The sequence below is a fragment of the Dendrobates tinctorius genome, unplaced genomic scaffold (assembly GCF_039654945.1).
Source record: "Dendrobates tinctorius isolate UK_male_01 unplaced genomic scaffold, ASM3965494v1 ptg000104l, whole genome shotgun sequence".
Classification (NCBI taxonomy): domain Eukaryota; kingdom Metazoa; phylum Chordata; class Amphibia; order Anura; family Dendrobatidae; genus Dendrobates; species Dendrobates tinctorius.
The window spans coordinates 3,197,145-3,341,323 of NW_027361772.1; the positions used below are offsets into that span (position 1 = coordinate 3,197,145).

A 144,179-nucleotide genomic window follows, 5' to 3' on the forward strand; every position below is an offset into this window, starting at 1 on the left:
GCGATCTCGCTAGCGAGATCGCTATGTGTGACTGGGCCTTAAGACAGCAATTACTGGAGAAGAACATCATTTCGTAAGAATAGATGGAACAATGCGAAGAGGAAGACCAGAAATCCAATGGCTTGATGTGATCAAAATGACGGTGGAGAAGACCCTGGTGGACCTATCTAGGCTTGCACAAGATTGATCTTCCTACAGAGCGTTCATCCATCAAGGCGCCATGACTCAAGATCAAGACCAAGACCGTTTATATAATAATAAATAATACTGAATACAGTAAATAAATAATACCACCATACACTTAACACTTAATTAATATCACCATATTGTAGATATACGGAACATCATCACCTAGTAACGTAAAAATAAATAATACTGCCATGTGGCACTCCCCCAACCTTTTTTATTGTAACACAGAGCCATAGAGTTCAGAGTCACATTTATGGAGCGGTAATGAGGTGTGAATCGGAAGTGGCTTGCTGATATTGGGGTGTTGTAATGTACAGTACTTATAAATTCTGCAGCACATTTCATGCACCACAAGCTTCAATCTCACAGAAAATAATTTAGAAACGTTGAATATAAGTATGTATAAATGCCACCATACACATTAAATAAAAATTGGACAAATGTGTCAATTTCAATGTGAATTGGTATCAATAATCATATGTGTATGGGGGCCTCCAGACTCTCCTGTGACAGATGATGTAGTGGGAGATGAATTTCAACTGCCATTCTTTTTATTTGACACCTTGATAAGCCGCCAGGGGAGTCTGAGATCAGCTTGGTCAAGAGATCCTATGTATGGGGGTGTAAAGGGAGAGAGCTCTCGGCCCAATAATCGGCCAACAGTTATCAAATACAGTGGGGAAAAAAAGTATTTAGTCAGCCACCAATTGTACATGTTCTCCCACTTAAAAAAATAAGAGAGGCCTGTAATTGACATCATAGGTAGACCACAATTATGAGAGTTAAAATGAGAAAACAAATTCAGAAAATCACCTTGTCTAATTTGGCAAGATTTATTTTTCAAATTATGGTGGAAAATAAGTATTTGGTCATTAACAAAAGTTCATCTCAATATTTTGTTATATATCCTTTGTTGGCAATGACAGAGGTCAAACGTTTCTGTAAGTCTTCACAAGGTTGGCACACACTGTTGGTGGTATGTTGGCCCCTTCCTCCATGCAGATCTCCTCTAGAGTAGTGATGTTTTGGGCCTGTCACTGGGCAACACAGACTTTCAAATACCTCCAAAGGTTTTCTATCAGGTTGAGATCTGGAGACAGGCTAGGCCACTCCAGGACCTTCATATGCTTCTTACGAGGCCACTCCTTCATTGCCCTGGCGGTGTGCTTGGGATCATTATCATGGTGAAAGATCCATCCATGTCTCATCTTCAATGCCCTTGCTTATGGAAGGAGGTTTTCACTCAAAATCTCACGATACATGGCTCCATTCATTCTTTTATGTACACAGATCTGTCGTCCTGGTCCCTTTGCAGAGAAACAGCCCCAAAGCATGATGTTGCCACCCCCGTGCTTCACAGTAGGTATGGCGCTCTTTTTATGCAACTCAGCATTCTGTCTCCTCCAAGCACGACAAGTATTGTTTCTACCAAACAGTTCTAATTTGGTTTCATCAGACCATATGACATTCTCCCAGTACTCTTCTGGATAAACCAAATGCTCTCTAGCAAGCTTCAGATGAGCCCGGAAATGTACTGGCTTAAGCAGGGGGACATGTCTGGCACTGAGTTCCTGGTGGCGTAGTGTGTTACTGATAGCAGCCTTTGTTACGGTGGTCCCAGCTCTATGCAGGTCATTCACTAGGTCCCCCCGTGTGGTTCTGGGATTTTTGCTCACCGCTCTTGTGATCATTTTGACCCCACGGGTTGAGATCTTGCGTGAAGTCCCAGATCAATGGAGATTATCAGTGGTCTTGTATGTCTTCCATTTTCTTATTATTGTTCTCACAGTTGATTTCATCACACCAAGCTGCTTGCCTATGCAGATTCAATCTTCCCAGCCTGGTGCAGGGCTACTTTTTTGCTTGCTTAGGCTAGTTTCACATTAGCGTTTTTTTGCGCAGCGCATCGGGCGCATAAAAAACGCAAAGAAAAACGCAAAACAAACGCGCGTTTTTTTAACGTCATGCGCACGCTGATGTGTAAAAAAAACGCAGCGTTGTTTGCGTTTTACATGCGTTTTTTGCATGCGTTGGCGTTTTTTATGCGCATGCGTTTTTAAGTGTGACGTTTTTTCCATTGTCTAGAGAACATTCTAGACTTGTTTAACTCAAAAACGCATGCGCAAAAAAACGCAAGCGTGCGCAAGACCATGCGCACGCATGCGTTCCCATAGGCTCCAATGTGGTGTTTTTGCGCATTCCGTGCGCAAGCGTGCGCATGCGTTTTTTTGACGAGACAGGGCGGAACCAAAAATGCAACATGTTGCGTCTGGCGCGCCTGGCGCAAAAGACAAAAAAACGCATGCGCACGAAAACGCAAGTATGCGCAAGACCATGCGCACGTCATGTTAAGTATAGGTGCGCAGTGCGCATGCGCACGGGTGCGCACGATGCGCTGCGCACAAAAGCGCTAATGTGAAACCAGCCTTAGACAGCTCTTTGGCCTTCACCATAGTGGAGTTTGGAGTGTGACTGTTTGTTGTTGTGGACAGGTGTCTTTTGTACTGATAAGTTCAAACAGGTGCCATTACTACAGGTAATGAGTGGAGGACAGAGGAGCCTCTTAAAGAAGAAGTTACAGGTCTCTGAGAGCCAAAAATCTTGCATGTTTTTAGGTGACCAAATTCTTATTTTCCACCATAATTTGCAAAATAACTCTTGTCAAATAAGACAAGGTGACTATCATCTGGATTTGTTTTCTCATTCTGACTCTCATAGTTGTGGTCTACCTATCATGTCAATTACAGGCCTCTCATCTATTTAAAAGGGAGAACTTGCACAATTGGTGGCTGAGTAAATACTTTTTTTCCTCACTGTATGTGGTCCTTTACATATAACCCAGCACTATGTGTCCTGTCTTTTTCTTATACCGGCAAGAGGTCACTGGACCTTACATGTGACCTCAGCACTATATGAACTTTTAAAAACACGTGACATGCACAAATGTGAACAAGTTGGTCGGACAATGTTCACACCACCCAATGACTGAAACACAAACAAAAAGCACAGAATGACAAATATGCAGAAGTACCTTGCAGTAAGACATATAACAGTAGTCAGCAAGTGCTGATAAAAAGATGACAACAAATTGGGTGGTGTGAACATTGTCCGACCGACTTGTTCACATTTGTGCATGTCACATGTGCTTTTAATCTAGTTTTTTTCGTGCTTATGCATGATTTGAGAGACCCCACCCCTCTCTTGTGTGACATGCACATAAAGAGAGGTCTTACACCACATGCCCATACTATAAAGTGCTTGTCTTAATCCTGTTCATTTAGACACTGTTCATATGTTCAGGCTTTAAATACATTAGATAGGGACTGCTTCAATAAGGGTTACCTTGACGAGGTGGAGCAGCTTGGTATACATTTTTTTGCAAAGAAACGTATCGACTAAATACCCTGTATTTGTTGTCATCTTTTTATCAGCACTTGCTGACTACTGTTATATGTCTTACTGCAAGGTACTTCTGCATATTTGTCATTCTGTGCTTTCTGTTTGTGTTTCACTCTATGAACTTTTGCTGATCATCTGCAATATGGGAGTGTTGCATTTGTATTTGAACTCACCCATAATACCTCTACATTTGCTGCTAGGCAGTGCAGCACTTTCATTGTGGATGACTTGGGGCGACACTAGGAACGTTAAGTGATTGCTTGGACTTGTAGAGCCATCCAGTTAGCGAGAATTTACTGTAATGGTACATTGTAGGAGGAAGCCTGGCAGCTCTTAATAGAGTTTCCTTGGACAGGCTTTGCACAAGCTACTTCATTTAATAGGTCCCAGAGGAACTTTGTTTTCTTCACTTTAACCTCTGTACAGGAATCTTGACTTCTGCAGAACCCCCCCCCCCCGTGTTACTTTCTTGGAGTGGCTGCTGGCTGGTATAGCAAGCTGGCAGTGAGAAGGATCATAAAACCAGGTTGTTACCAGGAGGACAAATGGGCTGGAAAGAAAAAGGGAGAAAACACGGCATGTCGTAGCGCAATAACTTCAAAATGGGTTTGCAACCCAAAGACAGTGAAAACCTACTGCAGAACTTCTAACCCCACAAGGTTGAGAAGGGAGCATGCACAACACTTTGGGTCAACGTATAGAGGTAGATCCAAGTACACGATGAACCAGATGCAACAGTCACTTAGGAGCACTTGTGTATGGGCATTCAGGGAAAAATACTTTTAAAAACGTCTAGGACCCATTTAGGCACTGAAACTTCCTCCATAAGTGCTGATCCCTGAATCGGGACTGAAGGGAAGGGTTCTGTTGGCACATGTTAGACAGTGTAGTTTGTGCAAATACTGTCCATTGATTCCCTATTAAGAGCTGCTAGTATCAAATACCCGGTTACAGTATAACAAAGCCCAAAATTATGGATGACTTCCAAGCAATGGATAATAATAACCTGCCAGACTTGGCCCAGTAGTTCAGCTCATGAGACCTCCCAGGCTCATGCCACTTTAGCACTCTCCTTTGACTATTTCCGAACCCAAGGCGAATTTACTTGACAAATTTTCAGTTGACCGTAAAAATGTTTTCACTTTTAGGGAAAGTTGTACTTATCCTGGTCTCTGGTTTTGTTTAGCCCTGTACCCTGAATCTCTTGGTGCTTAGTTCTTATCCTTGGCTCATTCTCCTGACTATACAGTGTACCGCAAAAACAAGCTACCGTTATTTTTGCGGTACCATTGATTTAAATCGAGGCATGTCCGTGAGCCGTGATATTTTTTCACGACCCTCACGGCCATACGGCACACAAAAACACAGCAAGTGTAAAAGCAGCCTAATTGTCTGCCAGTCCGCTTCACTGGTCAGTAACCACCCTGTAGATGTAACCGAGTGTTAGGACTGGCGGAACGCACCAAATTATAAAATAATAGTAGGTGCGTTCGCAGCCCCGGGTCCACCGTGCAGAGGTGGTACACTGCTGCTAGGTAATGGCGGAAGAATAGAGCGGCGTAAAAACAGTCACATGTGGGTTACGTCACCCAATGTGAACAGGAGCGGACTCTGTTAATTCACAGAGCTGCACAGCCGCTGAACGTGGATGCCAGAGCCTGTTTAATTCACAGAGCCCGGCCAAAGAGCGCACAGCAAGCGGCCACAGAAGTCTACCCCAAGGACATGGGGTTAGAGTCCCCCTAGGCCCACTGAGCGCGTGGCGTCGCTGCCATGAGCGCCGCTATAGACGCTGACTATGGAGTGTGGAGCACGGAGCACTGAGGCATGCCGAGTCACTGATGAAGGCTAATGCCTGACTCAAACTCTGACCTACCTACGCCTAAGCCTGGACGCTAGCAAGCTAGGCTGCACAACACATGCGTACCAAGGGTAGGGGTTTTATAATGAGTCAGTCACCAGAGACATTCATACGTGCATACACCACTCACTCCTTACAAACTGAAAATACAGGCTATCCTAGCGCATGGCCAAGCGGCCATGCAAACCTTTTATAGCCGCGAGCGTCCGAGACCTTCCTGGCTTCTCGGATAGGCCAATCCAAACACGAGCAGGACCTGAGCACGTGACCCTTGATCTCCAATGAGAGATCACTCCACGGGCATGCTCAGTGACCTGACATGGGGACTTAGTCCTTGGAGAATCTCGCTGCTGAGCAGCATGCATTGCCATAGCTGTGCCAGAGGTGGCAGCAGCAAGCAAACCCACAGAGCTGGTCTGGGCAGAGCACTGGGACTGACGAGTTTGCTGAGCAACCTCCTCTGCGGCTGGAGAGGAATGGGAGACCGCCAGAAGTAAGTCTCGGGATTCCCGCTGTACAGCGACAGGAACCTGATGCCTAACACTGAGGGAGCTCTGCTTAAGTCCTGATCCCTATACAAGGATCCAGGGTTCCCTGAGCACCTGCTTGTGTGATGCCTGTCTGTGGAAGCTCTATTAAGAGCTGCCAGGCTTCACCCTGTCAGGTGCACTAACAATAAAAGCTCCCTGCCAGGGCAACATCAATAGCCCTTGAAATCACTTAATGAGACTGTGCTTGGGTTGCCCCATATTATCTGCATCAACAAATGCAGATTTAGTAGCAAGAGTCACTAGACCTCAGATATAACCTCAGCACTATGTAATCTTGTCCTGATCATCTACAATCAGGGGATGACTGCACTTCAGGTAGAACCTCAGCAATATGTGATCCTGTCCTGATCATCGACAATCATGTGATGATTGGACCTTACATACAGTGAGTACAGAAAGTATTCAGACCCCTTTAAATTTTTCACTCTTTGTTTCATTGCAGCCATTTGGTAAATTCGAAAAGGCTCATTTTTTTTCTTATTAATGTACACTCTGCACCCAATCTTGACTGAAAAAAACAGAAATGAAACAGAAATGTAGAAATTTATGCAAATTTATTAAAAAAGAAAAACTGAAATATCACATGGTCATAAGTATTCAGACCCTTTGCTCAGTATTGAGTGAGTAGAAGCACACTTTTGAGCTAGTACAGACATGAGTCTTCTTAGGAATGATGCAACAAGTTTTTCACACCTGGATTTGGGGATCCACTGCCATTCTTCCTTGCAGATCCTCTCCAGTTCCTTCAGGTTGGATGGTGATCATTGGTGGATACCCATTTTCAGGTCTCTACAGAGATGCTCAATTGAGTTTAGGTCAGGGCTCTGGCTTGGCTGGTCAAGAATGGTCACAGAGTTGTTTTGAAGCCACTCTTTTGTTATTTTAGCTGTGTGCTTAGGGTCTTTGTCTTGTTGGAAGGTGAACCTTCGGACAAGTCTGAGGTCCAAAGCACTCTGGAAGAGGTTTTCGTCCAGGATATCTCTGTACTTGGCTGCTTTCATGTTTGCTTCAATTGCAACCAGTTGTCCTGTCTCTGCAGCTGAAAAACACCCCCATAGCATGATGCTGCCACCACCATGTTTCACTGTTGGGTTTGTATTGTACAGGTGATGAGCAGTGCCTGGTTTTCTCAAAACATAGCACTTAGAATTATCACCAAAAAGGTCTATCTTCATCTCATCAGACCAGAGAATCAGAATGTTATTTCTCATAGTCTGGGAGTAGTTCATGTGTTTTTATAGCAAACTCTTGACATTGGTATTGTTAATGCTCAGGTAGGGTGTCCTTACATACTTCACAACCCTCCATGCACTATCAATCCTCTAAAACCCCAATGCCCCCCACCCTTTATCGAATAAAGACAGTAACACCAAATTTGGATAATATTGGCCATAGCAGCCTTTATTATAAACAAGCAAATTTTAGCATTAAATAAATAACAGTAAATAAATAACCTGGGGTGGGTCCTTGAAGCTCGAAAATCTGGTGATTAACCATACTGAAAACTGTAGACAAAACAGACCATAACTTACTCCCAGCCGATACCCCACTGGCTCGGGAGCACCAAATAAACTCCAAAGAATACCAATGTCCACTCAACCCCGAGGATCCGGCTAAACATAGCCAAAATCCCCCTAAAATCACCAGACCAACTGAGGAATCCATATACCCACGGACCCCAGACCAATTTAGCACCAACTTCAAGGACCCCCCAACCGCAGCATAGCCACTATGACCCAAAACAAAAATTTAGAACCAACCCACCAGACCAACTCAATAAGGGCGGGCGGGACTGCTCACGGCGATTCCAGAACGGGAACTGGCCAAACCACTCCCTAGCTTGCCCCTTAAAAACCCCCTAGTTTGCATAACCCACCCCATTAATGCTAACCCCACCCCTCCAAACCCCTGTCATGTCAGCCTTCACTTAACGCCATGGTGGGGAGGGGCGGCTTGCTCCGGCCTGTACTAGGCGAGCTTTCATATGTCTTGCCCTGAGGAGAGGCTTTCGTATGGCCACTCTGCCATAAAGGCCAGACTGATGGAGGGCTGCAGTGATAGTTGATTTTGTGGAACTTTCTCCCATCTCCCTACTGCATCTGTGGAGCTCAGCCATAGTGATCTTGGGGTTCTTCTTTACCTCTTTCACCAAGGCTCTTCTCCCATGATTGCTCAGTTTGGCTGGATGACCAGATCTAGGAAGACTTCTGGTGGTCCCAAACTTCTTCCATTAAAGGATTATGGAGGCCACTGTGCTCTTAGGAACCTTGTGTACTGCAGAAATTCTTTTGTAACCTTGGCCAGATGTGTGCCTTGCCACATTTCTGTCTCTTCTTGGCCAGTTCCTTTAACCTCATGATTCTCATTTGGTCTGACATACACTGTGAGCTGTGAGGTCTTATATAGACAGGTGTGCGCCTCTACAAATCAAGTCCTATCCGTTTAATTAAACACAGCTGGACTCCAAAGAAGGAGTAGAACCATTTCAAGGAGGATCATAAGGAATTGGACAGCATATGACTTAAATATGTGTCTGAGCAAAGGGTCTGAATACTTTCCGTACCTCTTGTATAACCTCAGCACTACCTGTATGTGATCCTGTCCTGATCATCTTCAGGTGAAGGATGACTGCGTATTAGATATTAGGATCGTTGGATGAACTTGGATTCTGCTGCTAATGGTTTTCATTGCAGTTGCTTGAATCTATTCCAGAGTTTCTGAAGTAAATGTTTTCAGGAATATTTTATGAAAAGATTTAAGGACTTTAAGGCACTGGCAGCGAGAGCGCGGTCTGTCTGCTGAGCTTGGTGCAGATTTATGGCCTGTAATAATCCTGCATTAGGAGGGAAGTAGCTCTGCCACAATGGATATACTTGTGTATGGAAGATTTCTTGGCACACTGAGTGCATTCACTGATTACTAGTCGTGCTCAATGAAGTGCCAGTGGCCTACATGTGCGCTATTAGAAAGGAGAAATGTAACATACACACCCATTAAATCAACAGCCTCTACACTGTTGTACACACCTGACCCCTGAAATATTATGAGGCAAGCAATGTATTTTGTAATGCAAGCGCAGGTGCATGTATCCGCTTTCCTCCACGCAGGCAGTACACTTAGGAGAACCCTTATAAAAGCGACATGCAAGCAACATTCATTCAGCTCCTGGGGATGAAAGTACCTACCTGGGAATGAATTGTGTCTAGACAGTGTCGAGCTGCGAGTTTTATATTTTTAGCTCTTTTCAACAATTTTTGCTTGGAGCATGACATTAAAAAAGCAAAGCAAACACAAATTATCCTAAAACCTGGGTGCAGAATTATGGACAATATACAAATGTCAAATGAACATCCTAACATCTACTTTACCGCCAACAGTAACGTATCCCTCATGACGTATGGAAAATTAGACCAGGGCACACCATCCTACGCCAATACCTTCTAAGGGCTCATGTCCACATCATCAGATGTTTATCCTCGTGTCAGAGTTTCTTCTGTTTTTCTCTGATGAGAACAAAAAAAATGTTTCCCAACCTTCTCCTATCAGTTTGTGAAAACCAGACAGTGCTCAAATGGCATGTGAGTGCTGTGTAGTCTAAATTTTCAGACCCATGGACTTTCAGTTTGCTCTGACACTCTGTTCAACATTGGATGTGTCTCCACAGTTCTGCACAGACTACTCCGTCTGTAAAAAATTAAGGACATGTGAACAACTCCATTGACGAGTAGGTATGAGTGAATAACACGGACAGCACTCGTACTCGAAAAACTGACACGTGAATTTACAGGACATACTTAAACCGAGACCCCCCCATCTGCCCAGGAATGGGCAGAAAACAGCCCAGCAATGCCCACAGTCATACCACACAGGACAATTTTTGCGGGACCAGCCTGCTAAAATAGGGGACAGCTGTGGGGTATTATGTGGTGCAAGTAGGATCAGAATCCCAGATCCCCCTTTTACTACTGCTCTCCTTGCCATGGAAGGTAACTAAGAGTTTTCCTTTCCTCAGAAGCTCTTGGTGTAGGGCTGATGAGGTGCAAGAAATACGATTAAGACATTCTAGTTGAAACGCATTGGTTTTGCTGACTGATCTGTCTATATTTACTGCATGCTGTTTATTCCATTCCCGGAAAGTGAAAGTGAAGCCTCAAAACTGTCACCTTTTTTGCAAACAAGTAGAGTACTTGGAACATGTCATATCCGCTGATGGAGTGAGACCAGCACGAGAGAAGATAGCACGGTGCCGGACTGGCCCACCCAGAAGACAGTGAAGAATGTTTGGGCCTTCTTGGGACTCACTGGGTACTACCGAAGATTTGCAAAGAACTTCTCCCGAATTACTAATCCGCTGCTGGAGTTACTAAAGGGAGTGCCGTCTGGTGCAAAGAATCGGACCATCCAGTGGGGCGATAGCCAGGAAGAAGCCTTCCGAGCTTTGAAGATGGCCCTAACTGAGGCCCCAATATTGGCCTATGCAGACTTCTCCCAGCCCTTCACCTTTCACACCAATGGAAGCCTCCATGGCCTAGGAGCTGTCTTGTCACAAATGCAGGATGAGAAGGAGTGAGTGATTGCCTAGGCAAGCCGGTCTCTTCATGACTCAGAACGAAACCCAAATATCTACAGCTCTTTCAAGCTAGGATTGCTGGCACTGGTGTGGGTGATGACTGAGAAATTCGCCAAATACCTGTCAGGGTCCAAGTTCTTGGTACGCACCAACGACAACCCCCTGACCCACCTAGAAAATGCAAAATTGGAGGCCTTGGAGCAGAGATGGGTAGCCCGCATGGCAAATTACCAGTACAAGATTGTGTACCGAAAGGGGGCCAAGAACATGGGTCGCCCTCCCAGGGCCGTGGGGTACTCGGTACCAGGCCGGTATCAGTGGGATGAGTCACAGCAGCGGTGACCCGAACCGTGGCCCTGGGAGCCCAAGTAATGGGGGAATGTAATGGTTTGGATGTATAGTTCGTGACGCCACCTGTGGTGTTCGGCGAGGGAGGTGTCAAGCTGACACTGCATGCAGATCCTCCGGGACAGATGGTGTGGTGCAGCAATGATGGTATAGCCCTCCACAGGCAGGGCTGTTGTCCCAGGGCAGTGTAGATGTGGAGAGAGACACTTAGGTGATGTAGTGTCTGGCGCAGGGGATGTAGCAGTGTCAGGCGGGCGGACGCAGGAAGGAATGGAGGACACCAGGGCATGTAGTGCCAAAGCTTTACTCACAGTCTGTAGTGCCCGCTTCTGTGCCATGTCCTCCGGGTCAGGGACTCAGTCAACCTCCAGGCAAGATGGAACGCTCCCTTCCACACTCTGCCAACTTATGTGCCTTTCCTGAATGTCTCCTCTATAGCGCCTTTAAGTGTGAAGATCTCCAGTACCGTGGTACTCTGGAGTTCCTCCTGACAGATGTTCCCAAGAACGCTACTTGCATGGCAGACAGCTGTAGCCTGCTTCGGGGACTCTCTACTCCTAAGTCCCAGCTCTCTATCCGTATTGCTGTTGTGCCCTCAAGTCTTAGATGGGAGTAGTGCATTTACAGCCCACTACTCCACCGGTGTCTGCTGCAGAACCATTAGTGTTCATACAACCTCGGGGACCGGGCCCAGGCCTTGCGCTTAGAACTTCTAGGCAGGTTTCTTCCTCTAACCCATGTCCTCTGGGTTCCCTTCTACTCCTACGTTCCGTACTTGTCCTTTCCCTTCTATGGAAGCTCAGGCTTCAGGTCAACGTCCTTCTCCTTCTCTCCTTTCCTTTCCCGTGCCAGCTGGCTCAGGTCACTGAGGCAGCTGCAGCACTCCTTCCTCCGTCCCTTCTTCCAGGGATCCCCACTCCTCCTGAGTGGCTTCCTTCCTCACTGACCTCCTGTCAGACTAACCTGTTATCCTAAACCATCCCTCCCAATATATATATATATATATATATATATATGTCATGATCCAGGAAGGGATTTCGCTTTGACCCGTCCTGGTTAGACTAGGGGTTAATTGTGCTGCCTCTCTCTGGCAGCAGGAGGCTATTTAGTGCTCACTGGACCTGGGTCCGGTGTCAGTTATACTCCTGCCCTCGGCTGAGTTAAGTGACCTCTTGTATACGTGTGCCTTGTGCCTGATATCTTGCTTGTTTGGTCGGTTGTGATCTGGTTCTGTCCCTGTTACGAGTTCTGCCTGACCCTCTTGTACTGTGCTACCTCTCGTGTATGACTCTCTGCTTGTGACCCGACTCCTCTCTGCTCGTCCCCTTGGTACCACGTCGTCCTCTTGTGTATGACCTTTGGCTCTGTCTGACTACCCGTCTGTTTGTCCCTCTGTACCTCGTTTGCCCGTACTGCTGTGACCTCTGTTTTGCCTGACTCTGAGTTGTTTGTATGGTGTCCTGTCCTATCTGAATACAGGACGCTAAGCCCCGCCCCCTTGCAGTCACATGACCATAGGTCCCGTGCAGACTATTCAGTTTCAGTGTCCGCAGGTCATATGCATCTTTACCTTCCAGCGCTGACTGGACCCTGACACTATTAGCCTGAAGCACGCCTGGTCACCTCTGCTGCCCGTCTCTACAGGTAACTCTTAGCACTGCTTCTGTACTCAGGACACGAGCACTGGCTCTATGAGCAAGTGCAGTGCGGTGTCTCTGACATTATAACTGACCCATACCATTTTTTTTTTTTTCTCTGCTCCCATTCACCTGTGTGTGTGATGTATCCTGTGCACACTCTTTCTGTGCAGGTTAAGCATCTGACGCAGATGTCTCAGAAACTCTTTGGAGAACAAAGAGTCCTGGCTCAGTCTCAGCAGCTGATCGCCGACACTGTGCAGGGGGTTCTTTCATGGGGGGCTCGGGATGTTACATTAATTTCCCCTGAGTCTCCAGTGAAGTTACCAGATACCTTTTCTGGTGATAAAAATGACTTCAGAGTTTTCAAGGAAGGCTGTAAGCTTTTTTTTTCCTTAAGACCACACTCTTCTGGGGATGAAAGTCAGAGAGTGGGGGTCATTATGTCTCTGTTAAGGGGAGCCCCCCAAGCTTGGGCTTTCTCCCTTCCTACCACGGCCCCTGAGCGTTTGACTGTGGATGCATTTTTTGAGGCACTGGGGCATATTTATGATGAGCCTGATCGGGTGCGTATGGCTGAGGACAGGCTGATGAATGTTTGTCAGGGGAAACACTCAGCCGAGTGGTTTTGCTCAGAGTTCAGACGCTGGGCTGCTGAGGTCTGCTGGAACGACGCCGCTCTCCGGGGGTTGTTCCGTAGAGACCTGTCTGAGCATCTGAAAGACGCCTTGGCTCTCCACCCCCCACCTGATGCCCTGGAGGAAGCTATGACACAGGCCGTCCGAATGGATCGCAGGTTACGGGCAAGGGGAGTGATACAAACCGAGACATCATTGTTCTCCCAAGGAAGGGGAGCCAGTTCTTCACTGAAAATCACGGCGATGGGAACCATCAACCGTAAGGAGGAAGAAAGGAGGCAACGGCACGTGAGAAAATGCTGTGTTCACATTGGCGAGTCTGGACATGGGAAAAAGGATTGCCCCTCCCGGCCACTAACCAACAAGCGACTGAGCCCGGGTGATTATCGTGGAGGTCACCCAGGCTCTCAGGTACCCTTTTCTGCATTTTCTAAAATGTCATTCCAAGTGGAACTTTGTTGTGGGGGTGTCTCCACATCCACTTCTGCCTTCGTGGATTGCGGTTCATCATTGAACTTTATTGACTCTGACTTGGTGGCCAGGTGTAAGTTAGGGACAGTTAGGTTGGAGACTCCGATTCACCTTGTTGCTATTGACAAAACACCACTGGGTAAGAATGACATTGTGTTTTGTACTGAAGAGTTTCTCCTTAAAGTGAGTTCCTTACACCAGGAACGTATTTCATGTTTTGTAATGAACAACCTGCCTGCGGGACTGGTGTTGGGGTTCCCCTGGTTACAGCTGCATAATCCTGTGATTAATTGGGAATCTCGGGATATTGTTAAATGGGGTCCCTATTGCTCTGAGAAATGTCTTGTTTCTGTGTCTGTGTCGTCCGTGGGTCTAGAAGGCATTCCGGAGTGCCTGATAGATTATACTGACGTTTTCTCCGAAAAAGAGGCTGAGGTTTTACCACCACACCGCCCATTTGATTGTGCCATTGACCTGGTTCCAGGTGCTAAATTGCCCAAAGCCCGCCTGTATAACCTCTCGGGTCCGGAACGGGCGGCGATGAAGGAATATATTTCTGAGAGCCTCCGTAAGGGACATATTCGTCCTTCTGTTTCTCCTGTGGCGGCAGGGTTCTTTTTTGTAAAAAAAGACAGTGGTTTGCGCCCATGCCTCGATTTTCGTGAGTTAAATAAAATAACTGTGAGGAATACTTATCCCCTTCCACTTATTCCTGATTTATACAATCAGTTGTCCGGAGCTAAGTGGTTTTCGAAATTAGACCTACGGGGAGCGTATAACCTTATCCGAGTCCGGGATGGAGATGAATGGAAGACCGCCTTTCTCACTACTGAAGGGTTGTTTGAAAATTTGGTCATGCCCTTCGGCCTGACCAACGCTCCAGCGGTCTTCCAAAATTTCATAAATCATGTGTTCTCCGATTTGATTGGACGTTTTATGGTGGTGTATTTGGATGACATTTTAATCTACTCGCCTGAGAAACAGACTCACATTGGTCATGTTCGGGCAGTTCTCCAAAGGCTCAAGGAGAACTGTCTGTTTGCTAAACTTGAAAAATGTTTATTTTTTGTTCAGGAACTGTCCTTTCTGGGGTTCATCGTGTCTGCTGAAGGGTATCGCATGGATCCTAATAAGGTGCAGGCCATTCTAGAGTGGGTTCAACCGTGTGATTTGAAGGGTCTGCAACGTTTCCTAGGGTTCGCTAATTATTATCGGAAATTTATAAGGGGGTTCTCACAGGTGGTTAAACCCCTCACAGACATGACTCAAAAGGGGGCCGATATCAAGAATTGGTCAACCGCAGCGGTAGCGGCATTTCAGTTTTTGAAAAAATGTTTCATGTCGGCCCCGGTTCTTATCCAACCGGACCCCTCTGAACCATTTATTGTTGAGGTAGACGCCTCAGAGGTGGGGGTGGGGGCGGTATTGTCCCAGGGACCCGCCACTTTGACCAATTTAAGACCTTGCGCCTTTTTCTCAAAGAAGTTCTCTCCGGCAGAGAGAAACTATGATGTGGGGAATCGGGAACTTCTGGCCGTAAAATTGGCTTTTGCAGAATGGAGGCATTTTTTGGAGGGGGCTGTCCATCCTATAACGGTAATCACGGACCACAAAAACCTAGCTTACATCGAGTCTGCTAAAAGGTTGACTCCCAGACAGGCTAGATGGTCACTTTTTTTTTCTCGATTCAACTTCTCGATCACTTTCCGACCAGGATCCAAGAATATCAGAGCGGATGCGTTGTCACGCAGTCTAGATCCGGTGTCCCCCCTGGAACCTCCATCCTCCATTCTTCAGCCTGGGGTGGTGGTGGCAGAGATTTCTAATGTGTTGGAACGAGAGATTCGAGAAGCCCAGGCTCTTGCACCTCCAGCTAAGCCGGTGGATAAACTTTATGTGCCAGCTCGGTTTCGTCTCAAGGTCCTCCAGGAGTTCCATGACTCAGTTCTGGGTGGACATCCAGGGATCTCAGCGACCCGGAAGGCCATTGCTAGAATGTTCTGGTGGTCTTCTTTAGCCTCTGATGTTGGGGAGTATGTGTCTGCGTGTGAGGTTTGTGCCCGTGCGAAAACTCCCCATAACTGGCCGGCCGGGGAATTGGTACCACTGCCAATTCCTGAGAGACCATGGACTCATCTGTCCATTGATTTCATCACCAACCTTCCCCCTTCCAAGGGTAATACCGTGGTCTGGGTCGTAGTGGACAGGTTTAGTAAGCAGGCACATTTTGTACCTTTGGCAGCTCTACCTAATGCGGAAACATTGTCCAGATTGTTTGTGGAGCATGTGGTGCGGTTGCATGGGGTACCCCTGAATGTGGTGTCTGATAGGGGAGTGCAATTTGTGTCCAGATTTTGGAGAGCTTTTTGTAGGAGGTTGGGTATTAGTCTGTCCTTTTCATCCGCCTACCATCCAGAGACTAATGGGCAGACTGAGCGGACCAATCAGTCTCTGGAGCAAATTCTGCGTTGTTTGACCTCAGCCCGACAGGATGATTGGTGTTCTGTGTTACCATTGGCTGAGTTTGCTTTTAACAACCGCACTAACCAGTCTACGGGTACATCTCCTTTTTTTTGCAATTATGGGTTTCATCCTCATTTTGGAGAATTTTCCCGCTTGAATTCTGGGTGTCCTGGGGCGGACGAGTCGATCCAGCGGTTGGGGGAGGTATGGCGGGAGGTCCAGAATAACATTACGAAGGCCCAGGACAAATTTAAATTTTTTGCGGACAAAAAACGATCCGTGGGTCCAGTGTTTCAGGTCGGGGATAAGGTATGGTTATCCACCAAAAATATAAGGCTCAAGGTCCCCTCTGCGAAGCTTGGACCCAAGTTTATAGGTCCCTATGTAATTACCGAAGCAGTTAACACGGTGGCTTTTCGGTTGCAGCTCCCGCCATCTCTGCGGATCCCAAATGTTTTCCATAAGGCCCTTTTGAAACCTGTGAGGTCCAGTGGGGAGGGATCATCATCTTCCCCGACACCGGTTCTGGTAGATGGGCAGGCTGAGTACGAGGTGGAACGAATTGTCGACTCCAGGTTGGTCCGTCGCGCCCTTCAGTATTTGATACATTGGAAGGGCTACGGTCCTGAGGAACGCTCGTGGGTTCCTGCCCGATCAGTTCATGCGGATCGGTTGATCTGAGCCTTTCACGCCAAGTACCCTGAGAGACCTGGGGGTCCGGTGGCCCCCCATTGAGAGGAGGGTACTGTCATGATCCAGGACGGGATTTCGCTTTGACCCGTCCTGGTTAGACTAGGGGTTAATTGTGCTGCCTCTCTCTGGCAGCAGGAGGCTATTTAGTGCTCACTGGACCTGGGTCCGGTGTCAGTTATACTCCTGCCCTCGGCTGAGTTAAGTGACCTCTTGTATACGTGTGCCTTGTGCCTGATATCTTGCTTGTTTGTTCGGTTGTGATCTGGTTCTGTCCCTGTTACGAGTTCTGCCTGACCCTCTTGTACTGCGCTACCTCTCGTGTATGACTCTCTGCTTGTGACCCGACTCCTCTCTGCTCGTCCCCTTGGTACCACGTCGCCCTCTTGTGTATGACCTTTGGCTCTGTCTGACTACCCGTCTGTTCGTCCCTCCTGTACCTCGTTCGCCCGTACTGTGTGTGACCTCTGTTTTGCCTGACTCTGAGTTGTTGTATGGTGTCCTGTCCTATCTGAATACAGGACGCTAAGCCCCGCCCCCTTGCAGTCACATGACCATAGGTCCCGTGCAGACTATTCAGTTTCAGTGTCCGCAGGTCCTATGCATCTTTACTTTCCAGCACTGACTGGACCCTGACACTATTAGCCTGAAGCCCGCATGGTCACCTCTGCTGCCCTGCTCCACAGGTATCTTTTAGCACTGCTTCTGTACTCAGGACACGCGCACTGGCTCTATGAGCAAGTGCAGTACGGTGTCTCTGACAATATATATTCTGATCTCCACCCACCTCCCAGCACGTCTAGTGTTCCAAGCAAGGAACCACCAAAGGTGCTCTGCTTCTCTCTAAGCAAGGAGCCGCAATGTGGTTGTGCTGAACTACTCTATTGTGTGGGGTGCGAGTGTTGGAGCGTGGTCAGGAGCCTCCAACTTACCTGGATGGTGGGGCACCACACCTTAGGAGAGAGGAAGGTGCAGTACCTCTGTGGCGACTGAGCCTCAGGGGCGCCACAAGCACACATGATGATCCTCTGTCGAGAGTGACTCATGACTGACTTGGACACGACCGAGATGGAGAGCTAGAGGCAGAAGAGATTCCTGGGTTCCAGGGCCTTGTCAGGACGTTGGCAGCGACGCAGGGACAGATTGGAGAGGCGTCAGGAGAACGAGTGCTGGGATGATCTCGAGACAACAGGGTGCAACTCCAGCAGGAAGATAGGGAACTTGCCCAGTTGTATTAGTGGGTGGCCTTGAAACGACTCCCTAGCCAAAGTGAAAGAGAAGCTCTGTCCCCAGGAACGCTGCAGATTCTCAGACAGTGGGAGAGGCTTCAGTTGGAAGATGGCTTGCTGTATCAGAAAGTGCAGTTGGTATGGGAGTTGGAGGTTACCTGGCAAGTGGTACTCCTGGAGAAGTTGATCAGCGTGGTAAGCTACAGAGGCGCATGAGAGGGGAGCTCACTTTGGACCGGAGAAGACATTTCAGTGGCTACAGAAGTTGGTCCACCACCCCCGGCGGAAGACTGCCTGTCAGCAATGTCGAAGCTGCGAACTGGTTAAGCATCCAGAACAGAGAGCCCCCACACAGACCATTGTGATGTCCACTCCCTTAGAGTTACTGATGATCGACTACTTGACCGTTGGCCCAGCTCATCTGGGATATGAACACTGCTTAGTGATGACTGACCACTTTACCAAATTTGCTGTGGTGACTCCCACTCGAGACCGCTGAGTCGGCTGTACAGGCCATTTGTCAAGACTTCATCTGGGTGTACGGCTGTCCGAAGCGGGTTCATTCTGATCAGGGTGCTTGTTTCCAAGGCTGAGTGATGGAAGAGCTGCACCGTCTGTACAAGATTGAGAAGTCCAGGACAATGCCCTATCATCCCCAAGGGAATGGAGCCTGTGAGCGCTTCAATCAGACACTGATCCAAATGTTGAGAACGTTGGAAGAAGACAAAAAAGTCCGCTGGCCGGAGTATGTGGCTGAGCTTGTCTCGGGGTACAACAATCGAGTGCACAGTATGACTGTATACACCCCGTATACCCTGCTGTTTGGGCAAAAAGGATGGAAGATTACGGAGTTGGATCCAACGGACAGGGTTGTCTTCCTGGGTCTGAGAACATTGTCACCGGTTGCAGACCCTTCATCGGCTGGTGCAGACCAGGTTTTGAGAGCTTGAGTATCATGAAATGGCACCCCTATGAGGGACAGCTCTTAAGGCCAGAGACCATGTGTTGGTCTGAAATAAGCGACTTTGAGGCAAGCTGGAACACCGTTAGGAAAAGAATCCATATCGGGTGAAACACCATATTAGGTCCAAGGGTCCCGTCTATGAGGTTCAACCCGAAGGGGAAGAGGGGGCACCTACCCGAACAGTACACCAAAGTATGTTGAATCCTTGCCTGTCTCGAGACCCTGAAGCGAGGGAGAGAATACCAAGTGTCCCTGCAACACTCACTCATGCGATTCCTGATTGTGATGAGGAGGACACATTCGTTTCGTTACCTGAAAGGGATGGCTCATTGCCCGTTAATCCAGAGGAAGTACGCGGACCCGAAACTCCAGAGATGGCTGCTCCAGAGAACTCAGGCACACACCTCATCCTCCACACCCCAACCCGATTCAACCACTCAACCCGAGTTGCTTCATACCGAGCAGACAACAGCTGGAATACGCCCCACTCGATACAAACAAGACCAATTTATTTAGCAGCGGATTATTCGAGAGATGGAAGAATGCCATTGTCTACCACAGGAACTCTCGCTATTGGAATGGTGAGCTAAAGGAGAGGAGGAATGTAAGGAGGAGGACTGGGCTGCGGGCACCTGTACTGCGTCGGGTCCGGAACTGTCGAGGCTGTGTCCCAGGTTGTCCAGGGGAAAGAGTGGGGGAATGAACAGACCTTGTGACCCGGAAGCATGGGGCGTGGCAAACAAAAAAGCGCACACAGTGACAGTCAGTTTCCTGCCGGCAGTGACTGAGCAACTGTTTGCGCAGCCCAGCAGCAGAGGAAGAGCCATGGGCTCCTATAAGTTCAGTGTCATGCACGGACATAGGAACGGAGGCCATGTTCAACTCCCTTGACTTTGGCTGCACAAGTTTATGGACTAATTCGCTCAACGGGTAAAAACCAGAAACCACCCGTTGACGCCAGTTTTTTCTAATATCTAATCTGTAGCTTCTCCCTTTCCAGTTTCATCTCATTGCTTCTCATGTTTCCTTGTGCAAATGAGAATAAGGATGATCACTCTATCCTGAGACCCCTACAGATATTTTTAGACAGCTATTAAGTCTCCTCTCAGCCTCCTGTTTTGCAAGCTAAACATTCCCAGATCCTTTAACCATTCCTTGTAGGACATACTTTGCAGTCTGCTCACCATCCTGGTAGCTCTTCTCTGAACTTGCTCCAGTTTTTCAATGTCTTTTTTTAAAATGTGGAGCCCACAACTGGACACAATATTCCAGATGAGGCTTGACCAAGGAGATGTAGAGGGGGGATAATTACTTCATATGATTTAGACTCTATGCTTCTCTTAATACATCCTAGAACTGTGCTTGCTTTTTTGCTACTGTATCACACTTTTGACTCATTCTCACAGGTTTACCGCAATAGAGAGGAGCCAGAAGACCACAGCTTCTGAGTTTTCACACTCCTGCACTGAATAGAAGCACTTCACCTTATTATACAACGTAAATTTCTTTGGGCAGTGCAGGGGTTAATCTGCTCTGTTGATAACTCTAAGGCTCTCAGCTGTGCACTGTTAGTCACTCCAATCCCCTATATAATCTGGGTCCTAACTAACACACATCGTCAGAGCTAGCTTATGCTGCATGACTTGGAAGATAGTTGTTGGTGGTTATTTGAGTAGGCGTTTGGTTGGTTTATCTGTGACTGTTGCTTGGTTTTGTGAATGTGATAATTTCCTTTCTTCTCCTATTTTGGTTTAACCCTATCCTCCACTCTCTGGTGCATACCTCTGTTATATGTGAGTGTATATTTGTATGTTTAGTATTTTCTGTTACCCCTGTCCATATTACCTTGTTAGTCTGGTTGGTGTACTACAGTGCATTACTACTCCCCTCTTCCCTGGGTGAGGGAAGAGTACAGACTGAGGGCAGATTCAGGTGCAAAGGTAAGGTTTGTGGCTCCAGCATCATCATCTTCAGAAGTAACCTGATGAAAAGGGCGAGCTACGGCACCCCCTAACATTAGGGACAGGAAAGGAGTCCTTGGTGCGGAGACACCCGTCAACAGAGTCGTGACACACAGCTAGCTTATTGTGTATCAATTTAGAGGCATGGTCCTAGTTTTCCATATTTGCAGTCAGCCCCTGTATTAGGTGGTATTGCCTTAATACATTTTACTTGTATTGATATTTAAAGTATTGGTATTCCTATACATGCAAAGTTTTGGTATTGTAATTAAAATTGCACTTTATTCAGATCATATTGCTCCTTCATTGCTGCTATGGGTTTGTGGTTTATATTGAAGGGATCATTATTTTTGATTGTTAGTGAGGAATAATTTTTGGGATCTCATGACACTCATGTGCAGTCTGTGATCTATTAGTATACCCAAGTCGTTTTCACACATTCTTTTTCTTAGTTCTATTCCTCCCATTCTGTAGATGTAATTTTCGTTTTTCTTGCCCTGATGTAGAATTTTGAATTTCTCCCTCCTAAATAACATTCTATTAGTCTCTGTCCATTGTTCCAGCTTATCTAGATCCTTCTGAATCCTTTCTCTGTCTTCTCTACTGTTAAGGTACTGTCACACTAAACGATCACACCAGCGATCACGACAACAACACGACCTGGGAGAGATCGTTAGAACATCGCTATATGATCATTAGTTAGCTTCCAAACAGGAAGATCTCATAAACGACACATCTGCGATCAGCGATCTGTATAACGACCTCGGGGGTCGTTGGGACCTGTCACACAGCATGTATTGTTAAAGACCCAGACCTAGATAGGCGTGATTGAGCGCATCATTTTCCACTCCCCTCAACCCAGATTGGTCATCACTATATGGCACGGTATGGCATGACTGTTGCTGTCACAGCTCTCGCTTTGTGATTGGACGACAGAGTAATAAAGGACGACGCAATAGCGCTCCCTTTCATTGTTCTGGAGCGCTGTGGTTACCTTAATGCGTCTTGCCCGCCTTCTGTGATTCAAGACCTGAGATCCATTGTGTGGCGCTGCTGCGTTCGCCCACGATTCATTGATTCCATCAGGATCTCCATACAGTCTTGTAAGGTAGGCACTTATTTTTATAATTTTTTTTATTTTAACATTTTGTCGTGTCATTAACATTTTTGAATTACATGTTTGTTTAGCAGCCTTGGTAGTTTTCCTTCAACCGCCCTCCGCTATCACATATCTATCTCGGACCTTTTTTTTTTTCTGCCGCGCCCACCATTACTGTGTTGTTGGCTATCACTGTGATTTTTTTTTTGGGGCCAGCCATGTTATTTCTGCCAGGTCAATTTCTTGTCAGCTTTTTTACTTGTCGTCTATCTCTGTGATTTTTTGGTGCAGCAAATTTTTTTTTCTGCTGCGCCCACCACTGCCTTTTTCTGCAGCTGTGTAAACTGTTGTTGTCCATCTAATTTTTTTTTGGGTGGCAGGCAGCCATTTTAGTTTCAGCCGTGCCCATCTCCGCCATTTTATGACCCTAGGTGTGTTATAAGTTGTTGGTAATGTACGCATTTTAATTTATCCTATTTTTTAATAAAACAAATGTTTCTATTTGTATTGTGCCATTTTAACATTATCCTTTCATTATTACAGATGGCTGATAAGCACGAATTCCTGCGGGACTTCATAGAGATTTACCGCACGATGCCTTGCTTATGGAGAATAAAGTCGGCTGATTATAGTAACCGACTTAAAAAGAAGGAGGCCTACCAAAAACTTGTCGAGCTTACAAAACAACATTACCCCAGTGAGCCAGCGGATGAAGCATCGGTTAAAAAAAGGATTCAGGCCATACGCACAGTGTACCGAAAAGAAGTGAACAAAGTCGAGAATTCAACCAAGTCGGGAGCGGGGTCGGAGCATGTTTATGTGCCGAAACTTTGGTACTTCGAACTTCTCTCTTTCACAAGGGACCAAGAAGTTCCGAGAAAAATGGCATCTATCTTGGCCCCAGACCCATTGATCCAGCATGACTCCCCTGTCGGTGATGTAAGTACCTTGATTTTACAACTCATAGTAATGTACGTGGCCATTAGGAATAGAATTTATGAATAATTAAGGAAACATTGACACAATAGCAGACGTTATCCCGTAACGTAATGATAATTGATCTAGCTTTACGCTAGATGCTTACCTATTTGACATACCGTTGAAGGACATATAATAACCATTGAGACAACCCCCTTTATTCATCTTGTAGCTGTATTTCGCTGTTGTGAAGGTATATTTCTTTTGCTTGTGATGTAACATGTATTTTCTGTTCCCATAGGACACAGAAGAGGCTGGCATTTCTACACCCATAATCACGCCAGAGCAACACAGCTTCGCATCTACGACACAAGAGGAGGAAACAGAGACACCATCCCCATCTGCACCATCCGCCTCTGTGCCGAGGCAACTGACATTTTCCGGGCGCAAAAGGAAGGCCCCCACCTCGGAGACACCACAATTTATTGAACTGTCAAAAAAAGTTTTAACTACACCTCAGAACCTGACCGGCTTTGCGTTCTATGCAAATGAAAAGCTCCCAACACTGAACCCAGTTCAGCGTCTCCATGCAGAAAGGCTTATGCTACAAGTTTTGAGTGAAGCCTCAATGGGGAAACTTACAGACACAATAGCTTTCATGGACAGACGTCAGTACCCCCAAAACGCTTGGCCGCAGAATCCTGAGACTCCAGAGCCTACAATGTGGAGGGAGCATCCGCCAAACCAAGGCCATGTTCCTGCACCTTATTATTTAATTCCGCCTAGGCACCGTGTAAATGAAAAAGATCCATATTTTTTACAATTGTAGTTGTGCCAATTTGTTTTTTAGAAAATTTTGTTTTGTATATAGTTTTACATATTTTTAATTTTTCAAATTGTTTAATTTTTTTTAAAAATAAAAATGTAATATTTTACATGAATTGTGGTGTCGTTTACTTGCCTTTGTTTCGTATTAGAACAATGATGTTAACAACACTTAAAAGATGGCTGTGCACATGAACATCTTTTACTAAAAGTAATATCCAGCCACGTATATAATCAGAAAATATTTAAATTTTTATTTCAGATATATTTAGAAACTCTTTTTTTTAACATCTTTTACAACATCTGAAACAAGGGGGTTTAACAAAAAAACATAAATAAACCTAAAAAAAAAAAAATTAATGGCTACTGCCACCCTCTTGTACACCCGCCAAGAACCTCTCCAGCATCACTCCGTGAATGTCCATGGCTGCCAGAGTGACAGCCATAGCTGCTCTCATCCGCCGGTGAGAAGCCAGCAGTGCATGTGCTGTGGGTATTTCTGTGGATGAAAAGAATGTAAAATGTAAACCTGGCAACTATAGAGACAGTAGAAACAAAAGGTACGTGGCTTTTGTTTTTATCCTTACGGTATTGGGTCGGAACAGTTCTTTCTGGGGAGGGGCTAATAGCCCACCCTAAAGCACTGGCACCAACGGCTATGAGAAAAAAAACCGGAAATTTAAGTTTAAGAACCCCTTTTTTTGTTATTTCATTTTTAAAAATAAATGTCTTTACTTACCGGATGGAGAGGCCACATCTATATCCTGGAGTGATGCTGGAGATGGGCTTGAAGCGGGCAAAGGGGTAGGTGGTGACCCTGTTTGATCCATTGTTGATGCTGGGGCTGTTGGATCATCCTGCGATGGCGGGCTTGATGGTAATGGTGGTTCTACAGATATGGAAAACAATCCATGGATATCTGCATGTTAAATGCTGATTTTAATTGAAACCAAAAAAAAAAAAAAAAAAGGATATTGTTCTGCGAGATGCTACATCGTCACCGTTATTTGAATAAGAACACTTGAATAATAACAATAATTTATGTTATTCTCCACAGTGCAAGCTCATGTTTATTTTGTAGTAACAACAACAAAACAAAGGAAAATATTATTCAAAATTCATTTCACTTTCACTTTCACTTCAACACATTGCTATGTCCCAGCATAACCACATGGCATTTTGCAAACTGTTAACAACTGCACAGTTAGCGAATGCTGAACGTGCAATCTGAGATATGAAGCGTTAACGCACACGTTAATAGACAACATACAACTTAAAAGAAATTTTTCTCATATTCTGTCAAAAACACTCACCCTCTTCAATTTGGTTGTCAGACCTGATATTTGCTATGCGCTGGCTGGAGCGGTAGCGCAGATCTGCGAGTTTTTTTCGTATCTGCGTCGTACTGCGCTCGACCCCAAACCTGCGCATGAGGCCTCTTTTAATTTTTTTCAACACCCTCTTCTTATGAAGCATGGGCCGGACGTGTGTGGTGCAATCATAGTCCCTTGCGTCGATTTCCTGGATCAAGAATCGAACCTCAGGCTCTCCCCAGGGTACAGAACGCCTGGAAGCCATATTGTTTAGAATAATTTTTTCTAGGCCGCTGTAACGCCGCCCACGCATGCGTCATGACGTCACGGCGAACGGGAACGCAGATGCGTCATAGTCCCACAGCCTCTTTGAGATCGCACCTGAGATGCATATGTGTGGGCTTAACCTCATTTTTCCTTCTGCCCATTGCTCACTCCGCTACAATCACACCACCTGTTTTGCCCTCCCCCACATAACTCCCCCCTCACCATCACCTCATTCGGAGTTATGTCCCCAGTACTGTCCCTCCCCATCTCAACCCTCTTGTTTTTTGCCTTCTCGATATTAATACCCCCTCCCCATCACACCTCTGAATAAACACAACACAAAATTGTAATTTTTTTTTTTTTTTTTATTAGCACAAACTTTTAAACAGGATAACCAAGCAATCTTTACATAACTATATTTGATGCTGCCAACTCACAGCACCAGGCCCATTGAAGTATTGGCAGTACTTATCTCGGCTGGCCTTTGCATCGTCCTTGGTCCTGCCTTGATTGACAGGTCCAAGTCCTGCAATAGCGGGATCATTCTCACGCCATTCTCCGAGCACCAAGTCACCATTGCTGTCTGAGTCCATGAAGCCTGGCGGACTGTAGGCTGCAGCATCGCGTTGTCGTAAAAAATTGTGCAGCACGCAACAGGCCAACACCACGGAGTCTATGGATTCCAGCTTCATGTTTATTGGAGTGTGGAAAACCCTGAAGCAGTTGGCCATGATGCCGAACGCATTCTCAACAACGCGGCGTGCCCTTGACAGCCTGTAATTAAAAATACGCCTTTCCTCCGTCAGAGTCTTTAGTGGGTACGGCTTCACAAGATGCGCATGAAGGGGGAAGGCTTCATCGCCCACAAACACAAAGTTAAGATTGGCGGTGGTGTCCAAGTTGGTTGGCAAGTGCAGTTCAGAGTTCTTCAAGCGTTCACCAAAAATAGTGTGCTCCAAAACGCCTCCGTCCGAAACCCTCCCGTTCATGCCAACATCAACGTTTATAAATTCATAATTTGCGTTCACAAGGGCCATGAGGATCACGCTGAAGTAGCCCTTGTAGTTGTAGAAATAACTTCCGCTGTTGGCTGGTTGTGTGATGCGCACATGTTTGCCATCCAAGGCACCACCACAGTTAGGGAACTGCCAAATACGTTCAAAATCAGATGCAATTTTTTTCCATTCCGCCGCGGATTTAGGAAAAGGCATGTAGCTGCGTATACTGTGGACGATGGCGTTGCATGTCTCTGGGATTAACACGCTGAGGAGTGATCGGGAAACAGCTGCTGAAAATTGCAAGTCTTTCATTGAACGTCCGGTTGCCAGAAATCGCAGTGTGACAGCCAAACGTTCCTCTGCCGAAACAGCTGCACGCATCCGTGTATCCTGCCGTTCAATGAGTGGCCTCACACATTCCAGTAGGAGCTTAAAGGAATCCTCCGACATCATAGATAATTGCGGAAATCCTGCGGATTCTTCTCCTGTAACTCCCTCACTAGATGCATGTGGGTGAATTTGGACCGCTGCTCAAGCCATTCTCTGCTCCACATGCGACGCTTTCGTTTGGAGTGCTTCTCTTCCAACCGCGCCTCTTCTTGTCGATCGCCCTCCATCAGTAAAGCTGCTGCCACAATCACACATTCCGCGGTGGACATGTACATTATGTGCAACCTGCCCGGTAAAAGGAATAGAAAAGTTATTTAGAAAGTTTAAAAAAAAAAATTAATAGAGGATCAAATATTACAAAAAGATTTACTCACAAAGCAACAAAAATCAAACAATAGATGCGGTTTGCACTGCTAAAAGAAAAAACATTAGATATAACAAATTGCAATAAGATTAAAATAGTTTAAAAATGGGAACAAAACAAACAAAATATATGTACCTTGCTAAGGAAATCCAGAAAACCAGATGGTAGAAATGCCAAAGATGAATCGCAGTTGTGACTCCGACAGAATCCAAAACCAGCCTCACACGATACTATACTCAGCACGCACAAAGGACCTGAATGAGGTGTAATCCAAGTGCAATGGAACAATAGATGGGGACGCACTGTGACGTTTTCATTTTTTGCTGGGGTGATGTAGTGGCCACCAATCGGTGCTGAGGGGCGTTATTACAAATGAAACCTAGTCCCGCCTGCGCCGCTGACATATGAGTCGCCAACGAGATCGCTCGTCGTTCATAAAAGGGGTCAAACACAATGATTCAGGCACACCAGCGGGACGCCGACGATCAAAATACGGTCCTGAACGTTCGTGCACGATCAGCGACATCGCAGCGGGGGCCACGTCGCCACAACATGTCACACGCAGCGACATCGTCAGCGATGTCGCTGCTGCGTTAAAAAATCGAGGTCGCTTAAGCGATATCGCGAGCGATCTCGCTTAGTGTGACATACCCTTTAGCCATACCTCATAGCTTTGCAACATCTGCAAATTTGATCAGTTTACCTTCTTTTATCTTCATTGTCTTCTCTTTTTCGTTTTGTTCTTCTGAGAATTTTACAAGCACTTTAGTGTAGATTGCAGTATCAGCCTTACATGTACAGCAGCTTGGATCTTAGTTTTAGGTGTCTGTTAATGGCACTAGAGATCTCTTCTCTTGTTTCTGACTGACAGCGAATGTCACCTTGAGATTCTTATCTTTTTCTATAATCTAAGGCCTTGACCATAACAGCTGAGGTCCCCATGTCGGGTCCAACGAGTTCATTGTTAACTTATGAGTGATCCTCAGGATGTTGAATATATCTTTTGTCACAGTAAGACTCTACTATGTCATTAGTTTACAGATGACATCATCATCTGATATGACCGGTTGGACCTACTACCAGTGATGGAGAAACACCAGTCTGCTGACATTGTATTAGGCACACTGAGAATTACATTGTTGCGGGTTTTGCCAAAACCTGTTTTGCTTGTTTCCCGGAGAACAATGTCAAAACACCACTATATATATTTCAGGTTTTTCCAGGTGAGGCATTTCCTTAGATTATGTTTGTGCCTGAACAGAAAATAAGTGCAGCTACATAAACTACAAGGCTCCCCAAGAAAACATAGTCCACATGTGTAAACCCGCCTTACACATGAGATAGGTGCCGTCCTATTGCGCAGACATCTATCTCTCCCAACTTCCCCATACACGTTATATACATTTACTGTATATTCCTATTTTAGTGGCTTAAAGGGAATGTGTCGCCAGGTTTTTACTACCTCATCTGAGAGTTAAAGAGACCCTGATTCCAGTGATGTATCACTTACGGTAGCTCTTTCTCTGTTTTCGAGGTAGCAGTGCTCAGAAAGCTAACACTGCCTGCACCACTGAATAGGCTATGTTCATATCTCCAGTAATGATCCGCTAGAAGGGATTCAGCATAATTCCTTTACGAAAAAAGATGTGCTGTCACAACTTTTTAGTCTGTTATTCACTAACATTAACATTGAAGTCAATGCCGAATCCGTTAGAAATAAACAACGAATACCACATTAACAGATCCGGCAAGAAAAAGCTGGATCATTACTGGACATGTGAACATAGCCTTAGGCCTCTTTCACACATCCGGTTTCAGGGTTCCGGCGGCGTGCGGCGAAAAGCCGTGCCACCGGAACTGGCCTGTAGCGGTGACACCGGATGTGGATGCGTCGCCAGATGCGGCCTGGATAAAATTTAAAGGAGCCGCAACACCGGGCGATGAGAGCCAGCTGTAGATAGCGGGGGACGAGTGAGTCAGATTAAGAAAGATATGGAAGGAAAGCGAGAGAGAGGGAGGGAGAGAGAGAGAGAGAGTATTGCACTTGCCGGGCACCTGTGGGGTTAAATCACACAGTGTCCGGGCATGCGCACTTTAAAAAGCCGGTCCGGCGCTGCCAAAAAACGTTGCAGGGAACGTATTTTGCATTTTTGCCGTATCCAGAAAGAACAGGGGCCACTGCATGTACATCCGGCACGATGCGGCGATCACTACTTTCTATGTGACAAAACCGGATCCAATTCCGAATCCGGTTTTCACACTTTTCGCCGCATTGTGCCGGATTCAAAAAGACGGATGTGTGAAAGTAGCCTTAGCAGTTTTCTATGTACATTATATATTGACAGAGAGTTGCTAGTCCTCTAGTGATAATCTCCTGCTTATAAAACACTAATTATATTGAAACTACAGCACACAGTCCAGTAAGTAACACATCACTGAAATAAGTGTCTCTGCCCCTTCCCTATGCTGCCCTCAGATTACGTCGCAAAAAACCTGCTGACAGATTTCCCTTTTAAAAAAAATTTCAATTTTGTAAACAATAATTTGGCTTGTGTCATCATTTTTCAAGATGAAGAACTTTTTGAATTTTTTTGCCTGGCAAGCTATAATTTTATTTTTACGCTGTCACTTTTAATTGCACTTTTAGGGGAAGTTTCTGCAACCGAAACATGGCAGTTCTAATGTTTCGATATATATGTATTTTTTTAAGTGTATTTTTGTTTCATTTTACTCATTTATACAGCGCCAGTGATTCCACAGTGCAATGCAAACTTTATTATCATCACTTTTCCTATGTCTATGGAATTTCTTTACAGCATTTATTTTATGGGCTAAATATCATTGTCAAATATCATTAATATCAAATATATTATGATAGCTCGGACATTTAAAGATACAGCAATACCAAATATGTGTATTTTTGAATTCCTGAATTGGATAAAGGCCGTGATTTAAACATTTATATTTATTTTATTTTTTTTATGTGATTTATATTGTGGGCCTGTTTGTTCTTATTCAATTGTTTTAGTCTAATTCATCATTTGCCACTTTTCCAAATGTTGCAAAACTTGTGCCATTGTACTCTAGTAGAACAAAATCTGTCCAATTATATGTTTATTTGAATAGTTGAAGACAAACGCGGAACATTTTAAAGGATTATGCAATTTTTTTTTACTCTAAAAGGACACAAAAAAGTAAAAGACGAGAAAAAGAGCATCTTTGATTCATCAACCTGTGCGCGCGCCGTTTGAAAAATTTGGCACGAAAAATAGCAACAAATGTCTGTGCTCTACTCGAAAATCTGGTGTTTTTGGAGGCCAAGCTTTGCTTTATATTTGCCTATTTTGCCGGGTAGCTTCCCAGTAGATCAATCATACCTCTTTCTCTGCAAAATCATATAGGAGGTTTTTTTGTTGTTGTTATTACTAGGCTATCACTGGTTGGTCAGTCCAAAGGAGACATCGACATACAATGAGTGGGCCCGTAGCAAAGAGCAAGCTGGGCTATTGTTCATGCCACCAAGGACAGAAGAGCCCTCTGTTCATTCACATAACCCTTGGGCCAACTCTTCTTACTTATTTGCTCACAATCTGGAGTTCGGGGTCCTGGACAGCTTCTCGCCGCTTTATAGCAATGACGGCGGAAGTAAGAAGTGTTGGGCCGCCTTACTCTCCGCTCATACATTACGTCAGTCCTTGCCCGGATGTATGGACTGTCGGTGGGATATGGGAACAATGGCTTGTCATGTGATATGGTAGGGCTGTTTGGACACTATACGGAATTATTACATTTTCAAAAAATAAGGCAATGAGAATCTTATTTAGCAGGTGTGTCGTTATAGCACAGTATCATTTTAGATGAAGTAATATCCGCCAATTTTCGCTTGACTGTAAAACTTTGGGCTCTCTCTAAATTCATGCTTTGGGAAATGTAACGCATGTATTGACCCCGGATTGTTGCACTCAGCAGAAATCAGGTTAATCTAAAGTTTGGTTGGTTAGATAAGTATTGAATGAACATGTGTTTCTAATAAGTCCGCTGCTTATGTGAAACTGATCTGTTTATTGCTCCAAGCTTAACTTTTGTTTCCAGTAAAAATAACATTTTCCATGGTGGGGAGTAAGTTATAGAAGAATACGGCAAACATTCAATAAATGCGGTGTGCGGTGCAGATGTTACATACTGTACCTTACGAAGATGAGTGGTGCAGGCGGCTGGGATATCTGTCAAATATATATATATCGGTATATCACTTAGTTCATTCTCCTAAATCTGTACAATACACCCCCAAAATTGGGATTATACGTAGATCTGAGCAAAATATTGGTTGTACCCCGGTCAAGTGGCCACATCAGTAGTCCTTGGCCACCTTACCAGAGCCCTGTGAACCTCCTACTATCCGCAATACCACTGGCGCTTCTACTGATCAGTAAGCGGTTACATGTGCATCGCGGCAATAATGCCACGGTCTCCTACTCATCAGAAGACGATGCTGGAGGAAGGAGAAGATTCACAGGACTCTGACCTGGTATTCATGGCCACTGGACCTGGATCCTGCAAATTATGTACACCAATACATAAAATTGGCACAAAAGGATTGACATATTATTATTATTTATTTATAGAGCACCATTGATTCCATGGTGCTGTACATGAAAAGGGGTTACATCAAAATACAGATATCACTTACAGTAAGCAAACTAACAATCACAGACTGATACAGAGGGGAGGACCCTGCCCTTGGGGGCTTACATTCTACAGGATGGTGGGCAAGGAGACAGTAGGTCAGTGGTTGCAGTAGCTCCGATGATGTTGAGGTGGCCGCGTGGTCATTACAGGTTGTAAGCTTTTTTGAAGAGATGGGTTTTCAGGTTCTGTTTGAAGGATCCAAATGTGATGGATAACCGGACGTGTTGTGGCACAGAATTCCCGAGGAAAGGGGATATTCGGAAGAAATCTTGGAGGCGACTGGGTGAGGAGCGAATAAGCGTGGAGGTGAGAAAGAGGTCTTGGGAGGACCGGGGATTACGTGAGGAAAGATATTGAGAGGTTAGTTTGGAAATATATGGAGGAGAAAGGTTATGGATGGCTTTCTAGGTCAGTGTTAGTAGTTTAAACGGAATACGCTGGGAAACTGGGAGCCCATGAAGGGATTTGCAAAGCGGGGAAGCAGGAATGTAGCAAGGCGAGAGATTAATTAGTCAGACAGCAGAATTAAGGATGGACTGGAGGGATGCAAGAGTGTTAGAAGGTAGGCCATAGAGGAGGATGTTGCAGTAGTCGAGGCGGGAGATGATGAGGGCATGCAGAAGCATTTTAGTAGATTGAGGGTTGAGGAAAGGATGGATTCTGGAAATATTTTTGAGCTGGAGGCGACAGGAGGTGGCGAGAACTTGGATGTGTGGTTTGAAGGACAAGGCAGAGTCAAGGGTTACTCCGAGGCAGCGGATTTTCGGGACAGAGGAAAGTGTGATTTCATTTATTGTGATAGATCGATCAGATAGGGAAGGTATGCAAGATGGAGGAAAGATAACTAGTTCAGATTTGTCCACATTGAGCTTGAGGAAGCGAGAGGAGAGAGAAGGATGATATGGCTGATAGACACGTTGGGATTCAGGACAGCAGAGAGGCGACATCTGGGCCAGAGAGGTAGATCTAAGCGTCATCAGTATATAGATGGTACTGGAAGCCTTAGGACTTTGAGTTGTCCCAGGCCAAGGGTATAGATTGAGAAGATAAGGGGTCCTAGGACAGGGCCTTAAGGTACACCAATGATGAGAAGGTAGTGTGAGAAGGCCAGATGAGAAGGTAGTGTGGGAGTATGAAACGCTAAATGTGCAGTTGGAAAGGTATAAGGAGATCCAGTACAGGATAGGGCAAGGTCTTTGACACCAAAGGAACAGAGGGTTTGTAGTAGGAGGCAGTGGTCAACTGTGTTGAAGTCAAAGGACAGGTCTAGAAGGAGGAGTATAGAGAATTGTCTGTTAGCATTGGCTGTAAGTAAGTCGTTAGTAAGTTTGGTAAGGGCAGTCTCAGTGGAATGGTGAGGATGGAAGCCAGATTGTAGGTTGTCGAATAGTGTTAGATGCAAAGTGAGAGGAAAGGTCAGCGTGGACGTGCTACTCAAGGAGTTTGGAAGCAAATGGGAACAAAGATATAGGGCGATAGCTGGATATAGCGATCGGGTCAAGGGATGGCTTATGAGGATAGGTGTGATTGTGGCATGTTGGAAAGCAAGGGAATTCTTTCTTTCAGTTCACTAGTGGAGAGTGGATAAACTGAACTCTCTCTCTGGAGGACTCAGCAATATACTGTCAGTCCAGTCATTTACATGAAAACAATGCAATTCTTCATTATGCCTGTGGGTGGTGTTGCAAGTAAAATCAACATATGAAGATGGGTACAGCCCCCTATATTACAGATGATTACTGGGGTCATAGCAGTGGGACCCTCTCTGATCTGCTTATCCTCAGTCATCCCATCTAACAAAATGCGCTAAATCTTTGGAAAAAAAAGTACGTACTGTATCTCTAATACTGGATTTTCTATTACTAGGTGGCTAAGGACTCTACACTTCCTCACTTATCAGTTGTGCATTAGTATCAGACGATAAGCTATCACTTTGTCAGAAATTAATCACTATTATGTGTAGTCTACCAATCTATCTCTATCTACAATATTTATCTATCTATCTATCCATCTATCTAATATCAAAGTATTAAATTAATATTAGAAAAAATAGAAAAAAATGCGGCACTCACCCGTAAATTATAATAAAATGCAGTCCTTTATTCAACCATGCACGGTATATGGACACACTTCATGGGACAAACAGGTAAGGGAAGACAGCGGGGAGGGAAGTGGACGACGATCGTTTCGCGTCAAGAGATGCTTCTACGGGTCCAGGTGTAAAATCAGGTGAGGTCATTTCCTTTTAAAGGAGATCCATGACTACACAATCAAGTATTACAAAAACATATTTCAAAACATTTTCTCTCTTGCATTAAAAATATAGAAAAAATCACGAGCATGCAAGCATATTTTTTACAAACACATTTTTGCAGACAATAATCAGTTAACTATTTTAGACAGAAAAAGAGAAAAAAATCCTACAAGAAAATAGACAGATCTAATTTATCTTTTAAACCAATTGCTCCTTGGGCGTTTGATTTAATGATCCATCTGGCTTCCTTTTTTATTAAAATTTTATTGAGGTTACCACCCTGTGGGGGAAGCTTTACCACTTCAATACCAGCAAATTTCAATAAATCAGGATCAGAATTATGTACTGTTTGCATATGGTGGATCAGTTTAGCAGATCCTTTACCTGTGCTAATAGTATGGTAATGTTCACGAAACCTTGTGGCCAGAGGTCTGATGGTTTTCCCTATATAATAAAAAAGTAAGGGCAAAAAATCACATAAACCACAAACTTAGTTTTACAAGAAATACAATTAAACACTTTATGTTCAATTGATCCGATCCTTAGAGGGTTTTCTGTAATATGAAGGTGGCAAAAATTACAGTGACTGCATTTAAAGTTACTTTGAGGGAGGTTTTTATTCAGCCAATTTTTATTAACAGGTAAAAGTCGATTGTGGACTAGCAGGTCTGATAGATTACGTGTTCTCCTGTAGGAGAAATAAGGGCGTGTAGTGCTAATCTCTTCTAAATCTTTATCAGACCGTAATATGTGCCAATTTTTTCTGATTGCCGCGTGTATAATTTCATCTATGGGACTGTGCTTAAAACTAAAGAATTTTTTTTCCCCTAGCACCAGTATCACTTCTTATTTATCTTGTGCGTTTTTTACGCGTTTTGTGTAGCAAATCAGATTGTGACAAATTCATTACCCGTTCATGTGCTGAATTTAGAACAGAGGCAGGGTATCCCGATCTCTCCATGCCCACTGCACATGAAGGCAATCTGGCCCGGGGACCCTCGGGGCCTGATAAACAGGCCACATTACCCTCATTATTATCCTGTAAGGCCCCCCACCTCTGGGCCCTGGTGCAGCCGCACCAGCTGCACGTGAGGTTTGTCCGCCACTGAAAGATGTCATTAACAAATTCCTGAAACAAGGCAGGTGTATTGCACAGACCAAAGGGCTTGACGAGATACTCATAGTGACCATCACAGGTATTAAAGGCCCCCTTCCATTCATCACCCTTGCGAATCTGGATCAATTTACAGTATAAGCCCCTCGTAGGTCAAATATAGTGAACATCTTCACCCCACAGATTCTGCAAATAGTTCAGAAATGAGAGGCAGGGGATATATATTTTTTATGGTGATTTTGTTAAGGCCCTGATAGTCAATACAGGAATGTAAGGAACCATCTTTCTTTGTCACAAAGAAGAAGCCCGCATTGTTAGGAGAAATAGACTTGCGGATGAATCCCTCTAGGATATACACTGACATGGCCCAAGTCTCTGGTAGAGATAGGGAATATACCCGGTCCCGGGTGGAGAGGTGGCAGACTAAAAATCGATGAGACAATCATAAAGTCTATGGGGTGGCAAGACCACTGCCTTCTTTACACAAAATACATCTGCATAGGCATGATAATAGGTGGGCAGAGAATATTCAAAGGCACGGATGGCAGAGACTTGGGCAAGACCTTGGCAAGGCAGCTGGTAGCGCAAAACAGTCCCCACTGAAGCAATTGGCCTTTGGGCCAGTCAACAACCGGTGGATGTAAACGCAATCAAAGAAGTTGTCCAACAACGGACGCAATAGTCAAGGGTTGATCTAGCTGTTGTGTAGGAACCTGAAGTTCAAGAACCAGATCCTTATGGATGAAGTTGGCAATGAAGCCGGAGTACCAAATTGGCTGCCTCGGAGAGCGACCTCTCTCTCCAGATCAGGGTGATCTTGGTAGATAGTTTTGGAGAGCAATGTCTTTCCCCTAAGGTCATATCTCCAGGCAACTCTAGGTGATGGAGTTTCCCAGCCTTACTGGGCACTGACAAACTTAATGTCCTTTGCCTCCACAGTACATGCATTTGTTATCGCTTCGCTGTTGCTCTTGTATAGAAAATTTGTTTCTCTCCAGTTGCATCAGCTCTATAGCAGGAGGTGTGACTTTCGACAGCAAGGGGTACTGGAAGGTTGGAGCCACCACTCCCCCTCCAACTTAGGAGATGGCAGCAAGCGTGCATACCTCGTCATTTGGGGCTTTCCTTATCAGCTACACCTGCGTGTGTCAGGTGATGCCGGGTCACATGACACCTTGTGATCGTGACGTTGCTGGTCACATGGTGCGGTCGCCATGGTTGATCCCCGACACCATAGTTTGTAACGCGTCATACCACGCCCCCTCCTCCACTATTAGTGCACTTGCACGCACCCATGTCCCGCGATTGGTCCTTATTGGTATTTACACCCACAACCTCCCTGATGACTCCACCTCCTGTCAAAAGTGGATTGCTGAAACACGTGTCGGGATTGACGCCATCCAGGAGAGGGAGCCTTTCCTTCCATTGTAAGTACATTCATTAACATTAGTGTAATTCACTAATATGATGGGTTACTGTCTTTGTATACTACCAATTGTTGTACTTACTATGCGTTAATATTAACATTTTCCACTACCACACTCTTATGTCACCCTCCAGTACTGTGATTATATGTGACCAGATGGTGGACAGCTTCTTCTACTACCTCAATTAAACCTTCACATAAACTCATATGTGACTGATTTATGACTAATTTAACTATATAGCTCTTAGCGCTCTGATTTACCAGTCACCAAAGTACATTGTCTTTCGCTCTCTCTTGACTACGGTCTTTTGTGTACCTGGGAGTGCGGCCGTTTTTAACATAGTTTTTAATCATTACCATGTACATTACTTTCTGTTCAATTGTTGTCTCCTGATGTAATTAAATAAAATCATTTCTTATTCACTATATTTTGTATATGGACTTTATGGTCGGGTTTATTCCTTCCCCTCTTTTCAGTGTGTTTCCGACTCTCCATGTGATGTACAGGTGCTTCTCACAAAATTAGAATATCATCAAAAAGATAATTTATTTCAGTTCTTCAATACTAAAAGTGAAACTCATATATTCTATAGAGTCATTACACACAGAGTAATCTGTTTCAAGTCTTTATTTATGTTAAATGTTGATGATTATGGCTTACAGCCAATGAAAACACAAAAGTCATTATCTCAGTAGATGAGAATACTTTATAACATCAACTTGAAAAAATGATTTTAAAATCCAAAATGTTGGCCTACTGAAATGTATGTTCTGTAAATGCACTCAATACTTGGTCGGGGCTCATTTTGCATCAATTACTGCATCAATGTGGCGTGGCATGGAGGCAATCAGCCTGTGGCACTGCTGAGGGGTTATGGAAGCCCAGGTTGCTTTGATAGCAGCCTTCAGCTCGTCTGCATTGTTGGTCTGGTGTCTCTCATCTTCCTCTTGACAATACTCCATAGATTCTCTATGGGGTTAAGGTCAGGTGAGGTTGCTGGCCAATCAAGCACAGTGATACAGTTGTTTGTAAACCAGGTATTGGTACATTTGGCAGTGTGGACAGGTGCCGAGTCCTGCTGGAGAATGACATTTCCATCTCCAAAAAGCTTGTCGGCAGAGGGAAGCATGAAGTGATCTAAAATTTCCTGGTAGATGGCTGCGCTGACTTTGGTCTTGATAAAACACAGTGGATCTACACCAGCTGATGACATGGCTCCCCAAACCATCACTGATTGTGGAAACTTCACACTAAACCTCAAGCAGCTTGGATTGTGGCCTCTCCACTCTTCCTCCAGACTCTGGGGCCTTGATTTCCAAATCAAATGCAAAATGTACCGTACTTTCATCTGAAAACAACACCTTGGACCACTGAGCAACAGTCCAGTTCTTTTTCTCCTTGGCTCAGGTAAGTGGCTTCTAGCATTGTCTATTGGTCATGAGTGGTTTGACAGAAGGAATGCGACACTTGTAGCCCATGTCCTGGATACGTATACGTCTGTGTGTGGTGGCTCTTGAAGCAATGACTCCAGCAGCAGTCCACTACTTGTGAATGTCCTCTAAATTTTTGAATGGCCTTTTCGTAACAATCCTTTCAAGGCTGTGGTTATCCCAGTTGCTTGTGCACCTTTTTCTATCATACTTTTTCCTTCCACTCAACTTTCCATTAATATGCTTGGATACAGCACTTTGCGAGCAGCCAGCTTCTTTAGCAATGACCTTTTGTGGCTTACCCTCCTTGTGGAGTGTGTCAGTGACTGCCTTCTGGACATCTGTCAAGTCAGGAGTCTTCCCCATGATTGTGGAGCCTACTGAAAAGGAATAAGAGACCTTTTTAAATGCTTAGGAAGGCTTTGCAGGTGTTTTTTGTTAATTATTGTAATTTACTGAGATAACGACTTTTGTGTTTTCATTGGCTGTAAGTCATAATCATCAACATTAACCCCTTTACCCCCAAGCGTGGTTTGCACGTTAATGACCAGGCCAATTTGTACAATTCTGACCACTGTCACTTTATGAGGTTATAACTCTGGAATCCCAGTGATTCTGATATTGTTTTATCGTGACATATTGTACTTTGTGATAGTGGTAACATTTCTTTGGTATGACTTTTGTTTATTTGTGAAAAAAAACTGAAATTTGTCGAATATTTTGAAAATTTAGCAATTTTCAAACTTTTAATTTTCATGCTCTTAAATCACAGAGGTATGTCACACAAAATAGTTAACATTTCCCACATGTCTACTTTCCATCAGCGCAATTTTGGAACCAAATTTTTTGTGCTAGAAGGGTTAAAAGTTGACCAGCGATTTTTAATTTTTCCAATAAAATTTACAAAACCTTTTTTTTCGGACCACATCACATTTGAAGTCACTTTGAAGGGTCTATATGAAATAAGATACCCAGTTACACCATTCTAAAAACTGCAGCCCTCAAGGTGCTCACAACCACATTCAAGAAGTTTATTATCCCTTCAGGTGCTTCGCAGTTTTTTTTTTTTTAAATTAACATTTAACTTTTTTTCACAAAAAATTTACTTCAGATCCATTTTTTTTATTTTTGCAAGGGTAACAGGAAAAAATGGACCCCAAAATTTGTTGTGCAATTTCTTCTGAGCATGCCGATACCCCATATGAGGGAGAAAATCACTGTTTGGGCACACGGCAGAGATCAGAAGGGAAGGAGCGCTGTTTGAATTTTTGAATACAAAATTTGCTGGAACAATTGTCACATTTGGAGACCCACTGATGTAGCTGAACAGTAAAAATCCCCCACAAGTGACCCCATTTTGGAAAGTAGACCCCTCAGGGAACTGATCTACCTGTGTGGTGAGCACATTGAACCCTCAGGTGCTTCACAGAAGTTTATAACGTTGAGCCGTAAAAAGAGAAAAAAAATCAAATTTTCCCTACCAATATGTTTTTATCTCCATGCTGCAGAAACTGTTCAGCACCATTGTAACAAAATTGCTCATCATGCATTGGGCATAATCAGCAAGTTTGCTAGGTCTGGTGACCCTGATGTCGTCATGAGGACATCGGGTCACCATGGCAATGATCGGGACCCCGCGTCATGCCGCGGGGTCTCCGATCCAAATAAAGATTAAAAAGAATTGGGACTAATATTGATTCTTGTGGTCCCCATTGCTGATTTTATCCATTTAGAGACTGCATCATTTAAAATGACTCCTTTTTTCTAGGACCTTAAAGGGATTCCAGCGATGTGTCACTCTCTGGGCTGCTTGCTGTCATTTTGATAAAATCCCTGTTTCCTCTGCTATAGATCTATCAGTTCTCTGAATGCTGAGCTCGGTATAACCCCGCCCACACCACTGATTAGCAGCATTCTGTGTACACAGTGCATAGGTCGAAAGCTACCAATCAGTGGTGGGGGTGGGGTTACACTGAAATTATGAATATGGAGGACTACTTGGCAGCAGGGTTACTACTAGTCCTCTAATGATAATCTCCTGCTGATAAAACATTGATTTTATCAAAACTACAGTAAGCAGCCCAGTAATTGATACATCGCTGGAATTAGGGTATTTGCCCCTAGAGTATGCTGTTCTCAGATTAGGTGGAAAAAAAAACTGTATAACTATTTTTTTTACACATATGCATACAGCGTCCCCTAGTCCCAGTATCAAATGCCTCACCAAAGTCCAGATAAGTCACATCAGCTGCATTACCAACATCCAGATTTGCAATTACCTTCTCATAGAAACTCAACATGTTCGTTAGACACCACTTATCTTTCATCGCGAAAAAGTAATAGAGGCAAAATACGTCAAAAGTTTGTTTATTAAATCCTCGATAAAATCACATAGGTGAATCAAAGGTGGTCAAAAAAGAAACACGTGGCCAATCTTATCTGGATGTCACCATGCTGGTTGTTAGTTATTATATTATTTTCTGCTATATACTTTTGCAGGTCATCCAACTTACCAGTTACACAAATCTTTCTTCTTATCTTTCTTGAAGATTGGTATCATATCAGCCAACTTCCAGTCTTGTGGCACTGACCCTGTTACAAGAGAGTCTAAAAAGAGGAGATTCAGCGATCTGACAGTTACTGAGCTCAACTCCCTAAATACCCATGGATGAATATCGTTTGGCCCTGGGGCTTTATCAATATTTAATTTGCTCAGACACAGCCATACTTCTTTCTGTGTTAAGTTAGTGATATTGAGAAGTAAACCTTAATTCTGCACACTACTGACGTCAAACTTACTGAACGGTTATTGTATGGATTATCCTTCTTTTTCTTGATTATCAGTAACACACCAGGCATTCTCCGATTGTGTGACATACACCCTGCTATAGGAGAGTCTAATGACCCAATTAAAGTCGTCCAACCATCTAATGTTTATGGGGACCTCCTGACTCTTCCACGATAAATGATGTGGTGGGAGAGAAAAGGGGACACAGCATTTGGAATATTAGCTGCCATTCTGTTTGTTTGGCGGTGACATAAGCCACTGCCAGTGGGTCTGGCAACAGCTCTTTCATAGAGAACACAGGAGCACTTGACTGAGCTGATCATTCCTGTGTATGGTGGAGTTGGCAGAGATTGCTGTCCGTCGAATTAAAGGTGTATGGAGGCATTTGAAGGATAACATTCAGCAATCTATCAATTACCAAGCTCATCTCCCTTAGTATCTGGGGATGAATATTGCCTGGACTGGTTTAATTAATATTTAATTTGCTCCGACACAGCTGTACTTCCTGTAATAATTTAGTGATACTGGAAGATAAGAGGGATGCTGACAGCCAGGTACGGACCGGGGCTGAAATTCAGTCCTGGCATTTGAAATCACACCGGCCCATGTTGTCCTCGTCCCCATGAACCAGATGGGATATATTACTAATATTATTCTGGATGGAGGAAAGGAAGATTTTCTACAAGACCAATGTTTCTAATGATACCCGTGGCCTGCTTTGTGCTCCATCACAACTCTTAACAATATGGGTGTCTTGAGAACACTGATTCTGTTAACAACATAGCAGACAAGGCAGCCCACAACCAGACAGGCCCTTCTGGCATTTGCCAGAATTGTCAGATGGCCTGTCCGGCCCTGCTGACAGCTTACACTTGCTGCTTCAACCATGGACAGTGTGTATCAGACACTGGTTTGATGATTTCGGCACTGTGTTTTAATCTAAAAAACGGCATCGTTTCAGCGAGGGACATGGATGTAAAAGCCGCTGGGGACCATGCTGCACAGTTAACTAGTCCAAAAGACAGGTGACTGGCAGCTTCTTCCAGCCCGCTCCCATTTAGTGACAGATCCATGTTTCGGGCATCATGTATCTGCTGTCAAGATCCCTTGATCCCTTGCTGGATGAAATCTGGCAGCTCATTGGGGAACCCAGATGAAAATTATGTGTCAGTAACATCACAGGCTTCTCTTTATCCTGTACATTTATATTCCTGTGGTCTGGGAAATGTTTCTATACATCGCTTGATATTTGGATTTAAGGACTAATGTCAGCGATGATCTCAGCACAGCGCTACGGAATATGTTAGCGCTACATTAGTAATGGGTAATGGAATAAACTAATAATATCCGATTGTTCATGTGTGAATTGTGATCCAGCATTTTCAGTCTCAGTAGTAGACTATATCTGCTCTGAGTGTTATAAAGACCCCTGTACTCCCCATGCTGGGGGGTGGCCTTGCAGGTAGCCATGATGTTGGGTCTGCACTTGTGTGAGTGACACTTGTAAATGAATTGTGCCTTTGAGGAGAAGTGATAGAAGAGGGAGGCGTGGAGGAGATTCAGCAAAGTGGAAAAATCTGGGAGGATGGGAGAAGTGAGAGGGACAGCTAATGGGCAGCGTGCAAGGAGAGGGTGCAAGACTGGACATCAGTGGGGTGGGCTGGACATCACCAATGTGAGAGGAAAGTAACAGAGAGAGTGTGACTCAAGGAGGAGAAAGGGAGGAGAAGAGGAGGGCTGCGCTCCTCTCATTGGATCTGCTTGATTCTTTCTTGGCTAACAGTTACTGCTCTCTGTTCTCCAATATCAAACTGTTCAGATCCAGCAGCCAGAAGCTCTAGCAACTCTGCAGCCCATTGTACTGCGCCACCACACAGTCAGCACCATTTACTTCCACGAGACATTCGGACTGCTTACTCCTATCTTTGGGATTCGTGAAAAACTTTCGCAAACTTTTTCTATTTCTTTTTTTGTCTAGGATTTAGGACACAATGTCACCAAGGGGTGGCGTTTGGCCCTTGCTACTTCTGTGGGTCACACCTGGGCTCCTCTCCCGAGAACCTCAACCAAGCGAATATGACTATGTAGGCTTCCAACCAGAAATGGTTCGGCACTACCAAAATGGACGGTTTTATTCCAGAACGCCACAGTGTGTGGACATTCCCCAGGATTTAGCACTGTGCCATGGAGTTGGGTACCACAAGATGGTTCTGCCAAACCTTCTCGACCATGAGACGATGGTAGAGGTCAAGTACCAAGCCAGCAGTTGGGTGCCTCTGTTGAGCAAGAACTGCCATCCGGGGACACAGGTGTTTCTGTGCTCTCTCTTTGCCCCAGTTTGCCTGGAACAGCCCCTTTACCCATGCCGCTGGTTGTGTGAAGAGGTCAGAGACGCTTGTGAACCAGTCATGCAGTATTTTGGTTTCCCCTGGCCTGATATGCTGCGGTGTGACCAGTACCCACGAGAGGATGTTTGCATCGCCTCACCAAATGCCACCCAAGCCCCTCGTCCACGAAGTAAGTATCACAAATCATGACAAAGTTGGTCTGCTGTCCCCTCCGGAACTTCTCGGCAAAATGTTATTGATCCACAAATGTAGCACAGCTGAATTTGTCATTGCGCATTGTGCTAACCCTCTGATAAAGTTCCTGCGCGAAACCGCAGATAACATATTGTGATCTTACCATCAGCCACAAAGCAGAAAACATAAGATATCGCAAGGTGCCAAAAACTCTGCTGTGTTACATCTGTAAGGCTATTATATCACATCTCCGCTTTGGGATCTGTTTGTAACCGATTCAGTTAAAAAAGCCCCAAAACATGGAAATATAAAAAAATGCGGAACAGAACCCTAAGTTTCCATTTTTGAACTGATCTATCCAACTTTGGTTTCCATTTCGCATCAGTTTTCATTCCAATTTCATCCGTTTTTGCTTCATTTTTATATGTTTTTGCACCATTTTTGCTCTATTTTCATCTGTTTTTGCTTCATTTTCATGTTTTTGCACCATTTTCGCTCTATTTTCATTCCCCTTTGCTACCTTTTCATGCTTTTGCACCATTTTCATCCAATTTTGCTCTATAATCAATAATTTCTGTTTTTCTGCTTCCCAAACAGATCATAAAAAAAACATAAAACAGGAAATGTGAACAGAGCCTAACCCCATATACACAGGTGCTTTTGCTGTACCCTTATACTGGCTTGCTCAGGTTATTTCTTCGATAGCGTTTGATAAAACTTGGAAAGAACTGATAAAACTGTACAGAATGGCATTGGTACATACAGTTGACAATTGTCCCTTATTTTCGAGCATTTCCTTGGTCCTTGATGCTCTGAAATCCCCATTTCTTGTTATCGGTAAGATAATGTCATCGGACAAATCTCAGAAGTTCATTTCCACCGACCTTCTATTAAAATATTAATTCAATGTATTTAGGGACAGATTTCAACCATTTCTCCTCTGTGCCAGAATTGTGGAATCAATAGTTGTAGCATATGTCTCATTTGAGGAATAAATTTGTGACTTTTTCTCTAAGCAGCCTAAAAAAGTCAAAATCTCTCACATTTGTCAGAACAAGCTCACTGACCGTTTCTCAGTGAACTCATTCTGCAGCCTGCAATAGACGAATGCAGCACAGAGGCTACAGAAGGCAAAGAGTGCAGACTTTTTGATGAAAACCAATACATGCACGTAAGAAAGAAATAAAAATTGTCCTCAAAGATGGACAAACCTTTCTGATTAAAATCCCGCTTATGACCACATCCAGCCTGAACTTATTTGATGAGGAATTTAGAAGTTCTTTTCCTTTATATACGAGGCTTTAAAAAACATTTACCTTGCTGGTATATAGCACCAGAGCTGTAGTAAACGAGAATGATTTATTTTCACGGAGTACACACTCATAAATCAAGAAAGAGGACGGTCGCTAAAAGAAATCGTAAAAATCCAATAAAAATCCCTTTAACTTGTTGAGCAAATTGCTGCACATTTATCATGACAATTAAAGGGAATCTCTCAGCGAGTTTAACCTCCTTTATCCATTTGTGGGTCACAGATAGATACCCATTATCTAGCGAAATTCACAATTTTACCAATATGTAAAGTTGGAGTTAAGTGCTCCGTCCCGCCCAGAGCACCTAATGAAATTTTCCATCCTTATCACCTGCCTCTGGGTTCATTCATTAATAGCTGACGTCAGGCAGCTTAACAGCAGTCAGCGCAACTTACATTATATTGAACCTCATAGTGTTCATCAGTGTACAACGAAATTGCTTAAAGGGATTATTGCCATCTTTATAAACGGGAGTTGTCAAATAGCGGTTGTAAATACAAGCAATTTTGCAATTTACTACTTATTAAAATGATCGGTCGTTTTTGAGATAATAACACTTTTTTTTTGCCTAAACCTTGTTGCTTCGGAGACCGACCACCTGTGCTAGACAACAGTACAGGCTCAGGGTTTAAAAGCTTTTTTTTTTTTTCTTCTATACAGCACTTTTTTAAGCCTGCCAGGTTTGTTGGAAGGCTCTGTTATCTCCTAATCACAGCTAACTTCAGAGCAGTGTTTACTATCTAGACATCAGCGGTGGACGGTCTCCTTGGCAACGAGCAGTAAACAAAAGAAAAAGTCTTAATATCTCAAGAACAGCTCAAAAATTTAGTAAGCAGTAAATTGCTAAAGTGCTTGTTTTTATAAGAACTATCTGAAAATATCTAAATATAAAAATGGAACTATAAAACTTTAACCCCTTCCCTGCCTGTCAGATCCTGATCTGATACTCAGCAATTTAGATTGGCGATCTGACATTATATAGTGATGTCCCATACTGGGACAATGTAAAAAAAAGTAAAATAAAAAAATTACAAAGTGTAAAATTATTATTATTTTTTTTAAATCCCCAAATAAAGAAAAAAATAAATATTTTTCCAATAAGTGCATTTATTTATGTAGGTAAAAAAAACAATAAAAGTACACATGTTTAGTAATGCCGCGTCCGTACCGACCCACTCTATAAAACTTCCCCACTAGCTAACCCCTTCAGTGAACACCGTAAAAAAAAAAAAAAGCGAGGTAAAAAACAATGCTTTATTATCATACTGCCGAACAAAAAGTGCAATAAAATGTGATAAAAAAAATGAACGTAAATAAAAATGGTACCGCTGAAAACGACATCTTGTCCTGCAAAAAACAAGCCACAATACAGCTCCATCAGCAGAAAAATAAAAGTTATAGCTCTCAGAATAAAGCGATGCAAAAGTAATTATTTTTTCTATAAAATAGTTTTTGTTGTGTAAAAGCGCCAAAACATAAAAGATATATAAATGAGGTATCGCTGTAATCGCACTGACCCGAAGAATAAAACTTCCTTACCAATTTTACCACACGCGGAGAGGTATAAAAAAACAAACAAAAAGCAGTTCCTGAATTGCTGGTTTTTGTTCATTCTGTCTCCCAAAAATCAGAATAGAAAGCGATCAAAAAATGTCATATGCCCGTAAATGGCACCAATAAAAACGTCAATTCGTTCTGCAGAAAACAAGCCGCAGCATGACTCTCTAAGCCAAAATATGGAAACATTATAGCTCTGAAAATGTGGTGATGCAAAAACTAGTTTTCGCAATAAAATGCGTCTTTTAGTGTGCGACAGCTGTCAAACATAAAAACCCGCTATAAATCTGGTATCGCTGTAATTGCACCGACCTGAAGAATAAAGTCGACTAATCACTTATACCCCATGAGGAACGGCGTAAAAAATAAATAAAACCAATTCTTCACAGGCTGTTGATTTTTTCATTCTGTCTAACAAAGATCACAGTGAGGCTCAGTGCACATTTATCCTGCGCTCTGCGCTGAGCGCTTACACCAGGGTTTCCGTGTAAATCTTTGAAATACATGATTCAGACAGAACCCCCAGCAGAAGACTCCCTACAATGAGGCAGATGGAGGCACTGTGGACTCTGTCTGACCTGTGATCCGGCGGTATCTGTCTTTTTAGGATTGCATAAAAGTGCCGTTGGCCAGTTTTGTTCACTTCTGAAAAGGATATCGCTGATCAGAGGCCAGACGGAATCCAGAGTAATTCTGCTGCCTCATTATAGTGAATTTATCCCTTGGGAGTTTCATCTGTCATGTCACTCAGAGATCTAGATGGAAACCACAAAGTAAGCACTCATGGTAAAGCGCCAGATAAACGTGATCCCAAACATTACTGTATATAAAATGTTCCCAATAAAAGCTTCAACTCAATCCACAAAAAATGCAAGCCCTCTAATCTGTTAATGGAAATACAGGGGGCTTCCATGTTAGTGGTAGCACAAAGGTTCTGGAAAAGCTAAATATCTCCTCACCCACCTAAAGAAATTCACCAAATTCTACGCTCCCAAATCCAAATGCCCCCCTCCCTTCTGAGCCCCATTGTGCATAAACCACATTTAGCGCCCACATGTTTGGCATTTCTGTAGTGATGAGAGCCTGCCTAAGCTATGGGTGCATGTCTCCAGAAGCATGAACTGGGCATAATGTACTGGTAACTACAACGTACTGGTCACTACAATGGCAGTTTCCAATTTTCACTCAGCAACATCCACTGCTGCCTGTTTCTGGAAAACATCCATGGAGTCAAAACTGTTACTACATCTGTAGATAAATTCCCAATTGTTATTATTTCCAAAATGGGGTGACTTGAGGGGGGGATTCTGCATTTCTAGCACTTAGCGCTCCGTCCCTCCCGAGTCACTCCGTGCGGCAAAATAGTACTCTACAGCCACATATGGGGTATTTCTACATTCAGCCGAAATTGTGGGACAAATTCTGGTGCTTTTTTACCCATTTCCCAGTGTGAAAATGTAAAACGTGGGGCTAACACACAATCTTGGTGATAAAAATGTAAATTATTTTTTCTTCACTGCCCAATGGTATTAAAGTTTGTGACACACCTGTGGTGTCAATATAATCACTGCACCCCTAGATACATTCATTGAGAGGTTTAATTGGTAAAATGGGGTCATTTATGGGGGATTCTGCTGTTCTGGCACCTCAGGGGCTCTGTCAGTGTAACATGGCACCCACAAACAAGTGCTGCAAAATCTACGCTGTAATATGGCGCTACTTCCCTTCTGAGCTTTGCACTGTGCCTCAAATGTAGTTTTCGACATATGGTGTATCTAAAAAATTGCGCAACAAACTTTGGGGTCCATTTCCTCCTTTTGCCCTTGTGAAAATGCAAAATTTGGAGCTAAAAATTTTTTTTTATCTTCACGGCTTAACGTTATAAATTTCTGTGAAGCACCTAGGGGTTCAAGGTGCTTAATACAGATCTAGATAAAGTCCTAAAGGGGTCTATTTTCCAAAATGGTGTCATTTGTGGGGTTTCCACTGTTTAGGAACATCAGGGGCTCTTCGAATGCAACATGACGTCTGCTAATTATTCCATCAAATCTTACATTCAAAAAGTCAAATGGCGCTCCTTCCCTTCCGAGCTCTGCTGTGCACACAAACAGTAGATTTCCCCCACATATGGGTTATCGGCGTACTCAGGAGAAATTGCAGAACAAAACGTATGGTCCATTTTCTCTTGCTACCCTTTGCCAAAGTAAAAACAAAAATTAGGTCTAAATGAAAATTTTTGTGAAAGATAAGTAAATGTCTATTTTTTTCTTCCACATTCCAAAAATTTCTGTGAAGCACCTGAAGGGTTAATAAACTTAAGTGTGGTTTTGAACACCTTGAGGGGTGCAGTTTTTAGAATGGTGTCACTTTTGGGTATTTTCTATCATGTAGACCCCTCAAAGTGACTTCAAATGTGAGGTGGTCCCTAAAAAAAATGGTTTTGTAAAATTTGTTGAAAAAATGAGAAATCGCTGGTCAACTTGTAACCCTTATAATGTCCTAACTAGAAAAATGTTGGTTCCAAAATTGTGCTGATGTAAAGTAGACATGTGTGAAATGTTATTTATTAACTATTTTGTGCGATATGACTCTCTGAATTAAGGGCATAAATTTTCAAATTTTTTGCCAAATTTCCATTTTTTTCCCCCACAAATAAACGCAAGTCGTATCAAAGGAATTTTACCACTATCATAAAGTACAATATGTCACGGGAAAACAGTCTCGGGATCCGTTGCAGCATTCCAGAGTTATGACCTCTTAGGCCTGTTTCACACATCAGTTTTTTTCGTCAGTTAAAATCTGCTAAAATGGCGGATAACGGATCCGTTCCTGTACTGACCACAACGTTTGGCACCGGACCGTTATTTTAAAGGATCCATCGAAGGGAGAATTTTAAAGGAACCGCTGCCTGGGGTGGGGAGGAGAGAGAGAGAATGTTTTTCAGCCGCCAGAACAGGGTTTAGGGTTAAATTTGCGGCCGAGGCAAATCCTCCGGGCATGCGCAATGTAAAATGCGGATACGGCCGCGTGAAAAAGCGTTGCATTGTCTGTCCAGGCATGTCGGCGGATGCCAAAATTTTGGCGGATCCGCAAAAAAATGGATCTAATGGATGGCCATCCGTCAAGATCCGCTGGTAATGCAACTCAATGGGAAAAAAAACGGATCCGCCAAGCAAAATGGCGGATCCGTTTTTTTTGCAAAACGGCGGATTTTGACTGATGGTAAAATACGGATGTGTGAAACAGGCCTTAAAGGGACAGTAGTCAGAATTGGAAAAATTGGCCCGGTCAGGAAGGTGAAAACAGGCTTCGGGGTGAAGGGGTTAAATGACACTCCCATAACATTGGGTTGTTATTGGGATTGATATTGGCATGTTTCGATAATAAATCTATAGGGAAACTTCAGTTCCCTCATTATTTTTTTATGTGACCTAACGTAAATATATACTATGAATATTCCCTAATGTTGTAATATGGCGTAGATTTGGTTCTACTGTCAATTAAACTTTTTTCCTGCATCTAGTCTGTTAATAAGGAGTGTGCCATTATTATTTCTAGCATGTACTGACCTAGGATCCTTTTGCGCTGACACTTGTGATTCTTCCTCCTTGCTTTCATCTCATTGGGGATTAGTTACCAACAAAGGGCAAATGTGCCCAGTGCCCAATCAGACATGTATGACATTGTCTAACCTGCCCTGGTGAACGCTAATTGTTCTAACCGTCCTTTGTCCTTTATTTCCCTCTGTCCGGTTAAACGTACTTATGATTCTCTTTGCTGTCCATAGTCACATATGAGATTCACATGTAAAAAGCATTAAAGGGTGGATTCACCATTGCAAGAAATTTTTTTTATAGTCCCAAGGCATCAAAAATAAAAAATAAAGTAACCTTGTAATTATTTTTCATTGGAAGCATCCTATCGGTTTGTGTACGCAGCCCCTGTGTAAACCTATGTGTCTCTATAGTTTCAGACTACAAACAAATATCCTGCATAGTAACTCCTTACATTCTGCACCTCTTCTTGTAAACTTACAAGAGTCGCGGTACAGGAGGCAGACTGGAAGGAGCAATTCATTGTAGGATCAGACTATGCAGAGTCCGTTTGTAGCTTGCTACCGTAGAGATACATAGCTCTGCATGAGAGCTGTTTACCCAAAATAGGAGATTTTAAAGGACATATGTCACCATATGTTACAATGCAAACTGCATACATTATCAAGTAGATATCTTAGACCTGATGAGGCTGGTGTACTGACTGGCCGTATAATCCTATCCTTTTCACTTTTTTTTTTGCCTAACGTTAAAATGCGCATTTTGAGACCAGGTAGTGCTAAGAGCTCCTGAGTGTGGCATACATATGCACTCATCGTTTTGCTGAGCGTGCATATGTTTTAATTGGGGGGAGTATAGTAAGCCGCCGCCAGTCGTTTTCGGCAGTGGCTTATCTCCTGTGAACACAAAAGGATTAAATTCTGAAATTCAACATGCCTCCTGCCTTTTCTCCCCTGACATCATCTGTCAGGTAGTGCAAGGTGGCCCCATACACATCACATTTTTAGCCGGTCTAACATTAGTGGGTTTAGCTGACTTTTATCTAATATTTACCGGGTCCTTTAGAGCTAGACCATTTCTACAAAGATCCACATATATGCAGCCATTCTTTGTCATGTATCTGTTCTTACCCACCAAAAATAAAGATATTGGTCAAAAATCACTTATAACGGAGGCCTGACCACTATATGACCAAACCTCTGTGTTCACTTTGGTTACTTACATTAATGACCCTTTAAAGGGAATCTGTCATCGGAAGTTACAGGCCTATGTAAGTGGCCTAGGTCCGGTCCGATGGGCGGTGTTTTTTCTTTTTTTCTCCACCCCATCCGTGGCCCCCGTCCCCGCTCTTCTTCGGTATTCTTCTCCATCGTTTGCGCATGCGCAAAGCAATCTTGCTTCACACACGCGCAGTATGCTTTGCCCAACTGCGGGCAAAGCCGAAAATCATTACTGCGCGTGCCCCGGTACACTATGTCCCGGAACACAGCGAAATACTTCCGGGACATAGTGTACCGGCGCATGCGCAGTAATGATTTTCGGATTTGCCCGCAGTTGGACAAAGCATACTGCGCGTGCGTGAAGAAAGATTGCTTTGCGCACGCGCGAATGATGGAGAAAAATACCGGAGATGAATACTGGAGAAGAGCGTAGACGGGGGACACGGATGGGGTGGAGAAAAAAGAAGAAACACCGCCCATCGGACCGGACCCAGGTCATTTACATAGGCCTGCAACTTCCGGTGACAGATTCCATTTAACTTGTGCAAACAGTTACTGCTTGATTCTCCAAACCTTGACAATCAGGGTAAGAGGGAATGGTTCTTGATTGTCAGTTTTCAGACCCAACTTTTTTTTGTGAAAGTATATACTGTACCTAGGGGTGTGATATAGTAAATATGAATTTTGGGGACCAAACAAAAGTAAAGGTACACTTTTTTGGTGTGATGAATATGGGCAGGTTCATCCTAAAGGGGTTATTTGGCCTTAGGGTAGAAGTCTGCAGGCACTCTATTTGACTACAGACTTGTGAATCCTCACAGTTCGCACACTGCGCGTTTGTAAAGATTCTCCAAATGACTTAAGGTATGCAGTTTGCGTACATACGGTCACGTGCCGAATAGATTTGCACAGCCTCATTCAATAGCACAGGATTGAGTGAGGCCAGACAAGTTTAGTCGGAATGTGACTGATGTATGCAAATCGCATACTTGTAGTCACATGACCGCCCACTCCTGACACCAGAGAATCCTCACAGCTCACACAAGTAGAGTCACTGCAGACTTGTACCCCAGGACTGGACAACCCCTTTAACGTAGATTAAAGTTAGCCATACATTTCTTTTCCCTGTAAAGAAATTTCCAAACTTTATCAATTTTTAGCAGCAATCATTATATCCAGAGTGATTGGATTGAATGGTGGAAACCTGTTCCACTGATCAAAACATTTTATGGGACATGCTTCAAAACTTTGATGGTTCATAGGATTTCTTGCCGCTGGCAGCTAATCTATAGTGTTCAATTTCCATCAGTGCCACTACAGGAGGGCCAAGTATTTGTCTTCTCTTCACCCTGAGTCCCCTTGTCGTTTAGGAGTCCTTGTTAGTTCCCCATCCTTGGGGCCAGAAACAGCTGCACACATAACAGGAGACATTTGGTCCGTTACAACAGGTTCAGCTTTAGGCAGGATGGTCTGCTGACTGACCTGACGTGGGAGCGTCCTCCAAAACCAGCCTCTGATCCTCAGCAGGCAGCTGCTCCAGTACAGCAGTTGGACCTTGTGCTGGTATAGGTGGTATAGACCCACCCGCAGCTGCGAAGTCTTCTGCCACTGTACTGCCATGGACAGCGACATCTCTTGTCCCTTGGTTTCACCGCCGGACCGCTTTTCTTCTGCTGTAAGGTAGACTTAACCTTCATCAGAATGACGCCATTCCAGAAGCGACGTGTGTCACATACCCACTGCTATTGCAAGCTCCATTCTGCTGGCAATCAATTCTGATAAAGGTCCAAAATAGGGCAGAAACGTTAATTTTGATACAGATTAAACAAGTTATTTGTTTTTCACCGCAACCTACTGAGTGCCACAATTTTGTTTACTATATTACATACGGGATGGAACCCTACTTGGGTACCTCACACTGTCTGAGACTTCCCTACTCTCTCCTATTACTCCTCCAACTAGGATATGTTTTCCCTTTTTATATGATCTAATCCTTCCCAAATTGTGGGCTAATTCCAAACTCTTAACTATATCTTACCCTGATTAAAAATAAAATGCAGATTTATATATAAAGGCTTATAACAATAAAACATTACTATACGTTTCAACTCCCTCTTGACACGGCTTCTTCTTCTCACTCCCATACATCACCACAGGAGGAAATTCTGCTTTGAACAGTTCTTCTATAAGGAGAGTCTATCAGCACAAAAATGACTTTTCAAACCAAGCGCAGGTGCTTAGTGGTCCCTTGACGTGTCCATACAGTTTGGTGCCCCCTCCTCAACTACTTGCTTTCATCAGTCTTGGCCCCATCTTTCTTGATTGACAGTTCTAGCATGGTCCAGACCGTGAAGAAGGCGGGTTCTACCGCTGAAACGCGTAGTCCTATCTGCACTACTTTCCTGCGTTATTGCTGTTTTGAACTGCTTGGATCATTGCATTTTAATGGTTTTATGAATAAAAAGAAAGAAAAATTTTTTTAACAGCATCCTGGATTGCTCACGTTATTGCTGGACTTTGCTTTGCCGTTGTTCACATTTGTATGGATGGACTCCTACATCCAGATCCGGGCACAACGGAGTTAACCAGGTCAGCTGAGGTTCCAGGTGGTTCACAGGAGTGAGCTGGTCTACATTGTTGGATTTACATATATATATATATATTTATTGATAATATACAGCCACACACACACATACATGCATATATATATTACATAGTCTCCTTTATTATGTATATTGTACCGTCCTGTCTTGTTAGCTGTATAATGCAATGATGGCTGATGAAGCGTGGGAAAGCTTCCATTCTAATGGAGGAGCTGATGGACTGGTAGTTTGGTCACCAGCTCCTAGATCAGCAGTCATTATATATCTAAAAAGAGAGGGGACTATGTAATAAGAGAGGGCGCTGTAAATAAAAAAATTAACAAGAATACACTATGTAAGAGACAGCACTATACATAACAGCAGAGGAAGCTATATAATAAGGGACGGCACCATATATAACTAGAGAGGATGGTACGTAATAAGGGAGGGTGTTATACATAATAAAAGAGGAAACTATGTAACTAAGGATGGTGTTATACAGAATTAGTGAGTACACTATATACTAAGGGACTGTGTTAGACATAGTGAGTACACTATATACTAAGGGACTGTATTAGACATAATAAGCGATAATAATGTCTTCCTCCACCTCCCCCTGTTCCTAAGGCCATTATAAGTCCCCCTTCCTCCCATCCCAATCCCCCACACCCCTCATTGTCCTGCTCCCCTCGCATCCCATTATTGTCCTCTCCCCCACCCCATCATTGCCCTCTTCACCATCTCCATCATTTTCTTCTCCCACACCACTATCTTTGCTCTCTCCCTCACCACTCCCATCATTGCCTATTCCACCACCTCCATCATTTCCTCCTCCTCCACCACCCCCATTTATTGCCCTTTCCTCCACCACCATCATTGCATTCTCCCCCACCACCCCATCATCATTCCTTTTTCCCCACCACACCATCATTGCCCTCTCCATCACCCCATCATTGCCTTCTCCCCATCACTCCCATCATTGCCTTCTCCTTCACCCCATCACTGCCTTCTCCCCATCACTCCTATCATTGCCTGCTCCATCACCCCATCACTCCCATCATTGCCTGCTCCATCACCCCATCATTGCCTTCACTCCATCACTACCATCATTGCCTGCTCCATTACCCCATCACTCCCATCATTGCCTTCTCCCCATCACCCCCTTCTCCCCATCATTCCCATCATTGCCTTCTCCATCACCCCATCACTGCCTTCTCCCCATCACTTCCATGATCCCATAAATGCCTTCTCTCCATCACCCCCATCATGGCCTTCTCCCATTACCCCCTCATGGCCTTCTCCCATCACCCCCAGGCATCATAGCCTTCTCTCCCCTTCACGGTCTTCTCCTCATGTCCCCATCTCCTCCATGGCCAGGCTAACCTACACACACAGACACACACAGACATACACACATACAAACACACACACACTCAGACATACACACATACATATATGCACACATACACACACACACACCACCTCTCTCCTCTCACCTGTTCGCAGCATCGCCCGCGCTTCCTCGCTCTGACACAGCAGCGGCCGCTGAATGATGACGTCATTCAGCAGCGCTCCTCTGTGTCAGACAGGAAGCGCGGGCGGTGGGCAGGAAGGAGGACGGGTTCCTGCAGCTCAGCTCCTGCTATTCCCTCTTGCAGGCAGCAGAGCTGCTTGGATCGCTCCCTGCCCGCCGCTACACATGAGGGCAATCTGGCCAGGGGCCCCCCGAAGCCTCGGGCCCGGAGAAAACAGCCAGATTGCCCTCATCATTAGCTGCCTTGAAGGGCCCCCTGGAGGCTCTGGGCCCCGGTGCACTGCACCGGTTGAATGGGCGGTATGTCCGCCCATGTGCTATACATGAGAAGGGGTTACATTCAAAACACAAATATAAATTACAATGAACAAACTAACAATGACAGACTGGTTCAGAGGGGAGAGGACCCAGCCTTTGCGGGCTTACAGTCTACAGGATAATGGTAAAGGAGACAGTAGATTGGGGCATCGTGGCAGCTCCAGTGGTGGTGACCGGGCAGTGGTGTCATTGCAGGCTGTAAGCTTTCTTGAAGAGATGGGTTTTCAAGTGCCATCTGAAAGTTCCCATTGTAGGGGATAATCTGACATGTTGGGGCACAGAATTCCAGAGGGTGAGGGAGAAGTCTTGCAGGCGATTGGGTGGGGAACATACAAGTGTTGAGGAAAGAAGTAAGTCTTGGGAGGACCGGAGATTACATGTGGGAAGATATCAGGAGATTATGTGGAGATACAGTATATGGAAGAGACAGATTAGGGACAGCTTTGTTAGTCAATGTTAATAAGTTGAACTGGATATGTTGGGGAAGTGCAAGTCAATGAAAGAATTTGTAGAGGGAAGATGTGGAGACGTAGCGAGGAGAGAGGTGGATTCGTTGGGCAGCAGAGTGGACTAGAGACGTCCAAGAATATTTAACAGGGAAATCAAAGAGGAGGATATTGCAGCAGTTGAGTAGGGAGATGATGAGGGCATGCAGTAGTATTTTAGTAGATTCAAGGTTGAAGAAAGGATGGATTCTGGAAATATTTTTGAGTTGGAGGCGCCAGGAGGTGGTAAGAACTTGGATGTGTGTTGTGAAGGACAATTATGATTTGTAACATTTTCTGGATAGTAAGAAAATACTAAATAACAGACACAGAGCTATCTTATATATTCTAGAGGTAGGTGTGGAATATTTGCTAACAAAGATGGGGCCTACTAAATTCTTTTAAAGGCCAGAAGAATGCAACACACAGAAGAAGAAGGCCAAGGGTCTGTCTGCTGAGCTCCCCCCATCATTGTGCAAACACATCTTATCTCTATAAGCTTGGGCAAGATAAACATTTACATAGAAATGGATAGAGGAGGGAAGAGTTAGCAGCAAAGGTGAGAAGACGTCTTTACCACATCTCAGGTTATATCCTTGCTGGATATACTAACTACTGAGTGAAGTCATTAAGGAGGGGGTCACTTTATCGCTATGCTGCCCACTTTGGATGACCTTCTCTACTGTACTTTGAAACACCAAATTTAATACTGATAAGAGCCAAGTAGCCTCCCAGTCTGGTTTCTTTCCCTAGTGTTTACTGACCATTTATTATTCTAGGAAATTGGTCTTATTTTTGGAGTCTGAGAGTCAAATGTAATGGTTGTCAGATTATAATTTACTTTCCAAGTGTATCACCCAGAGAAGATAAAGGAGGATAGATGTGATGGTAAGGCTTGTTCACATCTGAGTTTAGAGCTCCTTTAGCAGATCCATTTACTTATTAATGATACTCGCTAATATAGCTCTATATTGTTCTGCAGTGCTTACAGACATTATCGTAAATGTCCCCTTGGGGCTCACAATTTCATTTCCTTATCAGGTTTTGGAGTTTGGGAGGTACAATACAAAATAATATTGTGCTACCGTGTTAGGCCTCTTTCACACTTCAGTTTTTTGCATCAGTTATAATCCGCCAAAAAGGCGGATAAGCGGATCCGTTCTAAACTGATGTGAACGGATGGCACAGGATCCGTTTTCAGACGGATCCTGAAAATGAAGAAATTTAAAGGAATGGCTGGCTGGCTGGCTGGGAGAGAGAGAGAGAGAGAGAGAGAGAGAGAGAATTTTTTTTTATTTTGTCCAGCACCCAGAAAGAATTTCGGGTTAAATGAGTGTCTGGAGGATCCGCCAGAGGAAAAAACGTTACAAGCTCCGTTCTGAAATCTTTGAGGATGGTGACGGACAGCAACTTTTGGCGGATCCTCACAAAAAACGGATGCAACGGACAGCAATCCGTCACAATCCGCCATTAATGCAAGTCAATGGGAAAAAAACGGATCCTCAAAAAAAAATTGAGGATCCGTTTTTTATCAAAACCTGGCGGGATTGTGACTGATTGTAAAAAACGGAAGTGTGAAAGAGGCCTTAGCAAGAAAAATAGATGTAAATACTTATGTCCCCCCCAAAAATTGAGAAAAGTATTCAAGGTGTGATACCTTTATTGGCTAACCAGAGAAATTATATTTGCAAGCAAGCTTTCAGGGCTCAGAAGGCTCCTTCATCAGGCTTGATTACAAGTGAATTACTGGGAAGAGATGGCACCAATTAAACAGGAATTATAACAGGACATGAGGTGATACAGGCCAAGGAAATCAATTTAAGGTTTTTGTTACACATGCAAATGAGGTGGAAATGTTCTATTAGAGATCTGAAGACCTTCTTGTGGAGGTGTGAACTGTGTCCATGTAATAAGTCATGAATCCAGGTGTCAAATTCAGTCCTATTGTTAGAGATTGAAACATATTTATAAATTTGAACTCCCAAATTTTTCTTTCTCTGTCACTATTAAAATGACCTTTCAATATTAGGACTTTTAGATCTGCCAAGATGTGTCCAGGTCTAGAGAAGTGTATTCCTACAGGCGTGTCCAGCTCATTTTTAATAGTATGTCTATGCGGATTCATCCTTGCTTGTAGTTTTTGCTTAGGCTACTTTCACACTTGCTTTTTTTGCAGCGCGTTTTTCCCGCAAAAAAACGCATGGAAAAAACGCAACAAATGCATACAAATGCTGCGGTTTTTTTCAAGCATTTTTATGCGCATGCATGAAAAAACGCAGCGTTTTTATGCAATTTTAGTGCATTTTTACCGCGTTTGCGTTTTTTTCCAACATTAGTTGGCCTCACCAAAAAAATCAAGATAGGGTTAGGATTAACACTAACCCAAACCATGACTTTACTAACCCTAACCCTAACCCTTAACCAAACCATACTAACCCTAACGCTAACCCTTAACCAAACCATACTAACCCTAACCCTTAACCAAACCATACTAACCCTAACCCTTAACCAAACCCTACTAACCCTAACCCAAACCCTAACCCTAAACCCTAACCCTTAACCAAACTATACTAACCCTAACCCTAACCCCCCTTTACTAACCCTAACTCTAACCCAAATCCCTAATTTCCATTGTCTAACCAATGGTCAACAAAAAAACGCATGCGCAAAAAAACGCATACATGAGCATGCCAATGCGCGCGTATGCACACCCATAGACTTACAATGGGTGTCTTGCTGTAAAAAAACTCATTGCGCGCGCATGCGTTTTTTTGAGGCAAGTCAGACGCCCAAAAAATGCAACAGGATGCATTTTGTGCGCCCGAGCGCACACCACAAAAAACGCATGCGCATAAAAATGCATACAAACGCATGTGTATGCGCACATAAGCGCATCCCATGCAAAATATAGGGAAAAAAAGCACATGCGTTTTTTAGCGCTAAAATACAGCGCAAAAAAACGCAAGTGTGAAACCAGCCTTAGTTTCCCCGATGTTTGTCCCTGCATTGCACCCTGTACACTGTATCATGGAGTTTAGGAGGAAACCTTTAACCATTTTTTTAAAATTTTGAATTGGAAATAGGATGTAATAGTGGATGCAGAGCTTAATAAAACATTTTTTTTTCTCAAATTTTGTCTATCCATTGCAGAGATATTAGGAATTAGAGTATTTGGAACCTAATGAGTTATCTTTTTTAAAGTCTAAATAGATGTAATCAGACAATTTTTTATTAGGGGCGTGTACTTCTTCTCCCTCTATGACGCTGACCAATCATAAGCAGGCAACAACACTAAAAGGAAAGAAGACACGCCCACACCTAAGCTTACAGTAGATTTCACAGTGTGTGAGATGTAATGATACAGCTCTGATCTCCTGGTCTTAACTCTTGTATGAACCAGAGTGGGGGGAGGAGAGTGCAGCCGAGTTAAGCTCTGTCACATTGCAAACCGTTCTATCAGCTATCCTGATAACTGGGTGTGTCAGTAATCACATGTGGACTTAAAAAAGATTAAATGATTAAGTGCCAAATACGCTGATTACTAGTATCTCCATAATGGAAAGGTGAAATTTTTTTAAAAAAAGTTTCAGCCTGCTCTTCAGCCACTATTACATTGTGTGTCCAGTTCAACATGAAAAATTGGTGAAAGGTTGTCCTTAAATTAATTTATACAGTGAAGAAAAAAGGTATTTAGTCAGCCACCAATTGTGCAAGTTCTCCTACGTAACAAAAAAGAGAGTCCTGTATTTGACATCATAGGTAGATAGATTTTCATAGATTTTCTACCATAATTTGAAAAATAAATCTTGCCAAATCAGAAAAAGTGATTTTCTGGATTTGTTTTCTCATTTTGACTCTCATAGATGTGGTCAACTACAGGCCTCTCTCATCTTTTTAAGTGGGAGAACGTGCACAATTGGTGGCTGACTAAATACTTTTTTTCCCCACTGTATATATCCTGCATGTCCTTATCAAATGTTTATAGGACAGTGAAAGAGAGTCTTAGGCTGTGTTCACATCTAAATTTTTATTTTGTATTTCTGTTTCCTTCCAGTAGTGGTCCCAAACTGGTAGCTTGAGAGCAAAATTTAGATCATGTGCCCTTGAGGTGTGGCTCGCGGATGTCTGCCAGCTTGGTGCATTAGCACCAGGTGTAGCAAACAGCTATTAAGGGTAGATCTCTAGATGGTGACTTTTGTGTGTAGCCCTGAACAGAAGAGCAGATCTGATTGGGGGTAGGATAGGAAATCCTGGAGCTTGGCTTACTGCCTTGGTGTGATTTCATTGAAAAAGCTTTGGCTGCCATTATACTGGTAATAGGGGCCTCTGAGTGTCACTACTGTGGGTGAGGCAGAAGCTGGATGTGGCTTTGCGACCCTCCTTGATAGCAGAATGTGGCTCTCCAGGTCAGAAAGGTTGGGGACCTCTGCCCTATAGGAACAGAAATTTGGATGCGATGGCACTCCTGCATAAAGGACAGTGGCACCTAACACATCACAATGACTATAATATCATGAGTAATGTCTGGTTTCCATCATGGTCTTGTATAGTAGGTTTAGACTGTGACTGGGCCATTCAAACACATGAATATGCTTTGATCTAGACCATTCCATTGTAGACCTTTCAGTATGTTTAGGGTTGTTGTCCTGCCGGGAGGTGAACCTATTCCCCAGTCTCAAGTCTTCTCCAGCCTTTAACAGGTTTACCTACAGGACTGCCCTGTATTTCACGCCATCCGTCTTCCCATCTCTGAACAGCTTCCCAGTCCCTGCTGAAGAAAAACATCCCCACATGATGCTGTTTCTGTTAGGATTGGCGGAACGCACCAAATAAGAAATAATAATAAGGTGCGTTTGCAACCCAAGGTCCACCGTGCAGTGATGGAGAAACCGCAGCTAGCACAATGGCAAGGCTGCGAGAAACACTATAAGCACAATGAGTTGAATGTCACTCAGTTTGCACAGAGCACAAAGTAACAAGCTCTGTTAGGCCTGTTTCACACATACGTTTTTCCCTTCAGTTGGCAGCCGCCAAAAAGGCGGAGAACGGACCGTGTCCATCGAGACACCAACGGGTGGCACCGGAGCGTTGCTTCCGATCTAGGAAACTTAAAGGAACTGCAGGGTTGAAGAAAGTACTGGCGATGTAGCCGGGCCGCGGGACGAGCCGCGAGAAAGAGCGGGGCCGCGGGAGGATCCGCGATAAGAGAGCGGCAGGACGATCGCAATAAGAGAGCGTCGGGAGTAGCAGTGAGAAGCGGGGGTACGATCGCGATAACAGAGCGGCGGGAGGAGCCGCGAGAAGCGGGAGTACGATCGCGATAACAGAGCGGCGGGAGGAGCCGCGAGAAGCGGGGGGGCGATCACGATAACAGAGCGGCGGGAGGAGCCGCGAGAAGAGGCAGGATGATCGCGAGAAGAGAGCGGCGGGAGGAGCCGCGAGAAGAGGGGATGATCGCGAGAAGAGAGCGGCGGGAGAAGAGGCAGGATGATCGCGAGAAGAGAGGGTCGGGGCGAACCATGAGGAGAGAGAGATTATTTTAGCGGCTCCCGGACGGCATGGGTTAAAATGCTTTCCGGAGTTTACCTCCTGGGCATGCGCAGCTGAAAATAGCGGTCCGTCAAAGTAAAAAAACGTTGCAGGGCCCGTCTCATCCGCCCGGGAGCCGCTAAAATCTTGGCGGATCCGTACAACAACGGGAGGGACGGATGACCGTCAGTCAAGATCCGCCAATAATGTAAGTCTATGGGGGAAAAAACGGATCCATTTTTTAAAAATATTGGCGGATTTTGACTGACTGATGTGTGAAACAGGCCTTACACCACAGAGCAGTACTATGAAGCAAAACAAAAAGTACTATACCCTGTTAGACTGCACAGGCGTGTAGAAAAATATTAAATGGGGTCCCTGTAATTTAACCCCCTAGGAAAGAATAAGCTGGTGGTTGGACCTACTCTGACACACAGTGTGCTTTAGCACACGTGCCTGAGGACACCCGATGCAGATACTAAGTTCAAGAGGGAGTTCCCACCTTACACTGCATGTTTAGACCAACACTCGCAGTGCTATTAGTGGCACACGTGCACACAGGGTGGTATAGTAGCCACCAACACACCAAACACACATGATATTAGCGCACAGGCATGTGCTCCAGATGACCTTTTATACATGCAGCTCAAGTCCAGACAGACAGGACCTTGCCTGTGGACCAATCAGAAGCTGCCACATAACCAGAGCAGGTGATGTCCGAGCACCAATGAGAAGGCACCACATCCCAGACATGCTCAGTAGGATGAAATCTAGACTTGGGCTCCAGAGTACAACGCTGCATGTGTAAACCAGTAGTCACCATAGGCTTAGCTGGAGGGCCAGCAGGAACTACACGTGCAGCATGAGCTTGGGCGATGTGCTGGGGATGGAGTCTGTGCTGAGCAGTCACCCCAGCGGCTGAGCCTGAATGGGAGACCGCAGCACCAGACAAGGCTTAAGATCCATCCCGTGCAGCTGGAGAATCCCGGCGCCTAACAGCCTCCACCATGTTTGACGGTAGGGATGGTGTTTTCATGGTGATGTGCAGTATTTGTTTTTTTGAATTTAGCCCCAAAAGTTCCATCTTCTGACTAGAGCATCTTCTTTCACATGGTTAGCTGTATCCCCTATATGACATGTGGAAGGTTTCTGATGACAAGAGACCAAAGTAGAAATTTTTGAGCTAAATGCAAAAGGGGATATGTGGTGGAAAGCTAACACTGCACATTACAATGAAAACATAATCCCCACTGTTAAACACGGTGGTCGCAGCATCATGCTGTGGGAATGCTTTTCTTCAGCAGAGACAGAGAAGCTGGTAAGAGTTGATGGGAAGATGTATGGAGGGCATTTCTAGAGGAAGCCTGTTAGAGGCTGCAAAAGACTTGAGACTGGGGCATAGATTCCCCTTCCTGCAGTACAATGACCCTAAACACACTGCCAGAGCTACAATGGAATGATTTAGATCAAAGAATATTCATGTGAGTGAATGGCCCAGGCACAGTCCAGACCTAAATTCCATTGAGCATTTGTGGCAAGACTTGAAAATTGCTGTTCACAGACACTTTCCATCCAATCTCACTGAGCTAGAGTGAGTGTGCAAAGAAGAATGGGCAAAAAAATTCAGCCTATAGATGGGCAAAGCTGGTAGAGACATACCCCAAAAGACTTGCAGCAGTAATTGCAACGAAAGGTGATTGTAGTATTGACTCAGGGGGACTAAATACAAATGTATGTCACAATTTTCAGATTTATATTTTTAAAATAATTAGAAAATCATTTATCATTTCCTTTACACATAATAATAATAATAATAATAATATTTATTTTTATATAGCGCTAACATATTCTGCAGCGCTTTATGGTTTGCACACATTATCATTGCTGTCCCCAATGGGCCTCACAATCTAAATTCCCTATCAGTATATCTTTTGGAATGTGGGAGGAAAACGGAGTACCCAGAGGAAACCCACGCAAACACGGGGAGATCACAAATACTTGCTACTTTGTGTGGGTATACCACATAAAATCCCTATAAAATACATTTAAATAGCTATTCCTATCTCCAAGATCCTATCCCAATATGTAGTAGGTATAATAATCATATTAGCAAATGCCTCCAATTAGAAACGCAGTATAGTTCTTCTGATTTGCTTTGTCGCTTACCCAATGCTCAAGCTACTACAATGCCCTGCACATGGGGTAATCGACATAGCGAATGAGAAGAACTGTACTACCTTTCTAATTGGAGGTATTTGCTAATTTTATTATTATTAATATTACATATATTACATATTGGGATAGGATCTTGGATGAAGTTTGTGTTGTAATATGAAAAAATGTGGAAAAGTTCATAGGCTATGAATACTTTTTCAAGGCACTATATGTATATATTTTTATTCTGTGACATAAGCTCCATTGCAGATGTGAACCAAGCCTTAAACTGGTTGTGCCAATTTTGAAAGTTATCCCTTATCCACAGTCGCTGGGACCATCTCCGATCTCTGAAGAGCCCCATGAGAATAGAGTGCTGGTTGATCAGTGCACACTGCTGCTCCATACATTCTTAATAGGACTGTTGGAGATAGGCCACAGTAATGTTTGACTGGTCTTTGGCACTGTCTCCCATATTAATGAATGTTGCGTGATCAACCACCACTCCATTGATGTGGGGCACTTCAGAGCCCTAATTCTCAGATCAGATGGAGGTCCCAACAGTTGGATAGGGAATTAATTCCAAACTTTGTCCAACCTATTTAAGTCCCTCTTACACATTAGATAGCTGTCGGACGAAAGATTGTTCAGAGAACAACTATCTTGACCCATCTCCTGTGTTCTCTAAAGGTACTGTCACACTTAGCGATGCACCAGCGACCCGACACCGATATGACGCGGTCAGGATCGCTGGGGCATCGCTAAGTCGTCGCTAGTGAGCTGCCAAACAGGCAGATCTCACCAGCGACATCGCAGCGGTCGGCGGTCGCTACTTACCTGTCAGACGAGGCGATCCTGATGTCCTCCCGCCCGTGTCCACGCGTCGCTCCTCTCCGCAGCAGGAAGCCCAGCAGGAAGCTGACGACGAGAAACGGCCCAGGCCGTTCTCGCAAGATCAGCGATATTCAGCGGGGGGAGCCGGTCGGAGGTAAGTATCACACTTAGCGATATCGCTGCTGCATCACAAAACCAGTGACGTTATAGCGATATTGCTAGCGATATCGCTTAGTGTGACGGGGCCTTAAGTGCTCCTGTGTTCTCTGTGAAAGACCAGCCGTCAACCTCAACACCAAGCAAAAGAATTGGCCTGCCGGGTCCTTTTCTTATCCAATATCATCTGTCGAGGGCAAGATTCTTGAAACTCCCATACTGATTAGATTGTTGTCCAATGTCAACTAAATTGCAAGATAAGGCGACTTTTAGCTAATGTTATGGGGGCCTTTAATCTGCATTACATCTCAGTCATCAGATTTCTCTGCAAATTAGTTTTGTCAATGACCCTACTGAAAAAAGCCCCGTCCTTAGCAAACGTTTAGAATTTGTATATATGTATACAGTACATGAATGGATTCTCAGCACCCTGGTCCGAGAGCCACATCAGTTTTCCACGGTTGCTGGAGAGGAGACCTCCAAACGGCATCCTATCTGTGCCATCCCTGGCTCCTTTTTACGGTGTGACACACATACAATGTCACGCCAGGCTGAATAATCAAAAGACGGAGATGCTGACAGGTAAGTAAGGTTGCCAACTTGATTTTTTATTTTTTCTGGACAGTTTTTCAAAAATCATGGACTGCCAACATTTTTTACTGACACTTTGGAAAACTATAATAAATCATTATGATTATAAGTGACAGTCTGCAGCCCGGAATTTTTGGTCCCGGTTAGTTTAGTTTGATCTCTTCCTCATGATCAGGGTTGATCACCCAGAAATCCCATGAAAGTCCGTAAAAATCTATGAAAAAAATGTGAAAGTCTATTTAATATAAGAAGGAGATGTCCATGACTATGTTGACAGAAGATAGGGTTTCCATATTTAATCCATGCTTTAATGTCAAATTTAAAGGTGGCCATACACATGAGATAGCTGTCAGACATAGCTGAGCCATATCTTCCAACTCTCCCTTACACCTGAGCTCTCGGTAGATGGAAATATGCTGCATATCCAAAAGGATTGGAAAAGAAATTCTAACTTCCCCGACATAATCTGTTGTGGGAGAGTCAGGGACCCACCATACCTGTCAGATATTATTAGACAAAAACCCAGTCTCATAATTAGTTGTGACAAAAAACACACCAAACAGATGTGTTTGTTCACAAACAAGGAAACCACTCCAAGCTAGCATAAAGAATGGAGAAAACGCAGTGTATATTTCAAACAAGAAGAAAGTCTTTGATAGTTAACAAAATTTTTTAAAACATGTTAAAAAAGAGATGCAAAAAAACAGACTAAAGTAACACCCATCTATCATACAGTGTTTGTCATATCTCTTTACAACCGGTGTCAGTAATAAAAAAGAGGGTAAATTATACCATAAGAGCAAGTTCCAAGAAGCGCGGAAATATGGTTCAAGTCCTCTATTGGGTAAAATTGACTCGCCCCCAGAGGCCGTGGGGTACTCGGTGCCGGGCCCGTTGATTTCAATGGGAGATGTCACAGTGGCAGTGACCCGGTCCGTGGCCTCAGGCAGTCAATGTAAAAGGGGTAGAGTGATGGGGGTAAAGTTATTGAGATGATTTGTGATGCGACCTGTGGTTTCTGGTCAGTTTGACCAGCGCTGCAGGGTTGCTTCTCTGGGACAGATGGTGTGGTGTAGCAATGATGTTGAAGCTCCCCACAGGTGGAGCTGTAGTCCCAGGGCAGGGTAGATGAGGTTGGCAAGTGGGGAGATGGTGTAAAGAAGTAGATGTAGCAGAGCCGGGTGTAAGGCGCAAGAATAAGTGGAGGACACAAGGGCATGTAGTTCCAAGGCTTTACTCACAGTCTGGTGCACACAGATGCCCGCTTCAGTGCCGTGTCCTCCAGGTCAGGGGCTCAGCCAACTCCCAGGCAAGGTAAAGTACACTTTTCCAGCACTCCTCCAACATGTGCCTTCTCTGAACGTCTCCACACTAGCACCTAAACTGAAGTACTTGTAGTTGCGTATTAAACTCAAGTTCCTCCTTCTTGATGCTACTTAGAACTCTACTTGTATGGCAGACAGCTGTAGCCTGCTTCGGGGACTTCTTCCTATCATTTCCTGGCTCTCCCACGTTGCTGTTGTGCCCCCAAGTCTTAGATGGGAATAAAGTGGTGACCACTTCTATTCCTCCGGTTTCTGCTGCAGGAACATCAGTATCCATACAACCTCGGGGACCGGACCCCGGCAATGCACTTCAAACTTGAGGAAGGGCTCTGCTCTAAACCTAGTCCTTAGTTTAGTACGGAACGTAAGGAGAAGAGAACTATCTTCCTTCTGAAGAATCAGGCTTTCTATGGCTCTTTTCTGTGCCAGCAGCTCCAGGTCACAGGAGTCTGCTGCAGCACTTCCTCCACTCCGTCCCTCTCAGGGGATCTTCTCTCAGAGACTGACCTTTTCCTAATATTCTCCCGCTCTTTTGTGCAGTCTAATCTCCACCCACCTCCCAGCACTCTTCGTGTTCCAAGCAGGGAGCCACAAAGGTTGCTCTGCTACACTACTGGTGTGCGTGTGGGATGTGAGTGTTGGAGTGTGGTCAGGTGTCTCCACCTTACCTGGATAGTGGGGTACCACACCTCAGGAGGAGGTGCAGTACCTCTGTGGCGATTGAACCCTCAAGGGCGCCACAAAAGTAAAGGACAAACATAAATATTTTATGTATGAAAGGTGCAATTTGGTCCTTGTTCAAAGGAGCAGGAGAAAAGCCCCATCTTAATAAATATACAAAGTTAGTACATCGGTGCAGAAAGGTAACATAACATAGTAACAACATAGTTTTGAAGGCTGAAGGAAGACCTTATGTCCATCTAGTTCAGCCTATTTTTAGTGCAGCTGTTCTGCGTTGCTGATCCTGGGGAAGGCAAAAAACCCACAGAGTAGAAGCCAATTTTCTCCATAGGGAAAAAAATTCCTTCCGCTAAGCTGGGTCAACCATCTACCTATAATATTCTGTTATTCGTAACCTTCTATACTGTTACTCACAAGAAAAGCATCCATTCCTTTCTTAAATTAATTCAGTGAGTTGGCCATGACCACTTCTTCAGGAAGAGAATTCCAGAGCCTCACTGCTCTTATGGTGAAGAACCCTCTTCTCTGCTGCTGCAGAAATTGTCTTTCCTCCAAATGAAGAGAATGCCCCCTTGTTCTTGTCACAGTCCTTGGTACAAACAGTTCATTGGAGAGATCTCTGTATTGCCTTCTGATATACTTGTACATATATATTAAGTCTCCCCTAAGTCTTCTCTTTTCTAGAGTAAATAGACCTAATTTTGATAACCTTTCTGGGTATTGTAGTGAACCAACTCCATTTATCATTTTAGTAGCCTGCCTTTGAACCCTTTCAAGTTCAGTAATGTCTTTCTTGAGCACCGGCGTCCAAAATTGCACACAATACTCCAAGTGTGGTCTGACGAGTGATTTGTACAGAGGGAGAATTATGTTTTCATCTCGCGTCCCCAGACCTCTTCTAATGCATCCCATGACCCTATTTGCTTTGGTGGCAGCTGCCTGACACTGGGCACTCCGATTTATCTTCTTATTGACTAAGATGCCTAAGTCTTTTTCCATGTCTGATTTCCCCAGCAGTTTCCCATTTAGTAAGTAATTATAGCAACTGTTTCTCCTTCCCATGTGCATAACCTTACACTTATCTGTGTTAAACCTCATTTGCCATTTTTCAGCCCAATTCTTCAATTTACTCAAATCTGTCTGTAGTTGCAAACTGTCCTCCTTTGTGTTAACTACCTTACATAGTTTTGTATCATCTGCAAATACTGATATTTTACTGTGTAAGCCATCCACTAGATCATTAATAAATATATTAAATAGCAGGGGGCCGAATACAGAACCCTGTGGTACCCCACTAGTAACCCTGGCCCAATCTGAGTATGCCCCATTAATAACCACTCTTTGTTTTCTATCACTAAGCCAGCTACCTACCCATCTACACACATTTTCCCCTAGCCCAAGCTTTCTCATCTTACTTCCCAATCTTTTATGTGGGACAGTGGCAAATGCTTTAGAGAAGTTGAGATAAATGACATCCAATGATTCTCCTTGGTCCATTTGAGAGCTTACATCCTCATAGAAGCTGATCAGGTTAGTTTGACAGGAGCGATCCTTCATAAATCCATGTTGATATGGAGTTAAACATTTATTAACATTGAGATATTCCATAATGGTATCCCTTAGAAACCCTTCAAAAATTTTACCCACAACAGATGTTAAGCTTACCGGCCTATAGTTTCCAGGTTCCCTTTTACACCCCTTTTTGAATATTGGTACCACATTTGCTTGCCGCCAAGCAATAGGAACAGACCCTGTTTCTATAGAGTCTTTAAATATAAGGAATAGAGGCCTGTCTATCACATTACTTAACTCCCTTAATACCCGAGGGTGAATGCCATCAGGGCCTGGTGATTTGTCAATTTTAATCTTACTAAGGCGGTTCTGCACTTCTTCCTGGGTTAGGCAGGTAATACTTAATGGGGAGTTTACATTATCACTCTGCATTTCCCCTGGCAAATCCTTTTCCTGTGTGAACACTGTTGAGAAAAAAGTATTTAAAACATTTGCTTTTCCTACATCGCTCTCTTTGATTTCACCCTCATTGTTCTTTTAATTTTAATCTTTTTACTGTTTATATAATTAAAGAATAGTTTGGGGTTTGTTTTACTTTCCTTAGCAATGAGTCTCTCAGTTTCCACTTTTGCTAAATGTATTTGTTTTTTTACACATTTTATTTTTTTCTCTATAACTTTTATGCTTCTTCATTGCCTTCTTGTTTTAGCTTCTTAAATGCCTTGTTCTTGTTATTTATTGCCCTTTTTACATCCTTATTTAGCCACATTGGTGTTCTCCTGTTCCTAGCCCTTTTATTTCTGTACGGTATGGCTAGATCGCAGTTGGTGTTGTAGGGATGTGACTCGCTCAGGTGCAGCGGGAGACAATTATGAGGCAGGTTTTCCCAAAGTCCATGTGGTTTATTAACTTCATAAACCCACAAGGCAGCATAACACTGAAATGTAACCTTCAGCTCAGGCAAAGGAACAGAAATGTCCGTGGCTTCAGACTCGGACTGAGAGTCTCAGCACATGCTGGGAGGTGTAGTCCTCCCCATATACAACTAATATACATAGGCCAGGGCAATGTCCCGAGCAGCGCTCTATCTGCAGCCGCAGACCCAGGAAGGCTTCTCCTTCCTTAGCACACAGGCCACTCTCTGTAGTGTCCCACCTGGACACATGGAAGTCTGTCCACACTCTGACAGACTCCCTCACACTCTCTCACATGTGCCAAACACCTCAATTACATAGCCCTGTAACCACACCCACAGGTGATCACATGGCTATGACATCACTAAAGGTTGTAGAGACACACACAGGCTTCCCTGACACAGTGTAACAGAAAGATCAGCAGTACCTCTGCTGATCAATACACCCTGGAGCCTGCATCCCAAGGCCACCCACCTTGAGACCCATAATGGTCATTTAGGACCCTGCTCCTGTTACCACACTGAATGTGCCTGTACACCCATCCTGGGACACCCACACAGCGCCCCCTGGCTGACATAGTGGTAACTACACCACATACCTCCCCCCTCTGTTCAAACTTGTGGGGTTGAACACATGACATCACCCAGGGATCTTGAGACCTGGCACCCATGTCACCTTGCCCTACCAGTCGGGAGGACCATCTCCGTCTGTTTCGGTAGTCATACTGCATATTTACGTTAGGCCTCCCCTGCCCCCAGCGGTCAGTATCTCGGCCTTGGGCTTTGGCCTTCCCGTCAACGTCCGTCAGTGTGACCAGACACTCTTTAGTCTCCACCTGTCTGCAGTGTGCTTCATCACGCGACCTTTCTCTCACTGGCTGGCTCTCCCAGTTCGCACGGTCATGAGTCCCACGTCCAGCTGGGCCAACTGGCTGGTCTGAGTCTGACCCTCTGTCGCTATGTCCACCACCGAGTCTCGTGCCTATGTTACCAAGATTAGAACGGCCACTTGCGGACTCTCGACGTTCTTGCCTTCGACTACCTGTCCTTTCATTCCTTGGAGGATCCCTTCGGGTCCTTACACCTTGGGTTGGAGGGGGACGCCACCTGACGTTCTCTATCTGCTCATTCATCTGCAGTCGATCCTGTCTTAGCTGCTCAATCTCCTTCAGGTACGCTACCCGATATTCCAGGAGCATGCGAAGCTTCCCAATGCTTTCCACCGAACCAACCACAATGACAGGAACCATGTCATCTTCAATAACGACTTGGATTTCACCAGCAGGTGGGATCCTCACTCTCTTCACACAGGATCGATTCACCATCTCCTGCATCACCTTTCCAAGTCTGCCAACGACTTTCCCCACCAGATTTCTGGGTACCGGAATTATGTCTTCCACAAAGCCCAGCCGACTTTGTGCTTCCCTTGCAAGCTCCAGACGTCGAGCGGCTTTCCTATTACGCTCCACGAGCATCTGTTTCGTGTGGAGACATTGTAGGTGCATCTCCTTCAGGACAGCCACCCTTCTCTCTGTGTCTTCCGTTTCTGCCAGTATCACCAACTGGTCTGTTTCTGGTGCCCAGCTCACACTATAGGCCTTTACTGCCTTTTTAAAGGTCTCATGCACACCTTCGCTGGCACACGCTTCTCGCACGTCTTCGGGTACCTCCATCACGCACTTGAAGGTCATGGACTTGCTCTCATCCTGGACAGATGGCTCTGGGTTCCCCACGGACACTTCCCTCAAGGTATCTGCCAAGACCGGGTGACTGTCTTGTGAAGCTCTTGGCTCACCATCTTCCTGAGATTTACAGTCTTCAGGACCCTTTTCCAAGATGGGCTTTGGCAGTTCTGCCTTGCTATCAGTCGGGCAAGGCCGCTGTACGTCTTCGCCCATCCACTTCTTCTCCTGTAGAAGACCTTTTACTACTCCACTGAGTTCTTGCAGAACTTTATAGAATCATAGAATCGTAGAGTTGGAAGGGACCTCCTGGGCCATCTGGTCCAACCCCCTGCTCAAAGCAGGATTCGCTAAATCATCCCAGTCAGATGTCTGTCCAGCCTCTGTTTGAAGACTTCCATTGAAGGAGAACTCACCACTTCTCGTGGCAGCTTGTTCCACTCATTGATCACTCTAACTGTCAAAAAGTTTTTTCTAATATCTAATCTGTGTCTCCTCCCATTCAGTTTCATCCCATTGCTTCTAGTCTTTCCTTGTGCAAATGAGAATAAAGTTGATCCTTCTACAATGTGACAGCCCTTTAGATATTTGTAGACAGCTATTAAGTCTCCTCTCAGTCTTCTCTTTTGCAAACTAAACATTCCCAAATCCTGCAACCTTTCCTCATAAGACAGGGTTTGCAGACCGGTCACCATTCTGGTCGCTCTTTTCTGAACTTGCTCCAGTTTGTCGATGTCTTTTTTAAAATGTGGCGCCCAAAACTGGACACAATATTCCAGATGAGGTCTGACCAAAGACGAGTAGAGGGAAATAATGACTTCACGTGATCTAGACTGTATGCTTCTGTTAATACATCCTAGAATTGCATTTGCCTTTTTTGCTGCTGCATCACACTGTTGACTCATATTCAGTCTGTGATCTATTAGTATGCCCAAGTCTTTTTCACATGTGCTGTTGCGTAGCCCTATTCCTCCCATTCTGTATATGTTTTTTTCATTTTTATTGCCCAGATGTAGTACTTTGCATTTTTCCCTGTTAAAAACCATTCTGTTTGTTGCTGCCCACTTCTCCAGTTTATTTATATCTTTTTGAATCCTCTCTCTCTCTTCTCTAGTATTAGCTATCCCTCCTAGCTTTGTGTCATCAGCAAATTTAATCAGTTTACCCTCAATTCCTTCATCTAAATCGTTGATAAAGATGTTGAACAATACAGGGCCCAGGACAGAGCCCTGTGGTACCCCACTTGAGACATTCTTCCAACTGGATGTGCAGCCATTTACGACCACTCTTTGGGTCCGATCACTAAGCCAGTTATAAATCCACCTAACAGTTGCCTTGTCCATTCCATACTTAGACATTTTTTCAATAAGGATTGTATGAGATACTTTGTCAAATGCTTTGCTGAAGTCAAGATATACTATATCTACAGCATTTCCTTGATCCACCCAATCAGTGATTCCATCATAGAAGGAAATTAAGTTAGTCTGACATGACTTATTAGTTACAAACCCATGCTGACTCTGTTTAATCACTTCATTCTTATCCAGGTGCTGACATACATGTTGTTTAATAATTTGTTCAAAGATCTTTCCTGGTATAGAAGTCAGACTCACCGGCCTATAGTTGCCTGGGTCCACCTTCTTCCCCTTTTTGAAGATAGGAACAACATTTGCTCTTCTCCAGTCTTCTGGGACTTCTCCTGTTCTCCAAGCATTTTCAAAGATTATGGAGAGGGGTTCAGAAATTTCTTCTGCTATCTCCTTCAGTACTCTGGGGTGTAATTCATCTGGACCTGGAGACTTGAATTCATTTAGGTTAGCTAAGTGTTTCCTCACTATCTTTCTGTTTATAGATATCCTGGATTCTTCTATTCCCTTAATAGGACAGTGAAGAACAGTTGATGTTACATTTCCTTTCTGAGAGAAAACAGATGCAAAATAGGAATTTAAAAGTTCAGCCTTCTCAACATCCTGTCTTACCATTTCATCATTTTCATCCTGTAAAAATCCTATAGCATCTTTGACTTTTCTTTTACTTTTGACATATCCCCAAAATCCTTTATTATTGCTTTTGACATCTCTTGCAAGCCTCAATTCATTGTCAGCTTTAGTTAATCTGATTTGTTCCCTGCAGGTTCTGCAGACAGCATTATATTCTTCTTTAGATATGCCTCCCTCTTTCCATTTTATAAACATTTTTTTCTTCCTTTTTAGCATGTGCTTAAGTTCTGTGTTCATCCATCCTGGCTTCCTTAAATGCTTCCTATTCTTCCCTCTTTTTGGAATTGTTAACAATTGTGCTTTGAGAATTTCATTTTTCAAGATTTCCCATCCTTCCTGGACATTTTTGTCTTTAAGGATATCCAGCCATTGGATCCCTCCAATTCTCTTTCTGAATCCCTTAAAATCTGCCTTTCTGAAATCTAACCTTGACGTCTGAGTCTTCACAGGTCTTCCTCCTCTAGTTATCCAAAATTCTAAAATAGCATGGTCGCTACCTCCTAGGGTCCCAGCCACTTTTACCTCCTCAACCATTTCCTCCCTGTTTGTAAGGATTAGATCCAAGGTAGCAGTTCCCCTTGTTTTCTCCCCTACCTTTTGGAAGATAAAGTTGTCAGCAAGAGAGGATAAGAATTTCCTTGACCTGTTAGTTTTGCCTGAGAGAGATTCCCAACAAATGTCTGGATAGTTGAAATCTCCCATGACAACTATGTCATATTTTTTGGAGAACTTGGCCATTTGATGCATAAAGAGTTCATCCATATCTTCAGCTTGCACAGGTGGCCTGTAGTAAATGCCTACAATGGTGTCCTTTCAATTGTTCTGTCCTTGTATTCTTACCCAAACAGTTTCCACAGTACTCCCAGTCTCTGAAGCTTCAATCTCTGTGCAGATATACGCGTTTCTAACATACAATGCGACACCTCCTCCTCGTTTATCAAGTCTGTTTCTTGAAAATAAGTTGTATCCTTCTAGTCTTGTATTCCAATCATGTGTATTGTCCCACCAAGTTTCAGTGATTCCAATGACATCATATTTCTTTTCCTGTGTTAGTAGTTCCAATTCTCCTTGTTTGTTGCCCATGCTTTGTGCATTAGTATAGAAACATTTTAGTTTGTGATTGGTTTCTCTTTCTCCAATATTTTTATTATTTAGATTCTTTTGTCTTTGTTCTTCCTTTCCACTTCTAATAGCAGAGTTCTCAATAGCATTTTTCAGATGTATGGCTTTTTCTGGTCTTTTGCTTCCCGTCCCATGTTGTTCTAGTTTAAAGCTCTCCTTACAAGTGTAGCAAGGCGACTTCCAAATACATGTTTTCCAGTCTTCGTAAGGTGCACCCCATCTCTAGCAAGTAGTCCATCGTAAAAGTAATTCACTCCGTGAATTATCTCGCTCCTCTGCCAGGTAGCGACGCTGATCCTCTCTCCTGAGAATCTCCTGTTGATGCTTCTCTTGGGCCTCTCTGAGCACCTCCATATTTTCCAACAGGGTCTTGTTCATGGTTTTACATGCTGACAGGTGACCTCTGAGCTCAGAGACTTCCTTCTCCAGCTCATCCACTCTGTGCTCAGCTGCTTGCCTTAGGACTCTTTCCCGTTCGACATGTTCTGTTACAGTCTCCTTTATCAGCTGTATCTCATGATCTTGTTCTCTTTTGGCCAGCACGTGTCTCACCACTACCTCTTTAATTATATCATCAAAGGGTACCACTGGGTCAGTCACACCAGTCGAGTGAACCCTCCAGTTACCGTCCAGCACCAATGTGTCTAGTCCAGTAGTCTCATCTCCCAGCCCACCATCTGTCTTATCACAAGACGTCAGGTCCGTCAGTTGGGCAGATGTACTTCTTCCTCTGGTCAGTTCTACGTCTGACCTGTCCATGTCAGGAGCCGTCACTGTCTCAGTGTCTGCTTGCCCCACAGTCGAAGCATCTCCATCGTCAGACCAAACGTCATCAAACAAAAGAAAGTCCCGGCCCCTCTCCCAGGCATAGACTAAGTCCCGTGGTATCCCACTACCTTGGCACTCACCACCTTTGGTCCCCTCAAACACTACTGTGTCTACTGCGTAGTTCACCGTGACCCCGTGTTTACAGCGAACCCTGACGTTTTTCTCGGCCAGAGAGAAAACGAGAGGCGTTCCTGTCAGAGTCACCTGACTCTCTGAGTCCAGCCGACCAAAGGCTCCTTCCCGGTGCAGCATCACTGTACACATCTGTGGCCCGTCATTACTACCCGGAAAGGATATTCCACATTCTGAAAAAGACCTGCACATACACTGCGGTACTCCAGACATATCTACTGAGTCACCCAGTGTTGTCACTTCTTCACACTTGGCCCCTTTCTGGACCACCACCCCACTTTGGGTTGCCACCCCAATTTGGGTCACCGCCCCCTTTTGGAACTCCACCCCTTTTTGGGTCACCACTCCAACTTGGGTCACCGCCCCCTTTTGGGACTCCACCCCTTTTTGGGTTACCACTCCAATTTGGGTCACCGCCCCCTTTTGGGTCACCGCCCCCTTTTGGGTCACCGCCCCCTTTTGGGATTTCCCCATGTCCGTCCTGCAGAACCTCTTAGGCCACAGTTCACACAGTACAGTTTGTCTTTTAACGATACCACACAAGTCTTTGCTGGCACCACCACAGCTCCTGCTGTCACTGATCACCGGCACCTCCGGCTGCTGTTCACACACATACACAGCGGCTGGTGTCACTGCAGCTCCTGCTGCGCCATCTTCGTGGACCCGCCGATCCACCGGAAGCCGCTTGTCACCTTCGTAACCCCGCCGGGTTACTGGAAGCCGCTTGTCACCCTCAAAGATAAAAAAGCCACAAAAGTGCACCCATAGGGCCTTACCAGTGCAGGTATAATGGGTTATGCAGCAATAATACAGGGTACTCACCCTTAATAGTTGTGTAAAGCCACAACTACTGTATCCGCTTAGTCACATGCCATAAAGCTGCAGCAGGATGGCGTAGACAGACAGCGTCTGCTACCAATGCTGCCAGGGCAGATCCCTTAAAGAAAACACCATGTCCCTGTGCTGCGAGACCTTCATGACCCCACTGAGCCACAGCAAGCACCTTCAGGTTTTGCAGAGGAAAAGAAAAAAAAAAAGAAAAAAAAACACATGCACAGTCTCTCACATGTCCTGTTCGTGTGCCACTCAGGACGTACTGTCTCCACCTGAGACCGTCCAACACACAGGGCACACCGGGTGCTATTCAGGGAGCCGACCCTCCTCCCAGGGTCTCCCAACACACCAGCCTCACCAGGTCCAGGGGCTCAGCGGGTGCTCTTCAGGACATCCGTCTCCGCCTGAGACTGCCCAACACACGCCTCACCAGGTCCAAGGTCATATCACGTGTTCCAGGGATCCGATTCCTCTCCCAGAACCTCCCAACACTGACCCTCCAGGACCTCGCTCACTGAACCCTCCAGGAACACAGTCTCTCACTGACCCAGGTCAGTGCAACACAGACTCCTGTCTGTTACCTGTGTCGGCCACACACGTTCCTGGACGCCTCTTCTCCTCAGAGGTATCCCACAAATATTAATACAGTCACTTTCTCTGACCTCGGTCAGTATTACTCACGGTTGTCAGACCGTCTGCTCTCCTGGCTCAGAATCGCCAGCGCTGCCACACGTGCTTCTGGGAATTGCTGCCCGCAGTCTGTCACCAATTGTAGGGATGTGACTCGCTCAGGTGCAGCGGGAGACAATTATGAGGCAGGTTTTCCCAAAGTCCATGTGGTTTATTAACTTCATAAACCCACAAGGCAGCATAACACTGAAATGTAACCTTCAGCTCAGGCAAAGGAACAGAAATGTCCGTGGCTTCAGACTCGGACTGAGAGTCTCAGCACATGCTGGGAGGTGTAGTCCTCCCCATATACAACTAATATACATAGGCCAGGGCAATGTCCCGAGCAGCGCTCTATCTGCAGCCGCAGACCCAGGAAGGCTTCTCCTTCCTTAGCACACAGGCCACTCTCTGTAGTATCCCACCTGGACACATGGAAGTCTGTCCACACTCTGACAGACTCCCTCACACTCTCTCACATGTGCCAAACACCTCAATTACATAGCCCTGTAACCACACCCACAGGTGATCACATGGCTATGACATCACTAAAGGTTGTATAGACACACACAGGCTTCCCTGACACAGTGTAACAGAAAGATCAGCAGTACCTCTGCTGATCAATACACCCTGGAGCCTGCATCCCAAGGCCACCCACCTTGAGACCCATAATGGTCATTTAGGACCCTGCTCCTGTTACCACACTGAATGTGCCTGTACACCCGTCCTGGGACACCCACACAGCGCCCCCTGGCTGACATAGTGGTAACTACACCACAGTGTGTAAAACTGATTTAAATATTTCCCATTTATTTTCTGTGCTCCTATTTTTGAGGACATTGTCCCAATCAATTCGGCGAAGGTCCTCTCTAAGCTGATCAAACTTTGCTTTCCTGAAATTCAGCGTTTTTGTAACCCCCTTCCAGGGCACCTTACTGAAGGACTAGTGGAATTGTATTATATTGTGGTCACTGTTCCCTAGGTGCCCATCGACTCGGACTTCTGTTATTCTATCTGGCCTGTTGCTTAAAATTAAGTCCAGAAGGGCTGTCCCTCTAGTTGGGCCCTGCACAAGTTGTGACAGATAATTATCCTTGGTCACTGACAGAAATTGGTTTCCTTTCTGAGATACACCGGTTTCAGTTCCCCAGTCTATGTTGGGGTAGTTGAAGTCCCCCATAATAATCACCTCATTGGGATTTGCTGCTTTGTCTATTTGTTTCAATAATACATTTTCAGTGGTTTCTGTTATATTTGGTGGCTTATAACAAACCCCTATGAGGATTTTATTACTTACCCATTTTATTACCCCATGAGGATTTATTATCTTACCCATTGTAAGGTAGCGCTTATTATTTAGGTAGGGGACACTCGTTAGGCAGCCAAATAACCATGTCCGGCACGGGTTTCTCATACAACTCCAACAGTCCATGCGGTTTATTAAGCATCATAAACCATGAAGAACAACAGAAAGTTCATATCAGATCAGCATAGCGTCCATGACAGAGCTCCACTCTGTTGACCCTGTAGTCACACAGGTTATGCAATATCCAATACGCAGGCTCTCTAGCCTCACAGTTATCTCACCCTGTGGCCGGGTTGCCTCATGGTTGCTTCACCACACTGCAGACATCCATTCCCTCCCCTGGGAACTCTCAGGCACTTGCAGCCTTTAAACACAGCGTCCAGTGCTGTTAGGAAGGCAGCCACATCTTCCTCATTCGGTCTCACGTCAGCCCAGACGAGACCTTCCATACGGACCAACTGGGTCCAAGCATTCCCCATGTGACCTACCCTGGCCACCTTATATGGTCCGTAGCCACGCCCACCGGATCACATGGCTATGACCTCATCACAGGTCCTTCAATCATTCACACACATATACTTTACTATGAAATTCTAGAAACTCGCCCCTAGGTGGGTTTGTAGGTGATTGATCTCACCCGTCTCACCAATCACCTGAAGGCTTCTTCCTAACACATTGGCACGAAAGATCAGCTCTGCTGATCAGCACATAATCAAGTCTTCATCCCAAGGCCACCCACCTTGGGATACATAATGATCCTTTAGCACCCTGCTCCTGTTATTACTCTGGACATGGCTATCCGTCCGTCCTGGGACACCCACACAGCGCCCCCTAGCGGACACTACACCACACCAGATATATAAGAGAGGGATAGGGTGGTCACAGGAACAGGTGATATTAACGTATTATTACACCACATGAAGGAAAGGGGTTAATATAAGGCTGACTCACAAATATGAAAATAAAAAAAATGATTTTCTGGACATCAGTCTGGAGGTGGATGACTATTCTTGAATCCAGTTTAGTCCAAAGGAAGTGAGAGTGAAATAGCATCTGATTGGCTGCAAGGCTCACGTGGCATAAGAACATCATGCAAGCCCTAGGAGAGCCAGGTGCCATCATCACTGGAATAACGCCCACGCCTAAGGGGATTATAGGCTGTTTATATTTTACATGGAGTATAGAAATTGATAAGGAGCTGTCCAAGTAGTGGAAAATCTCTTTAATGAAGAAAGTACTGGAGTACGATGCTACTTTTACATTGATGATCCATCCTAATGTTGTCAGATCGATGGGCTTCTGACACCTGGTACCCCCACCGATCAATTGTTCTCAGTGCCGCGGTGGACGGATGTTGGCAGTTGCGGAGCAGAGCAGTACAGTTCCATCATCTGTGTAGCGACCATGGCCGAGTACGGCAGATTCACTCCTATTTTTGAGACGTTATCAGAGCCCGTTCGCCCATAACTGCATTACACATCATGCACACATTGCTCAGACATAACACATATTTCAGTTATACAATGGACTACACAAACACCAATGACGCACAGCAGATCTCACATACATTTGCACTTATTTGCTTCCTTTCATAACTTCTAGTCCTTGGCTGATGCAGGAGTCTTGCAGGTTGTGGGCAGCTCAGCTGGAGAATCTGTCTGTTCCAGCTGGGCTGTGCCCCTTTGCCCTATGCTCCGCCCATCTTTCCCATCTGAAGTTCTCCCCAATCTATAGTTACCTAGCTGCCCCCTGTAACATTTGGTGCAGGAGGTTCCTTGACTGAGGCTCCTCCACTTGTAAGGCTAGATTCCCCCAATCAGTATTTGATGAGTTTTTGACATTGCAGAATTTCCGCACCATTTCTGCACTTATTATGTAAATTAGGCTACTTGCATTTTTTAACATGCGTTTTTATTGCGGAAAAGCACTAAAAACGCATGTAAATTGTCCACATCTAATGCAAGTCTAGGGGGAAATTCTGCACAGAAAACTCAGCGAACCCGCAAGAGGAATTGACATGTTGCGGATTGGAAACACGCACCGCTGGTCAGTTTACGCGGCATGAAAAGAAGCTGCATGGCCATGAAATTTCTATAAATCCCATTCACTTTGCTGGTACACATAGCCTAAGATGGCTGCTGGCAGACTAAACTAGGGCAGCTCAAGGGTTCATCAGTGCTAGCTTTATTTTTGTCTTCTGTGTCTGCAAGTGCACCTTTGCAGTGCAACGCAGGCCCTCCCTTCAGTGAAGTGCAGGCTCCGCCACCTCAGTGCCATGCAGGCCTTGCCTCTCAGAGCTGTGTAGGCCTGCCAGTGCCATGCAGGGTCCGCCCCCTCAGAGACACGCAGGCTCTGCCCCCTAAGGGCCGAGCAGGCTCCACTTCCTCAGTGCTGTGCAGGTCCCCCAGTACCGTGCAGGTCACATCCCCTCAGAGAAGCGCAGGCCATGATTGTAACTGTGATCTCACAGCAGAATGTGCGAGAGGGAGAGGAAGTTGCCCCGCTGCAGTCTGTGTAATTGTAAGAGGAGGCCAGGACTGTAGTCATAGCCAGTCACTGAAGCATCTGTGTCCCAACCTTCCCTCATAGAAAACTGTATCCTACTTCTCAGCATACCTGCGTGTCCAGGTTTGGATTCCCCCGGGCACTTCCCAGGCGGCGACGGCCCTTCTTCCAGGAGACCTCCAGTAACTGAGACACAGACCAGGATAACTTGAACATTCTCTTTACTTAATACTTCACACATTACATCCACAGTTGGCACATGATGGAATTCACTTGTTTCCTCATCTTTCCCTACTTCGCTGATGCTTGTGTGCGGCACACGTCCGGACCGGACCGTCTTAGACTGCTCCCAAGATTCTTCCTGGCCTAACCTCGCCATGATGACAATTTCTTCTGCCTGTTTTGCCCCAGTCTTGAAATCATAGAATCATAGAATCGTAGAATCATAGAATGGTAGAGTTGGAAGGGACCTCCTGAGCCATCTGGTCCAACCCCCTGCTCAAAGCAGGATTCGCTAAATCATCCCAGTCAGATGTCTGTCCAGCCTCTGTTTGAAGACTTCCAATCAGCCACCCGGTTTGATTGCCTCTGGTAAAGCATCCGGCCCGTCTGTACTGTTCCCGTCAAAGCTCCAACTTCCTTCAACTCCTCACTCCAACCAACTCCTACCCTAAAGGCGTCCGCCCAGGCTATGAGTTGCCAAATCTTTCTTCTCCTGTACTGGCCCACTGCGAAGATGCCTAGTGGCCGTGGATAATGTGAGCTGCAGCTATTTAACATTGTGCAGCTGCCGAGCCGTTCAGGCCTATAGCAATGTGGATACTTCGGGCACTGTGGCCCCGTCTGACTAAACTTCCTAAAACTCCTCACTTACCACCCGGCAGCCCCTCCTATATTAACCCCCTACAAACTAGCTATAACCTATTCTAACCGTGCTCACTAGTATGCCCAGGGCTGCCATTAGGAATTTCAGGGCCCCATATTGTAAAAATTTTTGGGCCCCCTTGAGACTCCGTCCTGCCTCCACCCCTCAAATCTTCCAGAGTCCCACTGCCCACTCTTGGAAAAACTCCACTTCTGCACCCCGTCCTCACCAATCACACATTAACATTTCCCAGATCATACATATAGCCGGCAGCTTTTGTTCTGGCCAAAAGAATTTTAAGCCGCCACCACAAGGTAGACTCTTTTGGATGAGCTCTACTCTACTATATCTTATTAATCATTTGTTAAAATACCCAATACTCTGTTTAGGTATATTTTTCTTTTTCTTTAAGGAAATGAGTCACATACTTTTTTTAAAAAATAATTGAAACCAGATTGTGATTTTTTTTTATAATCTGTATTTCTGATTGTAGATTATTGTATTCTGTTTTCTGTACATGTATGAAGCTGTCGGTGGATATCGATCTGCGCTCGGACCGCAGTACATGGACGGGCTGCGGGTCTCCTGACTAGAACTCAGCAAAATTCAAAGTGCGGTGAAATTGAAAAAAGTGGAATTCTAGAATTTTTTTGGTCGTTTCAGCAGCCTCCCATCTCCACACCTCAGCAGCCTCCCATCTCCTCACCTCAGCAGCCTCCCATCTCCACACCTCAGCAGCCTCCCATCTCCACACCTCAGCAGCCTCCCATCTCCACACCTCAGCAGCCTCCCATCTCCACACCTCAGCAGCCTCCCATCTCCTCTCCTCAGCAGCCTCCCATCTCCTCTCCTCAGCAGCCTCCCGTCTCCACACCTCAACAGCCTCCCGTCTCCTCTCCTCAGCAGCCTCCCGTCTCCTCTCCTCAGCAGCCTCCCGTCTCCACACCTCAGCAGCCTCCCGTCTCCACACCTCAGCAGCCTCCCGTCTCCACACCTCAGCAGCCTCCCGTCTCCACACCTCAGCAGCCTCCCGTCTCCACACCTCAGCAGCCTCCCGTCTCCACACCTCAGCAGCCTCCCATCTCCTCTCAGCAGCCTCCCGTCTCCACACCTCAGCAGCCTCCCATCTCCACACCTCAGCAGCCTCCCGTCTCCACACCTCAGCATCCTCCCGTCTCCACACCTCAGCAGCCTCCGGTCTCCACACCTCAGCAGCCTCCCATCTCCTCTCCTCAGCAGCCTCCCATCTCCTCACCTCAGCACTGTCAGCAGCCTCCCATCTCCTCACCTCAGCAGTCTCCCGTCTCCACACCTCAGCAGCCTCCCGTCTCCTCACCTCAGCACTGTCAGCAGCCTCCCATCTCCTCACCTCAGCAGTCTCCCGTCTCCACACCTCAGCAGCCTCCCATCTCCTCACCTCAGCAGTCTCCCGTCTCCACACCTCAGCAGCCTCCCGTCTCCTCACCTCAGCACTGTCAGCAGCCTCCCATCTCCTCACCTCAGCAGTCTCCCGTCTCCACACCTCAGCAGCCTCCCATCTCCTCAGCAGCTTCCCAACTTCTCCCTCACATCAGCAGATTGCCATCTCCTCACCTCACTCCCCTCTGCAACTTCCTGCAAGTCCTCACACACTGCCCTCCTCCTCTGCCTCATCGCCGACTTCAGCATCTTCTGTCTCCCTGAAACGTGACATGTTGCTGCTCTGCTGGAGAATGAAGAAGAGCGCGCAGTGTGTCACATGACCTGCGTCAGGACCATGATGCACTTGGTCCTGCTGTTGCTTTAAAGGTACAGCACCGATTTCTGGCCGCTGCATTCACTAACAACACTGTACGTGTATCTTTAAATCACCGCAGTGTTGTTATGTATCTGGCTTGCAGCGGCCATGAACTATTGCACCTGTAGTGTAGCCCAAACAGCAGTATCAAGAGAGAAGGGCCCGATCTGCCAGCGTATCCGGGCCCCTCTTTTTGCTACTGTTCATGGGGCCCCATACAGTAGTAAGGGCAGTAATGCCCTGATGGCGGCCCTGAGTATGCCCCCATCTAGTGGCCCCCAAAGGAACTACACTTACCCTTAGCTATGAGAACTATAACACTAAAGTGCCCCCCTCTAATGTCTGAAGCGTACACTTTACTTTCCCTATCTTACATACAGTGTTACATTAAAGGAACACAACATAATATACATAGTTCTACAGAGAATGGTAACACATGTATGAATGTGGCAGTACCATAAATGTGAGCGGTAATGCATATTGCTATGTAGCAGTACCACAAAAATTAACATAGACATTAACAACATTAGCATATGTAAACAACAACACACTGAGAACAATTAGAGGAAGGGGAGCAAGGAGGTAGTTCTATCTCACCCCCTTACATAATTTCACAGGTCGCACCTAGCTAAAGCCAGTCATGTCTGTCATCACAGAAAGACTGTCCAAACTAAGTCCCGCTGCTCGGTGCTTCACGGTGGAGCCAATCATTTAAATACACCTCCCCTCTGCTTGTTTTCCTTCTATCTCCACTCTCCTGTTCTTTTAGTGACAGCTCTTGCTTCATAGAGGCAGAGAAGAGTGGAGATGGAGGGATACCAAGCAGGTGGGAAGGGGCACTTAAATGTTTGGCCGCACCGTGGTGCATCGAGCGCCTGTACTCACTCGGTTTGAACAGTCATTTTGTGCTGACAGAGTTCCTTTAACCCCTTAACGTCTAATGACGGACACAGCTGACATGTGCCCGCAATAGGCGCAGGTGGAATTACGATCCACCTGCGCCTATTAACTAGTTAAATGCCGCTGTCAAACGCTGACAGCGGCATTTAACCAGCACTTCCGGGCGCGCGTGATCAGGGGTCAGCGATGCGTTGGCATAACAACCAGAGGTCTCCTGGAGACCTCTATGGTTGTTGTTGCCTGATTGCTATGAGCACCACCCGGTGGTCGGCGCTCATAGCAATGTTGTATTTCAGCTACATATAGGCGATCTGAGCATCGCCTATATGTAGCAGAGCCAATCAAGTATGGGATGCTTCTAGTCTCCCATGGAGGCTATTGAAGCATGCCAAAATTAAAAAAAAAATGTTTTTTAAAAAATGAAAAAAAATAAAAAAAAAAAATAAGAAAGTTCTAATCACCTCCCTTTCACACTATTCAAAATAAAACAATAAAAAAAAAAATCACATATACACATATTAGGTATTGCCGCGTTCAGAATCGCCAGATCCAGGGCCGGACTGGGACTAAAAATTCAGCCCTGGCATTTGAAGTTACACAGGCCCACTAGTCACATGGTAACTATATAATATCTTTGTACACTTGTAGGTTACAAGAAGTGAGAAGAGATTAACACGACTATATAACATGTAGTCAGAGCTGTGCCCAGTATTTCAGTTCAGTCCTATTTATTGCTTTTAGTTGCAGTACTCCTCCCAAATCTCTGTCCACTTTTGTACGCACGGTGACAGAATTCCTGGCAGAACTGCTATCCATTGGGCAACCAGACCCCCTGGTCATAGCCGCCCCTATCATACCTCCCAACTTTTGATGAAGGGAAAGAGGGACAAAGCGCGCCGCTGCAATTTTTAGGCCATGTGCCGGCAACACCCATTTCACAACTAGTCACACCCATGTCCACGCCCAACCGCACCCATTTAGCACTGCTGATCACACTGACTGGTACTGAGGGCACAGTGGCTGGCATTATGGGCACATTTGCTGGTACTGTGGGCACACTGACTGGTACTAAGGAAGAGAGAAAACAGAGAGAGAGAAAAAAGAAAACAGAGAGAGAGAAAGAAAGGAGAGCGAGAGAGAAAGAAAGAACAGAGAGAGAAAGAAGAAAGAACAGAGAAGAGAAAGAAAGAGGGGAAAGAAAGCAAGAAAAGAGAGAGACAGAGAAAGAACAGAGAGAGTGAAAGAAAGAAAGAACAGAGAGAAAGAAAGAGAGGAAAGAAAAAGAAAGAGGGGAAAGAAAGAACAGAGAGCGAGAGAAAGAAAAAAGAAAGATTAGAGAGAGAAAGAACAGAGAGAGAGAAAGAAAATGAGGGAAAGACAGAACAGAGAATGAGAAAGAAAGAAACAGAGATAAAGAAATAAAGAAAGATTCCATAAAGATACTATAGCAGCCCGGCTCCCATTGTAGTGCCCACCTGAGCCTCCCGATGCAGGACATATCATGATCCTCTCACATGGCCGGCATCCCCGATTCCAAGGCGATCCTGCTGTCTGCGCTGTCGGAGGATATGGTGAAGGATCTGAAGCATTCCTGGTTCCGTCACAATCTCCTCATGAAATTATCTCATTTCCGGTCAGCTTCCAGCACATCACTTCCGGTGGAATGTCATGTGCGAGTTTTAAAATGCTCCTCGGGGCTCCGCCATGTACTCCTGTGTCCGTGGGAAAAGCCCGCTTTGTATGCCTTGTACACACTTGGCTCCACTCCGTACATCCCGTACACATATGGCTCCACTCCGTACACACACGGCTCCGCTCCGCACACCAAGTACACACACGACTCCGTTCCGCATGCCCCGTACACACGCAGCTCCACTCTGTACACCTCGCACACACGCGGCTCCGCTCTGTACACCTCCTACATGCGCGGCTCCGCTCCGTACACGCGTGGGTCCACTCCGTATATCTCGCATATGCGCGGCTCCGCTCCATACAGCTCGTACACGCACGGCTCTGCTCCGTACACCTCGTACACGCACAGCTCCACTCCATACACCTCGTACATGCGCGGCTCCGCTCCGTACACCTCGCACACACGCGGCTCCGCTCAGTACACCTCGTACACACGCGGTTCCGCTCCGTACACCTCGTACACACGCGGCTCTGCTCCGTACACTTCTTACACATGCGGCGCCGCTCACATTCACCTCGTACACACGCGGCTCCGCTCCGTACACCTCGTACACACGCGGCTCTGCTCCGTACACCTCGTGCACACGCGGCTCCGCTCCGTACACCTCGTATACATGCGGCTCTGCTACATCCACCCTGTTTACCCCTCCTGACCTCACACAGAAACTTACCCGCATCCAGCAGTGCACCATGACAACTAGCATGGCAGAGCCTTGCATACACACGGAGGCTCCTGATCATGTGACCCCTGACTCCTCCCCTCCTGTGACCTCATCACAGATCCTGTGCGCACAGAGCAGCCAATTGCAGCCTGAGATTGGAGCTGCCTGCGGGGGGGGGGGGGGGGGGGGTCAGAAGTGCCGTGCAGCGTCTCATCCCATCATTGCAGGAGGGGGACCCTGCATTTGCGTGCAGTGCCCTGGAAGCAGGAACGGATCGAGCGGCCCACTACAGGCACCAGCCCTTCTGCCATTTGCCAGAAGGGCCCGATGGTCAGTCCGGCCCTGGCCAGGTCTATCAATAAAAAAAAAGGATTAACCCATGTTTGGTGTCTATGAACTCATAATGACCTGGAGAATCATAATGTCAGGTCACATTTAGCATTTAGTGAACCTAGTAAAAAAGCCAATCAAAAAAAAAGTGTGGGATTGCACTTTTTTTGCAATTTCACCGCACTTGGAATTTTTTTCCCGTTTTTTAGTACACGACATGGTAAAACCAATGGTGTTGTTTAAAAGTACAACTTGTCCGGCAAGAAAACAAGCCCTCACATGGCCATATTGATGGAAAAATAAAAAAGTTATGGCTGTGGAAAAAGGGGAGGGAAGAATTAAAATGCAAAACCAAAAATACCCCTGGTCATTATGGGGTTACCGTAAGTAAAGACATTACTTTGGAACATTTCTGCTTGCAGATAGTGACATGTCAAGCCTGGCATGCCAAGGTGAGGAGACTTTTAAGCCTTGCAATCCTCTAGTTCCACCTCACAAACAGACAATCCCTGCATGTATTCTGGCTGTCAATCAGCCTCAAGACGTGCAGCAAAAACATATTTTTCGAGCACGCCAAAGACACTCGGCTAGCACCCGAGCATGTTTGCTTATCATTACTATCCATTAATTGCCATTTTACATTATGGCTTATGAGTGGCATACTGTATATTTTTTATATGAGACAAGGAACTATTTTGAATATTTTTGTCCTCTCATTTTTTCAGACCTAGTCTAGACCGTTGAACATGATAGCACAAGGCTGATGAGATTTAGAGCAATGTGCCATACTATTACAGCACAGTGATGTCATGGGAGCTGAGCCTGCGTCATCAGAATAAAGTGCCAGCTGCACCATAACCCCTTAGATGCTACAGTGCATCTAAACAGTTTGACAGAGGAGCAGGCTTCCTCTGTCAATCCATTGATGCCTTGTGATGTGATTGCAGGCTGTTGATGGGTCACTTTGCTTTCAGCCCTCAATCAGAGCCTTATAGGCTACCTATAAAAAGAATCAGCATAATACAGGTATAATACACTGCCCTATATACGGTAAGTAGTGTAGTAGATTATGTAAGCGACCAATTGCACGAACAAGACCCCTTGTGGAACTAATACATATTGTTAAAAAGTTTCCTAAAAATTTCTGAAGTGCAAAAAAAATACAAAAAAAATCTTGTACTAATAAAAGAAGCTTTATTATGGGAAAAATAAATGAACTAAATACGGTATATATAATGCCAGTCTTGACTATAAAATTGATTATATTTTTTATGCATATTACCTCAGAGAAAATGGAATAAATAGTTGTATGAACAAATGTGAAAAATCCCCCACACAGGTCAATTAACTTAAAAATAAAAAAGTTTGTGGCTCTCACAATATGGCGACATAAAAACCCCCCATTATTTTTAGTTGTTTTCCAGATCTGTATTTTATGCATTTTACTTTACCGATTAAAATGTTGTATGTACCCCAAAAATGATAACGTTTAAAACTACAGGTTGTTGTGCTAAAAAAATCAAACCCGTCAATAGAAACTTGAAAAAATATGGCTCCCATTATACGGGGGTCACAAAAACATTGTGCAACAGCAAAATAAAACAAAAACTATATAAATTGAGGTATTTCTCTTACTGAACCTTAGATTAAAGTTTATACCTTGCTGCATGATGTTTGTCGCAAAATTTAAAATGGAAAAAAAAAACAGTTGGGGATTTTTATTTTCCATTTTTATCTGATAGAGTTATTAAAAAGGAAGTACGATAAGTAAAAAAAAAAGTCAAATCATCCTGCGGAAACGCGCACTCGGACAGCAATTGGCGATGACGTAAAAGTTCAAAAAGTTAATAAAAGTCAAAAGTAAATATGAAGTAATAGTTTTAAGGTTGCAACAATGAAAAAAATAGCAAAAAACATTCAAAACACAGCATGTCTAAAGCTGCGTTCTTAAGGGATTAATATAGTGTTTCCACCAGTTGCCACCAGCTTCACTAATGGCTGACGTGCCGCCTGCCATTGAATTATACACATATATTATTTATATTGTCTGGCTAGCTTGATCAGATTTGATGTTCGCACTTCACAGACAGCTGTGTTCTGTGTGTTCAGGATCACAACATGAAGCAGGAAGCAGAAATGAAATCCGTTTACACATCAGAGTCTAGTCAACCCAACGTGTCACCTGGAGTGTGAGTGTGACTCCTTACACCGGAGTATGGAGGGACTGGATTAAAATCATGTCACGTAACAATAGAAGAGCTATAAGTGCTAATGTACTAAAGCTATAGGTGACATTTCATGGCATTATTGGAGGGGTATAAACTGTCGTATGTACTGTATTTAGTTATTGGGGTGTTTTATGGAATTATTAGTCAATTCATAGATGATTTTTACAGCTCCAGTACCCAGATGTGTGTCTTGAAGATTCTGGGCCCCAGTGTTAAACTTGTATCAGAATCATGTCCTATTAAAGGGGTTGTCCAGGATTTTAACATTGTTGGCCTACCCTAGGGTCAACAATGTCTGATCGGTGGGGGTGCGACACCGGCACCCCTGCTGGGCAGCCGCTCTTAGTGGTGGCTGGAACTGCACAGCACAGCTCCGAAGTCGGAATAGTGAACACAGTTAAGTACTGCACATCCACTCCCTACTGAATAGGGGGCAGATGTTCAGTGCCTTGCCTCGGTCACTATACAGGTGGCAGAGCTGTGCTGTGCCGCTTCACAACTGAGCCGTTCCGGCAGGTGCCAACATCAAGAATAGCTGGTCGGCAGGTGTGCCGGGTGTTGCACCCCTACTAATCAGACATTGTTGACCTATTCTTAGGATAGGCCATCAATGTTAAAGTCCTCGACAACCCTTTTAATAATAGCGGTTGGCCTTGGACTAGTTCGGCACACTTTTTAATTGGGCCTTTATTGTCAACTAGGCTTGAAAAATGTCAATTGGGAACTCCATTTTTTCCGGCGGGGCTTTTTAACTGAGATTCTTAGGAAGGGAAGCTTATGAAAGGCAAATGGCTGAAGGTTTCCAGCACATTGAGGTCTTTTAATTGATCTCTTCATTATTATAAACCTCAAGACACATGGGATAGCTGTTGGCCACTCTAGTTTGGCAGGTAGCTTTCTCTCCTGACTACCCTATACATAGGAATGCTCGAATGATTAAAATCCAACAGACCAGATCCCTTTCCTGACTTCATCTGTCGGGGAGCATTGGGGCTCCAATACACATTTGATTCTCGTTGACTTCGTTTAGTTAAATGTGTATGTTCCTTAGGCAGTGCCAGGTATTAACATGCGAGACTCGGACGTGTTTCTCAAATGTGTAATCCCGGCCTTAATGATATTATTTTCTCACATTTCTCATTGTGACAAGAATGGGGTGCATGGAGTAGGACTAAAAGCAGAGCTACTGCGCTTGCATTGCCAAGGTTCTAATGCCGGTAGTGTAACACTAAGCTTTAGGGTTTGAGACTACACTGGTCAAGAGCGCGAAAGAGGGACAGAAGCTGAGCAACATAGCTACAGGGAGGTGGGATACAGAATTTGGCGTACTAAAGCTGGCCATACATGTGAGGCAACTGTTGGATGTTCATTTGGCCAACAGCTATCTCTCCTGACACACTGTAGGCCGAACATTCAGTCAGCCGAGAACTATCTCTCAATTACCTCAAACACTTGATTGTTTGGCCGAGTGTTCATGTCTTTTCAACAGGGAGGGAGGAGAAAGACACATTTGGCACTGACATATTTTCCCTGAAAACAAAAGATCGGTGGTCGAAATTCCACCTGCCCAATTGTTCTCTCCTGTGGTATCATCTGTCAGGGAAGAGTCAGGAGGCTCCCATGTACGTCAGATGGTTGTTCCGACATTGGCTGGTACAGGTCAACTTTCATTTATCGCATATGGTGGCCTCTCCAAAAAGTAGAGAATGGCAACAAAATGCTTGCGCAAATGAGCCAGGACATATAATAACAATGTTTGTTTTGTGTCTTACGCAGAGACGGAGGTGTGCCCACAGTGTGACAGCGAGATTAAAGCCGACTCTCTCTATGAACACATGTGCGCCAGTGAATTCGGTAAGAGAAGCGCCTAAAGTAAAGCTGATCCTGTATTGCTTGAGTGAAGCCATGATTGATTCCTCTGGAAGAAACGCTGTTTTGAGACCACCATTTCTTCTTTTAGTGACAGCACAATTGGGATGTGTACTAACATGGCATCACATCAACGTCTACGGCTTTAAAGGGAACTTGTACTTGCAGTCCGATCTGTGGACAGCACGGTATAGAGAAGGAGAAGTTGAGCAGAATGATATATAGGTTTGTTGGAAAAGATTCATAATAACTTGTATTTTATTCATTGAAATCCCTGGTGTTAGCATTCATGAGTCCCGTGGGAGGTCCTACTCACAGCTATGTCTGCATGCAGTAATACAAGGAAGATTGTCAATCACTAGTAGGACCGCCCACTGGACTCATACACATACAAATACCATGGATTTCAATGCATTAAATCCCAGTTTTACTACCTTTTTTATCCCAGAAAAATTTATATTAATTTGATCAGCTCCTCCTACTCTAAAACTTCCTGGCAGCAGGTGCAATACCATTTTCAACATAACAGGTTTCCTTGAAAAATAGATAAGTAAATCATGAGTTGAAAGCAGATCATATTGAAGTCATTCCTCTTTTTAGGGGTCTTATCATAACCCCTTTACAAAAATCTTTAGTAAGAAATAAATATTAATATACCTCCGTATGAAATTGGAGGCACAAACAGGAGCAATATCGGACCATAGCAGGCTGTGCTGCTGTAGTATGGATCTATACAACCCACATTGCTATTGTACCGTATCTGGTACCCACATATACTGTACTACCTGTATAGTACCCACATATTCTACAGTGTATTGTGGCCATATATTCTACATCAGGTAGTGCCGATATATTCTTCCACATATAGTAACCTCATCTTTTTCTGTATATAGTACCCATATATTCTACTGTATATAGCACCCATTTATTCTACATTGGGTAGTATTTACATATTCTGCCATGTACAGTGCCCACATATTTTACCATATATAGTATCCACGCTTTTTGTGAACAGTATTCACATAATCTCACATGCATATTACACACACTCTAGTCTGTATAGTGGCCAAATATAAGTGGCATGTAAAAGTTTGGGCACCCCTGGTCAAAATTACTGTTTCAAGATGAAGACAAAATGATCTCTAAAAGAGCTAAAGCTAAAGATGACACATTTCCTTTGTATTTTAGTCAAAAAATATATTTTTAACTTTTAAATTTAAAAAATTCCAAAAAGGAAAATGGATCAATTGAAAAGTTTGAGCACCCTTGGAGATTTCTGTGCTCAGATGACTTTGACCAAGGTTCCAGATCTTAATTAGCCTATAGGGGTTATGGATTGTTCACTATCATCATTAGGAAAGGCTAGGTGATGGAAATTTCCCAACTTTATAAAAATCCAACCTGCTCTAACCTTGTGCCAAAAAACAGCAGCCATTGGTTCTTATAAGCAGCCTCCTAGCACTCTGAAAATGAAAATGGCGGAGGCCCACAAAGGAGAGGAAGGTTATAAGAAGATAGCAAAGCGTTTTCAAATTGCCTTTTTCTCAGTTCGAAATGTAATTAAGAAACGGCAGTTAACAGGAACAGTGGAGATCAAGATAAGGTCTGGAAGACCAAGCTAATATTCAGTGAGAGCTGCTCGTTGGATTACTAGAGAGGCAAATAAACCTCCGCATGACTGCAAAAGTCCTTTAGAAAGATGTATCAGACTCTGTAGTTGTGGTTCATTGTTCTACTGTTCAGAGACACCTGCACAAATATGGCTTTCATGGAAAAGTCATCAGAAGAACACTTCCCCACATCCTCACCGTAAAGTTCATCTTCAGAAGTATGCAGAAGAACATCTAAGCAAGCCTGATTCATTTTGGAAGCAAGCTCTGTGGACCGATGATGTTAAAATAGAATTATTTGGCCACAATGATCAAAGGTATGTGTGGAGAAAAAAGGGCACAGAATTTCAGGAAAAGAACATCTCGCCAATCATTAAGCATGGGGGTGGATCAATCATGCTTTGGGGTTGTGTTGCAGCCAATGGCAAGGGGAACATTTCACAGGTAGAGGGAAGAATGGATCAATGAAATTTCAACAAATTCTTGATGCAAACATAACACCATCTGTAAAAAAAAGCTGAAATTGAAAAGAGGATGGCTTCTACAAGTGGATAATGATATAATGATCCTAAACACAAGTCAAAATCTACAATAGACTAATTCAAACGACGCAAGCTGAAGGGTTTACAATGGCCCTCACAGTCCTCTTATCTGAACATCATTGAAAATCTGAGGCTAGACCTCAAAAGAGTAGTGTATGCAAGACGACCCAGGAATCTCACAGAACTGGAAGAATTTTCCAAGGAAGAATGGATGGAAATCCCCAAAACAAGAATTGAAAGACTCTTGGCTAGCTACAAAAAGTGTTTATAAGTTGTGATACTTGCAAAAGGGGGTGCTACTAGGTACGAACCATGTAGGGTGCCCAAACTTTTGCATTGTCCCATTTTGTAATTTTTAAAATGTAAAGGATGAAAATTTTTTTTTGCCTAAAATACAAAGGAAATGTGTCATCTTTACCTTTTGCCCTTTTAGACAACATTTCATCTTCAACTTGCTAAAATGTTCAAAATAGCAGTAATTTTGACTAGGGGTGACCAAACTTTTACATGCCACTGTACTACCTTGTATAGCTCCCACATATTCAACTGTGTATAGTGCCCACATAGTCTACCATGTATAGTACAATGTAAGGTGGTTGTAGAACACTTAGTGAATTGGAGAAAAACCTGGAGAAATGCTTTAGCACATATAAGACTGAAAGGGGTTAATTGGCCATGACTTCTGTTTAATAAGATGAGGAGGTAGTATCCCCGGAGGCTGACATTTCTGATATAGGAGTACCCGGAGAAAATGTTGGGTTCACCCAACATAGGTACCTATCTCTAAAAGAACTGTTCAATAAATTAATAAATGGCATAGCACAGGAGTCGGGGGCTGATCCCAGGTTTCATTATTTCTTGTTGAGTGGGGACTTTTGAACTGGGTTACTATGGTTAGGGAGGAGAAGCGGAACAATTATTGGTACCAGGACCCTATAGATGCATGGTGTTGGACATGGCCCATTCTCATGTCTTAGCTGGCCATCTGGGGGTGGAAAAAACTCAAGAAATTTTCATGCAGACAGATGTCACCGGGAAATCCTAAGTTATTGCAAGTCCTGTCCCAGTTGCCAGTTAACCGCTTACATCTCTCACTTTCAAAATTCGCTCATGCCACTACTCATCAAGGCATGGAAAGACAAGTGTGCCGCTGAAACCCCATATTTGCTGGTTAAGCCAGAAGGGAACATTGAAGACGTCAAAATAGCCGAGACACTGTTGAAGGCCCAATGTCAGGATTTGCTGCAACAGACCCGGAACCTGCTCTCAGAGTTGCCGGGGTATACTGATGTCATAGAATACAAGGTTCTGGTGAAACCTCATGTGTGGGGGGAACTCGGAACCCTTCCAAATTATAGAGGATCTCCGAAAACTGATCTCCAATGAAGTGAAGCATATTCTGAATCTTGGAATCATTAAAGAATCCAAGAACGGGTGGTCTAACCCGATTGTCCTTGTTCCAAAACCCGATGGAGAATGGAGTTTCAGTAATAATTATCGGGAGCTAAATGGAGTTTCCAAGTTCGATGACTATACGATGCGGCTTGTCGATCAGCTGATCGAGAGACTTGGGCTGGCAAGGTATTTGACCACCTTGGATCTAACAAAGGGAAATTGGCAAATCACCATGTCACAAGAAGTCAAGGAGAAGACAGCTTTCTCCATGCTATGGTTGCTTCCAATATGTTCGGATGCTGCTTGGAGTGCAGGGAGCTCCAGCCACCTTCCAGAGGGCAATGGACCGTAAACTCACATTCCATAAGAAATATGGACGACATCGTAATCTTCAGCCTGGATTGAGGAAATCATCTCGAAAAGGTCCAAGTGGAGTTTGATTCTCTGAGGAAGGCGGGGGCCTTTATAAATCTAGAAATTTGGGCCATGAGGAAAGAGGAGACGAAATACCTTGGATATGTAGTAGGTAGGGCTAAATCAAACCCCAGATCAATAAAATGGACACAATCCAAAACTGGCCGAAACTACTCTAGAAAAAATAAGTTAGGGCCTTTCTGGGATTGTGGGACATTACAGCAGGTTCATTACAAACTTTGCCATTGTGGCCGCACCACTGACTGACCTCTTTAAGTGGACAAAATCAGTAATGACCAAATGGATGTTGGAGGCAGAGACGGCCTTTCAAGAACTGAAAATAGCTCTGTGCAAGCAGCCGGTTCTGATTGCTCCCAACTTTAAAAAGGAATTTGTGCTCCAAACGGATGTCTCAGAAGTTGGATTAGGAGTGGTCCTTTCTCATGAGATAAACGGAGAGGAGCACCCTGTTCTCTACCTGAGTAGGAAACTGTCGGCATGTGAGAAAAGTTATTCCATTATAGAAGCGAAATGCTTTGCCATAAAGTGGGCGGTGGACACATTGCGATACTATCTATTAGGGCGAATTTAAATTAGTGTCAGACCATGTCCCACTCAGGTGGATGAGGGGGAAAAGTGGGAAAAATACTTTTGTTACCCACTAATTTCTAGCCCTGCAGGATTTCCGTTCCATGTGGAACACAGAGCCGGGAGTTACATTGTAATACCTCAGCCTCCGCAAAAATCCCATGACTAGTGGTAGACGGTGTAAAGCCCATGGCTTTAGGCAGAGAGGGGAGGTATGTAAGGTGGCTGTAAGACACCTAGTGGATGGGAGATAAACCTGAAGAAATGATTTTACATATACACTACCGTTCAAAAGTTTAGGTTCACTTAGAAATGTCCTTATTTTTGAAAGAAAACCACAGTTTTTTCCAATGAAGCTAACATTAAATGATTCAGAAATATACTCAAATTCAAATTCAAAGAAGCTTTATTGGCAGGACTATATACACATTAGTTTTGCCAAAGCAAGTATACAAAAGGGAATGGGGATAGGGACTGTAGGGATGTTGGGTAGGGGCTGTAGGAAATGTGGATGGGGCAGATCCTGGATGGGGCTATAGAAGTCCATGGCTTAGGGATGGTGGATGGGGGGATGGGGGCAGATCCAGGATGGTGCTATAGAAGTCCATGGCATAGGGAAGGTGGATGGGGGATGGGGGAAGATCCAGGGTGGGGGCTATAGAAGTCCATGGCATAGGGAAGGTGGATGGGGGATGGGGGAAGATCCAGGGTGGGGGCTATAGAAGTCCATGGCATAGGGAAGGTGGATGGGGGGATGGGGCAGGTCCAGAGTGGGGGCCATAGAAGTCCATGGCACATACTCTATACATTGTTAATGTGGTAAATGACTATTCTAACTGCAAACTTCTGGTTTGTAATGACATATCTTCATAGGTGTATAGAGGCCCTTTTCCAACAACCATCACTCCAGTGTTCTTATGTTACTTTGTGTTTGCTAACTGTGTAAGAAGGCTAATGGATGGTTAGAATACCTTTGAAAACCCTTGTGGAAGTATGTTAGCACAACTGAAAACAGTTTAACTCATTAGAGAAGCCATAAACCTGACCTTCCTTTGAGCTAGTTGAGAATCTGGAGCATTACATTTGTTGGTTCCATTAAACTCTCAAAATGGCCAGAAAAAAAGAACTTTCATATGAAACTCGACCATCTATTCTTGTTTTTAGAAATAAAGGCTATTCCATGTGAGAAATTGCCAAGAAACTGAAGATTTCCTATAACAGTGTGTATTACTCCCTTCAGAGGAGAGCACAAACAGGCTCTAACCAGAGTAGAAAGAGAAGTGGGAGGCCCCACTGCACAACTGAGCAACAAGACAAGTACATTAGAGTCTGTAGTTTGAGAAATCAACAACTCACAGGTCCTCAACTGGCAGCTTCATTAAATAGTACACGCAAAGCGCCAGTGTTAATGTCTACAGTGAAGAGACGACTCCGGGATGCTGGCCTTCAGGGCAGAGTGGCAAAGAAAAAGCCATATCTGAGACTGGCTCATAAAAGGAAAAGATTGGCCAGCACAGTCACCAGATCTCAACCCCACTGAGCTGTTGTGGGAGCAGCTTGACCGTATGGTACGCAAAAAGTGCCCATCAAGCCAAACCAACTTGTGGGAGGGGCTTCTGGAAGCACGGGGTGAAATTTCTCCAGATTACCTCAGCAAATTAACTGCTAGAATGCCAAAGGTCTGCAATGCTGTAATTGCTGCAAAGGGAGCATTCTTTGACGAAAGCAAAGTTTGAAGGAGAAAATCATTATTTCAAATAAAAATCTTTTTTCGAACCTTGTCAATGTCTGGAATAGATTTTAAATTCATTTGGCAACTCATTTGATTAGTAAAAGTATGAGTTTTGATGGAAAACACAAAATTGTCTGGGTGACCCCAAACTTTTGAGCGGTAGTGTATAGTACTAAAAGGGGTTAATCGGCCATGACAGTTTGATTGTGAGCAGCTGAAGAGCTAAGAGAGACGGCTGCTCACATGTCTCCATCCCTGAGAGTGGTTCACTTTGTAAATTGAGACCTGTTTGTCTCACAGGGGGCTGTATATATGGAGGCGTACAGATCTCCAGGACTGAGTGCCTTTGCTAAAGGACTAAGAAGCTGGACTCTAAGCCAGGGGGCCTAACCAGCACTATTGTATGGACTTGTTACTTTATGTTTTACTTTATGCTGGACAATGGCTATATTTGAGTTTCCAGTGATGTGGTTTATGAGGACTGAAATAAACCAGCTGAGCTTTAAATAGGAACGGTTCTTGTGATACCTCAGATCGCTCTCAAGTAAGTAGCAATGTTACAACACATATTCTACTGTGTACAGTGCCCACATATGTTACCATGTGTAGTACACACATTCTGCTATCTATTGTACATGCTTTCTACTGGGTATAATGCCCATATAGTCTATCATGTGTAGAACACACATTCTACTGTGTATTGTGCCCACATAGTCTACCATCTATAGTAACAGTTCACCGTAATTCAAATAATTACACACAAAACTTATATAGAATTTCACCAAATAGTGCTCAGGTCATATAAAACATAGCTTTTAACATACCGTATATTTTTAAAATCCACCAAATATTTATATTACAATCAACACCGCATATGATATGGGTCTGCTCATAAATGGGCACATATAGTAGAAAGGAAGATATTTCACCCTAATAGGTTACTATAGCTTCCCTTCCTAGCAGTGAAGGTAGGCACCCTAGAAGCCCTGCGCAATGGTGCCCCCACTCAACAACGACTATCCTTCCCTTTCCCTAGAAAGCCGAAACAAATGTAGGGTGTACAGAAATATAGCAGTGTTGTACCATATGTATAATGATCAGATAGACGTGTTACCCTGCTTCTGACATACCATATGGTACCTGCAATATATCAGAGAGGGATATATTAAAGGCCAGAGGCAAACACCAAAATCATAATTCAAAAGAAGGTAGAAGATAGGCAGATGTCAAAATTACACATATCCCAGATGTCATATATATATTAATGCAATAATAGTGCCCTAATGTATGCACCATAGAGCTCTGGCAAAAATTAAGAGACCACTGCAAAGTTTTATAAAAATCTACTCTACATGTCTGGCAGCCATTCCATTCCAGTGTCAGTTGCATTCCAACCAGAGTACACCTCATTCTACTTAATGTGCTTCTGATTAGGTGATCACCTGAACCAAATCTTATTTAACGACAGAAAGTATAAAAAAAACCCTGCTGTGGTGTTTACAATCCTCTTGCAATAGGACAAGCTGAATGGCAAAACAAGTGCAAGTAATATCCCAAAAGTAATAGGAATGAAAAAATAACTTTTAATCATGCCAAAGAGTTGAAAAGAAAAGTCATGAGTGAGGAAAAGAAGGGATCAATTCTTGCTTTCCTAGCAGAGGGCTACAGGGAGCGTCATGTTGCCTCCATCCTTAAAATTTCTAAGACGTTAGTCCATTACAACAAGGTCAAGCAGCAGACATTGGGAAAAACAAAGCTACAGACTGGCAGAGGGCGAAAACGACTCTCCACTGACCGGGATGACCGTCATCTTATTCGAATGTCACTCAGCAACCGCAGGATGACATCAAGTGACCTACAAAAGGAATGGCAAATGGCAGCCGGGGTGAAGTGCACGGCAAGAACAGTTTGTAACAGGCTCCTAGAGGCAGGGCACAAGTCATGTAAAGCTAGAAAAAAGCCTCTCATCAATGAGAAGCAAAGGAGAGCCAGGCTGAAGTTTGCCAAAGACAATAAGGATGGGACCATAGAGGACTGGTGTAAAGAAATCTTCTCTGATGAGTCTAATTTTCAGCTTTGCCCAACACCTGGTCGTCTAATGGTTAGATGGAAACCTGGAGAGGTGTACAAGGCACAATGTCTTGTACCCACTGTGAAATTTGATGGAGGATCGGTGATGATCTGGGGATGCTTCAGCAAGGCTGGAATTAGGAAAGTTAATCTTTGCAAAGGACGTATGAATCAAGCCGCATAAAAAGTTATTCTGGAAAAACAGTTGATTCTTTCTGCTGTAGATAGTCACTGTGCATTATTCCTTATGAATATATATTTATATTTCAACTTGACAGAGAGATTGAATAATCAGAGTGCACCCTTGGTTCTCTTGCTAGTATCCAGAATACAATCATTCAAAGGGATTCCATTGCCCATATAAATCAACAACAGAAAGGGCCAGTATGCACATTTCTTAACACGTTTCCCCACAGATTGGTTCCTCAGGAGAACATACTGGTATATATCCCATAAAAGGGAAGACTTATCTTATCAGAAGTCATCAAAACAACAGCGTGAGGGAAATGCCATTCACATGTGTCAAGTAGCCGATATCCGCCATAAGACAGTGGGATGGTTATATCTCATTATGGCGGACAGTGTGGCGGGTGAAGCTCATAAAGGGAGACAATGTGGAGGCCATATACCATAGGAGGCTTATTTAGGTCAAAATATGAACAGATATTTTTATGCAGAGGGCATTCTAATAACACTTATTTTAAGGGCACCATGTTGGGATGTGCTGCAGAAGGCCAAAGAAGAGGGAGGTCTGCGGAGAAGAGCTGTGGATATGAAAAGTCACCATGGCATCTGAACAAGATGGAGAAAACATAATAAGCAAATACCCTGCAGTAAATAAATAAACAGCAATAGTGCATGAAAAAATTATACCATGTGTCAGGTGACGAGTATGTGGATAAGGGCTGAGAAGGACTGAACCCGGCTAGTAGACAGAGAATAAGGCTAAGTGCATACGTAGCAGAAAATTTCTGCTTGAAAACCTGACTCCCTTCCCAGAAATCGCACCTATTTTTCCGTGGCGTTTTTTGCATGGTTTTGATGCGTTTTTGATGCGTTTTTTTCCGCAGCGGTTTCAAAACGCATGGAAGAAGCCAAAACCGCAGAAAAATCCGCAAAATTAATTAGCATGCTGCGTTTTTTACCGCGATGCGTTTTTTTCGCGGTAAAAAAACGCATCAATGTGCACAAAAAGTGCAAAATGCATAGAAATGACTGGGAAGCTTATTTTTAGCGGTTTTATAGTGAAAACCGCAGTAAAAACCGTTAAAAAAAGGCTGTGTGTGAACACAGCCTTAGAGACAGAGAAGACGTCACCTATAAGGTACCAAGATGTAAATATTTACTTGCTGATACTGACTAAGTCTCATCAGTACTGTGGTTCCTGTGTGTTCCACAGTCTGATAATGACTGAAAACAACTACTCCCAGCATCTCCTTACTATTGTTAAGAACATACTCTAAGTTGTAGGTTCATGAGATACAAATGTGTATGTGCCTGTGTCATGGCACTGTTGCAGGGAATCCTGGTGCTAGGGGCTCCTTCCCTATCCCTAAAACTAGTGGTATTCTAGCTATCCTTGCTCCCTGGAATACTTCTGATGGTGAAGACGCCGGGGTCATTTGCCTTGCTGAGCTCCTAAATCAGCCCTTATCTATCCCCTCCCCCACTCAGGGAAGTGGGGAGTTGTAATGTATAAGAATACACAAACCAGACTTACAAGGGAAGACGTACAGGGAATGAAAATGCCAATCATACAAATATGCACTCACAAACAACAAAATGGAACACCAGGACGTAAAGGAAGGAAAAAACAAATAGGAGAGGATGAGGATATGCACCCCACACAAATCACCAAGCAGAAGTCTTCTGAACAATATTCTAAACGCATCCTCAAACAACCAATAGCTCATACTCCAGTTCCAGGCAGTATAAAACTAACACTGGCAATCTCTCAAGTTTATGTAGCACATGGAAGTGGAAAAACACTGAACAGCTGAGACCATCAAAGCCGGAAAGCCCCAAGAGCTCTTAAATTAACAGATTATTAATTGCACTACTAGTAGAAACCTGCACTGTTTAATATGATGGCGAAGTGCTAATAATCAGGGCAGGACTACGTGAAATTAGACACTGCGGTCTTCTGATCCTTCTCTGTCGCGGTAAACCTGTGACACCATGACTTGACATTACAATTTCTGTACTAATCTTGGTGATGTATTCATGTACTGATGGTGATTCTGGTGATGTATTCATGTACTGATGGTGATTCTGGTGACGTTTTCATGTACTGATGATGGTACTGTTGTTGTATTTATTTACGGACAGTGGTTTTTGTGATGTATTCATGTACTGATGGAGGTTCTGGTGATGCATTAAGGCACTGATAGTGGTTCCGGTGATGCATTTTTCTACTGATAGTGGTTCTTGTGATGTATTCATGTACTGATGGTGGTTCTAGTGACCTATTTATTTATTTACTTATTTATTTATTGTTCTGGTACAGTTTTTTATGGCTCTGCTGATCTGTTGGCCCTCACTGAAACCTGGATTCAGGATTCTGACACTGTCTCTCCTGCTGCCATTTCCTACGGTGGCTTACAATTCTCTCACTCCCCGAGACCCACAAACAGACCTGGTGGTGGAGTCGGCATACTTCCGTCCCCACAATGCACTTTCCAGGTCATCCCCCCAGTTCCATCACTCTTATTCCCTTCTTTTGAGGTCCACACCATCAGGCTCTTCCGTCCCCTCTCCCTCAGGGTAGCGGTCATATACCGGCCCCCAGACTCACCCACCTACTTCCTTGACCACTTTTCAGCCTGGCTGCCACACTTCATGTCCTCAGAACTACCAACCCTCATCCTGGGAGACTTCAACATCCCCATTAACAGCCCTACTTCCACATCTGCATCCCAGCTTCTATCACTAATCACCTCTCTAGGCCTCTCACAGCTTTCAATCTCTGAGACACACAAGGACGGTAACACCCTTGATCTGGTCTTCGGCCGGCTCTGTTCAATCTCCCACCTAAATAACTCACCGCTTCCACTCTCTGACCACAACATTCTCTCCTTCACGCTCACAAATCCTCGCCCACCCCAGCTCACTCCTACCTACCACACAGTCAGAAATCTACAAGCTATTAACCCTCAGACACTTTCAGATTCCTTACACTCATTACTGTCCCCAATCTCCTCTCTTTCCTGTCCTAATCTGGCTGTTCATCACTACAATGACACTCTTAGAAGCACCCTTGACCAAGTAGCAAGTAGCTCCCCTCACCCTCAAAACCTCCAAACACAGAGTAAAACAGCCCTGGCTCACATCGCAAACTCAACTTCTCCAGCGATGCTCCAGGAGTGCTGAACGCCTATGGAGAAAAACCCGCACACCAGAAGACTTCATCCACTTCAAATTTATGTTAAGAACCTATAACGCTGCCCTTCACCTCGCCAAACAGACCTACTTCACCACCCTGATCTCCTCACTAGCCAACAACCCCAAGAAACTTTTTGACACTTTTCACTCCCTCCTCAGGCCAAAAGCACAAGCCCCTATCACAGACATTTGTGCTGATGACCTGGCCTCCCACTTTACAGAAAAAATAGATAATATCCGTCAAGAAATCTGCTCCCAACCACCAAGTGCTGTGACTCCCATCCCTTCCTGCATCTCCCCTGGCTCACTTTCCACATTTGATCCCATCACAGAAGAAGAAGTCTCCAGACTCCTCTCTTCTTCTCGTCCGACTACATGTACTACCGACCCCATGCCCTCACATCTCCTCCAGTCTCTTTCTCCAGTCGTCACAACCCACCTAAATACAATCTTTAATCTCTCCCTCTCCTCGGGAATTTTCCCATCCTCCTTCAAACACGCCACTGTTACTCCATTACTAAAGAAACCTGCTCTCGACCCATCCTGCACAAACAACTACAGACCAGTCTCCAATCTCCCCTTCATCTCTAAACTTTTGGAGCGCCTAGTTTACTCCCGCCTTACCCGTTACCTCTCCACTCACTCCCTTCTAGACCCTTCACAGTCCGGCTTCCGCCCCCTACATTCGACTGAAACTGCACTCATCAAAGTGACCAATGACCTTCTGACAGCAAAACGTAACGGTGACCACTTTCTGCTCATTCTTCTTGACCTATCTGCAGCTTTTGATACTGTTGACCACCATCTCCTACTCTCTAGGCTCCAGTCACTAGGCATTAAGGACACTGCACTCTCCTGGTTCTCTTCCTATCTCTCTGACCGCTCCTTCAGTGTTTTGTTCTCTGGCTCCACGTCATCTCCTCTTCCTCTTGCTGTCGGGGTACCTCAGGGCTCAGTCCTTGGCCCCCTTCTTTTCTCTCTCTACACGGCCCCAATTGGACAGACCATCAGCAGATTTGGCTTTCAGTACCATCTTTATGCTGATGACACACAACTATACACATCTTCCCCCGACCTTACCCCCAATGTACTACAGAACGCCAGTGACTGTCTGTCCGCAGTCTCCAATATCATGTCCACTCTCTATCTGAATCTCAACCTCTCTAAAACTGAACTTCTTCTGCTCCCGCCGTCTACTAACCTCCCTAAATCTGACATTTCCCTCTCCGTGGGTGGTACCACAATAACACCCTGGCAGCAGGCGCGCTGTCTGGGTGTTATGTTCGACACCAATCTCTCCTTCACATCCCATATACAATCTCTTGCCCGCTCTTGCCGCTTACACCTAAAGAACATCTCTAGAATCCGCCCTTTTCTCACTATGGAAACAACAAAAACCCTGACTGTTGCATTGATCCACTCCCGCCTGGATTACTGCAACGCTCTATTAACTGGCCTCCCCGTCACTCGACTATCCCCTCTCCAGTCCATACTTAATGCAGCAGCCAGGATCGTCCATCTGGCTAATCGGTACTCGGACGCGTCCGCTCTTCGCCAGTCCTTACATTGGCTGCCCATTCATTATAGGATCCAATTCAAAGTACTTGTTCTCACCCACAAAGCTCTCCACAGTGCGGCACCCCCTTACATCTCTTCCCTCATTTCTGCCTATCGGCCTAGCCGATCGCTGCGCTCTGCAAACGACTTTCGACTAACCTCTGCACTAATCCGTACCTCCCACTCCCGACTCCAAGACTTCTCCCGTGCTGCTCCTATCCTCTGGAATGCTCTACCCCAAGAAATCAGGACTATCCACAATCTGCATAGTTTTAGGCGCTCCCTCAAAACACACTTGTTCAGAGCGGCCTATCACGTTCACTAATCAAAGTCATTCTCTGTGTAAGTGTGCGTGTGTAGCCCATTGACTATCTCCATCCATCCTTCACTCCCTCAAGATGGCTGGACCATCATTGTAAATACACAATTGTAAATACACACATGTACTTTGTATCTCCCTCATCTCATTGTAGATTGTACGCTCTCACGAGCAGGGTCGTCTTATTTCGTCTTATTTTGCTTTAATTATTGTATTGTTAACGTTGTTACTTATGACTTGTGGTTTGAAACTGTTAAACTGTAAAGCGCTGCGGAATATGTTGGCGCTATATAAATAAAGATTATTATTATTATTATTATTATATATTCATGAACTGATCATGATTTTGGTTTTGCATTCATGTACGGATAATGGTTCTAGTGACGAATACAGCACCAAAACCATCATCACTATGTGAATACATCCCCAGAGCCATCAGGAGTACATGAATGCAGCACTAGGACAACCATCAATATATGAATATGTCACCATAACCTTCATCAGTACAGGAACACGAGACCAGAACCAATATCAGTATATGAATACGAGAACTGCTATCCATACAGGAATATGGCACCAGAATTACCATCAGTTTTATTGAAAACTATATTTTTTGCATGACGGACACAAAATCCATCATACATATTCCTTTATAATGGGGTCTGTTTAGCTTCCATTGCGGTATCCACCAAATTCTACACACGTTAATTGAAACCAAATAGCCCCCATTATAATTAAGCAAAATTAATTTCCATGGCTGTCCTTGGGTGTGAAATTTAAAATATGGGATGTGTGATGAATATTGCTATTTTTCCCTGGTATCATGTGAATGGTCTGCAAGCAATGAATGATTCCATATCTAACTATCAAAACATACTCCCTGTTGAGCCTCACCTCTAAAGTACCATTTTTTTTTTTTACTTTTACTGGTATTTTTGTTGAAACCAGTAACAATTCTTGTGAAGGTAGTCATCAGAGCTTGTTACCTAGTCCATCGGGAGGGGGGTACGTTAAGGGTCCTGTTACCTTAGTCTCTACCCATTCCTTCACATGTGGGCTAAGGGTTCATGGGAGGGCACCATCGGTTTCATCTACCTATGGCACCAAAGAACCTTGTCCCGGCCCTGGTGGTTTTGATGTTTGAATCTAGTGAGGGAAGTATGGTTTTTATTTGTGTCAACAAGGTTTCCAGCTGTTGTCTTCATTTGTATTCAACCTTTATGAAACTACAACACCCAGTCTGCAGCTGTTAGGGCATACTAAGAGTTGTAGTTTTAATTAAAGGATGGTTCAGGAGCAGCTATAGTAAAGAAACATGCTTCCAATAATGTAGTCTATTGGTTAAACTAGTGAATAGCAAAATAAAAAAAATATAATAAAGAATTCACATTTTTATGTATTTTCTTGTTTTAGCCTTGAAAGTTTCCATTCGGGAGGTCAAGAAGGACAACGGAGACCGCAAGCTGACCCTACGTAAGAAGAAAGCCCTGAAGAAAGGGCCCATCCAGAGGAAGGACTGGGGAGAGCTTGTCCTCTTCCTGAAGAATGGGGCTAATTGTCCATGTCCACAGCTGGAGCAGCTGAGTGGTCAGTTCTTGGTCCTCGGTCGGAAGGTGAAGAATCAGCACATTCTCACTGCCATCCACAAGTGGGACAAAGGAAACCGAGAGTTTAACCGATTTATGCGCAAAGTGAAAAAGAACAAGTGCCCAAAACCTCACTCTGCGTTCATGTGAGGTGGCTTCCCCTTCAAAGACACAAGATCTGCCCCATCACGCTACCATCTCTACTGAGAGGTCTCTGCAGCAGATCAGAGTGAGGGAATGGTGGCGAGGAGGGAGGGAGGTGAGAATTTTACCCTCTCTATAAAGTCTTACAGACATTGGGGAGAGGGAATCTAATGATAGACTTTGAGACTGCGCCATGATATTAATTAACAGAAGGTGAATTAATGAATTATGAATTTCCAGGCTTCAAATCGCTGCCGTCATTTACATTTTCTAATCCGATCTTGAATCTGTCATCAACAACATGGAACATATTCAGTTTATTCACCGATTCTTGTCATAACTGCATTGCTTTCATTCGTTCCAAAAAATGTTTCATTCCCTTTTGTTTTTCATTAAAGATCTTTATTTCAGTCACTAATCCATTAATATCCTCAAGGGTCACATTCATTCATTTAATTCACTGCATTGCTGCCATTAATTTCAAAAATGTTTTATTATCTTTTTTATTTTATGAAAGATCATTATTTCTGTCACTATTCCAATAATAACCACAGGGGTCATATTAATTAACTTGCAGTGGCTTGCGAAAGTATTTGTCATGGGTTTACCGCAATGGAGCGGAGCCAGCAGACCGCAGAATCTGGTTGCTCCTACTACACTGAGAAAAAGCACTTCTCCAGTGCAGGGGCAGGCTGGGCCGGGTGGCAGGGAGGCAAATGCCCCCCGGGTCGCTCCCCCAGTAGCTGTGCAGGGCCGGCCACCTGATGGCCCTGCACAGTGAACGGTGCAGCCGACTGCAGTGCTGCGATGCGGCCGGCAGCAGATAGTGACACGGCCGTGCACATCACAGCCTGTCTCACAAGTTGCGGCTGAGACCTCAGCAATTCAGCATACTCTGAGTGGTACACTGGCTGATGTCAAAGCCGTAGTCTGCGGCTTATGAGACAGACTGTGATGTGCACGCAGGTGGCGCGATGACGTCATTGTCTCGCGCCGCTCTAGTCTCTACAGGCCAGAAGAGGACACGGAGGCCGCGGTGCCGGGAATCAGGATGAGGTGAGTATAAACTTCATTATTTTTTATATGAACGGGCTGTGGGGCCATCCTACTATATATATATGGGGGGGAAACTGCGGCCATCCTACTATATATATGGGGGGAAACTGCGGCCATCCTACTGTATATATGGGGGGGAAACTGCGGCCATCATACTGTATATATGAGGGGGGAAACTGCGGCCATCATACTGTATATATGGGGGGGAAACTGGCCATCCTACTATATATATGGGGGGGAAACTGCAGCCATCCTACCATATATATGGGGGGGTGAAACTGCGGCCATCCTACTGTATATATGGGGGGGAACTGCGGCCATGCTACTGTATATGTGGGGAAGGTGACTTGATGGACGGACTTGACTGGAGGGAGAAGGGATGGTTTGTGCACTGGAGACGGATGGTAGTAATGACAGAAGGGAGACAGCTGGGGGTAGATGGAAAAGGGAGTGCAATACCTAGAATTGACCACAAGATGGGAGGGAGGAGCGTAGTTCAGGACTTGACATTAGCTTAGGGCTTAGGAAACCGCTTAGTCATGGGGGGGTGGGGAGACAGGAACCCAGGAGTGAAATTCCCAAGGAGGGGGATAAATAGGACAGGACAGGGTTCCAGGCTAGGCTAGTCCCGGGAGGAGCAGACTCAGGACAGAAGACTGACAACGGTGGAGAGCTCGACCAGGGGACTGACAGGAAGAGACAGTCAGGGGGGTGGCCCTGACACCATGAACTGCAGGACAGACGAGGCCCCGGGGGTACCGATTGAGCGATGACCTTGGGCAGGTGAAGCGCTGGCGGTAGATAGGTCTAGGACAGCCCCAGCGAAAGATCCGCGAGGAACATCACTACGACTGAAGGAGAGGTGAAGGTGCCCGGGCCTGTAAACGGAGAGCTGTAAAGGTACTACGGTGTATGGACACGGACGTCAGGAGGACGGCCAATAAACTCGGACCTGTTGCAACTGAAATCTGCCTCCGTCTCATCTCTGTGTCGTCTGGTCGCAGTAGGCAGTGGACCACCCCCCAATCCTGGCCCCTACTACATTTGGCGTAGTCGGCAGGATCGCTGTCACCAATACTCGACCTTCAGCAGCAGGCCTGCGGCAGAAGTGCCTGGAAGGACTTGAATTGCTCACCTTTGGATTACAAATTTGAGACTTTGTTCCGGATCATTGGCTGTCATCAGAGGAGTGACGACGGGTCCCACTGGAACAGCCACCGAAGGAATCTTCAGGGAGTCTCCCCGCGGAATCATCAGGCCTGGAGGCTGGCCCTGCCGGACGGCGGGGTGAAGATCCACGGCTGTTGAAGGAGCTGCGGGAAAGCCTGCTGGGAGCCGCGGCGCCGGGGAAGGTGAGAGATCCCCTTGGCCTTGCCGGTGGCACCCCAGTCAGATCCTGTCTCCACGCTCCGTGCCCCAGACAGGCCTTGGGGGCCCCGACACCGGCCCTCGCCCCCCCCGCCCGACATCCCACTATTCGGTGACCCCGACTCTGGATGACTACATGGTCCCCACCAGGCCGACTGTCGCCACTGACAACGACCCTGAGCCACCCCGCCCGGCGGCACCTCGTCCTGTGTCGCCGGCGCGGAACCGACCAGCGGCCACCCCTGCCACCCTTCACACCCCGGCGGCGGCCTACCTGTCTCGGCCTGCCGCTGCCGCGACTTTACTCCAGTCTGCCGCGGAGGCTGGGCCGTTTGTCTCCGCGGCCTCCTTGCTGACAGTCGCCGCTGCTCCATCTTCGGCCCTGGCTGCGGCCTGCTCCGCGGCCGTCTCTGGTTCACTCGCGGCGCCGGCCGCAGCACCCGTGGCCGCCTCTGCCGCCATGTCGATCCCGCTCCAGGTCACCGCTGCAACAGGCCGCTGGCCGCCGCGGCTGACTCACCGGCCTCTGCGGTCGCCGCTTTTCCATCTGCGGCCTTGGCTGCAGTCGACTCGCCGGTGTCCGCGGCCGCCTTGATTCCGGTTGCAGCCTCCCCTGTGGCTACTACGCGGTAGCCATGATCGCCAAGCCCGATGGCCCCGAGCCCCCGTAGAAGGCCTCACAGAGACACTTCAAGCACCCCGGGGACCACACGGCTGTGGGGCTCCCTGCTGGATTGGTGCAACATCGGCTATCAGGAGATGGCCCGGACTACCGGGATTTCGCTGCACCGTTGTGCAGGCCCAAAAGGACAGTTATGCGTCCAATTTAAGGAAAATGTTTTTATTGTTTATTGTTTTCTCCTTATATAGCGGGGATGCGAAGGGAGAAGTGGTAATGTTAAAGGAAGGGGGTGTACTTCCATTTTATGTTTGAAATAGTGTGTTTGGAGAAGGAGTTAAAGGAAAAAAACAAACAAACAAAGAAAAGGGGTTACTCCGGTTGAGTAACTCCTGTTGTTATTAAAGTAGAAGTAACGGCATGCTAAAAGTTGATTTAATGAGTAGTGTGTGTAACAAAAAAAAAAATGTGTGTAACAGGTCCCGGGTATGAGGTAGATGTGACAAAAACGCCGACCATGACTCTTTTTTAACCCCTTCCTGACATCCGACGTACTATCCCGTCAATGGGACCCGGGCCCCTATGCCCATGGACGGGATAGTACGTCTACCGCGATCAGCGGCGCCCACGTGGTGAGCGCCACTGATCGCGGCCGGGTGTCAGCTGATTATCACAGCTGACACCCGGCACAATGTGTCGCCCCCGACACGTTAACCCCTTGCACACCGCGATCAAACATGATCGCGGTGTACCTGGGGTTAAAGGGAAGCATCGGCAGGGAGGGGGCTCCCTCCGTGCTTCCCTGAGCCCCCCACGGCAGCGCAATGTGCAGTGCTGCTGCGGGGGGCTCCTTTCCTGCAGGCCCCCGAATCCAAGATGGCGACGGGGGCCTTCGGGGGCCTGCAGGAAGCTGGCTTCCTCAGTGCCTGCAAAGCGCAGGCATGAGGAAGCCTTCTGCAGTGCCTGTGACAGACTGCTGATCTGTCACAGTGATCTGTGATGTGACAGATCAGCGATCTGTCACAGGACAGTGATGTCCCACCTGGGACTATGTAATAAAGTAAAAAAAATTAAAAAAAAGTGTTAAAATAAATTTTAAAAAATCGCCAAATAAATTAGAAAAAAAAAAAAAAAAATCCCCCAAATAAATCCATTTTTTAGAAATAAAAAAAAAAACAATAAAAGTACACATATTAGGTATCTCCGCGTCCGTAACGACCCGCCCTATAAAACTGTCCCATTAGTTAACCCCTTTAGCGAACCCCTTAAAAAATAAAAAACAAAGCAAAAAATAATGATTTATTATCCTATCGCCAAACAAAAAGTGTAATAACGCGTGATCAAAAAGACGCATATAAATATCCATGGTACCGCTGAAAACGTCATCTTGTCCAGCAAAAAACGAGCCACCACACAGCATCATCAGCGAATAAATAAAAAAGTTATAGCTCGCAGAATAAAGCAATGCAAAAATAATTATGTTTTATATAAAATAGTTTTCATTGCATAAAACCGACAAAACATAAAAAAAGACCTAAATGAGGTATCGCTGTAACCGTACTGACCCGAAGAATAAAACCGCTTTATCAATTTTATCGCACGCGGAACGGTGTAAACGCACCCCCCCAAAAGAAATTCATGAAACGCTGGTTTTTGTTCATTCTGCGTCCCAAAAATCGGAATAAAAAGTGATCAAAAAAGTCACGTGCCCGAAAATGGTACCAATAAAAACGTCAACTCGTCCCGCAAAAAATAAGACCTCACATGACTCGGTGGGTCAAAATGCAGAAAAATTAGAGCTCTCAATATGTGGTGATGCAAAAACTATTTTTACAATAAAAAGCGTCTTTTAGCGTGTGACAGCTGCCAAACATAAAAACCGCCATAAATAGTAAATCAAACCCCCTGTTATCACCCCCTTAGTTAGGGAAAAATAATAAAATAAATAAATGTATTTATTTCCATTTTTCCATTAGGGTTAGGGCTAGGGTTAGGGCTAGGGTTAGGGTTAATGTAGGGTTAGGGCTAGGGTTAGGGCTAGGGTTAGGGTTAGGGCTAGGGTTAGGGCTGAGATTAGGGTTAGGGGTGTGTTGGGGTTCGGGTTGGAGTTAGAATTGGGGGTTTCCACTGTTTGGGCACATCAGGGGCTCTCCAAATGCAACATGGCATCTGATCTCAATTCCAGCCAATTCTGAGTTGAAAAAGTCAAATGGTGCTCCTTCCCTTCCAAGCTCTGCCATGCGCCCAAACAGTGTTTTACCCCCACATGTAGGGTATCAGCCTACTCAGGTCAAATTGCAAAACAATTTTTGGGGTCCAATTTCTCCTGTTGCCCTTAGGAAAATAAGAAATTGGGGGCAAAAATATCATTTTTGTGGAAAAAAATGATTTTTTTATTTTCACGTCCGAGCGTTATAAACTGTGAAGCACTTGGGGGTTCAAAGTGCTCACCACACATCTAGATAAGTTCCGTGGGGGGCCTAGTGTCCAAAATGGGGTCACTTGTGGGGAGTTTCAATAGTTTAGGTACATCAGGGGCTCTCCAAACGCACATGACACCCGCAGACCATTCCATCAAAGTCTGCATTCCAAAATGTCACTGCTTCCCTTCCGAGCCCCGATGTGTGTCCATACAGTATTTTCTCCCACATATGGGGTGTCAGCGTACTCATGACAAATTGGACAACAACTTTTGGGGTCCAATTTCTCCTGTTGACCTTGGGAAAATAAAAAAATTGGGGACTAATTGATCATGTTTGTGGAAAAAATACGATTTTTTTATTTTCATGCCCGGGCATTATAAACTTCTGTGAAGCCCTTGGGGGTTCAAAGTGCTCACCACACATCTAGATAAGTTCCTTAGGGGGTCTCGTTTCCAAAATGGGGTCATTTGTGGGGGTTTCCACTGCTTAGGTACATTAGGGGCTCTCCAAAGGCAACATGACACCCGCAGACCATTCCATCAAAGTCTGCATTCCAAAACGTCACTACTTCCCTTCTGAGCCCTGACGTGTGTCCATACAGTAGTTTTCTCCCACATATTGGGTGTCAGCGTACTCATGACAAATTGGACAACAACTTTTGGGGTCCAATTTCTCCTGGTACCCTTGGAAAAATGAAAAAAATTGGGGACTATTTGATCATGTTTGTGGAAAAAATACGATTTTTTTATTTTCATGCCCGGGCATTATAAACTTCTGTGAAGCCCTTGGGGGTTCAAAGTGCTCACCACACATCTAGATAAGTTCCTTAGGGGGTCTCGTTTCCAAAATGGGGTCATTTGTGGGGGGTTTCCACTGTTTAGGTACATTAGGGGCTCTCCAAAGGCTACATGACACCCGCAGAACATTCCCTCAAAGTCTGCATTCCAAAACGTCACTACTTCCCTTCCGAGCCCCGACGTGTGTCTATACAGTAGTTTTCTCCCACATATGGGGCGTCAGCGTACTCAGGACAAATTGGACAACAACTTTTGGGGTTCAATTTCTCCTATTACCCTTGGGAAAATAAAAAAATTGGCGACTAATTGATCATGTTTGTGGTAAAAATACGATTTTTTTATTTTCATTCCCTGGCATTATAAACTTCTGTGAAGCCCTTGGGGGTTCAAAGTGCTCACCACACATCTAGATAAGTTCCTTAGGGGGTCTCGTTTCCAAAATGGGGTCATTTGTGGGGGTTTCCACTGCTTAGGTACATTAGGGGCTCTCCAAAGGCAACATGACACCCGCAGACCATTCCATCAAAGTCTGCATTCCAAAACGTCACTACTTCCCTTCTGAGCCCTGACGTGTGTCCATACAGTAGTTTTCTCCCACATATTGGGTGTCAGCGTACTCATGACAAATTGGACAACAACTTTTGGGGTCCAATTTCTCCTGGTACCCTTGGGAAAATGAAAAAAATTGGGGACTATTTGATCATGTTTGTGGAAAAAATACGATTTTTTTATTTTCATGCCCGGGCATTATAAACTTCTGTGAAGCCCTTGGGGGTTCAAAGTGCTCACCACACATCTAGATAAGTTCCTTAGGGGGTCTCGTTTCCAAAATGGGGTCATTTGTGGGGGGTTTCCACTGTTTAGGTACATTAGGGGCTCTCCAAAGGCTACATGACACCCGCAGAACATTCCCTCAAAGTCTGCATTCCAAAACGTCACTACTTCCCTTCCGAGCCCCGACGTGTGTCTATACAGTAGTTTTCTCCCACATATGGGGCGTCAGCGTACTCAGGACAAATTGGACAACAACTTTTGGGGTTCAATTTCTCCTATTACCCTTGGGAAAATAAAAAAATTGGCGACTAATTGATCATGTTTGTGGTAAAAATACGATTTTTTTATTTTCATTCCCTGGCATTATAAACTTCTGTGAAGCCTTTGGGGGTTCAAAGTGCTCAACTCACATCTAGATAAGTTCCTTAGGGGGTCTAGTTTTCAAAATGGGGTCATTTGTGGGGGGTTTCCACTGTTTAGGTACATTAGGGGCTCTCCAAATGCAACATGACACCAGCAGACCATTCCATCAAAGTCTGCATTCCAAAACGTCACTACTTCCCTTCCGAGTCCCGACGTGTGTCCATACAGTAGTTTTCTCCCACATATGGGGTATCAGCATACTCAGGACAAATTGGACAACAACTTTTGGGGTCCAATTTCTCCTGGTACCCTTGGGAAAATAAAAAAATGGTGACTAAAAGATCATGTTTGTGGAAAAAATACGAATTTTTTATTTTCAAGCCCGGGCGTTATAAACTTCTGTGAAGCACTGGGGGGTTCAAAGTTCTCACCACACATCTAGATAAGTTCCTTGGGGGGTCTAGTTTACAAAATGGTGTTATTTGTGGGGGGTTTCCACTGTTTAGGTACATCAGGGGTTTTCCAATCGCGACATGGTGTCCGATCTCAATTCCAGCCAAAAACGTCAAATGGCGCTGCTTCCTTTCCGAGCTCTGCCATGCGCCCAAATAGTGGTTTACCCCCACATGTGGGGTATCAGCGTACTCAGGACAAATTGCACAATAACTTTTAGGGTCCTGTTACCCTTGGAAAAATAAGAATTGAGGGTGAAAAGATCATTTTTGTGGAAAAAATATGATTTTTTAATTGTACGGCTTTATGTTATAAACTTCTGTGAAGCCCTTGGGGGTTTAAAGTTCTCACCACACATCTAGATAAGTTCCTTAGGGGGTCTAGTTTCCAAAATAGTGTCATTTGTGGGGGGTTTCCACTGTTTTGGTACATCAGAGGTTTTCCAATCGCGACATGGTGTCCGATCTCAATTCCAGCCAAAAACGTCAAATGGCGCTGCTTCCCTTCCGAGCTCTGCCATGTGCCCAAATAGTGGTTTACCCCCACATGTGGGGTATCAGCGTACTCAGGACAAATTGCACAATAACTTTTAGGGTCCTGTTACCCTTGGAAAAATAAGAATTGAGGGTGAAAAGATCATTTTTGTGGAAAAAATATGATTTTTTAATTGTACGGCTGTACTGTATGTTATAAACTTCTGTGAAGCCCTTGGGGGTTCAAAGCTCTCACCACACATCTAGATAAGTTCCTTAGGGGGTCTAGTTTCCAAAATGGTGTCATTTGTGGGGGGTTTCCACTGTTTTGGTACATCAGGGGTTTTCCAATCGCGACATGATGTCCGATCTCAATTCCAGCCAAAAACGTCAAATGGCGCTGCTTCCCTTCCGAGCTCTGCCATGCGCCCAAATAGTGGTTTACCCCCACATGTGGGGTATCAGCGTACTCAGGACAAATTGCACAATAACTTTTAGGGTCCTGTTACCCTTGGGAAAATAAAAATTGGGGTGAAAAGATCATTTTTGTGGAAAAAATATGATTTTTCAATTGTACCGCTGTACGTTATAAACTTCTGTAAAGCCCTTGTGGGTTCAAAGTTCTCACCACATATCTAGATAAGTTCCTTGGGGGGTCTAGTTTCCAAAATGGGGTCACTTGTAGGGGGTTTCCACTGTTTAGGTACATCAGGGACTCTCCAAACGTGACATGGCGTCCGATCTGAATTCCAGCCAATTTTGCATTGAAAAAGTCAAACGGCGCTCCTTCCATTCTGAGCTCTGCCATGCGCCGAAACAGTCGTTCCCCCCCACATATCAGGTATCAGCGTACTCAGGACAAATTGCGCAATAACTTTTGCAGTCCAATTTCTCCTGTTACCCTTGGTAAAATAAAAAAAATTGAACCTGAAGTATTTTTTTTGTGAAAAAAAGTTAGATGTTCATTTTTTTTTTAAATATTCAAAAAAATTCCTGTGACGCACCTAAAGGGTTAATAAACTTCTTGAATGTGGTTTTGAGCACCTTAAGGGGTGCAGTTTTTAGAATGGTGTCACTTTTGGGTATCTTCTATCATATAGACCCCTCAAAGTGGCTTCAAATGTGATGTGGTCCGTAAAAATAAAATGGTGTTGTAAAAATGAGAAATCGCTGGTCAACTTTTAACCCTTATAACTTTCTAACAAAAAAAATTTTGGTTCCAAAATTGTGCTGATGTAAAGTAAACACGTGGGAAATGTTAGTTATCAAGTTTTTTGTGTGCTGTATCTCTGTGATTTAAGGGCATAAAAATTCAAAGTTGGAAAATTGTGAAATTTTCAAAATTTTCGCCAAATTTCCGTTTTTCCCACAAATAAACGCAAGTTATTTGAATGAAATTTTACCACTAACATGAAGTACAATATGTTACAAGAAAACAATGTCAGAATCACCGGGATCCATGGAAGCGTTCCAGAGTTATGACCTCATAAAGGTACAGTGGTCAGAATTGTAAAAATTGGCCCGGTCATGAACGTGCAAACCACCCTTGGGGGTGAAGGGGTTAAGTGAAGGACAAAGAGCCGAGAGATATCGAACCAGACAGTGGTCCATCAGTCAGGTCCCTGACACCACGGACACCCCAAAAGGAAGAGCGGGCACCAACGATGACCTGGTAGGCGAAAGGCTTTCCGGATAGTTGGAGGAAGTAGTAGGGGAGAGTAGTGGGAGGTACACGCCGTAGAGTAGTCCGGGTGGACCTCGCCAACCTGAAAGAAGTTGTCACGTGGCGTGCGCGCCGGCGAGTAGCAGTAGGCTGCTCGGAGCATGGTGCTCCCGGTTTGGTTCGGCCCCCCCGCGTATGGCGGGTTTGGCCCAACAACCGGTCCGACAACAGACAGTGGACAAGCTTCAGAACCAAGTAGGTAGGGAATACGATTGTCAGGGATGACAATAGAAAAAGGAAGGGGGAGTGTGGGGAAGGTGACTTCATGGACGGACTTGACTGGAGGGAGAAGGGATGGTTTGTGCACTGGAGACGGATGGTAGTAATGACAGAAGGGAGACAGCTGGGGGTAGATGGAAAAGGGAGTGCAATACCTAGAACTGACCACAAGATGGGAGGGGGGAGCATAGTTCAGGACTTGACATCAGCTTAGGGCTTAGGAAACCGCTTAGTCATGGGGGGCGGGGAGAGAGGAACCCAGGAGGGAAATTCCTGAGGAGGGGGATAAATAGGACAGGACAGAGTTCCAGGCTAGGCTAGTCCCGGGAGGAGCAGACTCAGGACAGAAGACTGACAACGGTGGAGAGCTCGACCAGGGAACTGACAGGAAGAGACAGTCAGGAGGGTAGCCCTGACACCAAAAACTGCAGGACAGACGAGGCCCCGGGGGTACCGATTTGGCGACCACCTCAGGCAGGTGAAGCGCTGGCGGTAGATAGGTCTAGGACAGCCCCAGCGAAAGATCCGTGAGGAACGTCACTACGACTGAAGGAGAGGTGAAGGTGCCCGGGCCTGGAAACGGAGAGTTGTAAAGGTACTGCGGTGTATGGCTACGGTCGTCAGGAGAATGGCCAATAAACTCGGACCTGTTGCAACTGAAATCTGCCTCCGTCTAGGCAGTAGGCAGTGGACCACCCCCCAATCCTGGCCCCTACTACATACAGTAATGAAGCACAAATCCCATGAAAAATAACATGGAACAAAGAAGAGATCCCAATAATATTAAAAAATCCTTTTATTCAAAATAATTATAAAATGACAAAAGCATAATGCCATAGGGGACGCTATGCACACTCACAAAATCATATGAGGAGAAAATACATAAACCCGGACTGGAACATGTGTAAGCCAATCACATAACAATACATGTCAATGATCCAGATTACATTCTAAAAAAGACCATGAGTAATGTCCAAAAATAGACAATATCACTCCCCAAACGTGAGAACAGTCTCTCTGTAAACTAGAGGCCCAAATACTCAGAGACCGTGTGTAAATAACACAGTCACCATGTAAGACAACCTAATCAAGAAAATGCCATAGTGCACAGAGAAAATGATATATCGTTACCTATGTAAGAGAGTGTGGTCCAGCGTCCCCTATGGCATTATGCTTTTGTCATTTTATAATTATTTTGAATAAAAGGATTTTTTAATATTATTGGGATCTCTTCTTTGTTCCATGTTATTTTTCATGGGATTTGTGCTTTATGATTGTGTGAAGTGCCCTCCTCATTAGGTTTTGGACATTGTGGTTATTACATACAGTCATAGCCAAAAGTATTGACACCCCTGCAATTCTGTCAGATAATATTCAGTTTCTTCCTGAAAATGATTGCAAACACAAATTCTTTGGTATTATTATCTTCATTTAATTTGTCTTAAATGAAAAAACACAAAAGAGAATGAAGCAAAAAGCAAAACATTGATCATTTCACACAAAACTCCAAAAATGGGCCAGACAAAAGTATTGGCACCCTGAGCCTAATACTTGGTTGCACAACCTTTAGCCAAAATAACTGCGACCAACTGCTTCCGGTAACTATCAATGCGTTTCTTACAATGCTCTGCTGGAATTTTAGACCATTCTTCTTTGGCAAACTGCTCCAGGTCCCTGATATTTGAAGAGTGCCTTCTCCAAACTGCCATTTTTAGATCTCTCCACAGGTGTTCTATGGGATTCAGGTCTGGACTCATTGCTGGCCACCTTAGAAGTCTCCAGTGCTTTCTCTCAAACCATTTTCTAGTGCTTTTTGAAGTGTGTTTTGGGTTATTGTCCTGCTGGAAGACCCATGACCTCTGAGGTAGACCCAGCTTTCTCACACTGGGCCCTAAATTATGCTGCAAAATTTGTTGGTAGTCTTCTGACTTCATAATGCCATGCACACGGTCAAGCAGTCCAGTGCCAGAGGCAGCAAAGCAATCCCAAAACATCAGGGAACCTCCGCCATGTTTGACTGTAGGGACCGTTTACTTTTCTTTGAATGCCTCATTTTTCTCCTGTAAACTCTATGTTGATGCTTTTGCCCTAAAAGCTCTACTTTTGTCTCATCTGACCAGAGAACATTCTTCCAAAATGTTTTAGGCTTTTTCAGGTAAGTTTTGGCAAACTCCAGCTTGGCTTTTTTATGTCTCGGGGTAAGAAGTGGAGTCTTCCTGGGTCTCCTACCATACAGTCCCTTTTCATTCAGATGCCGACGGATAGTACGGGTTGACACCGTTGTACCCTCGGACTGCAGGGCAGCTTGAACTTGTTTGGATGTTAGTGGAGGTTCTTTATCCAACATCCGCAACAATCTTGCATTGAAATCTCTTGTCAATTTTTCTTTTCTGGCCACATCTAGGGAGGTTAGCCACAGTGCCATGGGCTTTAATCTTCTTGATGACACTGTGCACGGTTGACACAGGAATATTCAGGTCTTTGGAGATGGACTTGTAGCCTTGAGATTGCTCATGCTTCCTCATAATTTGGTTTCTCAAGTCCTCAGACAGTTCTTTGGTCTTCTTTCTTTTCTCCATGCTCAATGTGGTGCACACAAGGACACAGGACAGAGGTTGAGTCAACTTTAATCCATGTCAACTGGCTGCAAGTGTGATTTAGTTATTGCCAACATCTGTTAGGTGCCACAGGTAAGTTATAGGTGCTTTTAATTACACAAATTAGAGAAGCATCACATGATTTTTCGAACAGTGCCAATACTTTTGTCCACCCTCTTTATTATGTTTGGTGTGGAATTATATCCAATTTGGCTTTAGGACAATTCTTTTTGTGTTTTTTCATTTAAGACAAATTAAATGAAGATAATAATACCAAAGAATTTGTGTTTGCAATCATTTTCAGGAAGACACTGAGTATTATCTGACAGAATTGCAGGGGTGTCAATACTTTTGGCCATGACTGTATATATGAGGGGGGAAACTGCGACCATCATACTGTATATATGAGGGCGGAAACTGCGGCCATCATACTGTATATATGAGGGGGGAACCTGCTGCCATCCTACTATATATGGGAGGAAATTGCGGCCATCCTACTGTATATATGGGGGGGAAACTGCGGCCATCCTACTGTATATATGGGAGGGAAACTGCGGCCATCATACTATATATATGGGGGGAAACTGAAACCATCCTACTATATACTGTATATGGGAGGAAAACTGCGGCCATCATACTATATATATGGGGGGAAACTGAAACCATCCTACTATATACTGTATATGGGGGGGAAACTGCGGCCATCATACTATATATATGGGGGGGAAACTGCGGCCATCCTACTGTATATATGGGAGGGAAACTACGGACATCCTACTGTATATATGGGGGGGAAACTGCAACCATCCTACTGTATATGAGGGGGGAAACTGCAAACATTTTACTGTATATATGGGGGGAAACTGCAACCATCCTACTGTATATATGGGGGGGAAACTGTGGCCATCATACTATATATATGGGGGGGAAACTGCAGCCATCCTACTGTATATATGGGGGGAACTGTGGCCATCCTACTATATATGGGGGGGAACTGCGGCCATCCTACTGTATATATGGGGGAGAAACTGCAACCATCCTACTGTATATATGGGGTAAACTGCAACCATCCTACTATATATATGGGGGGGAAACTGTGGCCATCCTACTATATATATATGGGGGGAAACTGCTGCCATCCTACTATATATATGGGGGGGAAACTGCCACCATCATACCGTATATATGGGGGGGGAAACTGCGGCCATCCTACTTTATATATGGGGGAAACTGCGGCCATCCTACTGTATATATGAGAGGGAAACTGCGGCCATCCTACTGTATATATGGGGGGGAAACTGCAACCATCCTACTGTATATATGAGGGGGGAAACTGCAACCATTCTACTGTATATATGGGGGGGATGCTGCAACCATCCTACTGTATATATGAGGGGGGAAACTGCAACTATCCTACTATATATATGGGGGGAAGCTGCAGCCATCCTACTGTATATATGGGGGGGAAACTGCGGCCATCCTACTATATATATGGGGGGAAACTGCGGCCATCCTACTGTATATATGGGGGAGAAACTGCAACCATCCTACTGTATATATGGGGGGAAACTGCAACCATCCTACTGCGGCCATCCTACTGTATATATGGGGGAGAAACTGCAACCATCCTACTGTATATATGGGGGGAAACTGCGGCCATCCTACTATATATGTATGGGGGGGAAACTGCTGCCATCCTACTATATATATGGGGGGAAACTGTGGCCATCCTACTATACATATGGGGGGGAAACTGCGGCCATCCTACTATATATATGGGGGGGAACCTGCGGCCATCCTACTGTATATATGGGGGGGGAAACTGCGGCCATCCAACTGTATATATGGGGGGAAACTGCTGCTATCCTACTATATATATGGGGGGGGAAACTGCGGCCATCCTACTATATATATATGGGGGAAACTGCGGCCATCCTACTGTGTATGTGGGGAGAACTGCGGCCATCATACTGTATATATGGGGGGAAACTGCCGCCATCATACTGTATATATGGGGGGGAAACTGCGGCCATCCTACTTTATATATGGGGGGAAACTGCGGCCATCCTACTGTATATATGAGAGGGAAACTGCGGCCATCCTACTGTATATATGGGGGGGGAAACTGCAACCATCCTACTGTATATATGAGGGGGGAAACTGCAACCATTCTACTGTATATATGGGGGGAAGCTGCAACCATCCTACTGTATATATGAGGGGGGAAACTGCAACTATCCTACTATATATATGGGGGGAAGCTGCAGCCATCCTACTGTATATATGGGGGAGAAACTGCAACCATCCTACTGTATATATGGGGGGGAAACTGCAGCCATCCTACTATATATATGGGGGGAAACTGCGGCCATCCTACTGTATATATGGGGGAGAAACTGCAACCATCCTACTGTATATATGGGGGGAAACTGCAATCATCCTACTCTATATATGGGGGGAAACTGCGGCCATCCTACTATATATGTATGGGGGGGAAACTGCTGCCATCCTACTATATATATGGGGGGGAAACTGCGGCCATCCTACTATATATATGGGGGGGAAACTGCGGCCATCCTACTATGTATATGGGGGGGAACCTGCGGCCATCCTACTGTATATATGGGGGGGGAACTGCGGCCATCCAACTGTATATATGGGGGGGGAAACTGCTGCTATCCTACTATATATATGGGGGGGTAACTGCGGCCATCCTACTATATATATATGGGGGAAACTGCGGCCATCCTACTGTGTATGTGGGGAGAACTGCGGCCATCATACTGTATATATGGGGGGAAACTGCGGCCATCATACTGTATATATGGGGGGGGAAACTGCGGCCATCATACTGTATATATGGGGGGAAACTGCAGCCATCCTACTGTGTATATGGGGACTGGGGCCATCTTACTATGTATATGGGGTGGAACTGGGACCACCATACTATATACATGAGTGAACTGGGGCTATCATCCTTTAGATATAAGGAAACTGGGGTCATCCTACTATATATATGATGGACATGGGGCCATCCTACTATATATATGGGGAAACTGGGGCCATCATACTATATACAGGGGGGGTTGGGGCTATCATACTATATACATGGGGAACTGGGGCCATCCAACTATATATGTGGGGGAACTGAGGCTATCTCACTATATACAAGGGACAAGGGGGGAACTGGGGCCATCATACTATATATACAGTATATGGGAGAACTGGGGCCATCTTACTATATACATGGGGGAACTGGAGGCATTCTACTATATATATATATATATATATATATATATATATATATATATATATATATATATATAGGAACTGGGGTCATCATATATATGGGGTGACCTGAGGATATCTTACTGTACACATGTATATATGTATGTATATATGTATGTATATATACATATATATGTATATATGGGGAGAACTGGTGCCTTCACACTATATATATGGGGCTGTGGGACCATCATACTTTATATATGTTGGAACTGGGGTCATCATACTATATATTTATGGGGGAACTGGGACCATCCTACTATATACACAAGGGCAACTGGGGCCATCAAACTATTTATTTGGTGCAGTGGGAACCTTTATACTATATATACAGGGCAGTGGGGCCATCATACTATACAGTTGAAACCAGAAGTTTCCATACACTATATAAAAAGACACATATGACCTAAAACGGGAAAGATTTATTCTGATTTCATGTCAGATAGAGAAAAACATGCAGATTTGTATTTTTATACAGTATATAGTGGATGTAAACTTCTGGTTTCAACTATATACACATAGGGGGCAGTGGGGATTTCATACTATTTACAGGGAGCAGTGGGGACCTTCATACTATATATAGGGGGCAGGGGGACCTTCATGCTGTATATAGGGTCATTGGGGTCCATCATACTATATTTAGGGGCAATGGGAACATCTTATTTTATATAGGGGCTATGTAGCCATTTTACCATATATAGGGAGATGTGGGGTCCTCAATGTATAATAAAGGGCTTTGGGGACCATCGTATTTTGTTTTGTGGTATGTAGGACCATCATTCTGTATATTCAGAGGTTTGTGGGCACTCAGAGGACATTATTTGTTATAAATGGGGATATTATTAGTTAGTGATAGGGGCACTCAGGTTCCATTATTTTTTTCTTAGGGCTTGGTTCTCCTCCCATATCTCTGTAGTAAGCTGTGTTCTGCTCCTAGACTTCTGTAGTAAGCTTGGTTCTGCTCCTATATCTCTGTAGTAAGCTCAGTTCTGCTCTCATATCTCTGTAGTAGGTTCGGTTCTGTTCCCATATCTCTGTAGTAAGCTCGGTTCTGCTCACATAGCTCTATAGTAAGCTCCGTTTTGCTCCTATATTTCTGTAGTAAACTCAGTTCTGCTCCCATATCTCTGTAGTAGGCTCGGTTCTGTTCCCATATCTCTGTAGTAAGCTCGGTTCTGCTCCCATATCTCTATAGTAAGATTGGTTCTGCTCCCATATCTCTATAGTAAGCTTGGTTCTGCTCCCATATCTCTGTAGTAAGCTCGATTCTGCTCTCATATCTCTGTAGTAAGCTCAGTTTTGCGCCCAAATATCTGTAGTATGCCCCTTTCTGCTCCCATATCTCTGGAGTATTCTCCGTTCTGATATATATCTCTGCAGTAAGCTTGGTTCTGTTCCCATATCTTTGTAGTAAGCTCAGTTTTGCTCCCATAGCTCTATAGTAAGCTCCATTCTGCTCCCATTTCTCTGTAGTAAGCTCCGTTTTACTCCTATATTTCTGTAGTAAGCTCTGTTCTGCTTCTATATCTCTGTAGTAAGCTTGGTTCTGCTCCCATATCTCTATAGTAAGCTCCGTTCTGCTCCCATATCTCTATAGTAAGCTCAGGTCTGCTCCCATATCTCTGTAGTAAGCTCGGTTCTGCTCCCTTATCTCTGTAGTAACTCGGTTCTGCTCCCTTATCTCTTATGCACTTCAATTTATGCGTTCTAACCTTAAGCAGTGCTGGCTTCCCCCCCTATTTTCAACTCGGTTCTGCTCCCTTATCTCTGTAGTAAGATCAGTTTTGCTCCCATATCTCTATAGTAAGCTTGGTTCTGCTCCCATATCTCTGTAGTAAGCTCGGTTCTGCTCCCATATCTCTGTAGTAACCTCTGTTTTTCTCCCATATCTCTGTAGTAGGCTTGGTTCTGCTCCCATATCTCTGTAGTAAGCTTGGTTCTGCTCCTATATCTCTGTAGTAACTCGGTTCTGCTCCCTTATCTCTTATGCACTTCAATTTATGCGTTCTAACCTTAAGCAGTGCTGGCTTCCCCCCCTATTTTCAACTCGGTTCTGCTCCCTTATCTCTGTAGTAAGATCAGTTTTGCTCCCATATCTCTATAGTAAGCTTGGTTCTGCTCCCATATCTCTGTAGTAAGCTCGGTTCTGCTCCCATATCTCTGTAGTAACCTCTGTTTTTCTCCCATATCTCTGTAGTAGGCTTGGTTCTGCTCCCATATCTCTGTAGTAAGCTTGGTTCTGCTCCTATATCTCTGTAGTAAGCTCGGTTCTGCTCCCATATCTCTGGAGTAAGCTTGGTTCTGCTCCCATATCTCTGTAGTAAGCTCCAGTCCGTTTCCTTATCTACTTAACAATCTTGGTTCTGGTCTTGTGTCTATGTAGTCAGCTTGCTTCTGTTACAGTATCTATGTAGGCAGTAAGCTTGGTTCTGCTTCCATATATATGCAGCTAGCTCTGTTATGTTCCCATATCTATGTACCACCCTGTTTTTAAAGCCTGTTATCTCTGCTTCTTTAATGCAGCGGCCAGAGATAAGCAGGGCAAAAGCACCGCAACTGGAGGGCCACTGCTTTGTGATTGCCCCCCAGGCTGAAAAGTGCCAGCCAGCCCCTGCTCCAATGTATTAAACGTGTTTATTTCTTCCAGGAGAACAGAAGTTAATCGGCCATATTGGAAACTCCTACATTCAGCTGTGCTCGGTTAGACACTCCTTTTCCCTATAAAATCTGGGCTCGATTACCAAGTCCTTGTCAGAGTTAGCAATTGTTGCATGACATTGGAGGGAGAGAAGTTGTTTTTGAGAAATAGAGCTGGAAGAGTTTTTAGCGACTGTTGTCTGGTTTGTCTGCTAGGAAATTCGTTATCCTTCATTGTTCTGATTTCTTCTCCCTCCCTACACACCCTGGTGAATACCTCTGTTATATATGAGTGTATATTTTGTGTGTGTGTAATTTTCAGTTGTTACCCTGTCTGTCGAGTTGGTGTACTGCGGTGAACAATAGTTCCTCTCTTCCCTGGGTGGGGGAAGGGGACAGATGAAGGGCTGTTCTAGGAGATCAGGTAAAGGCGAAGGACCTGACATTTTCACCATCTGAAGTATCCCAAGGAACAGAGCGAGCTAGTGCGCCCCTAGTGTTAGGGCCAGGAAAGGTGCCCCTGGTCCCAGGTCACTCGCCAGTTGAATTGTGACAGTATTCACCCCCTCTTAGTTTTTTTTTAATCTATTTTGTTACATTACAACCTGTGTGTAAATACTTTTGCAATCTGATTTGTGTGTGATGTAGCAGCACTAAATAGTCTAAGCTGGTGAAGTAAAGTAACAAATATAAAAGCATAAATTTAATTTATCGGATCAAATAATTAAAAATTGTGGTGTATATGGACTTTTCAAAAGCTTTTGATACGGTGCCACACAAAAGGTTGATACATAAAATGAGAACAATGGGGATAGGGGAAAATATGTGTAAGTGGGTTAAGAGCTGGCTCAGGGATAGGAAACAAAGGGTGGTTATTAATGGAGCACAGTCGGATTGGGTCACGGTGTTGGGCCCGCTTCTTTTTAACATATTTATTAATGACCTTGTAGGGGGCATAGAGAGTAGAATTTCAATATTTGCAGATGACACTAAACTCTGCAGTGTAATCAATACAGAGGAGGACAATTTTATATTACAGGAACATTTATGTAAACTAGAAGCTTGGGATGATAAATGGCAAATGAGCTTTAATGGGGATAAATGTAAGGTCATCCACTTGGGTAGAACGAACAAGATGTATAATTATAATAATAATAATAATAATAATAATAATAATAATAATCTTTATTTATATAGCGCCAACATATTCCGCAGCGCTTTACAGTTGAACAGTTTCAAACACAACAGTCATAAGTAACAACGTTAACAATACAATAATTAAAGCGAAATAAGACGACCCTGCTCGTGGGAGCTTACAATCTACAATGAGGTGGGGGAGATACAAAGCACAGGTTTGTATTTACAATGATGTATTTACAATGCTGGTCCAGCCATCTTCAGGGGGTGGGGGTTAGATGGAGATAGTGAATGGGCAACACACACACACACAAACATAACATGACTTTGATTACTGAATTATGTGCTTAATTGTAAAACACTGGGCAAAACTGTCACTGAAAAAGACCTGGGTGTGTAAAAACAAGGCCGCCGGGGGATAGCCTCCTCAGCCGCTCCAGTACTCACTGTGTTGGAAGCTGCTTCATCCCAGGTACACTGCTCACTTCTGGGGTTCAAAAGACTGCAGACAGAGGCTGGAAACAACTTAAACAGTTCAACTTTATTCTCTTCAGGGCACAGCACATCCCAAACGCCATCAGGACTATTTACATGATATCAATAGTACATGGTCTTCTACAGCAGCACACTACTTCTTCTGTTACACACGAGTGGACCACACAAGCATCCGAGCACGCCACACAGAGCACGGTGAACACGGCACTACGACCCCTCTTCCTGTGACCGACTTCAGCTCACGAAAGTAACTGTCTACTCCGTTATAGTTCACCCCTTTACGGCACTGTTGCTCCTGTACGCGTACTAGGCTTGCAGCTCACTTGACTCTTGAACAGCTCCTAGCTTTCACTTCCACAGGGACTCACTCACTGACCTCCCTGGCTTGACCAATTCCAGACACGGGCTGGTTTCCACAGACTGGCTTCACTGTCACTTCAGCTCCCCGACTCAGGCTGACTTGACTCCAGAGGCTCTCTTGTTAGCCTCGCTAGCCCTTTAGCTCCCAGTCTCTAGCTAAAAAGTGCATCCAGTGACTCTCCTCACTGGCTGCTGCCGTAGGCACTTTCTTCACCCTTCTCAGGATGGCTACCCCCGGTTGTACTAACTCAAGCAGGAAATCTCTCTCTCCTTTTGCTCCCGGCTAACCACTCCTTTAGTTAACCCTTCTAAAGGCTCCCATCTGGTTGTGCTCAGTGCCCCCATCTAGTGTCCCTTTACTAATACTACATTACCTATTGTGTCTCTACAATACCCTATAGCCGTGAACACATATGTACAAGTCACACATTATACACTCAAACATGTCCATTACACCCAGGCAAGTCATGACAGCACATTAGCCAGGCCTAAGTCCTGGCACCCCCTTTACAGGTTTATGGGTGGATGAAAAACTCACATTTAGTGGCCAGTGTCAGGCAGCTGCTGCAAAGGCAAATAAAATAATGGGATGCATTAAAAGAGGCATAGATGCTCATGAGGAGAACATAATGTTACCCCTATACAAGTTACTAGTGCGACTACAATTAGAATACTGCATACAGTTCTGGTCTCCGATGTATAAGAAAGACATAGCTGAACTGGAGCAGAGAAGAGCGACCAAGGTTATTAGGGAACTGGGGGGGGTCTTCAATACCAAGACAGGTTACTACACTTGGGGTTATTTAGTTTGGAAAGACCAAGACTTAGGGGTGATCTTATTACAATGTATAAATATATGCGGGGACAGTACAAAGACTTTTCTAATGATCTTTTTACTCTTAGACCGGTGACGGGGACAAGGGGGCATCCTCTACGTCTGGAGGAAAGAAGGTTTAAGCATACTCACAGACGCGGATTCTTTACTGTAAGAGCAGTGAGACTATGGAACTCTCTGCCATATGATGTTGTAATGAGTGATTCCCTAATAAAATGTATTGAAAAGTATAATATTACAGGGTATATACACTAGATTCCTTAATATTGCGTTGATCCAGGGAGCTAGTCTGATTGCCGTATGTGGAGTCGAGAAGGAATTTTTTTCCCCAATGTGGAGCTTAGTGTTTGCCGCATGTTTTTTTTTTTTGCCTTCCTCTGGATCAACATGTTAGGCAATGGGTTGTACTAGATGGACTTAAAGTCTCCCTTCAACCTTAAATACTATGTTATGTAACATTGTTATGTGCATATGTATTCAAGCCCCTATACATTTCTGGTGCAAGCATAAGTCACATGCTTAGTAAAAGGAAGTCCTTCCATGTGCAATCAAAGTGTCACATTCTGTCAGTATATACACTTTACCTTTTCTGAAAGACCACAGAGGCTCCAACACCATTAAGCAAGAGGCACCACTAACCAAACACCATAAAGACCAAGGAGATCTCCAAACAAGTCAGGGACACAGTTGTTGAGAAGTACAAGTCAGGATTGGCTTTTAAAAAATATCACAATCTCTGATGATCCCATAAAGGAACCATGTCATCCATTATCATCAAATGGAAAGAACAAGGTGCCACAGCAAACCTGCAAGATAGGACCATCCACCAAAACTCTCAGCCTGGGCATGGAGGGTATTAATCAGACAGGTAGCACAGAGACCAATGGTAACTCTGAATGAGCTGCAGTGTTCCTAAGCAGAGACTGGAGTATCTGTCCATACGAACACAGTAAGCCGTACACTCCATAGAGGTGGCCTTTATAGAAGAGTGGGCAGGAAAAAGCCTTTACTTAGACACAAAATTTGTAAGCTTCATTTTTAGTTTGCCAAAAGACATGGGAGACCAGCCAAATGTATGGAGGAAGGTGCTGTGGTCAGATGAGACCAAAATTGGACTTTTTGGCCGCCAAGGAAAATACTATGTCTGGTGCCAAACCAACACAGATCATCACCACAAAAACACCATCCCCACAGTGAAATATGCAGGAGGCAGCATCATGCTGTGGGGATGTTTTTCAGCAGCAATGACTGTGAAAATTATCTGTGTCGAGGGGGAGATGGATGGTGTGAAATACAGGCATATTCTTGAGCAAAACCTGTTTCAGTCTGTCAGTGATTTGAAACTGGGACAGAGGTTCACCTTCCAACAAGACAATGATCCAAAGCATAATGCTAAAGCAACACTTGAGTGATTTAAACGTGTAAATGTTTGGAGTGGCCTAGTGAAAGTCAAGACCTTAATCCAATTGAGAATCTGTGGTCAGACTTTAAGATTGCTGTTCACCAGAGAAAACCATCTAACTTGAAGGAGATGGAGCAGATGTGGAAAGCTCATAGAGACTTATCCAACGCAACTCACAGCTGTAATTGACACAACAGGAGGCTCTACAAAGTACTGACTTTAAGGGTCTGAATAGTTATGCCCACTGAATTTTTCAGTTATTTTGTCCTATTTGTTGTTTGCGTCACAATTAAAAGAAAACCAAATGTCCACAGTTGTAGGCATGCTGTTTAAATCCGTTTAAATCATAATGCAAATTACTGAAGCAAACCTTTATTAAAATGTGAAATTCCAGGTAGTGAGGTAGCAAAACATGGAAAATGCCAATGGGGGAAAAGTGAATAGATTTGCAAACCTCTGTACACATATTAGCAGAATCAAGGCCATCTTTGAAAATAATTTTGAAGGCCACCATCTACCTATTCAGAACAAACACACATCTACTTTTTCTTTCATTGTAATCCATGTTATTTTTATAGCACTCACAGGTCATATAATGAATCAGATGTAATAGGTTATTTGTGGATGATCTCAAGAAATAGACCGTATTGGCAAATGATTAGTTTCATAGTCACCATTAATTGGGGTAATATCATACTTACCAACACCTGGGTTCATAAAATTGAAATGTTTATGGCCTACACACCAAGACCTATGCCAAAAAGAAATGCCAATTTTTGGAAAGCTAACTGAAAACCCACCTCTTTTTGAACCAGGACATACCCAAGTTTATTGGGGTTGTTTTAGAAAGTTTGGGACAGTCCCAGCAAATTTTAGAGCTATGCCAACTATTTTTGTATTCTTCTGGACCACCTATGGCTCTTTTCTTCCAGTGACTGTGCCAATGTAGTCCATTGACTATGTCTGGTATTGCAGCTTAGACCTAATCAAATGTAATATGAAGACAGAACCACATTTCTTTAAACAGCACCACCTCTAGTCAATGAGATATGTCTGGCATTACAGCTCAGGTTTGACATCAAAGAAGTACTATACTTAATTACTTCCCTATCATCACATGACTATATACAGTATATTGTTATCATTCGTAATTTTACGACAGAGGATAGAGCTATAAATCCCTGTGATTACCCTATATGTTACAGCAATCACTAGGCTGTGCCTGCAGCACTACCACAGCGTCATTAACTACCTATATGCTGTGGTCAGTAGCAGTCATGCATCTAAGTGGTTAGACATAGGGAGGAGTCTTGCTTTATAAACACAGCAGCATACCATGGCAGCATGAGATTATTAAAGGGAAAATCTGTGAACTCACCTGATTCTGCCACTCTTTTTCGTTTTGTGCTGCATTGTTCCATTGCAGAGATAGTAACATTTGTTGTTTTTGTAGTGCAGTATGTGAAATCTCTGTTCTGTAGTTCAACTGGGCACTTTTTTAGAGATTTCTCTGGGGGTTTGCACTTTTATATCTCCCTCCGAGACGCTGCCAATCAGAGATTCCTAGATCAGCTGTGATTGGTAGAATCTTTTAAGTGAAGGGTGAAAGCAAAGAAGACTCAGAAGAATCTTCAATTGGACTGCAAAGCAGAGATTCCACATACTGTGCTGCACAATCAACAAATGTGAGTATCTCTCGAGTTACTCATAGTACAAAGGTTAGAATAAAATTACTTGCGGCGATCAATGAACTGGTGGTATCTAAAAAAGAAAAAAAGAAAAGGAATGGTGATAGTGGTGTATTTCCATTCTTCCCCCAATTTTTTTAATTATAGGGAGAGTTACCAGTGTGAGACTAGCAGATCAGGAGAGGAGAATGTCAGTTATTACATGTCTTACACTGGTAACTCTCCCTTTCATTTATAAGTTCTGGTGGCAGATTCTCAGGGAGATCTATGTCTCGCCCATAGATCTTAACAGCTTAACATGTTAAGAAATACTATTATTTCACTGTAATAAGACATCAGATCGCAAACATCAAGGTGTATTTTTTTCCATGACCTGCATGCACATATATATGGCTTAGGAGGGTTGATCCTACCGACAGATTCCCTTTAATATTTTGAGAATAACTATTTAATGTGCAAAAAATTTATAGTACGGTTGTATCGCTTTAAGAACATTTCTTTTCATTTTTAGATTTTGGAAATGTCATTTCTGCTTCATTAAATTATGAAAGGATTGGTAATTCATGAGGACAGATTAAGGAGCGGTATTGCAAAACCTTTCTTTTTCATTACGTTAGTAATACCCTGGCTGCGAGCGCTCGATAATAAATGGACTACTGTATTCAGTAATCTCAGACCTTGAAACATGACCCATTTTCCCCAGGACAAAATGTTCTGCTTCCTGTTTTCCTACTGATTTTCCAAATGATTTACCCTGTCCTGGTTTAAATAATTGATGTTAAAGAGGGAAACCGTAATGCTTTTCTACATCATGTTACCCATAGAGAAATAGAGCCGTATCATTACCCTGTTCTTATTGAAAGTTCTGAACAGTTGTTTTGGGGAGAGTTGGGGTGCATCACCATTATTGGTTAATAATTGGAGGGGTTGTTTAGTTTGAACAAAGCCTATACAGTAAAGCACATTGTGGAGGAGGGGGGATTGCAGGGACCCCACTTCTTGCTGCGAGCTGTTATCACCAGGAGTAAATTAACCATTTAAGCATTGCTTATTAACATTCAATGGCCATTCTGTGGTTATAATAGGCACTGGCAGTGATCCAGAAGAGAGACGCCCTTGATATGGCTCTTGCTTGTCATTAATAGTGAGGCCTTTACTTATCAGCTTAACATTTCTTTGAGGGACACAGGTCAGCCCTTAGCATAACTATTAGAGGCACCGCTGGCACTGCATTGGGGTGCATGGGCCGAGAATTTCCTTCGACGCTTTTTATTCTACTGTCATAGAGGTTTTCTGTATCTGCTCCTAGGTAGAGTTACATGTTTTAATTCCCTTGAAAACAACACCATGAAAGTCAAAAAGTCAAAATCTTTTCATCAGCTTAACCATGACGGCAAAAAAATGCAGCGTTTGCATGCGTTTTTACATGCGTTTGCGCTTTTTATGCACATGCATTCGATAGGAAAATGCTTGTCCAGGAGAATTTCCTTGACACAAGCCACGCCCAATGGGTGTGTCTCATGGAAATTCTGCATATAGACCCTTGTACAGATGAAATCCTCATCTTTTGCTGCTGTATCCACTGTCAAGATGGATCTTCGCACGGAGAGTTTCTATTGTAATCTGGATTTGGATGTGAACGTGTTTATTGCCTTTGCATTTGCTTGTGAACAAGAAAGGAAAAGAGAAAGATGGATAAGACGTCGTCGTCGCTTTTGGCAACACCCCATTTTTGAACTCCAAGAGAGCCGTGGAGCCTACCACTCCTTATACAGTGAGCTCCATGAAAACCCGGATAAATATTTTGAGTACACGAGGATGTCTCAGCAGAGCTTCAGTGATTTGCTGCTACGTGCACAAGGAGCCATTAGCAGGCAGGGCACCCAGCTCCGTAGAGCAATTCCTGCTGAGGAACATCTGCTGGTGACCCTAAGGTACATAATTTTTAAAATGAAACACCTGGCATCAGAGGCGTAGCTAGGGTTTTGGTTCAGGGGGGGCGAAACTTCTGAGTGGGTCCCTAACTAGGTAACTTTGATTACAACTTGGTGACGCACCCTAATAGTGGATGTAGGAGATGACTGCGCTGTTACTGAAAATAATCCCTATATAAAGACCAATATTGATATGGTCAGTGGTAAATACCAGTCTTAAAGAACATATGCGATTACTGAACAGTTATAGTTGGTGTCTTACTGCTGACGATCTATCTGATGGAATCATTCACTTTTCACGTCTTTTCCATCTGGCCCAGACCGACATGACAACTCCTCCAGCCAGGACTCGTCTGCAGAGATTATAAGAAAGACACTTCTCATATTCCAGCCCCATCACCATCTATCTCCAACCTGCACAAACCCCTCATCCTACTGATACCCCAATGCTGAGTCACTGCTGCCGTATGTGTCCCTATTACTGCACCTGATACCCCAATGCTGAGCCGCTGCTGCCGTATGTGTCCCTATTACTGCACCTGATACCCCAATGCTGAGCTGCTGCTATCGTATGTGGCCCTATTACTGTACCTGATACCCCAATGCTGAGCTGCTGCTGCAATATTTGTCCCTATTACTGCACCTGATACCCCAATGCTGTGCCGCTGCTGCCGTATGTGTCCCTATTACTGCACCTGATACCCCAATGCTGAGCCGCTGCTGCCGTATGTGTTCCTATTACTGCACCTGTAACCCCAATGCTGAGCCGCTACTGCCATATGTGTCCCTCTTACTACACTTGATACCCCAATGCTGAGCCGCTGCTGCCGTATGTAACCCTATTACTGCACCTGATACCCCAATGTTGAGCTGCTGCTGCCATATGTGTCCCTATTACTACACCTGATACCTGTTATGAATGAGTCACCGTAGGAGGCAAAAACAGAAATATTAGCTAAGTCCAGAAAACCAGAGAAGTTGGCAGCTATCGGATTGCAGACCCCTGAACCTATCAACAACAACTAGCAGTAGCCGTGGGGGGTTCCTACAGTGCCCTAGACCCCTCGATCACAGCCGGAGAACTACATAGCCTAAAGACAGAAAGGGAAATTTAAACTGCCCCAGAGCAGACCCCAAAGCAATAGGCAGCCCCCAACATATAATGACGATGAAGCAAGATGAAAAAACACTCACACAGATAGAAAGATAGGCTGAGCAAATGATGGGGCCCAAGCTAACTAGATAGGACAGGATAGAAAAGCTGCTGTCTGTAATCCGCCAAAACCCTATCAAAACAAGAGCCAACAGCTGATAGGGAAAAAAGCCCTGAAGACGCTAGGCTTCCAAAAGACTATATCAGTACTCAGGTATTTTCTCAAGACAGAGCAAAAAGGAATTCAGCTCACCCCAGCAGGGAATGTCAGAAATCAAGGAAAACAATGCAAAACAAAACCAAAACACAAATGCAAAAAGTAGAGCAGAAAACTTAGCTTTTGAGGAGCAGGAATCAGACTGGTCTCCTAGAATCCCTCAGAGAGATCACCAGCAAGGCAGAAGGGTGTCGGCTGCCTTATATCCAGTCAGTAATTCCCGTCACCCAGTCATCATCATCCTGCCCAGGTGCTTGGTAATCAGCCTCACTACCTTCCTTCACCAGAAGAGGGAGTTCATCAGACCTCAATGGTGAAGGGGAAAATGAACTCACAACAGATACCTCAATGCTGAGCCGCTGCTGCAATATGCGTCCCTATTACTGTACCTGATACCCCAATGCTGAGCCGCTGCTGCCGTATGTGTCCCTATTACTGCACCTGATACCCCCTATACACACACGACTCTGCTCCGTACACCTTGTACACATGCGGCTCTGCTCCGTACATCTTGTACATACGAACCTCTGCTACGTACACGCTGTACAGATGCGGCTCTGCTCCATACACATTGTACACACCTGGCTCCGCTCCGTGCACTTGTACACACGCGGCTCTGCTCCGTACACCCTGTACGCACGTGGCTCTGCTCCGTACATGAGCACGCCGACACAGTTACAGTAGCGCAACTCGCTGGCCCCCTCAGAGCTCGGGGCCCGGGGCGACCGCCCCCTCTGCCCCCCCCCGGTAGCCACGCTACTGCCTGTCATAAATATTATTGTTCTGCCATGTTTTTGTTCTAAAAGGCATGTACTTACTTTTTTTTCCTTTCTCTTTTTAGCAGATTCCTGGCTAACGGAGAGAGCTTATCATCACTCCATTTCCAATTCTGGACTGGCATTTCCATACTTTCTGGGATTGTTGCAGACACCTGTCGGGCTTTGTGGGACATTCTACGTGAGGTATTTATCCTACCTACCCACCCCTATTGCAAAAAAAGGGGGGAGACAAAAAGCGCAGTAGGGTCTTATCCACGTTACAAAGGATAGAGTATATCATGAAATATGCTCACCTGGCATATGTGTACGGAGTGAAGCCGCGTGTGTGTACGAGGTGTACGGAACAGAGCCCTGTGTGTACAGAGCTGAGCTGCACGTGTGCGAGATGTACAGAGCGGGGCTGCACGTGTGCGAGGTGTACGGAGCGGAGCTGCGTGTGTACGAGGTGTAAGGAGTGGAGCCGCGTGTGTACGAGGTGTACGGAGCGGAGCCGCATGTGTGTTCGGAGCGAAGCCGCATGTGTGTACGAGGTGTACGGAGCGAAGCCGCATGTGTGTACGAGGTGTACAGAACAGAGCACTGTGTGTACAGAGCAGAGCTGCACGTGTGCGAGGTGTACGGAGCGGAGCCGCGTGTGTGTACGAGGTGTATGGAGCGGAGCCGCATGTGTGTACGGAGTGGAGCCGCGTGTGTGTATGAGGTGATGAGGTGTACAGAGCGAAGCCGCGTGTGTGTACGAGGTGTACGGAATGGAGCCCTGTGTGTACAGAGTTGAGCTGCACGTGTGCAAGGTGTACGGGGCGGGGTTGCACGTGTGCGAGGTGTACGGAGCGGAGCCACGTGTGTGTACGAAGTGTACGGAGCGGAACCGCGTGTGTACGAGGTGTACGGAGCAGAGCCACGTTTGTACGGAGCGGAGCCGCGTGTGTACGAGGGGTACGGAGCGAAGCCGCGTGTGTGTACGGAGCGGAGCCGCATATGTACGAGGTGTACGGAACAGAGCCCTGTGTGTACAAAGTGTACAAAGCTGAGCCATGTGTTTACGGAGCGGAGCCGCGTGTGTACGAGGTGTATGGAGCAAAGTCGCATGTGTACAAGGTTAACAGAGCAGAGCCATGTGTGTACAAGGTGTACAGAGTGTGGCCGCTTGTGTATAAGGTGTACGGAGCAGAGCCGCAGGTGTACGAGGTTTACGGATTGGAGCCATGTGTGTACTGAGTGGAGCCGTGTGTGTGCGAGGTGTACGGAGCGAAGCCGTGTGTACGAGGCATACAAAGCGGAACAGTGTGTGAATGAGGTGTGCGGAGCCATGCGTGTACAAGGTGTATGATGGGGAGCATTCATACCTCCCAACCGTCCCAGATTTTGAGTGTCTGCCCCGACCGGGAGCTTACTTTTCCCACGGACACAGGAGTATGCGGCGGAGCCCCGAGGAGCACTAGAAAACTCACGTGACATTCTATCGGAAGTGACGTGCTGGAAGCTGACCAGAGGAGATTGTTATGGAACCATGGAGGCACTTCAGGGAATGCTTCAGATCATCACCATATCCTCCTCCGACAGCACGGACAGTGGGATCGCCTTGGACTTGATATAGAAGAGTTAATGGTTTGCTTTTATATCCCTTTAAATGCCTTTAAGACTTCAATTGCCTTTTGCCTTATTATTGCTAGAATTATTCTTATGTAGACTAGTAGTCTCTGTCTTCAAGGAAACTATACTTGTTATCATATTTGTTCTCAACAACATGTTCTGGGTATATTGTAAACAAGGTACGACCCTGAGGTGATGGTGGGGGCCAAATGAGCTCCATAGAGTCACATATTGTTGTAAATGGTATAAAAATCCCTTGCATTTCATTACATCAGATAAAGTGATTTGACCACGACCAGTGTGTGTATCACTTTGTCTCCAAGCGCTTGTCATCGAAGGGCGAGAAACCTCACAATTCGGACTCACTGGTAATCTGGACAGCTGACGCTTGGTCAGAACAAAAGCAGCTACGACAGTTTGGCGACCAACGTGGGGCCGTGGAAAACCAGCCTATTCGGAATCCGTATGTGGGAGCTTCCAGGGAGGTTGAATATGCAGAATCCAGGCTGCAACAGGTGAGAACATTTATTCTTACGTTGATTCTGCATCTACAGCTTCTCTAAGGATCTCTACATATCTCTGGGTAAGACTGTACAACACGGTTCAAAAGAACCCACATCACCAGTGAGTGGTGAGTATGTCTGTATGAGAGTTGAATAATAGAGTAATAAGATAATAATTGTCATCTGTATTATCTGTTAAACTGTTCTGGCAATATACTAATATACTAACTGGTTGTGTACTGGTGTACTGTGTTGCACAAAGTCTGGGATAGACTCTGTGCAGTGGTTATTTTGGATTGGCAGTAAATCATATGAGGCTGTATTTTGTATAGGGCTGTGGTTTTTGGTTGTTTTGGACCTTCTGACGTTGGTTTGGTTTTTATTGATTTGTGTTGTTTAAAAAGTCGGCTTTGGTTTTCTCAGAGTGGCAGTGGACACTGCTGTAGGTTAAGGTGTTAAATCCAAGGTCCAAGATAGGCAGGCTGTGTGAATCCTTGTATGTATGTCTATGAGAACCTCTGAATGAGATGAGAGATGAGTAATTGAGTATAAGGGATATAAATAAATCCCTGATTGATGAGGGGTTCCGTTAGGCGTGGTCCTCTGTATGTGACAGAGGACATTATTCAACTCACTTTGAGCTGAATTAGGCGGAGTGATTGAAATAAGGGATTTTTTGTTATCTTCTTTTTGTAAAATCAAATAATCGCTAAGTGGAAAAAAGAAAAAAAAAATCCTGAATGAGCACGCATGAATGAATTTGCACCATTCTGTGAAGATTGCAGAGGAGTTCTAGGGGTACTGAGTCAAGGGGCAGAGCCCTACAGAATTTTTTCATGGACTCCTAATGTTGTTACCTTTCCAGTTCTAGTGCAAGGTCGAGGACGGGTACTTTACAGATATTTCAATCTGCATCTGAGATTGAATGAATTGAGTAATGATAAAACTCGTGTTATATGTGGTATGACATTGGTAAGTTTTCTGGAATCATTTGGCCAGGCAAGGGCAAGGCGTGGATACTCACATTATACAGTTATTTGCCCATGCAGTGAAGTTCAGTGGTCACCAGAGATTGATGAGGTTTTTGAGGAGATTGATTCTGATTAACCCTAGAACGCATACCCATAGAAGTTTACACATTCACGCACCTGGGGCCTTTTAGGCCTGTTTACAATTATCATGGAATAACTCAAATAAAAATACTTTTCAAAGTTTATTGCAAAGTAAGGATGCATTCCCACTAGCGCTGGGGTCCGCCAGGACGGGATTCTGTAATGGATCTGACCTCCTGGTGACCCCAGCTAAGGCTGGCGGACGCATACCTGGGGCCTCGCAGGCCTGCCAGGTTACTTGTTTTCTATTTTCTGTAAAATTACTTTAGTTAGAATTTTGAAACTATAGGTATTCCTCAGGTATATAGTTGTTAGTAATTTCCAGTTGTTCATATATTTTTATGCTATAGGCATTTCGGTATAACAACCTTTTTTTTGGGACTACCCCATATTCACGCACCTGGGGCCTTTTAGGCCTGTGTGCAAATAACACGGAATAACTCAAATAAAAATACTTTTCAAAATTTATTTTACAATTGCAAAGTAAGGATGCATTCCCACTAGTGCTGGGGTCCACCAGGAGGTGATCCGCAATGGATCCGTAATCCGTAGAGCAAGTGTTTTTACTATGTCGGAACATAGGTCTTTCTGGACTGGAGCATCAGCTTCTTTGCCACAGTAAATCAGACCATTCGTCCCATAACAGCTTGCTGAATCGCACATCCAGAACATCTTTATGCCATACTTAGCTGGCTTACTGGGCATATACTGAATGAATTTGCAACGTCCCCTAAAGGCAAGAAGTTGCTCGTCCACTGTCACATTATCACTGGAATGGTAAAGCTTTGTACAGTTCTTGATAAAAAGATTCCAGATATAGCTAATAGGGGCTAATTTATCGGTTGCCAACCTGACAGGGTGAGTTCTCTTTTCATCAAAACGAAGGCATCTCCGAATACCCTCAAATCTATTGATGGACATAGTAGCTTTGTAGTGTGGATCTGCAAATGGGTTCTGAAATAACTCTCTGATTGGAACATCGTATGATTTTGTCGACCCTGCCAGCAGAGTAAGGCCAATATAAGCATATAGTTCCTCTTTTGTTATATTTTTCCATGTTTTTTTTCTTCCTGACGCGATACGTTTTCCTTCTACGTTAGTACACAAAACTACCTCATCTGCAATATCATCCGAAATAAATTTACAGAAAACATCTCTTTTGGACATGAATTGGGGAATTCCGACAGCTCCTTGAGCAACTCTAATAATGTTATGTGATGGGGTGCGTGAAGGAGCCGCAGCAGTACTGTTCCAAAAAATATTCGTTTTAGATGTTCTATTTGAACGTTCTGCTGGATCCACTACTTCTTCATCATCTGAAGAATCGCTGGACGATGAAGTTGATACATTAGCTGGTGACATGTACTCTTCATCAGACAAAGAAATTTCACTTTCTTCATCACTATTGAAAACAATCACCTCGATTTCATGGTCAGTCAATCCTCTGGAAGTAGACTGTGCCATTGTAATTTTAGATGTCAGTAAACTAAAAGGAAAAAAAAAAAAAAAGATTACAATCAGGCTTGTGCACTGTAAACAGTATGTGATAAGACTCTTTGTTAGGGTCCCAGCACACCAAGCGATATAAAGCAGGTAAAGTGCAGCCCCCCTCCTCTTACCTCCAACAGATCACTTTCTTGTAGTGCAGTAGAAGCCTCTGGTTTTGGAGCTCAGAAAGTTTCTATTTCCAGACAAAAGAAAGCTGACTTCTTCCTCCAAAGTCTCTCCAGCAATTAGGACAAAAAGACCTGCGATGAGGTCAGAGACACATGACTGTGCGGGAGCCTCCCTTCCAAGATCACATGACCAAGTTGTCATGCAGAACCCACACTCTTCCCAGCAATAGCAGAGTCATAAAAGTTCTTCCCCAGCAACAATACAGACAAAAAGACTGAGTATCACATGTAAACCTAGTACAGGCCTAAAAGGCCCCAGGTGCGTGAATATGGGGTAGTCCCAAAAAAAGGTTGTTATACCGAAATGTCTGTAACAAAAATATATGAATAACTGGAAATTACTAACAACTATATACCTGAGTATTACCTAGATTTTCAAAATTCTAACTAAAGTACTTTTACAGAAAATAGAAAACAAGTAACCTGGCAGGCCTGCAAGGCCCCAGGTATGCGTTCTAGGGTTAAGTCTAAAGAACTAAGGAATTCTGTGAAAGATACTACATTCTGATGGGGGGGAGAATGATGCCGCTGCGCAATTTTTCTTCTCCCTTCGCTCTTATCTCTTATCTCTGCTGAATACGAGCTGCGCTCAAAATTCTCTGTAATTCTATCCTTAAGGTATGCGCTGTACAAAGAGGGGAGGAAAGAAACTGTGCCTGTTTTAAGAAAAATTGTGGAAGATTGTTTGATCTTCAGTGTGATTGAATGATTGGTAAAAGATTCATCTGCTTCAAGTCGAATGATTGATGCATAGCTGACTGTGGATCCACAGAAGAGGTAGCCGACTGTATGGTTGATAAAGTGGGTTAGAGGCCTATCACACCTGGGCCTTCTTACTTTAGTCAGCGGGTTTTATTGTTGTGGGTGAGAGGCGAGGGCAAGGAGCCCTCTGGATATACCTTGGCAGGCTCGCTCTGACTTGCTACGTGTGGCCGTCCGTAGATATGGTTAGGCACACTAGAAGGGCATTTCAGAATAAAGGTGAGCTGTCTAAAGTTGAAGAAGCCTTCCCACAACAATCCATGGAGCTGGGCTGGAAGGATGCAGGCCTGTTCCTATTCTAGCCAGCTGATCTAATGGGTGAGAGGTAGAGAGCCTTCCCGCTACATCCTGTAGGTCTACCGGGTGAGAGGCAAGGAGCCTTCCCGCTACACCTTGGCAGGCTTGCTCTGACTTGCTACGTGTGGCCTCCCGTAGATAAGGTTAGGCACACTAGAAGGGCATTTCAGAATAAAGGTGAGCTGTCGGTAGGAAAAGGTTGAAGCCATGGGCAACTTTTTCTGTATACGATCGGTGCCCCCAATGGGATCCAAGACAGCTATGCAGATTGTGAAAGACAGAGAAGGAAAGGAAGCAGTGAAAGATGTGAGACCAATATTTAAAAAGGCGAAAATGCCAGAGTGTGGATGTTTGGATGTACAGAAATGGCACAGTTTCAGAGAGGAGAATAGGGGGTGGATAAAAGACAAAGAGAAAGAGCAACAAGTGAATAAATGGTGTCATGTGGCAGAAGAAATACAACAGTATGGATGTAAAGAGACTACAGTAGGAAGTAGGGTGTATTATGACTGTTTCGATACACAAAGATCTATGACTGCTAGCTCCCCACTTCTGCATAATCAGAGACTGAGACAAGACAGTTGGACTTGTAAATACTGTGGTCATCCAAACTTAGGCTGGAGAAACACTTGTATGACCTGTACTGCAACCCGACCTAAGCAAATTGCACTAAATCCTGTCCGGACAAGATCACATGTAGTGACAGAGGAAGCTGACTCACTAGAGAGAGCATTGACTTTTGGGGAAGAAGCTAGCAGTGGGCCTGAGGAAGAGGAAGCTAGGGAGCAGCATGTCACGCCCACCGATCATCCAGTGACTTCCACGACCAGACCCATGACTAGAGAAGTACCCACAGCGAGACCGAAAAGGATGACTAGAATAAAACAGATACAGGAGTATAATCCCTGGAGCCCCTCTGATCAGCTGGCTATGTTAAAACAGTTGCCTAACCCTGAAAACCAGCCATTCCCATTTTATAAACAAATAAAGGAAATACCGCGGGCATATAAGTGTACCTGGGCAGACCTAGAGAGCTTGGCGAGTTCAAAGGCAGATGACGCACTAGGACACATAATTAAAACACATACAGATATGACAAAGGATCAAGCTCTGGGCATGGATGATAAATCTGCACGGTCTGGGGAGACGTACTGTGAATCACTAAAACAATGGGCTATAGTGAAACAATCAGAGCAGTCCGTTCTCCTGACTGACGTGACACAGCAAAAAGGAGAGAGTGTGGAGATGTACTTTGGACGGTTACAGCTGAAATGGGCAGACATGGGGTACAGTCCCGTAAGCCCACTTGACGTTAAGATACTGGTAAATGCATTCATTGACGGTATGAGCAAAGGCTTACGAGACGCAGTACAGACAGCCAGACCTGAATGGAGAAATGTAGATCCAACAGATCTCCTAAAGGTGGCAAAAGGAGTTGAACAGACTAGGACAATAAGACGACCTGTCATGTATGCTGGAGCACAAGGAAAACAGTGGAGACGTAGCAAGGGACCTAAGGACATAGAAACAGTGAGGTGCTGGAATTGTGGTGAGAATGGGCACTACGCCAGCCATTGCAGAAACCCTGTAATGGAAAATAAGCAGACCAATCTTCCACCTCCCTCGCATACAGACTAGGAAACTGGCAACCCAGTGACAAATGTGTGCCCTGTTCTTGTCCCCTCCGGACCTGGTCCTGCCTTGATGACCACCATAACAATGCCGGGAGGGAAAGAGGCAGAATTTTTGATTGACACTGGGGCAGCTGGGACTGTGGTACACAAGGATTTGATAATGCCAGACATGATTACTAATGAGATTGTGGAATGTGTGGGAGTAGAGGGGCAAGTGACAGAAGCCTCTATGACTAAACAAATAAGACTAAAATTGCAAGATAGCCAAGAGGTGCTTACAAAACTTATAGTTAGTGACAATACCCCTATGAATTTACTGGGAGCAGATGTGCTGAGTGCGATCCAGGCCACCATACAGTACTCTCCAGAGGGTATTACCGTCATAAGTCCCCTCTCAGATAAACATTTGTGTAAGATTGCGGCAATGGTGTATATGACAAAAGCGGTGAAACTAACACCTGGCACCAAAATGCCTGAGGATGAGGAAATGGGACAGGTGCCCGACACTGTTTGGGCAAGGGGAAAAACTGATGTGGGTCGGCTGCCCATTCCCCCTGTTATGATTAAATTAAAAGAAGGAACCACTCCTCCTTGTTTAAAGCAATACCCCTTGAGCCTAGCCAAATCAATGGCCCTGAGCAGAGATATTGAAGAGTATGTTAAGGCAGGGGTTCTGGTGCAAAAATCTTCCCCCTGCAATACCCCTTTGTACCCCATTAAGAAAAAAGGACCAAAGGGTTCCCCTGACACTTACCGGATGGTTCATGACTTAAGGGCTATTAATGATGTTACAGAAAGTGTGACGTCCATTGTCCCTAACCAACACACAATACTGTCACAGATCCCAGCAACAGCAACATGTTTCACAGTCATTGATTTGGTGAATGCATTTTTCTCTGTACCCCTGCACCCTGACTGTCAGTATCTTTTTTCCTTTACTCATGAAGGTAAACAATATTGTTGGACAGTCCTCCCACAAGGAGGAAAAAACTCCCTTACCATCTATTCAACAGCAATGGCAGGGGTCCTTGAGCAATGGCAACCACCTCATCCACAGGTAGTACTTTTGCAGTATGTGGATGACCTTTTGCTCTGCTGCCCGGACCAGACATCTTGCAAGGAAGCTACAGTTTCCTTGCTATGTTTTTTAGCAGAAAAGGGTTGCAAGGTCTCACGTGACAAATTACAGTATTACAAACAAAAGGTGACATTTTTGGGACATTGTATTGCCGAAGGTACGAGACACCGGACTGAAGACAGAAAACAGGCAATTCAAAATCTCCCTCTACCTAGGTCACATCAGCATCTACGCACCATCCTAGGCTTAGTGACCTACTGCAGGCCTTGGATAAGGTCCGCTTCACAAATGATGCAACCACTTTATGACTGCTTGCCATCAGACCCATATGACCTCACTCAAGAAGCAATTGATTCCTTCCATTCTCT

General features: G+C 44.6%; 1 protein-coding gene across 1 annotated transcript; it reads left to right on the forward strand.

Moving 5' to 3' along the window:
* Positions 1–42,600: 42,600 nt before the first annotated feature.
* Positions 42,601–106,784, forward strand: SFRP1 (secreted frizzled related protein 1). The gene is made up of 3 exons (XM_073588603.1): positions 42,601–43,364; positions 90,936–91,013; positions 106,050–106,784. Exons 1-3 carry the CDS (start codon positions 42,839–42,841, stop codon positions 106,370–106,372), a joined length of 927 nt encoding a protein of 308 aa, XP_073444704.1. The 5' UTR covers positions 42,601–42,838; the 3' UTR covers positions 106,373–106,784.
* The last annotated feature ends 37,395 nt before the right edge of the window (positions 106,785–144,179 follow it).

Bases quoted from the DNA above. Each gene is read 5' to 3' on its own strand.
- SFRP1 (XM_073588603.1), top strand. From the start codon at position 42,839: ATGTCACCAAGGGGTGGCGTTTGGCCCTTGCTACTTCTGTGGGTCACA. The intron at 43,365-90,935 runs GTAAGTATCACA...TGTCTTACGCAG, and splicing joins CCAAGCCCCTCGTCCACGAA to AGACGGAGGTGTGCCCACAG. The intron at 91,014-106,049 runs GTAAGAGAAGCG...TTCTTGTTTTAG, and splicing joins CATGTGCGCCAGTGAATTCG to CCTTGAAAGTTTCCATTCGG.